This window comes from Capricornis sumatraensis, chromosome 20 (assembly GCF_032405125.1).
Source record: "Capricornis sumatraensis isolate serow.1 chromosome 20, serow.2, whole genome shotgun sequence".
Classification (NCBI taxonomy): Eukaryota; Metazoa; Chordata; class Mammalia; order Artiodactyla; family Bovidae; genus Capricornis; species Capricornis sumatraensis.
In genome coordinates this window covers 51,136,366-51,277,042 of record NC_091088.1, presented here as the reverse complement: position 1 = coordinate 51,277,042, position 140,677 = coordinate 51,136,366, and the positions used below count along the sequence as shown (strand labels likewise).

General features: G+C 49.5%; 7 protein-coding genes across 17 annotated transcripts; 3 read left to right on the top strand and 4 right to left on the bottom strand.

The window, feature by feature from the left end:
- The first annotated feature begins 15,783 nt into the window (after nt 1-15,783).
- LOC138095828 (protein FAM187B-like) lies at nt 15,784-16,500 on the top strand. Its single transcript, XM_068991742.1, has one exon. It carries the CDS (start codon nt 15,784-15,786, stop codon nt 16,498-16,500), a length of 717 nt encoding a protein of 238 aa, XP_068847843.1.
- Nucleotides 16,501-22,408: 5,908 nt separating this feature from the next.
- LOC138096782 (protein FAM187B-like) lies at nt 22,409-27,944 on the top strand. Its single transcript, XM_068993051.1, has 2 exons — nt 22,409-23,118; nt 27,557-27,944. Exons 1-2 carry the CDS (start codon nt 22,409-22,411, stop codon nt 27,942-27,944), a joined length of 1,098 nt encoding a protein of 365 aa, XP_068849152.1.
- A 44,461-nt stretch (nt 27,945-72,405) lies between these two features.
- On the bottom strand, nt 72,406-83,788 carry FXYD5 (FXYD domain containing ion transport regulator 5). Of its 4 annotated transcripts, none has more exons than XM_068992353.1 (8): nt 83,665-83,788; nt 82,919-82,979; nt 80,971-81,063; nt 80,281-80,379; nt 77,028-77,141; nt 75,903-75,932; nt 75,748-75,822; nt 72,406-72,680 (listed from the first exon to the last, which is right to left on the bottom strand). In XM_068992353.1, the coding sequence occupies exons 2-8, from the start codon at nt 82,977-82,979 to the stop codon at nt 72,631-72,633; spliced, it is 522 nt and encodes a 173-aa protein (XP_068848454.1). In that variant the 5' UTR covers nt 83,665-83,788; the 3' UTR covers nt 72,406-72,630. The 4 variants fall into 4 exon arrangements, with proteins under 4 accessions (XP_068848454.1, XP_068848457.1, XP_068848455.1 ...); XM_068992356.1 differs by having other exon boundaries at nt 80,311-80,379; XM_068992354.1 differs by having other exon boundaries at nt 83,724-83,784.
- Nucleotides 83,789-84,336: 548 nt separating this feature from the next.
- Nucleotides 84,337-93,575, bottom strand: FXYD7 (FXYD domain containing ion transport regulator 7). Of its 2 annotated transcripts, none has more exons than XM_068993343.1 (6): nt 93,464-93,575; nt 88,630-88,659; nt 86,551-86,625; nt 86,367-86,409; nt 86,164-86,204; nt 84,337-84,672 (listed from the first exon to the last, which is right to left on the bottom strand). In XM_068993343.1, exons 1-6 carry the CDS (start codon nt 93,486-93,488, stop codon nt 84,650-84,652), a joined length of 237 nt encoding a protein of 78 aa, XP_068849444.1. In that variant the 5' UTR covers nt 93,489-93,575; the 3' UTR covers nt 84,337-84,649. The 2 variants fall into 2 exon arrangements, with proteins under 2 accessions (XP_068849444.1, XP_068849445.1); XM_068993344.1 differs by having other exon boundaries at nt 86,376-86,409.
- A 187-nt stretch (nt 93,576-93,762) lies between these two features.
- FXYD1 (FXYD domain containing ion transport regulator 1) lies at nt 93,763-99,697 on the bottom strand. Of its 7 annotated transcripts, none has more exons than XM_068992594.1 (8): nt 99,549-99,697; nt 96,877-96,941; nt 96,385-96,417; nt 95,734-95,808; nt 95,224-95,260; nt 94,262-94,311; nt 94,030-94,081; nt 93,763-93,781 (listed from the first exon to the last, which is right to left on the bottom strand). In XM_068992594.1, the coding sequence occupies exons 2-7, from the start codon at nt 96,935-96,937 to the stop codon at nt 94,059-94,061; spliced, it is 279 nt and encodes a 92-aa protein (XP_068848695.1). In that variant the 5' UTR covers nt 96,938-96,941; nt 99,549-99,697; the 3' UTR covers nt 93,763-93,781; nt 94,030-94,058. The 7 variants fall into 7 exon arrangements, with proteins under 7 accessions (XP_068848695.1, XP_068848694.1, XP_068848690.1 ...); XM_068992593.1 differs by lacking the exon at nt 93,763-93,781 and adding an exon at nt 93,807-93,915; XM_068992589.1 differs by lacking the exon at nt 93,763-93,781 and having other exon boundaries at nt 93,812-94,081.
- A 2,755-nt stretch (nt 99,698-102,452) lies between these two features.
- On the top strand, nt 102,453-110,808 carry LGI4 (leucine rich repeat LGI family member 4). The gene is made up of 9 exons (XM_068991734.1): nt 102,453-102,625; nt 103,029-103,100; nt 103,356-103,427; nt 104,783-104,854; nt 104,961-105,032; nt 105,256-105,425; nt 107,492-107,656; nt 107,740-108,245; nt 109,884-110,808. The coding sequence occupies exons 1-9, from the start codon at nt 102,453-102,455 to the stop codon at nt 110,196-110,198; spliced, it is 1,617 nt and encodes a 538-aa protein (XP_068847835.1). The 3' UTR covers nt 110,199-110,808.
- Nucleotides 110,809-111,938: 1,130 nt separating this feature from the next.
- Nucleotides 111,939-115,078, bottom strand: FXYD3 (FXYD domain containing ion transport regulator 3). The gene is given in 8 exon segments (XM_068992986.1): nt 111,939-112,065; nt 112,203-112,240; nt 112,561-112,611; nt 112,613-112,648; nt 112,650-112,755; nt 113,321-113,344; nt 113,451-113,483; nt 114,930-115,078. Coding segments are annotated over 8 exon segments (348 nt in total). The 5' UTR covers nt 114,970-115,078; the 3' UTR covers nt 111,939-112,045.
- Nucleotides 115,079-140,677: the final 25,599 nt, after the last annotated feature.

Sequence of the window (140,677 nt, the reverse complement as noted above, 5' to 3'; positions counted from 1 at the left end):
GCTCAACATTCAGAAAACGAAGATCATGACATTTGGTCCCATCACTTCATGGGAAATAGATGGGGAAACAGTGGAAACAGTGTCAGACTTTATTTTTTTGGGCTCCAAAATCACTGCAGATGGTGACTGCAGCCATGAAATTAAAAGAAGCTTACTCTTTGGAAGGAAAGTTATGACCAACCTAGACAGCATATTGAAAAGCAGAGACATTACTTTGCGAACAAAGGTCCGTCTAGTCAAGGCTATGGTTTTTCCTGTGGTCATGTATGGATGTGAGAGTTGGACTGTGAAGACGGCTGAGCGCCGAAGAATTGATGCTTTTGAACTGTGGTGTTGGAGAAGACTCTTGAGAGTCCCTTGGACTGCAAGGAGATCCAACCAGTCCATTCTGAAAGAGATCAGCCATGGGATTTCTTTGGAAGCAATGATGCTGAAGCTGAAACTCCAGTACTTTGGCCACCTCATGCGAAGAGTTGACTCATTGGAAAAGACTCTGATGCTGGGAGGGATTGGGGGCAGGAGGAGAAGGGGACGACAGAGGATGAGATGGCTGGATGGCATCACTGACTTGATGGACATGAGTTTGAGTGAACTCCGGGAGTTGGTGATGGACAGGGAGGCTTGGTGTGCTGCGATTCATGGGGTCGCAAAGAGTCGGACACGAGCGAGTGACTGAACTGAACTGAACTTACAACGTTGTGTTAGTTTCAGGTATACAGAAAAATAAATCAGTTATACATATATCCACTCTTGTTTTAGATTCTTTTCCCATATAGATCATTACAGAGCATTGGGTAGAATTCTGTGTGCTGTACAATAGGTCCTTATTAGTAATCTGTTTTATTTATAGACTGAAGTGACTTAGCAGCAGTATGTAAATGTCCTCCTGATCGCCCAGTTTATCCCTCCTCTTATAACCATAGATTTGTTTCTACATCTGTGACTCTGTTTCTTTTGTAAATAAGTTCACTTGTATCTTTTGTTTTTAGATTCCACATATAAGCCATAGGATATTTGTCTTTGTCTAACTTCCCTCAGTTTATCTGTTTTCTTGTTTACAGCCTTCCTAGTTAGCATGATGTGGCATCTCATCAGGCTTTTGATAAGTGTTTCCCTAATGACCTCGAGCATCTTTTCATCTTGGACATTTGTATGTCTTCTGTGGAGAAATATCTATTTCAGACATCTCCCCATTTTTGACTTGTGTTGTTTGGTTTCCCATTGTTGAATTGTAGGAGTTTGTTTTGCCATGCAAAACACAGCTTGCAGAATCTCAGTTCCCTGACCTTGGCCGGAAAGCCCAGAATCCTAACCACTAGCCACCAGGGAACTCCCTGTAGGAGTTCCAAGAGTTCTTTTTAATATTCTGAATATTAATCCTTCATCAGATATATAATTTGCAAATATTTGTTCCTATTCTGTCAATTTTCTTTTCACTTTCTTGTTAGTGTCCTTTGAGTCACAAAAATTCTGAGTTTGATGAATTTTAGTTTATCTATTCTTTTTCTTCTGTTGCTTGTGCTTTTGGTGTCGTATCTATGAAAATGTTGCTGTATCCAAGGTCATGAATATTTTCACCAGTGTTTTTCTGAGAGTTTAATAGTTTTAGCACTTAAGTTAGGTCTTTGATCAATTAAAAATACTTTTTTGTATGTGGTATAAGGTAAGTGTATAACTGAATTCTTTTGTATGTGATTATCCAGTTTTCCCATCACAGTTAAAAAGATTGTCCTTTACCCACTAATTGATCTTGACACCTTTGCCAAAAAATCAAGAGACCATATGTATAAGGGTTTATTTCTGGGTTTTCTATTCTATTCCATTGGTCTATATGTCTACACTTATGCCAGAGCCATACTGTTTTAATTTCTGTAGCTTTGTAGTAAGTTTTGAAGTTGGGAAGTGTAAGTCCGACTCTTTGCGACCCCATGAATCACAGCACTCCAGGCCTCCCTGTCCATCACCAACTCCCAGAGTTCACTCAGACTCACGTCCATCAAGTCAGTGATGCCATCCAGCCATCTCATCTCTGTCGTCCTCTTTCCTCCTGCCCCCAATCCCTCCCAGCATCAGAGTCTTTTCCAATGAGTCAACTCTTCACATGAGGTGGCCAAAGTATTGGAGTTTCAACTTCAACATCATTCCTTCCAAAGAATCCCAGGGCTGATCTCCTTCAGAATGGACGGGTTGGATCTCCTTGCAGTCCAAGGGACTCTCAAGAGTCTTTTCCAACACCACAATTCAAAAGCATCAGTTCTTCGGCTGAGCTTGTGTATAAAAACACAATGGATTTTTGAGTGTTAATCTTGTACCCTGCAACTTCGCTGAGTTCAATTGTAAGTGGATTCTTTCTGATTTTCTATATGTAGAATCATGTCATCTGAGATTAGGGATAGTTTTACCCCCTTCCTTTCCAATTTGGGTGCCTTTTACTTCTTTTTCTTGTTTGATTGCTGTGGTTGGGACTTCCAGCACAAAGCTGAATAGCAGTGGCAAAAGTTGGCATCCTTGTCTATTTCCTGGTCATAGGCTGAAAGCATTCAGTCTTTAACCATTGTGAATGATGGGTTTTTTAATTTTCATAATACCCTTTATCATGTTGAGAAATTTTCCCTCTATTTTTAGTTTCCAGGAGTTTTTGTCATTAAAGAATGTTGGATTTTGTCAACTGTCTTGTCCTTATCAACTGAAACAATCACATGATTTCCCCGCTTCATTCTATCAGCATGATGTATTACACTGGTTGATTTTCTTATGTTTAATCACCCTCACATTCCTGCATAAATCTCACGTGGCCATGACTTCTGCCGTTTTGCCATTTGTTTTCTCTATGCCGTATTGCCTTTTAGCCCCTCATTGCCCATTACTCCCTTGCTTTGTTTAGTTAACGTTTTTGTAGTGAAATATTTTGATTCCCTTCTCATTTCCTGTTGTGTATATTCTATGGCTATTTCCTTTGTGGTTACCATGGGATTGCTTTAGATACAATTTCCTACAGTTATAACACTTCAGCTTGAATTTATACGTGATTAACTTAATAGTGGACTTCCTAGGTGGTTCAGTGGTAAAGAATCCACCTGCCAGTCAGGAGACATGAGTTCAATCTCTGGATCAGGAATATCCCGTGGAGAAGGAAATGGCAACCCACTCCAGTATTCTTGCCTGGGAAATCCCATGGACAGAGAAGCCTGGCAGGCTTTAGTCCATGGGGTCGCAGAAGAGTTGGACACAAGTGAGCGAATAAATGACAACAACGTTACTAGCATGTAAAAATGCTGCTCCTATACATCTCCATCATCGCTTTTCCATTATTAAGGTCACAAATTAGACCTTTATACATTGTTTTCCCAATTACGAAGGTTAACAATTTTTTATGCTTTTTAAGTCATGTAGAAAAACTAAAATTGGATTTTAGTATAATAATGTTAGCTTTTATAATTGCCCATGTATTTATAACTACTGGAGACTTTTATTTTTTCATATAGTTTCCAGTTACTGTCCAGCATCCTTCCATTTCAAACTAAAGGAGTCTCTTTTGCATTTCTTGCAGAGCAAGTCTAATGGTAACAAACTCTCTAAGCTTTTGCTTATTTGGATATGTTTTCACTTCTCCTGCATTGTTGAAGGACAGTTTTGCCGGTTATAGAATTCCTGGTTGAAGGTCATCTCTGATCTTTTCTGAGCTTGCATCTTCCCCTGGGTTTGTACAATGACTTTCTAAATCCCCATGTATTGTGTATGTATCAGTTGTTTTTGAATGTCCTAATCGTTAAATGGCTGGCTCCCAATAGCAGGGAAAGGGGAGAAAACCCAGCTCTTCCTTTACGTTTCTGGGAAGTCACATTAGCCAGCGGAGCTTGAAACAATGATGTCCTGCCTTTATGCCTGCATATCTGTGATCAGAAGCAGTAATCAGCAATCAGAATACAAAACCCTGATATTTGGAGGTCCTTATTGCCCGTTCCCCAATAATGACAGCTTTTTCACTGTCCTCTTTCATCCTCATCATGAAGCCCTTTAGCTCCTCTTTGCGAGAGTGAAAAAATTGGCTTAATAAAACTAAAAGTTTCATTAAAACTAAAAATAAAACTTTTAATAAAACTAAAAGTTGGCTTAATAAAATAGCATTCATAAAACTAAGATCATGGATTCTGGTCCCATCACTTCATGGCAAATAGAAGGGGAAAAAGTGGAAACAGTGACAGATTTAATTTTCTTGGGCTCCAATATCACTGTGGATGATGATTGCAGCCACGAAATTAAAAGATGCTTGCTCCTTGGAAGAAAAGCTATAATAAACCTAGACAGCATATTAAAAAGCAGAGACATCACTTTGCCAACAAAGGTCCATATACTCAAAACTAGAATTTTTCCTGGAGCTGTTGTACAGATGTGAGAGTTGAACTATAAAGAAGGCTGAGCACCAAAGAACTGATGTTTTTGAACTGTGGTACTGGAGAAGACTGTTGAGAGTCCCTTGGACTGCAAGGAGATCAAACCAGTCAATCCTAAAGGAAATCAACCCTGAATATTTACTGGAAGTACTGATGCTAAAGCTCCAATACTTTGCCCACCTGATGTGAAGAGCCAACTCATTTGAAAAGACCCTGATGCTGGAAAAAAAGATTGAGGGCAGGAGGAGAAGGGGACAACAGAGGATGAGATGGTTGGATGGCATCACCGACTCAATGGACGTGAGTTTGAGCAAGCTCCGGGAGATGGTGAAGGACAGGGAAGCCTGGTGTGCTGCAGTCCATGGGGTCGCAAAGAGTCGAACATGACTTAGTGACTAAACAATGAACAGCAAACAATAATGACACACAATCACATATAAAATGAGCGCTTTATATAAACAATGTCTCATCAAAGCCCCATAAGAGCCCTGGGTAGCCCTTAAAATCCTTATTTTGAAAATGAGGAAACTGAGGTTCACAGAGAGAGAGCCATTTGACCAGGCCTTCATTTCAGGAAGAGACTTTGTTGCAGCTCCACAAATATGTGAGAAAGAAAAACGGCCCTTGGTAGCTGGCAGCTGACCTGACACTAATAATGGGATGCTGGTATTTCTAGAAATTGTCCCAGAACTTGCAGGTAGGCCATCGAACATAAACAATTTCATAGAACATCAGCATCACACAAAATCTCTCTCTGACTGTGATGAACCAAGGGAAAAACAAGATCACTCCATAATCGTGTCTGAACACAGACAAATTAGGAACGATGTCCATGCCACAGAAGACCTAACACCTCCCTTTCCTGTTCTTACCCTCTAGATAAGATAGAATTACTCCCACTTCCTGACAACACCCAATTCAGAGAAAATCTCCACTTCCTTGAACTCATGCCCAAATCACATAAAACAAGCCCAAACTCTACAAGTCTTTCCTCACACTTTCTCACTGAAACGTTGTGCCATTCCTCTGGTGTGCACCTTCCCTTACCGAAGTTAGGCAACAAATCCAACTTTCTTCAGCCACAAGTGTGTTCCTGGTCTTTGGCTAAACTGCATTCACGCATGCCAAGCACGTTTCCACCTCAAGGCCTTTGTGTGTGCTATGAGCTTTGTCCAGACTTTGTTCCCTCTGGCTCATCTTACGTGGGTCTGCTCAAATGTCACTTCTTCAAAGAGCCCTTCTCTCTCCATCCCATTTAAAATGGTCACTGTAGGGACTTCCCTGGTGGTCCAGTGGCTAAGACTGCACTCCCAGTGTAGGGGGCCCAGGTTCGATCCCCAGTCGGGGAACTACATCCCACATTGCTGCAACCAAGAGAGTTTGCATGCCTCAACTAAAGATCTTGCATGTCACAATGAAGACTGAAGGTCCTGTATACTGCAGCTAAAGATTCAGTGCAGCCAAATAAATAAGTAGAAAAAAATGTTTTTTAAAGTCACTGTATTAGTTTTCTAGAGCTGCCATAACAAATGCCACAGACTGGATTACTTAAACGGCAGAAATTAGATTCTTTTCAGTTCTGGGGGCTAGAAGTCAAAGATCAAGGTGTTGGCAGAGTTGGTTTCACTCTGAGGCTTCTTTCTTTGGCTTCCAGAGTTCAGTTCAGTTCAGTCACTCAGTCGTGTCTGACTCTTTGTGACCCCATGGACTGCAGCACACCAGGCCTCCCTGTCCATCACCAACTCCCAGAGTTTACCCAAACTCATGTTCATTAAGTTGGTGATGCCATCCAACCATCTCATCCTCTGTTGTCCCCTTCTCTTCCCTCCTTCAATCCTTCCCAGCATCAGGATCTTTTCTAATGAGTCAGTTCTTCGCATCAGGTGGCCAAAGTATTGGAGTTTCAGCTTCAACATCAGTCCTTCCATCAACACCCAGGACTGATTTCCCTTAGGATGGACTGGCTGGATCTTCTTGCAGTCCAATGGACTCTCAAGAGTCTTCTCCAACACCACAGTTCAAAAGCACCAATTCTTCAGTGCTCAGCTTTCTTCACAGTCCAACTCTCACATCCAGACATGACCACTGGAAAAACCATAGCGTTGACTAGATGGACCTTTGTTGGCAAAGTAATGTCTCTGCTTTTTAATATGCTGTCTAGGTTAGTCATAACTTTCCTTCCAAAGAGTAGGCATTTTTTAATTTCATGGCTGCAATCACCATCTGCAGTGATTTTGGAGCCCAAGAAAATAAAGTCTGCCATTGTTTCCACTGTTTCCCCATCTATTTGCCATGAAGTGATGGGACCGGATGCCATGATCTTCATTTTCTGAATGTTGAGCTTTAAGCCAACTTTTTCACTCTCCTCTTTCACTTTCCTCAAGAGGCTCTTTAGTTCTTCTTCACTTTCTGCCATAAGGGTGATGTCATCTGCATATCTGAGGTTATCGATATTTCTCCTGGAAATCTTGATTCCAGCTTGTGCTTCTTCCAGCCCAGCGTTTCTCATGATGTACTCTGCATATAAGTTAAATAAGCAGGGTGACAATATATAGCCTTGACTTACTCCTTTTCTTATTTGGAACCAGTCTGTTGTTCCATGTCCAGTTCTAACTGTTGCTTTGTGACCTGCATATAGGTTTCTCAAGAGGCAGGTCAAGTGGTCTGGTATTCTCATCTCTTTCAGAATTTTCCACAGTTTATAGTGATCCACACAGTCAAAGGCTTTGGCCTAGTCAATAAAGCAGAAATAGATGTTTTTCTGGAACTCTCTTGCTTTTTCAATGATCCAGAGGATGTTGGCAGTTTGATCTCTGGTTCCTCTGCCTTTTCTAAAACCAGCTTGAACATCTGTAAGTTCACCATTCACATATTGCTAAAGCCTGGCTTGGAGAATTTTCAGCTATACTTTGCTAGCCTGTGCTGCTGCTGCTGGTAAGTCACTTCAGTCATGTCCGACTCTGTGCGACTCCAGAGACAGCAGCCCACCAGGCTCCCCCATCCCTGGGATTCTCCAGGCAAGAACACTGGAGTGGGTTGCCATTTCCTTCTCCAATGCATGAAAGTGAAAAGTGAAAGTGAAGTCACTCAGTTGTGTCCGACTCCTAGCGACCCCATGGACTGCGGCCTACCAGGCTCCTCCGTCCATGGGATTTGCCAGGCAAGAGTGCTAGCATGTGAGATGAGTGCAGTTGTGCAATAGTTTGAACATGGCATTGCCTTTCTTCGGGATTGGAATGAAAACTGGCCTTTTCCAGTCCTGTGGCCTCTGCTGAGTTTTCTACATTTGCTGACATATTGAGTGCCGTACTTTCACAGCGTCATCTTTCAGGATTTGAAATAGCTCAACTTGAATTCCATTACCTCCACTAGCTTTGTTTATAGGGATGCTTCCTAAGGCCCACTTGACTTCTCATTCCAGGATGTCTGGCTCTAGGTGAGGGATCACACCATCATGATCATCTGGGTCATGAAGATTTTTTTTGTACAGTTCTTTGTGTATTCTTGCCACCTCTTCTTAATATCTTCTGCTTCGTTAGGTCCCTACCATTTCTGTCCTTTATTGAGCCCATCTTTGCATGAAATGTTACCTTTGTAGCTCCAATTTTCTTGAAGAGATCTCTAGTCTTTCCATTGTATTTCTTTGCACTCTTTTCCTCTATTTCTTTGCACTGATTACTGAAGAAGGCTTTCTTACCTCTCCTTGCTATTCTTTGGAATTCTGCTTTCAAGTGGGTACATCTTTCCTTTTCTCCTTTGGTTTTCACTTCTCTTCTTTTCACAGCTATTTGTAAGGCCTCCTCAGAGAGCCATTTTGCTTTTTTGCATTTATTTTTCTTGGAGATGGCCTTGATCCCTGTCTCCTGTACACTGTCATGAACCTCCATCCATAGTTCATCAGGCATTCTGTCTATCAGATCTAGTCCCTTAAATCTATTTCCCACTTCCACTGTATAATCATAAGGGATTTGATTTAGGTCATACCTGAATGGTCTAGTGGTTTTCCCTACTTTCTTCAATTTCAGTCTGAATTTGGCAATAAGGAGTTCATGATCTGAGCAAGATACACAGAAGAACTATACAAAAAAGATCTTCATGACCCAGATAATCACGATGGTGTGATCACTCACCTAGAGCCAGACATCCTGGAATGTGAAGTCAAGTGGGCCTTAGGAAGTATCCCTACAAATAAAACTAGTGGAAGTGATGGAATTCTAGTTAAGTGATTTTAAATCCTAAAAGATGATGCTGTGAAAGTGCAGCACTCAATATGTCAGCAAATGTGGAAAACTCAGCAGTGGCCACAGGACTGGAAAAGGCCAGTTTTCATTCCAATCCCAAAGAAAGGCGATGCCAAAGAATGCTCAAACTACCACATAATTACACTCATCTCACATGCTAGTAATGCTCAAATTCTCCAAGCCAGGCTTCAGCAATATGTGAATGGTGAACTTACAGATGTTCAAGCTGGTTTTAGAAAAGGCAGAGGAACCAGAGATCAAATTGCCAACATCCTCTGGATCACTGAAAAAGCAAGAGAGTTCCAGAAAAACATCTATTTCTGCTTTATTGACTAGGCCAAAGCCTTTGACTGTGTGGATCACTATAAACTGTGGAAAATTCTGAAAGAGATGAGAATACCAGACCACTTGACCTGCCTCTTGAGAAATCTGTATGCTGGTCAGGAAGCAACAGTTAGAACTGGACATGGAACAATAGACTGGTTCCAAATAGGAAAAGGAGTAAGTCAAGGCTATATATTGTCACCCTGCTTATTTAACTTATATGCAGAGTACATCATGAGAAACGCTGGGCTGGAAGAAACACAAGCTGGAATCAAGATTTCCAGGAGAAATATCAATAACCTCAGATATGCAGATGACACCACGCTTATGGCAGAAAGTGAAGAGCTAAAGAGCCTCTTGATGAAAGTGAAAGAGGAGAGTGAAAAAGTTGGCTTAAAGCTCAACATTCAGAAAATGAAGATCATGGCATCCGGTCCCATCACTTCATGGCAAATAGATGGGGAAACAGTGGAAACAATGGCAGACTTTATTTTCTTGGGCTCCAAAATCACTGCAGATGGTGATTGCAGCCATGAAATTAAAAGATGCCTACTCTTTGGAAGGAAAGGTATGACCAACCTAGACAGCATATTAAAAAGCAGAGACATTACTTTGCCAACAAAGGTCCATCTAGTCAAGGCTATGGTTTTTCCAGTGGTCATGTCTGGATGTGAGTTGGACTGTGAAGAAAGCTGAGTGCTGAAGAATTGATGCTTTTGAACTGTGGTGTTGGAGAAGACTCTTGAGAGTCCATTGGACTGCAAGGAGATCCAGCCAGTCCATCCTAAGGGAAATCAGTCCTGGGTGTTCATGGAAGGACTGATGCTGAAGCTGATACTCCAATGTTTTGGCCACCTGATGTGAAGAGCTGACTCATTTGAAAAGACTCTGATGTTGGGAAAAATTGAAGGAGGGAGGAGAAGGGGACAACAGAGGATGAGATGGTTGGATGGCATCACCGACTCAATGGACATGAGTTTGGGTAGACTGTGGGAGTTGGTGATGGACAGGGAGTCCTGGCATGCTGTGGTTCATGGCATCGCAAGGAGTCAGACACGACTGAGCTAGAGAACTGAACTGAACTGATGTGAGCCATAGTCAGCTCCCGGTCTTGGTTTTGCTGACTGTATAGAGCTTCTCCATCTTTGACTGCAAAGAATATGATCAATCTGATTTTGGTATTGACCATCTGGTAATGTCCACGTGTAGAGTTTTCTGTTGTATTGTTGAACGAGGGTGTTTGCTATGATCAGTGAATTCTCTTGGCAAAATTCTATGAGCCTTTGCCTTGCTATACTCCAAGGCCAAATTTGCCTGTTACTCCAGGTGTTTCTTGACTTCTTACTTTTGTATCCCAGTCCCCTATAATAAAAAGGATATCTTTTTGGGGTGTTAGTTCTAAAAGTTCTTGTAGGTCTTCATAGAATCATTCAGCTTCAACTTCTTCAGCATTACTGGTTGGGTCATAGACTTGGATTACCATGATATTGAATGGTTTGCCTTGGAAATGAACAGAGATCATTCTGTCGCTTTTGAGATTGCACCCAAGTACTGCATTTCAGACTCTTGTTGACTATGATGGCTACTCCATTTCTTCTAAGGGACTCTTGCCCACAGTAGTAGATATGATGGTCATCTGAATTAAACTCAACCATTCCAGTCCATTTTAGTTCGCTGATTCTTTAAATGTCAACGTTCACTTTTGTTATCTCCTGTTTGATCACTTTCAGTTTGCCTTGATTCATGGACACAACATTCCAGGTTCCTATGCAATATTGCTCTTTATAGCATCAGACCTTGCTTCCATCACCAGTCACATCCACAACTGGGTGTTATTTTTGCTTTGGCTCTGTCTCTTCATTCTTTCTGGAGTTATTTCTCCACTGATCTCCATCCAGTAGCATGTTGGGCACCTACTGACCTGGGGAGTTCATCTTTCAGTGTCCTATCTTTTTGCCTTTTCATACTGTTCATGGGGTTCTCAAGGCAAGAATACTGAAGTGGTTTACCATTCCCTTCTCCAGTGGACCACATTCTGTCAGACCTCTCCACCATGACCCATCCATCTTGGGTGGCCCTATATGGCATGGCTTATAGTTTCATTGAGTTAGACAAGGCTCTGGCAAATGTGATTAGATTGGTCAGTCTTCTGTGACTGTGGTTTCTGTCTGTCTGCCCTCTGATGCCCTTTCTCAGTACCTACTGCCTTACTAGGGTTTCTCCGGTCTTGGCTGTGGGGTGTCTCCTCTCGGCCCCTTGCCGCTCCAGCGCTGCACAGCCTCTGCTCACCACTCCAGCGCCCTCTTTCTCACTCTGTCCTCGCATGGTCCTCCTTCCATCGGTGCTGTTTGTGTCTTAATCTTCTCTTCTTATAAGATGTGCATGTGTGCGTGCATACCCAGCTGCCTCAGTCCTGTCCAACTCTTTGCGACCGTATGGACTATTGCCTGCTAGGCTCCTCTGTCTTTGGGATTCTCCAGGCAAGAATACTGGAGGGGATTGCCATGCCCTCCTCCAGCGGATCTTCCAGATTCAGGGATTGAACCTGCATCTCTTTCCTCTCCTGCCTCGGCAGGAAAGTTCTTTCCCACTAGCGCCACCGAGGAAGCCACCTTCTTAAAATGATACACTCGTATTAAATTAAGGCCCACCCTAACAACCACATTTAAACCTAATTACCTTGGACTTCCCTGGTGAAGTCAAATCCCTTGGGACGTCCCTGGTGGTCCAGTGGTTAAGAATCCACCTGCCAGTGCAGGAAACACGGGTTTGATTTCTGGTCTGGGAAGATTCCTTCCACATGACCCGGGACAACTAAGCCCGCCCGTGTACCATCACTACTGAGGCTGTACTCTGGAGCCCTTGAACCACAGCTACTAAGCCCATGCTCTGCAGCTACTGAAACCAGGGCACCCTAGTGTCTGTGCTCTGAACAAGAGAAGCTGCCATAATGGAAAGCCCACGCACTGCAACCAGAGAGGAGGACCCGCTTACCGCAACTGGAGACAGCCGGCGTGCAGCAACCAAGACCCCGCACAGCCAATCAACAAATAAATTCTTGCTAAGTAAATAAACCTAACTACCTCTTTAAAGGTTCTATCTCCAAATAAGACACGTTCTAAGGTATTGGGGTTAGGGATTCCAAATACGAATTGGGGAGGACACGACTCCACTCATGAAACTCTCTCTCTGTCCTTCTCCCTACTTTGTTTTCCTTCAAAGCACCGACCGTGACCTGCTGTTGTATTAGTCATTTGCTTGTTACCATCTATTTTTCCCCAAGGTAGAGATAATATAGCTCAGCAAATATTCCGCATGGTCCCCTACATTTCTCAGCCCCTCTACAGTTAGGTGGAGCTTTGTGATTCATTCTTAATGGCCTGCAGACAGAAGTAATGTAGATCCCTCCCAGGTCAGTGTTTCGGTGCCAGTGTGTAACTCACTTTCCTCTCTTCTCATTCCGTAGCAGCTAGTGGTGCTGCAGATGGTGCAGCCTCCACTGGCCATGGTATTAGAAGCAACCATGTGGAGTAGAATTCTCCACCAACCCACACACACACAAAAAAAGTGTTAAGCTACTGAGATCCCAGAATTCTTCTGTTACACAGCATATCTGAACTTATCCCAGTTAATACCTTCTTCACTAGAATGTAAGCTCCAAGAGGCCAGGGACTCAGCCTGAATCCTTAGTGCCTGGTGCAAGATGAGTAAGCAATACTTATTTATGGAATAAATGGATATGCCAGGCACAAGAAGGTGAAGTTGCTGAGCATGGATTTTTCTAATAAAAGATGAATCAAGAAATGAAAAGCTGATTCCAGAGCCTGGGACTGAAACCACTTGGCCACACTCCCACTAATTAACCACCATCTAAGTAATCCAAACCTCACTGTTCCAAGAATTTGACATCAATAATCTCTTGAACACTTTATAACAAGCACAGTTTGTGATGGAAAATTCTAAAGGTTACACTTTGCCAGTCCTGGAGAACAAATTCTCATGGTCTTAAGCCAATCATAGAAATTTTCTTTCCTTTCGGGGACAGATTTGGACCTGCACATGGGACCTGATTCTAGCCAACAGAACTTGAGAGATCTGACAGGAGGATTTGGGGAATAGCATTAACTTTATGAGACGAGAAGACTCTTGCTCCTTGGAAGGAAAGCTATGACAAACCTAGACAGCATATTAGAAAGTGGATACGTCACTTTGCCAACAAAGGTCCATCTAGTCCAAGCTAGGGTTTTTCCAGTAGTCATGTATGGATGTGAGAGTTGGACTATAAAGAAAGCTGAGTGCCGAAGAACTGACACTTTTGAACTGTGGTGTTGGAGAAGACTCTTGAGTGTCCCTTGGACTGTAAGGAGATCAAACCAGTTAATCCTAAAGAAATCAACCCTGAATGTTCATTGGAAGGACTGATGCTGAAGCTCCAATAGTTTGGCCACCTGATGCAAAGAGCCGACTCATTGGAAAAGACCTTGATGCTGGGAAAGATTGAGGGCAGGAGGAGATGGGGATGACAGAGGATGAAATGGTTGGATAGCATCACCAACTCAATGGACATGAGTTTGAACAAACTCCAGGAGATAGTGAAGAACAGGGATGCCTGGTATGCTGCAATTCATGGGGTCACAAAGAGTTGGACACGATTTCATGACTGAACAACAACAACAACAACAATATTAATTTTATGATTAGCAACCCACTCCAGTATTCTTGCCTGGAGAATCCCATGGACAGAGGAGCCTGGCAGGCTACCATCCCTAGGGTCACAAAGAGTCAGACACGACTGAAGCAACTTAGCACAGCATAGCACATAAAAGTACACTCCTTGTAGTAGATATTGCTGATGGCCATTTACTAAATGTTTCCTGGACATAGCAGAATTTCATTTCCTGTGTTGGGAAATGCTGGTGCCGTGTAATCATTTCTGGCCAATGGTCTGTGAGCGAATGACATGTGTCACTGAAGGCTAGAGCATTTAATTATGGATATGAAATAGTACTGAGCTATCTTTCTTCCTCCTCTGGCATAAAACTGGAAATGTTTGTGATGGCTGTTGCTCAATAATCCTGTGTGCCTGGGTGATTATAATGTCAACTCACTAGGGATATGGAGCACGAGTGAGAATTAAATTTGTGTGATTTTAAGTCATTGAGATTTTGGTGAAGTTTATTATAATAGCAAATAACCTATCTGGAGTGATAACAGAAATTGGAATCAAGAGTGGGGTGCTGATGTAATAAAAAATAAAAACACATGTCATTGGCTTAGATACTAAGCAAAGGGAACAAGAAAGCTTATTTGAAACCAGAAGGATGGAGAGATACTCTGAGAAGCAGATAACGTACTTATTGATACATGCAGCTTTAGGGGAAGCAGTTGAAATGCAGGACACTAGGAGTGAATGTTGGCCAAAGTTGGCCCCATATTGGGAAGACCTTTGAGAGGCAAAGTCCAGTTAGAACCTGGCTTTTGTCAAAGATAAAGTCAAGGATTAGTAGCAATTAAATCATTATTAACCATTGTTGTGTTGGGCTTCACTCATAGCTCAGTTGGTAAAGAATCCGCCTGGAATGCAGAAGACCCTGGTTTGATTCCCGGGTCAGGAAGATCCCCTGGAGAAGGGATAAGCTAGCACTCCAGTATTCTTGGGCTTCCCTTGTGGCTCAGCTGGTAAAGAATCCACCTGCAATGTGGGAGACCTGGGTTCGAGCCCTAGGTTGGGAAGATCCCCTGGAGAAGGGAAAGGCTGCCCACTCCAGTATTCTGGCCTGGAGAATTCCGTGGACTGTATAGTCCATGGGGTCGCAAAGAGTCGGACACAATTGAGCAACTTTCGCTTTCACTTTTCACTTTCAACTATTGTTAATATCTGTAAATAAATTAAGGTACACCCAGGAAACATGTAGGATAGTCTGAGGTAGACCAGATGGATTAGAATCTGGCTTTCGCTGGATGCCTGATAGAGTCTAGGGTACAGGCAGTGAGAGAGAGATGAGGAACATCTTGAACAGAACACGTGGAGTTGACTGGAGGCTTATAAGAATCCTTAGGTCCCAGCCTTTGGGACGCAGAAAATAGGCTGAGAAACTCATGTGCCAAGGAAGGCAAGTCTTCCAGTGCCACTTGAGATGTACCTGAGGAGGAGGATGGAAAGGGGGATAACTCCCGGAAAGTGAAGACATAAGCCACAGTGAACAAAGATTTGGGAAGTTCCCCTCCCTCAAGGAGCTGTGGGTGCATGCTCAGTTGCTCAGTCATGTCCAGCTCTTTGCAACCCCTTGGACTGTAGCCCACCAGGCTCCTCTGTCCATGGGATTCTTCAGGCAACAATACTGGAGTGGGTTGCCATATCCTCCTTCAGGGGATCTTCCCCACCCAGGGATCAAACCCCCGTCTCCTGCATTTCAGGTGGATTCTTTACTGCTGAGCCATCAGGGAAGCCCCTCAAGGAACTGACTTAGTGCTAATTAAGGAACCCTCCCAATTTACAAAATAGGAAACCAGTGACTTCTCAGTTATGCCTTTTGACCCATTCCATCATTGTCTATTGAGTGAGTAGGTGAAGGATAAATAACTTGACTTTTTAGTTCACTTGTTCTGACATAGGTTCACTCATGTTTCCTGCCCAGCTCTTGTGGCCATTTGAGCTTTTGACTCTAAGGTATTACTTGATGATGTGAACTGAATTGGAGTCCTGGAAGTGCAGTGGCTCAGGGTCCGTTCCACTACCCAGGGATGATGCCCGTGTTCTGTGGGTGACTTCACAATGCCCCCGTGGTTCCCAGCTTCCTTCTGCAGTCTGTATGTAGATAGCCATGCTGACCGTCTTGTGGCTGCTTAGCCTTTTTCTCCCTGCTTCCTGTGCCCAGCTATTAGTCACCTGTGCCTATAAGAGTCTCTGCCAGCAGGCCCTGCTCTCGGGCAATGATGTTGTCCTGCAGTGTGACCATCTCCAGGCGTACTGGTACTTTTCTTCTTTTCAGGGGGAAGATCCCTTTTTGGTCTCCTCACTGCCTAACATAAAGAAACTGCCTGGGGGCAGCCTCCAACTGAACAAACCTCAGCCCTCCCAGACAGGCCTCTATCGCTGTGAGGACAATAACACAGCCCTTGTGGTAGAATATGAGATAGACTTTCAAGATGTCACCATGCTACATATTACCCACAAAGGACTAGGCCAAAACCCTCTGCAGAATCAGAGCCTGAGTCTGGGTAGAGAGGAGATGATCTTCACCCACTGGGAGCCCTGGCAGGACTGTAACCGCTGTGGGGTGCCAGGTGAACGCAAACGCCTGGGGTACTGCTACATCCAAGAGTCCCTGGAAAACCCAATGCCCTGCTGGCTCTATCTGGGAGATGAGAAGGTGTGGTCCAGCCGCTTGAGGCCTGAGATGCAGGTGGAAGCCTGCCTTGTACCTTGCAACGAGAGCGAGGAGCTCATCCAGCCCTTCTTCACCTCTGACATTTCCAAGTTGGGCCAGTCAACCAACAACGTACAGCTCAGCTGCCCCTTGGCCTCCATCTACAGGTGACTGGACCCGGGCATTAGCCCTGCCTTTGAGCCTCACCCAGACTTTGTTTCCTGTGCTCACCTGGGCCAGAGGTTACATTCTAATAGAAAAGCAGGGTCTGTCTTCCAGCCAATAAGCCTTCAAGGTCAATCTGGGCAGGAAGGAATCTCTTTACTGGCTTGTTCAGATGTTCATTCAGCAAGAATCCCCAGCTGTGGCTTCTGAGCCACATCCTACGCAGGTGATGTCGGAGACCAACAAAGACCTAATCCCTGCCCTCGTAGGCACCTGTTATTCATGGGTAGACCAAATACAAAACCTAGAAACCAAGCCATTCTGGCCCATGCTCATGCCAACATAGACTTTACTGTGATTTCTATCTCCTCATTAGACTCTGACTGATACAATGTATCTCTCCATCCTGGCACCAATGCTACAGTAACTTAATTATTATACCTTTATAATAAGCCATGATATCGATAGCATAGATTTTTCAGCTTTGTTCTTCAAGATTGTCTTGGTTATTCTTTACTTTTTATAAAAAAAATTGAAATCCACTTGTAGTTTCCATCCAAAAGAAGTCTTATTTTTTTTTAATTGGCACATCATTGAATCTAAAGACAGAATCAGTATATTACAATATTTAGTCTTCCAATCCATGAACATTGTAAACACTTCCATTATTTAGGCTTTCTTTTATTCTTTAGTTATTAATGTAGAGGTTTTACATATATTTTATCTGTTCCTCATATTTGATTTGTTCATACAAGCTACATCTTTTAAATTTCATTTTCTAATTGCTTGTTGTATATAAAAATATATTTGGTATTTATATACAGCATTGTTCAGTTTTCTGTGATTGTGGTTTTCACTCCGTCTGTCCTCTGATGGATGAGGATAAGAGGCTTGTGAAAGCTTCCTGAGTGAAAGTCACTCAGTCCTGTCTGACTCTTTTTGACCCCATGGGATGGGAGGGACTGGCTGTGGGTAAAACTGGATCTTGCTTGGGTGGGCAGGGCCATGCTCAGTAAATCTTTAATCCAATTTTCTGCTGGTGGGTGGGACTGTGTTCCTTTCTCTGGCCAAACTATGGTAGGAGTGATGCCAGTAATAGCTGCCTTCTTCAAAAGGATTTATGCCAGCATGCCACAGCTCCGAGGAGAGCTGTAGTCAGTGCCCCTGGCCCTGCAGCAGGCCACTGTCAACCCGCACATCTGCCAGAGACTCCTGGACATTCACAGGCAAGTCTGGCTCAGTCTCTTTTGGGGTCACTGCTCCTTTCTCCTGGCTCCTGGTGCACACAAGGTTTTGTCGTGTGCTCCAAGGGTCTGTTTCCCTGGGGATTCTGAGTCCTTTTGCCGGATCTCCAGGTTGGGAAATATGTCGTGGAGCCTAGAACTTTGGCAACAGTGTGAGAACTTCTTTGATATACATGTTCTCCGGTGTGTGGGTCGTCTGCTCGGTGGCTCTACAGGGGCACTGATGGCAACCTCCTCCTAAAGGACTTATGCCACACGCCATGCCTCCCAGGTCTGCTGCAGCCAGAGCCCCTGTCCCCGCGGCAGGTCACTGCTGACCCGTGCCTCAGCAAGAGACACTCAGACACTCAGTGGCAGGTCTGGCTCAGTCTCGCGTGGGGGTCACTGCTCCTTTCCCTCGGTCCTGCTATGCACGAGGTTTTGTTTGTCTAACTCAATGAAACTATGAGCCATGCCATGTAGGGCCACCCAAGACAGACGGGTCATGGTGGAGAGTTCTGACAAAATGTGGTCCATTGGAGAAGGGAATGGCAAACCACTTCAGCATTCTTGCCTTGAGAACCCCATGAACACTATGAAAAGGCAAAAAGATATGACACTGAAAGATGAACTCTCCAGGTCAGTAGGTGCCCAATATGCTACTGGAAAAGAACAGAGAAATAGCTCCAGAAGGAATGAAGGGGCTGAGCCAAAGCAGGAACAATGCCTAGTTGTGGATGTGTCTAGTGGTGAAAAGTAAAATCTGATGCTATAAGAACAATATTGCATAGGAACCTGGAATGTTAAGTCCATGAACCAAGGTAAATTAGAAGTGATCAAACAGGAGATGGCAAGAGTGAACACTGATATTTTAGAAATCAGTGAACTAAAATGGACTGGAATGGGTGAATTTAATTCAGATGACCATTATATCTACTACTATGAGCAAGAATTTCTTAGAAGAAATGGAGTAGCCCTCATAGTCAACAAAAGAGTCCAAAATGCAGTACTTGGATGCAGTCTCAAAAACGACAGAATGCTCTCTGTTTCCAAGGCAAACCATCCAATATTACAGTAATCCAAGTCTATGCCCCAACCACTAATGCCAAAGAAGCTGAAGTTGAATGGTTCTATAAAGACCTACCAGACCTTCTAGAACTAATACCCAAAAAAGATGTCCTTTTCGTCATAGGGACTGGAATGCAAAAGTAGGAAGTCAAGAGATACCTGGAGTGACAGGCAAGTTTGGCCTTGGAGTACAAAATGAAGCAGGGTAAAGGCTAACAGAGTTTTGCCAAAAGAACACTTTGGTCATAGCAAGCACCCTCTTCCAAGAACACAAGAGACAGCTCTACACATGGACATCACCAGATGGTCAATACCGAAATCAGATTGATTATATTCTTTGCAATCAAAGATAGAGAACCTATATGCAGTCAGAAAAACCAAGACTGGGAACTGACTGTGGCTCAGATCATGAACTCCTTATTGCAAAATTCAGACTTAAATTGAAGAAAGTAGGAAAAACCACTAGGCTGTTAAGATATGACCTAAATCAAGTCCCTTATGATTACACAGTGGAAGCAACAAATAGATTCAAGGGATTAGATCTGATAGACAGAGTGCCTGAAGAACTGTGGACAGAAATTTGTCACATTGTGCAGGAGACAGTGATCAAAACCATCCCCAAGAAAAAGAAACTCAAAATGGCAAAATGGTTGTCTGAGGAGGCCTTACAAATAGATGAGAAAAGAAAGGAAGCAAAAGACAAAGGAGAAAAGGAAAGACATATCCATCTGGATGCAGGCTTCCAAAGAATAACAAGGAGAGATAAGAAAGGCTTCCTAAGGGAACAATGCAAAGAGATAGAGGAAAACAGTAGGATGGGAAAGGCTAGAGATCTCTTCAAGAAAATTAGAGATACCAAGGGAACATTTCATGCAAAGATGGGTCCAATAAAGGACAGAAATGGTATGAACCTAACAGAAGCAGAAGATATTAAGAAGAGGTGGCAAGAATACACAGAAGAACTATACTAAAGAGAACTTAATGACCCAGATAACCATGATGGTGTGATCACTCACCTAGAGCCAGACATCCTGGAATGCAAAGTCAAGTGGGCCTTAGGAAACATCATTATGAACAAAACTAGTGGAGGTGATGGAATTCCAGTTGAGCTGTTTCAAATCCTAAAAGATGATGCTGTGAAGGTGCTTCACACAACATGCCAGCAAACATGAAAAACTTGGCAGTGACCACATCACTGGAAAAGGCCAGTTTTCATTCCAATCCCAAAGAAAGGCAATGCCAAAGAATGTTCAAACTACCACAAAATTGCACTCATCTTACACGCTAGCAAAGTAATGCTCAAGATTCTCCAAACCAGATTTCAACAGTATGTGAACTGAGAACTTCCAGATGTTCAAGCTGGATTTAGAAAAGGCAGAGGAACCAGAGATCAAATTGCCAACATCCGTTGGCTCAAAGAAAAAGCAAGAGAATTCCAAAAAAACATCTACTTCTGCTTCATTGACTACACTAAAGCCTTTGCTGTGTGGATCACAACAAACTGTGGAAAATTCTTAAAGAAATGAGATAACAGACCACCTTACCTGCCTCCTGAGAAACGTATATGCAGATCAAGAAGCAACAGTTAGAACCGGACATGGAACAACGGACTGGTTCCAAACTGGAAAGGAGTACATCAAGGCTGTATATTGTTACCCTGTTTGTTTAATTTATATGGAGAGTCCATCATGAGAAATGCTGGGCTGGAAGAAGCACAAGCTGGAATCAAGATTGCCGGGAGAAATATCAATAACCTCAGATATGCAGATGACACCACCCTTATGGCAGAAAGCAAAGAGGAACTAAAGAGCCTCTTGATGAAAGTGAAAGAGGAGAGTGAAAAAGCTGGCTTAAAACTCAACATTCAAAAAACTAAGATCATGGCATCCAGTTCAATCATTTCATGGCAAATAGATTGGGAAACTATGGAAACAGTGAAAGGCTTTATTTTCATGGGCTCCAAACTCACTGCAGATGGTGACTGCAGCCATGAAATTAAAAGATGCTTGCTCCTCGGAAGAAAAGCTATGACCAACCTAGACAGCATATTAAAAAGCAGAGACTTTACTTTGCCAACAAAGATTCTTCTAGTCAAAGATATGGTTTTTCCAGTAGTCATGTATGGATGTGAAAGTTGGACCATAAGGAAGGCTGAGTGCCAAAGAATTGATGCTTTTGAGCTGTGGTGTTGAGAAGACTCTCTAGAATCCTTTGGACTGCAAGGAAATCAATCCTGAATATTCATTGGAAGGACTGATGCTGAAGTTGAAGCTCCAATACTTCGGCCACCTGATGCGAAGAGCTGACTCATTAGAAAAGACCCTGATGCTGGGAAAGAATGAAGTCAGGAGAAGAGGACAACAGAGGACAAGATATTTGGAGGGCATCACTGACTCGATGGACATGAGTTTGAGCAAGCTCCAGGAGTTGGTGATGGACAGGGAAGCCTGGCGTGCTGTTGTCCATGGGGTTGCAAAGAGTCAGACATGACTGAGCGACTGAACTGGACTGATCATTATCATTCAAGGATTCCACACTTGTGAATTCACCTACTGATCAGAATTTATTTGTAACCCCCAAGTTGGTACCCACAGTCATATTTACTGGCAGACATGCACAGAGTGGCAAGAATATTGAGTCACCCAACAATGCACATTCCCAGCCAAGGCCACACAAGGTGACACTCTGCCTTCTGGTTTCAGCTCCCATACTGTGTTAGCAAGTATGGTCCTCTTCATGGTCTATTTGGTGCCATGTTTTTGGCATTTTTGTATCTCTATTGGTGATTTTTATTTTCAATATTTATTTATTTTTGGCTGAGGAGTTTAGGAAAGAATCTGGGAAAGAGGGCACCAAGAAAAAAATATATATGTTTAAAATGAGTTGAGTCTTGCAGATATCTGTTGGAGGACCAGCAGGGGCAAAGATCCTAAGGCAGGAGCTCTTTGCTTGCCTGATATATTCAGGGGACAGTCAGGAGGCCAGCATGGCTGGAGCAGTTGGGTGGGGAAGGGGAGGAGGTCAGAAGGGAACCAGAGAGGACTTAGTCACCTCTCCATTCTCAGCACTCACAAGTGTGCTCAGAACATAGCAGCATGCCTATGTGCTTAGTTGCTCAGTCATGTCCAACTCTTTGCAACCCCATGGACTGGAGCCTGCCAGGCTCCTCTGTCCATGAGATTTTCCAGGCTAGAATACTGGAGTGGGTTGCCATTCCCTTCTCCAGGGGATCTTCCCAACCCAGAGACTGAACTCAGGTCTCTTGCATTACAGGCGAATTCTTTACCGCCTGGGCCACCAGGGAGGTCCCTGAACAAAGTACATGTTCAGAAAAGAATGTGTTGAATGCTCACATGTGTCACTTTAACACCAAAATAGGGAGGTGATAGAGAAAATCTTGAATAGACAAGTTGTGTCCTTCTACCCCAGCAGAGTGGAAGGCTTGGGAGAGAAATGAAACAGGATTACTAACTTGTCACAGGATAGATGTGGGAATTGTGACCTCACATCCCATGGGGGTGGACTACAGCTCTTCCTGCTATCAGGGCTGAGGCCTGAGGTTCATGGATGACCTCACAAAGTCCAGGGTGGGGCCCGGCCCACTTTCACAGTCGCAGTCCACCATGCTGACCACCCTGTGGCTGTTGCTCTGCTTTGCTCTCCCGGTTCAGGAGTCGCCCTTTCCTATCAGCTGTCCAAATCACAAACATTGTCAACTGGCCCTGCTCTCAGACAACGATATCATCCTGCACTGCAATGCGCCTGGGGCACAGTGGCAATTCTTCACACCACTCAAGACCACCTGGGCCAGCAATTTCACTACTAATCTCAACATGGTAACAATGCTCAATGGCAACCTTCTCATTAAAAATCCACTACCCTCCCACACAGGCATTTATAACTGCAACGATAAGGATGGCAAGAAAGTGATGCGGTATGAAATTGACTTCCAGGATGTCGTCACCCTACATATTACACACAAAGATCTGGATCAAAAGCCCCTGCAGAATGAGAGCCTGAGTCTGAGCAGCAAGCAGTTCGTCTTCACCCAGTGGGAGCCCTGGCAGGACTGTAACCAGTGTGGGAAACCAGGTGAACGCAAACGCCTGGGGTACTGCTACATCCAAGAGTCCCTGGAAAACCCGATGCCCTGCTGGCTCTATCTGGGAGATGAGAAGGTGTGGTCCAACCGCTTGAGGCCTGAGATGCAGGTGGAAACCTGCCACATCCCGTGTACACACATACCTGCGAAATATGTCGTTTTTGACAACTTCCAGCTTAGAAACAACGTGGGATCTGCGTGGCTCACCTGCCCCTTAGGATCTATCTACAGGTGATGGAATCGGGTACCAACACTGCCCTTGACCCTCTGGAAGCCTTCGTGGTTAATCTATGCCGAGAGGGAGGGATTCTATGTTGCTAATCAGTGCCGCCGTCTCTCTCCTTGGGCTTCTTTGGATATTCCTCCTGGTGTCCACTGAGCTGCACACCGATAGAACAAGCACAGCTAGTCCCCAGGGAGCACCCGGCTGACCCTAGGCCCAGCCCTGTGCTGGGTGGTGCTGTGGATGGGGTGGTCCTCGGGTAGTTGCACATCTGGTCCTTAGGAAGCCCCTAGTCCAGGCGGGGAGACGGACCAGGGTGGCCAGGGGTGGAATGGGAGAAGCTCAGGCAAGTGATGGAACTGTGAAGGCAGGTAGCTCAGGAAGCTGTAAGACTCTTGAGTCCTCAGACTCATGTGGAAAGATCATCAAGCCTGGGATGAGAGGATGGATGCCCATCATGACCTGTGCCCCTGGGAGCTACCACCCTTGTTCTGTCTTCCTGCCTGGTGGTAGTGGTTGAGTCACTAAGTCATGTTCGACTCTTAGCAACTCCATGGACTGTAGCCCACCAGGCTCCTCTGTTCATGCGGTTTCCCAGGCAAGGATACTGGAGTGGGTTGCCATTCCTTCTTGAGGGTTCCTGCCTGGAACCCCTGGGAAATCTTTCCCTCTTCACGTTTTTCCCTGCCCACCTGCTTCCCTGGTGGCTCAGATGGGAAAATATCAGCATGCAATGCAGGAGACCTGGGTTTGATCCCTGGGTGGGGAAGATACCCTGGAGAAGGGAATGGCTAACTGCCACTACCCCAACAATAAGAGCTGCAACCACTCACAGTGCAGCGCTTACCGTATAGGCTGGTCCCTAGGCAAACACTCTTCTTAAACCACACCCTCTGCCGTTCTTCTTCCCTCAGCCAAGGAGCTATGAACTCCAAGAAGGCTCATTCATAGATGAGGAAGCTACAGCTCAGAGGAATGCCTGGGGGAATCCATGGTGAGAGGTGGCAGCACAGGCCTTATGACACATACTTGGCCATGGGGACCCCCTTTGCCCTTTTCCCCCACTGGCCAGTGGCAACCCTTTCCTTGCAAGTTGGGAGCCTGAGCAACCTCTTGAGGGCTCTGCAGCTACCAGCTCTGTGGAATCTGGCTTTGTTGCCTCCATCTGGTTTTCTTTCCCTTGGTCATCCCAGCTGTGACTTGTTGTTGTTATTGTCTGGTCACTAAGTTATGTGTCCGACTCTTTGTGACCCCATGGACTGCAGCACGCCAGGCGTCCCTGTCCTTCACCATCTGTCCTGCTCAAGCTCATGTTCATCAAGTCAGTAATGCCATCCAGCCATCTCATCCTCGGTCGTCCCCTTCTCCTCCTGCCTTCAATCTTTCCCAGCATCAGAGTCTTTTCCAGTGAGTTGGCTCTTTGAATCAGGTGGCCAAAGTATCGGAGCTTCAGCTTCAGCATCAGTCTTTCCAATGAAGAATTATTCAGAGTTGATTTCCTTTAGGGTTGACTGGTTTAATCTCCTTGCTGTCTAAAGGACTCTCAAGAGTCTTCTCCAGCACCACAGTTCAAAAGCATCAGTTCTTCAGTGCTCAGCCTTATTTGTGGAGAAGGCAATGGCACCCCACTCCAGTACTCTTGCCTGGAAAATCCCATGGATGGAGGAACCTGGTGGGCTGCGGTCCATGGGGTCGCTAAGAGTCGGACTGAGTGACTTCCTTTCACTTTTCACTTTCATGCATTGGAGAAGGAAATGGCAACCCACTCCAGTGTTCTTGCCTGGAGAATCCCAGGGATGGGGGAACCTGGTGGGCTGCCCTCTATGGGGTCACAGAGGGTCGGACATGACTGAAGCGACTTAATAGCAGCAGCAGCAGCCTTATTTGTGATCCAACTCTCACATCCCATGCATGACTACTGGAAAAACACTAGCTTTGACTATACAGACTTTGTTGGCAAAGTCATGCCTCTTTTTTAATATTCTGTCTAGGTTTGTCATAGTTTTTTCTTGCAAGGAGCAAGTGTCTTCTAATTTCATGGCTGCAGTCACCGCCCTCAGTGATTTGGAGCCCAAGAAAATGGAATCTGTCACTGCTTCCACTTTTTCCCCTTCTGTTTGCCATGAAGTGATGGGACCAGATGCCATGATCTTAGTTTTTTTTAATGCTGAGTTTTATGCCAACTTTTTCTTTGTTTTTCTCTCTCGCATATCTTTTTGTCTCCCTTTCTCCTTTCTTCCTCCTCCTTGAAGTATAAAAGTAACACCTGCTTCCTTAAAAAAAAAAAAAGCCCACAATTCAGAAATGTGAAGGTGCATGTGACTCCTCCTCCCATCTAGATCCACGCACCTATTCCACGTCATTTGCCAAGTAAGGGGCACCTGAGTGCCCATCACAGGGAGCTTGAAAAGAGGGGTCACTGAGGCTTCAGGAATCGCTGTGTCTCCAGGGAGCTGAGGGGAAGGGCATTTCATGTGAGGTTATTGTCTCGGCCTCTGCCACTTTCCTGCTGTGTGACTTTAGCCTGTGGCCTCTCTGGGCCTCAGTTTCCCCATCTGTAGAATATGGGTTGTATTCGTTTGCTACAACCACTGTAACAAAACACCACCAACCAGGTGGCTTCAACCAACAGGGAATCCTTCTCTTCCAGTTCTGCAGACAGATCCAGGTGTCAGCAGGGCCTCTGAGAGGCTGGGTAGGCTCCTTCCTCGCCGCCTCCTGGCTTCTGGTCGTGGCCACAATGCTTGGCCTGCCTTGACTTGTGACTGCGTCCCTCCAGCCTCTGCCTCTGTCACCACCTGGAGTCCTCCCCCTGTGTCTCGTGTCTCTGCCTCTTCTCCTTTCTTACATGGATACAGGTTATATTGGTGGATTTCAGGCCCACCTGCCTCCCATCCTGGTGGCTCACATGGCAGAGAATCTGCTTGCAATGCAGGAGACCTGGGTGGGGAAAATCCCCTGGAGAAGGGAATGGCTACCCACTCCAGCGAGGCCTGGAGAATTCGATGGACAGAGGCGCCTGGAAGGCTACAGTCCGTGGAGTCGCAGAGTTGGACACGACTGAGCAACTTTCCCTTTCACAACTCCCATCTCACCTCCTCTGAACTAATTACAACTGCAACAACTCTATTTTCAAATAAGGTCACATTCTGAGGTTCCAGTTAGGACATGAATTTGGGGAGTACAGAGGTCTTGCGGGATCTGGCCTCAGGGTCATTGTGATCCCTAAGGGAGCAAATGACGGTAAAGACATTTATGACAGGTCCCACACACTAACAGGGGTTACTATTGCTTTTATGATCTTTCACCTTGTCATTGTTGTCTGTTGCTTGTCCCTTTTGTTTCCCAGCCACGATGGGTGTGTTATATCCCTGATTTATGTGTTCACTGATCACGTTTTTCACTGAGCATTATAAACTAAGCATCTAAACTCTAGGCACCAGAGAGGCAATGAGGAGCAAAACCAGAAAAGATACCTGCTTTCATGCAGCAATAAACCAATGACCTGAATGAAACACACAGTTTTTTTTTTTTTTTTTTGGAGTCTAATCGCTTTTTGAAGAAGGCAATGGCACCCCACTCCAGTACTCTTGCCTGGAAAATCCCATGGACGGAGGAGCCTGGTAGGCTGCAGTCCATGGGGTCGCTAAGAGTCGGACACGACTGAGTGACTTCCCTTTCACTTTTCACTTTCATGCATTGGAGAAGGAAATGGCAACCCACTCCAGTGTTCTTGCCTGGAGAATCCCAGGGGCGGGGGAGCCTGGTGGGCTGCTGTCTATGGGGTCACACAGAGTCGGACACGACTGAAGTGACTTAGCAGCAGCAGCAGTAGCATAATCACTTGTACAATGTTGAGAACCCAGCATTTTAGTTGGCGATAAAGGGAGGTGAAAGTTTTAAATAAGGAGAGCAGAGAAAGCGTTCCTGAGAAGGTGCCATTCAGCCAAGGCTGAGAGGAGGTGAGAGAGCTGTGTGCATTGAGGGAGAGCATTCCAAGCTGAGTGCAAAATCCTGAGGCAGGACTGTGCCCAGCCGTCAAAGGAACCTCTAGGAGGTGTGGCTGGGGCAGACTGAGTGAGGGAGAGCAGAGGAAATAGGGTCAGGCAGGTAAAGAGGTGCACACACAATTAGGGAGTGTCTTGCTAATTCTTCCAAAAAACCCTCTGAGGTCACTGCAGTCATGACACTCTCGGGTTCCAGATGAAGAAACAGGTAGAGGCATTTGGTTAAGTGGTCCCGGGGAAGTAAGGGGCTAGGCTCTGAGAGCTCCCAGCCATCCTGTCCCCACCTTCCCTTTGTTCTTTGCTGCATAGCTCTCCTGGAGGGGGATGCTTTGTTGGCTGTTCCTGGGGAGAAGGGTGCTGCCATCTCTACCTCCTTTCAGACATTGGTCCACCCTCCCCCTCTCTGGGGTTTTGCAACTGAGCTTGTCCTCCTTCGCAGGCCCGTATTCTGGGAAGCCAACAACCTCTCCCTGACGTGGAAGGACCAGCTCTCCGGCAAGAGCATCAGCACCATCATGGACTCCTCCAATGGCGGCAGCTGGCTGCAGGTCTTCCAGTCGGCCATTTACAGGTGCTTCGTGCAGCGAGAGCTCATGGCTCAATTCAACTCCAAGGTCAATGTGGATCCACTGAAGTTTCTGAGCCCAGAAAAGTCCAAACAACAACCAGAGGCAGAGGAGACCCGGAAAGAAAACAGCAACTCTGTCCTTAAGGGGCTGAACGTGATGATGCTCGTGGGCATGGTCTTGACTGTGCTGGGGTGCCTGCTCAAACAATTCCACTTTTCCCGGAGGCGGGAGAGAAATAAGATGTTTCTGGTGAAATAAAGTCAGCCCTTTGGGTCCAGGAGACCTGGTCTCCTGTGCCTGCTGCCCTGGGCTTACCCACACCTCACTCTGCACGTGTGTGGACCAAAACAGACATGGGGCCGCAGCTAAGGGTGACTGACCTCTCCCTGGTCCAAGTCCTGCTCTGTTAACTCATTCACAATCCCCATGCCACAGGTGAGGAAACTGAGATAGACTTCCTGTCTGGTCACCATGGGGTGGGGGTGGGGGGACACCAGTTCAAACCCAGGTGGCCTGGCTAAAGCCTTGTGCACCTCACAGGAAGGAAGAAAGGGCTGGAACGAGGCCATGTGGGGAGTGAGTCTCTCAGTGTGTAAAGTGCAGCCACCTCACTCATCACACTCTCCCAAGGACACGGGCAGGGATGGGGGATGGGAGTGGGTCACCCCAGAACCCCCGGATCTGCACTGGACTGCTGCCTTTCCTTACCTGTTCCTTGCACCCTGCCTCCCCCACCATCTCAGTGGCACCTGGGGCCTCCAGGCCTCAACCATAGCTTCCCAGGTTAGAGGTTAGTGGTGGCCCAGTTAGCAGATGAGCACCCCCCCCCTCCTGATTCTTGCAATGGCGAGAGCTCCCTCAGACCCCTCAAGAAAGGAGAGATAGGCCTCTGTGCTGGGACAAGGCACTAGGCCTGGCCCAGCTGACCTGTGGCAATCACCAGGCCTGGCTGGCTGTTCCCAGAAGTGTTATACACTATTTAACAGAGTACAAGTGTCAGAAATAAATATTAATGCCTTGTAAAATTCATGGCCCTGATATTCCGTTGTGAAACAACAACAGGGCAGATCTGAAACTTCCAAAACCCGAGAAAAGGGCAGTGCTCACCCCTCACACCCCAGACACTGGGGTGAAACACCTAAGGCTTCACATGGTGCCCAGGGAGGCGAAGAGACCTCCAGAAAGGGGGAGTGTTTGTGGAACACAAACAGTGGGCTAAAGGGGGGCCCACTGGGAAGCAGAGGCAGAGAATAACAAAATAATTATTTTTGTTGTTATTCCGGGAGATCGCCTGGCACGGTCAGAACTCACATCCTTCGCTGTTATGGTCCTCACAGCTAACTATGAGCCACACTGTGAACCTCTTTTCTGTAGCTGAGAACACTAAAGCACAGAGCTCTCAAGCAAGCTGCCTGAGGTCACACAGTGAGCTTGGGAAGGGGCTGGCAATGGGAGAGAGAAAGGAGGCTTCTGGATGCCCCCCAGACCTGCTCCTAGGAAACGTACAGTGCCCTGTATCCACAGCAGCTCACTGCACAGCAGCTGAAAGTAAAACAGCCAAAGCCAAGCATGGGTCCGATGCCCAGGCCTATCTGCACAGCACTGAACTGAAGTTCATACAACCCACACAAGGCTGTTAGTGCCCTACTGTGGTGGGTACAACTTAAGGTGACCCCAGGGCGTCCCAATTTCTAGTGTCCATGTCTTTGTGTGACTACCCACCCTTCATTGTGACTTGCTTCCAACCAATAGAATATTATGAAGGTGTTGGGTGTTGCTCCTTTGATTAGGTTATATCACAGATGACTGTCTCAGCCATGTAGAGCAGGAGAGGCTGTTCTGGCTCGATGAAGCAAGCAGCTGTGTTAAGGAAGCCCACCTGGCAGGGAGCTGTGGGCAGCCTCTGGGAGCTGCAAGTGTCACCCTTTGAGAGTGAAGCCCTCTGAAAGCCAGAGTCTCTAGCACACAGCTGCAAGGGAATGATTTCTGCCAAAAACTTGAATGAGTTTGGAAGTAGATTCTTCTCCAGTTGAGCCACCAGATGAGAACACATCCTGACCAACACCTTGACTGGGTAGAGGACTCGGCCAAGCTGCGTCTGGACTTCTGACCCACAGAAACGAGGGGATCATAAATGGTGCTGTTATGAAATGTATTGCAATTTTTTAAGCAGCGATAGGCAACTGATAACACCCAGCCATGCAACCCACTCCAGTATTCTTTCTTGGAGAATTCCATGGACAGAGGAGCCTGGCAAGCTACAGTCTATAGGGTCACAAAAACGCTGGGCATGATTGAAGCAACTTAGCACAGCAGACCCAGCCGTATCCCCCAGCCCACCATGAAGTCCTAGCATCAGCTGTCCCGTGGATGGCTCCTGAATGCAGCAGCGGCTTCCTAACTTTGCTCAGAGGCCTGCTGGGCCAGGTATGGGGCAGGCTGGCAGCCTGGCTGTCAGTGCTCCCAGGAGCACTCCTTACTCACGAAGGGTGGGAATGAGAGGACAGACATCCAGCTTCCCCAGTCCTAGATGGTTCACAACTCAGAGGCACATTCCACACCTTCTCTCAGAGGGTCCCCAGTGACCCCAGGGGGCACAGCTGCAGCCAGCTCCTTTGTTGCTGTTCAGTTACCGAGTCATGTCTGACTCTTTGTGACCCCAGGGCCTGCAGCATGCCAGGCCTCCTTGTCCCTCATCATCTCCCAAAGTTTTCCCAAGTTCATGTCCACTGCATGGGCGATGCCATCCAGCCATCTCATGGTCTGACACCCTCTCCTCCTTCTGCCCTCAATCTTTCCCAGCATCAAGGACTTTTCTAGTGGGTCGGCTGTTTGCATCAGACAATCTACATCTGGGGTTTAAGCTTTAGCATCAGTCCTTCCAGTGAGTATTCAGGGTTGGTTTCCCTTAAGATTGACTGGTTTGAACTCCGTGTTGCCCAAGGAACTCTCAGGAGTCTTTTCCAGCACCACAGTTCGAAGGCATCAGCTCATTAGGGCACCTTTTATCAGCTTACCCTGTACCCCACCTCATTTGTCCCTCCATTCTGCTTCCCAGGAAACTATTCTTCAAATAGTTTTTCAGCTCCCCACTCCCCCTTTTCTCTCCTGGGACTCCAAACACATGAATTTAGACCTATTGTTGTCTCACAGGTTCCTGAGACTTGGTTATTTTTCCTCCAGGATTCTCTACTGTTTAGGTTGGAGAATGTCTACTGATCCGTCTTCAAGTTCACTTTCTTCCTCTGTCATCTCCATTCTGCTGTTCAGTCCATCCAGTGAGCCTTTTACTTTGGTTTTTGTATTTTTCAGTCCTAACATTTCCATCTGGTTGCTCTTTATAGGAGCTTCTGTCTCCTTGTTGATGCACTCTATTGGATTAGGCAAAAAGTTTGTTCAGGTTTTTCTTTAAGAATGTATGGAAAAACAACAACAACAAAAAAGCAAACCTTGAACAAAGTTTTTGGCCAACCCAGTATTTTCATATTTGCTTTTAGGGAATCCTTAACAGAGACACCAGCATTGCCAAGTCAGTGACTCCCTGAGCCAAGCAGAAAACACAAGTCAGGGGAAAGGCCTTGGGAGGCTGCTGTGATGAGGGAGTTCTAACACGGAGTGATGGGCTTGGTCCATCAGGGTCAAGTGAATCATTTTCAATGATTCATTCAAAAAGTATTTACTAAGCTGAAGTAGCCAGGGACAGTTTCTCTGAAGAGATGACATTTAGATTGAGCCTGAATAACAAAAAACTGAGCAAGTAGGGATTTGGAGGAAGGGCATATTAGTTTCCTATAGCTGCCATGACAAATTACCACAAGCTTAATGCCTTAAATCACTGCAGATGGTGATTGCAGCCATGAAATTAAAAGATGCTTGCTTCTTGGAAGGAAAGTTTTGACCAACTTAGACAGCATATTAAAAAGCAGAGACATTACTTTGTCAACAAAGGTCTGTCTAGCCAGGGCTATGGTTTTTCTAGTAGTCATGTATGGATGTGAGAGTTGGACTATAAAGAAAGCTGAATCCCAAAGAATTGATGCTTTTGAACTATAGTGTTGGGGAAGTCTCTTGAGAGTCCCTTGGACTGCAAGGAGATCCAACCAGCCCATCCTAAAGGAGATCAGTCCCGGATGTTCATTTGGAAGGACTGATATTGAAGCTGAAACGCCAATATTTTGGCCACCTGATGCAAAGAGCTGACTCATTTCAAAAGACCCTGATGCTGGGAAAGATTGAAGGCAGGAGGAGAAGGGGACAACAGAGGATGAGATGGTTAGATGGCATCACCGACTCAATGGACGTGGGTTTGGTGAACTCTGGAAGTTGGCGATGAACAGGGAGGCCTGAGGTGCTGAGGTTCATGGCATCGCAAAGAATCAGACACGACTGAGCGACTGAACTGAACTAAATGGCTTAAAGCAATACACATTTTAAATCCCGTAGTTCTGGGTCAGAAGTCCAAAATGAGTCTTATTTGGCTAAAATCAAGGTGTCAGTAACTGAGTTCTTCTGGAGTCTTGAGGGGGGAGAATTCATTTCCTTGCATCCTCCATCTTGCCTATGCCTCCAACTTCGAAGCCAGCAACATTGTATTTTTTTAATATTTATTTTTATTTATTTATTTGACTGCACCACCAGGTCTTAGCTGAAGCATATAGGATCTAGTTTCCTGAGCAGAGATTGAACCTGGGCTCCCTGCATTGGAAGGGCAGAGTCTTAGCCACTGGACCACCAGGGAAGACCCCCTGCATTATATTTTCACTGAACTTCTGACTGACCTTCTCTCCCTCTCTCTGACTCTCCTGCTTCCCTCTTTTTTTTTTTTTTTAATTTATTTTATATTTGGCTGGTCTTTGTTGCTGCTAGCAGGCTTTCTCTAGTTGCGGTGAGCACAGCCTGCTCTCTAGTCGCAGTACACAAGCTTCTCATTGCAGTGGCTTCTTTTGTTGCAAAGCACAGGCTCTAGGGTGCGCAGGTTCAATGGCTGCAGGGTGCAGACTGAGTTGGCCCGAGGCATGTGGAGTCTTCCCAGAGCAGGGATCAAAACCGTGTCCCCTGCATTGGAAGGTGGATTCTTAACCACTGGACCTCCAGGGAAGTCCTCCTGCTTCCTTCTTAGAAGAACTCCATGATTACATTGGGCCCACCCAATAATCCAAAATTATCTCCCCATCTCAAGATCCTTAACTTGGTCATACCTGAAAAGTCCCTTCCAGTGCATCAGCAACATATTCCTAGGTTCTGCGGGTTAGTAGCGACCCTCTTTGGGGCAACACTATTTAGCCTACTACCATAAGCAGTTCCAAGCAGAGAAAGCGTTCATAAGGGCTCTGGGTGGATGTCCGTGGTAGATGGAGCTGACGAGAGCAGGACAGACACCAAGGAGGTAGCCAGGGGCCTGATCATGTAGGGCTTGTGGGCCAGGATTTAGACTTTATTTGTAGTGAGATGTCCATAGGGTCACAAAGAGTCGGACACGACTGAGCAACTTTCACTCACTGTAATGAGATGGGAGCCATGGGAGGCTGTTGAGTAGTTGTAGGGACATGATCTGGTGTCCACTGAAGAAGATAATACTGGCAGGAGCTCCTTACATGTAAGGGAGGGGCAACCCACAGGGTGGAGCACAGAGTAGCGGCCACTCTCCACGTAGCCCACTGGATGATGAGAAATTTTCATCACCTAGCAGGAAAAATACCACTCCTTCCCACACCTCCAAGTGCAGTGTAAGACTCAACATGCCCCATATTCCACTTTTAGCTATCCTATTTCTACCTTTCCCTTTTCCTATTGCAGTTTTTTAAAGACAAGGTTTAGAGCAGTGTTAGGTTCACAGCAAAGTAGCAGAAAGTACAGAGATGTCCCATAGGTACCCCTTCCCCACACATGCATGGCCTCCCCCATTTTCAGCATCTCCCACCAGTGTGGTTAATCTGTTACAACTGATGCACCTACGCTGACTCCCCATAATCATCCCAAGTCTGTAGTTTATGTAATGATGATTCAGTGGTCTCGACTTTGGCCATTTTGATAGGCATGTAGTGGTTTCTATTTCTCACGGGAGGAAACTGAGGGCCAGAGAGGTGAACTCACTTGCCCATGGAAAGTTAGTGAATCAGTTACAGCTGCAAAACAAAATACTCCCAAGTCAGAGATTTAAAATAGGAGGCATTCATTATTGCTGACAAGTCTGCAAACCAATGGTGTAGTTCTGGTCTCTGCTGGGATCGATTGTTCATGACTCTCTGATCAGCAGTGGGCTAGGGTTGGGTCTACTGATTTTGACTGAGCTCTCTCATATGTTTAAGAGTCGGCTGTCTGTAGGCTGGACCAGGTGCCATCAGCTGGAGCAGCTGGTTGAAGCTGGGCATGATTGAAGCTGGGCTCTCCTCCATGTGATCTCACATTCTCTAGAAGACCAACCCAGGCTTGTCCACAAGGTGGAGGCAGGGGTCCAAGAAAGTGACTAGAAGCTGCAAGGCCTCTTGAGGTCCAGGCTCAGAACTAGCACGTGATCAGGACTGGGACAGGGTGGCCTTGGTTTGCCATGCAACCTGAAGATCAGGTTTGCGGAAGACCCCTGGGCAAGTTATCAGTAATCTATTGCCACATAATACCACCCAAGAGACTTCTCTGGTGGTCCAGCGGTTAAGAATCTTCCTTCCAATGCAGGGAACACAGGTTTGATCCCCAGTCGAGGAACTGCTATCCCATATGCTGGGGGCAAATAAGCCCAGACACCACAGTGAAAATCCCACATGCTGTGACTAGGATCCAATGCAGTCAAAAATAAATAAATGAAAAAAAAATTTTTTAAAGAAGAGAAACCACCCAAAACTCAGTAGCTTAATACAACAATTGCTTCTTTCTCTCTCCAGTCTGTAGGTTGCCAGTATAGGCTGGGCTCACATGGGTGCTTCTTCAGGTCTTAGCTGGACTCATTCATGCATCTGTGGTCAGCTCTGGAGGCTAGATGGCTCTGCTTCTGGGGGACAAAAGATACTTGGCTGGAGAACCTCCAATCTCTTATCCGCTCATAGGTGAGCCCGGATTGTTCACAAGGTCATAGCAAGAGTCCAGAGAGCAAACAAGAGCTGGAAGCCTAACCTTAGAACTCTCAGAACGTTCAGCATTACTCTCACCGTGTTCTGTTGGCCAAAACAAGTTACAAGGTGAGCCCAGATTCAAGGGGTGGGGGAATAGACTTCATTTCCTGATGAGAAGACTAACAAAGTCACATAGAGAATGTGTACATAAAGCAGCGAAGGATCACAATCATTGTGTAATCCCTCTACCAAGGGCAGTGAGTAACACAGCTGGGATTCTAATCTGGAATGCACACTGCTTCCACAGAGCCTTCTCTTCTCAAGATGTACCACTTCTCTCCTCTCTTCAGCTTCCGTACTTGCTCTAATATCTTCCCAATCTGTTATTTGAGCCCTCCAACAACTTTCTGTCTTAGAACAGATTTAGCTCTAACAGAAATCCAAGCAAAGTTGTTTAAGCTAAGAAGGAATTTATTGGTTCTATGTGAAGTCAAGTGGGCCTTAGGAAGTGTCACTACGAACAAAGCTAATGGAGGTGATGGAATTCCACTTGAGCTGTTTCAAATCCTGAAAGATGATGCTGTGAAAGTGCTGCATTCAATATGCCAGCAAATTTGGAAAACTCAGCAGTGGCCACAGGACTGGAAAAGATCAGTTTTCATTCCAATCCCAAAGAAAGGCAATGCCAAAGAATGCTCAAACTACCGCACAATTGCACTCATCTTACACGCTAGTAAAGTAATGCTCAAAATTCTCCAAGCCAGGCTTCAGCAATACATGAAGCGTGAACTTCCAGATGTTCAAGCTGGTTTTAGAAAAAGCAGAGGAACCAGAGCTCAAATTGCCAACATCTGCTGGATCATGGAAAAAGCAAGAGAGTTCCAGAAAAACGTCTATTTCTGCTTTATGGACTATGCCAAAGCCTTTGACTGTGTGGATCACAATAAACTGTGGAAAATTCTGAAAGAGATGGGAATATCAGACCACCTGACCTGCCTCTTGAGAAACCTATATGCAGGTCATGAAGCAACAGTTAGAACTGGACATGGAATAACAGATTGGTTCCAAATAGGAAAAGGAGTATGTCAAGGTTGTATATTGTCACCCTGCTTATTTAACTTCTATGCAGAGTACATCATGAGAAACCCTGGGCTGGAGGAAGCACAAGCTGGAATCAAGATTTCCGGGAGAAATATCAATAACCTCAGATATGCAGATGACACCACCCTTATGGCAGAAAGTGAAGAAGAACTAAAGAGCCTCTTGAGGAAAGTGAAAGAGGAGAGTGAAAAGTTGGCTTAAAGCTCAACATTCAGAAAACTAAGATCGTGGCATCTGGTCCCATCACTTCATGGTAAATAGATGGGAAAACAGCGGAAACAGTGGCTGACTTTATTTTTGGGGGCTCCAAAATCACTGCAGATGGTGACTGCAGCCATGAAATTTAAAAATGCCTACTCTTTGGAAGGAAAGTTATGACCAACCTAGACAGCATATTAAAAAGCAGAGACATTACTTTGAGAACAAAGGTCCATCTAGTCAAGGCTATGGTTTTTCCTGTGGTTTTGTATGGATGTGAGAGTTGGACTGTGAAGAAAGCTGAATGCAGATTGATGCTTTTGAACTGTGGTGTTGGAGAAGACTCTTGAGAGTCTGTTGGACTGCAAGGAGATCCAACCTGTCCATTCTAAGAGAGATCAGTCCTGGGTGTTCATTTGGAAGGACTGAAGCTGAAACTCCAATATTTTGGCCACCTGATGCGAAGAGCTGACTCATTTGAAAAGCCCCTGATGCTGGGAAAGATTGAAGGCAGGGGGAGAAGGGGACAACAGAGGATGAGATGGTTAGATGGCATCACCGACTTAATGGACATGAGTTTGAGTAAACTCTGGGAGTTGGTGATGGACAGGGAGGCCTGGCGTGCTGCAGTTCATGGAGTCGCAAAGAGTCGGACATGACTGAGCAACTGAACTGAACTGAACTGGAATCAAGAAGTCCAGGGGCAGGTCTTGCTTCAGGCACAGTTAGATCCAGGTGCTCCAAAAATATTCTCCAGTATCATCTTCCTTCATCTCTCTACTCTACCCTTTTATTGTGTTGCCTTAATCCTCAAGCAATGCTTCCTTAGAAGAGATGAGGGCTGCTCCAGGATCATATCACAGCAGCTCAGCCACCCCGATGGGAAGAGAGCAGACCTCCAGTGACAACGGCAACAATGGAGCTCTCACTGTGTGCCAGACAGCGTTCTAAGAACTTGGCAAGTTTAATTTACCACTCCTCACCATACTCTAAAGGCATAATCATCGTCCCCATTTTACAGATGAGGGAACTGAGGCACAGAGAGGTTAAGATCCACATCTAAGGGTACATAGGGGAGCTTCCATGGTGGCTCAGCAGTAAAGAATCCGCCCACCAATGCAGGAGACATGGGTTCGATCCCTGATCTGGTACGATTCCACATGTGGTGGAGCGACTAAACTTGTGCACCCCAACTGTTGAGGCTGTGCTCTAGAACCCTGGAGCCACAACTACTGAGCCTGTGTGTCCTCGGGCCTGGGCTCTGCGATGAAAGAAGCCGCTGCAGTGAGAAGCTCACACACTGCAATAGAGTAGGCCCCATTTGCTGCAAATAGAGAAAAGCCAAGCAGCAACAAAGACCAGCCCTGCCTGAAATAAATAATAATGGTAAAGGTAACAGGTAATACACAGGTAATAAATGCTGGGGCTGGGAGTTGAACCCAGCCAGGTTGGTGCCAGAGGTTTTGCTCTTAATGACTTAGCTAGTCTGGTGAAAAAAAAAAAAAAAAAGGGAAAGTGTTAATCACTCAGTCGTGTCTGACTCTTAGGACCCCATGGACTATAACCTGCCAGGCTCCTCTTCCATGGGATTCTCCAGGCAAGAACACTGCAGTGGGTTGCCATTTCCTTCTCCAGGGGAATCTTCCCAACCCAGGAATTGAACCCAAGTCTCCTGCATTGCAGGCAGAATCTTTACCGATTGAGTTAGTCTGGTGGGAAATAGCCAACCCTATTCACAGCAGATACTCTGACACTAAGGCTGCCCAGGTGGCGCTAGCGGTAAAGAACCTGCCTGCCAATGCAGGTAGACATAAGAGACGTGGGTTCAATCCCTGGCTGGGAAGATTCCCTGGAGGAGGGCACAGCAACCCACTCCAGTAGTCTTGCCTGGAGAGTGCCTTGGACAGAGGAGCCTGACGTGCTACAGTCCATAGGGTCGCATAGAGCTGGACACGACTGAAGTGAACTTAGCACACATGCACTCTGACACTGTCTGGAACATCAGAATATGATAGCAATAATAATAATATCCATTTAATCCTTCCAGCAACCATATGGAGTAGGCACTGTTATTATCTCCATTTTATAGATGGGGAAATTGAGGCAATGAAAAGATAGGCGATGAGTGTTAGGTCACATGTGGGGCAAAATGAGAGTTGAACCCAGAGATGGGTTCAGAATCTGTATCTGCTGCCTTTAGGGCCCCACTCTAGAGCCAGGGGAGAGCTCAGCCTTTGAGAAGTTGGTGCAGTGAAATGGAGGGAGGCCCTGGGACAGCCCAGCTCTCACCAGCCGCGTCCGCCCCTCCCTGCCCTCCCCTCCACCCGCCGCCTGGCACAGCCTTCCCAGAACCCGTTTGTGAACAGACTGACCTAATGCAGGCTGGGGCTGGACGGCTGAGTCCAGACAAACAGGCCGTGGCCCGGAGAGGCCGTGTGAGCTGGTGCCAAGGCGGGCATGGGGTGGGAGGGATAACACCTGGTATGTCACCGGGCAGCTGGGGTTTGGACACCCGCTAGACCTCTGCAAAACAGCCCTTGCCCACCAACTGCCCCAGGAGGGAGGCTGGGCAGGATGCCAAGTCACATTTAATGCATTGATGAGAAACCGAGAGGTGACTATACCCTTTCCATTTGCCTGCCAACTGAGAACTGGGTAAGCGTAGTAACATCCCCCAAGCAGAACGCAGACGAGCCCACCCACCAGTTAACACACACAGCTAGCGCGCCTTGCCACATGGGCTTATCCGTTCTCATAACCACCTGGGGAAACCGAGGCACTCTCATTCCCCATAGCTGGGACAAGGCTGGGAGTAGAATCCAGGAGGACTCAGCCCACCCAACAAATCACCTGGGCTGCCTGGTCAGGACCCTGCCAACAGTTCCTTTGAGGACAAAAGTCTTTTCTCAGTTTTTCTTGGGAATCTTTGAAACATTTTACCATCTCCTACTGTCATCTTTCCTCACCCACCCCTTCCTCCCCACACTCTTCCTTTCTCTTTGATATTAAAATGTTTGCCTCTTTCTTGTTTATGTCTTTTTATTAAGGCAATCATCATAACACAATAGGGAACATTAGAGAGGGATGGGATGCCCTCAGCCCTCCACAGATGGAGACTCACCCAGCCTCAGCCAACTCTCTAATAAATGCTATTGGTAGCCCCAAGGCTCATATCAGAGTAAATCACCCACATCGATTAGAAAGCCAAGGTGGCTCCCCCAGGCTATGCCTCCTGATGCAGTTAGAACTGGCCACCCTCCTCGGGTTTCCCAGGTGGTGCTAGTGGTAAAGAATCTGCCTGCAATGCAGGAGACACAAGAGCTGTGAGTTCAATCCCCAGGTCAGGAAGATCCCCTGGAGAAGGAAATGGCAACCAACTCCAGTGTTCTATCCTGGGAAATCCCATGGATACAGGAGCCTGGCGGGCCACAGTCCGTTGGGTCACAAAGAGTCAGACAAGACTCTTGTAACACAATACACACACACCTTCCTGCCACTGATGCTCTCAGCACCCTGCCCAGACAATGATCTGGTCACTGTGGTTGAAATTAAAGCAAGGGCACCGGAAATGAATCAAGGAAGCGTCCACCTTTGGGGAAATCTGATGTTTGGTTTATTCTGACTCTGTAGTGATCTTTTGTGGCAAGATGTTCACAGAGGCGTTCCCAGTGTGATGACTTTTTGAGGGACAGGTGTTGCTGCTCTGTGCCTCAGTTTCCTCCTTGTTGTTGGAAGGATCAAATGAATTGATACGTGTGTAGTGCCTAGAACAGTGTCTGGCCCAACATAGCTTTCATCAGTGTTGTGGTAGCTGCTGCTGCTGCTAAGTCGCTTGAGTTGTGTCCGACTCCGTGCGACCCCATAGACGGTAGCCCACCAGGCTCCTCCATCCATGGCATTTTCCAGGCAAGAGTCCTGGAGTGGGGTGCCATTGCTGATGCTGGTGTCATTCAATTCTGGCTTTGGAGAGCTTTAGGCAGGACACCAGTCAAAGCCCTATGGGCTTGCTCACATGGACTGCTCCTGGCCTCACGCTTCCAGGCTGAGTCTTCCCTACTAGCAGACTGTCCAGCTTCCAGTGGGGGCCTCCAAAGCTCCATCATCAGCTCTCATGTTGTTGCCCCCTTTTCCCAGATACCATCGCTGGGGTGTGGACACTAACACGAATGAGAGGTACAATCGCTTGGGATCTCAGAAGTGGAGGCTGCCAGGTTCAGAGATTCACGACTTCCGGTCTCATTTCCTGCCGGCCCATGATGATGTTGCCACCGTCCCCACCCCCACCCCCGTCTCCGCCTCACACCTCTTCCTCCCTCCAGAGGCAGTAGTCACAGATTCTGCGGTTCCTCCTCTGTCACAGATTCCACATCTCTTAACACGATGTTTCTGCCTCTGGTTTTCGACTCAGTGTTACCCACAAAGCCATTGTCTGTCGACTTCCTGCCCTGGAAGACGCGGATTCGATTTCCACCATCCTCTTCTGATATGAAGATACCACTCAGCCCCCCGGGGCCTCAGTTTCCGAATCCATAGCTGAGAATAATAACAGAACTTACCTCATGAGGGGCTTTCCTGGTAGCTCAGATGATAAAGAATCTTCCTGCTAATGCAGGAGACACAGGTTCAATCCTTGGGTTGGGAAGATCCCCTGGAGAAGGGCATGGCAACCCACTCTAGTATTTTTAACGGGGAAATCCCATGGGCAGAGGAGCCTGCTGGGTTACAGCCCACGGGGTCACAAAAGAGTCGGACGGGACTTATCGACTAACAACAACAACAACAAATCTCATAAGGTTGTTTGAGGGGTAAATGAACCCATCCATGTGACGTCCTTAGAACAGGGCCTTGGCTGCTATTGTTGTTATAATCACCATCATCGTTTCTGGTTTCTCTGTTAGTTATTTTCATAACTCTCAACAAGAAAGGTTTTCAGTTCTTACTTTTTCTCTTCCTCGGTCTGGAGACTGAGGGCCTGGCAGTCAAGGGGCATGGACAGTTGTCAGCTGCTGAAGACAGTATCCTTGGGTGACATTGTAGCAGGAGAAAAGGGCAAGCTGACTGCCACCGAGAAAGATCCAGAATTCTGCCTGGTCTGAGCCATGATTACTTTAGGTATCTGCCACAGTAGTGGAACCAGTTGCCTAGGCTTTTGCTTTTCCTTCAATATTTAGTTATGAAAACTTTCAAATCGACAGAAAAGTTAAGTGCAGTTTACCATAATATGCATATATCCATCATCTAGATTTTGCAATTGTTGACATTTTTCCATGTTTGCCTCATCAGTCTTTGGGCTTTCCTGGTGGCTCAGACAGTAAAGAATCTGCCTGCAATGCAGGAGATTGGGATTCAGTCCTTGGGTTGGGAAGATCTGCTGGAGAAGGGAATGGCTACCCATTCCAGTATTCTTGCCTGGAGAATTCCATGGACAAAGGAGCCTGGCAGGCTACAGTCCATGGGGTTGCAAAGAGTCGGACACGACTGAGTGCCTGAGCACGCACACATACCTGTCTTTCCCTTCATTCATTCATTGATCCGTATGGTTTATCTGATGACTTTTGAAAATATGTGTTTATTTGGCTGTGCCAGGTCTTGGTTGTGGCACACAGGATCTTCCATCTTTGTTGAGGCATGCGGGATCTTTAGCTGCAGCATGTGAACTCTTAGTTTCAGCATGTGGGATCTAGTTCCCTGGCCAGAGATGGAACTGGAGCCCCTGGAGTTGGGAGCACAGAGTCTTAGCCACCGGACCACCAGGGAAGTCCCCTCTGATGGATAATAAGTTAAAATGAAGTATTTAAAAACAGTACTCTTAAACCCTTAAACATTTTAGCATTCAAGTCACTAGAGTTCAATGTTCACAGTTCAAAATGAGCTAAACTTTGCATAAGTGAAAAGCACACATTTTAAATACACGTGCAGAGTTCTGACTAGTGTGTATATCGTAGTGATATATAGTGGTAGTGGACTAGCAGTAGTGGTTTAGTCGCTAAGTCATGTCCACCTCTTGTGACCCCATGGACTATAGCCCACCAGGCTCATCTGTCCATGGGACTGTCCAGGCAAAAATACTGGGGTGGGTTTCCACTTCCTGCTCCAGAGGATCTTCCCGACCTAGGGATTGGACCCAGGTCTTCCGCATTGCCGGCGCATGCTTTACCAACTGAGCTACCAGGGAAGCCCAACAAACCTCTATTCAGATAAAGAACATTTCCATCATCCTATGAAGTTTATTTTTACTACCCGCCCCCACTCCAGCCCCTAAAGCAATCATGGTTCTCATATTTTTATACATTAACTGTTACATTGTTAAAGTTGATACATGTATGCTCTGGGAGTGACCTTAATTAAAAATTTTGTTTGTTGGTGGCTAGAAATTCACTGTTCCCTTCTACAGAATATGGAGACCTTAGTCAACAGCGTGGTACCAGCAGAGCCGGGGACTGGAGATGCGGTGCCGACAGTCAGGACGGTTCCGGTGAGGGCTGTGGCCTGAGCCCCGAGTGAGCCACAGTGCTTAAGTTCCTGTGCCGTCCTCTGCGCATCCCTCCTCCTGGACGTATCACATAAGACGCTATTGGCCAAACTAAGGGAAGAACACGTTCCAAACATCTTAAAAATAAAAGCCTTTATTATTTGACAAAGCACTAGTTCCATAAGGTAGGGAGGCTCTACAGAGGTCAATGCGTGAGTTGAATGGTATCCTCACGGACTAGGATTTCCTGGCGTGTTGGCAATGTCATCCCTTGAGGTGGCAATATGGCTGCCATGATTCCAGCCATTATTTCGGATAGATGCAAAACATTACAATTTCACACTTCATTTTGCTAAAATCCTACTCTGCCTGCTTCCTTCACATACTTGAAGTGTCTAGCCTCTCTGGCTTTGCTCTTGATACTAACCAGTGGAATTCTTGACTTTGGCTTTGAGGATCTTAGCTCTTCTGAGTGGAAAAGGTACTTTCTTTGAAGTGAGAAAATCAGACCCTCCTCAGCATCATTAAACTCCTCATGAAAATATTCTTTGTAGGCCATATGAACTTCAGAGACAATTAATACATCTCATGGAAGAAAACTTGAAACTTCCAAAATCTGTAATTCTGATTTGTTGTCTTACTTAATAATTTATTTCCCTGAGAATAATACTTAAATTGGCATGTAGATTCTGAAAAGGATAAATATTTGTGAGTTTTTTCTTTGTTAAACCAGAAGAATGTTATTACCACCCCCCTCTTATCTCACATGGTTGGAGGGGAAAAACGAAACACCGGCTCTCTTACGATTTTGCTTTAGACTAAGTGTTTAGAAGAATCAAATCCCATGGCAATTAATGCCTCCTCACATTGCCCTATTTTCTGTGGGAGGCTGAAAAAGGAAGTTTCCCCTGTGTTATTTTTTTAAGAGAAGTATAGTTTATCCCAGAAATCTTCCACTAACCGCTCCCCAACCGACTTCCCCTCATATTATCTTGGGCAGTTAGGGTCACACAGGGTCGGACACGACTAAGGTGACTTAGCAGCAGCAGCAGCAGTGTGTCATAGCCCCTTTCAGAACCAATCTCTAACAAAGAGACAAGCACCATGACAAGCTTAGACTGATTTTTCTGAATACATGGACAGGGCTAATAGACAAGCTAATAAAATCAGAGCTCTGCCTACAAAGAAGAAGAAAGGAAAATAGATTTGCTTATCAATAATGCAGATTCCCAGTTCCTGCTGCTGGTAGCTCCTAGGGTTGTCCCACTTCTGGCCCGACACTTTGATTCTTTTCTCCCTCTGATTGAGTGAACTTCAAACACTCAGGCCTCAAAAAATAGGAGCCTCTAAGGAAGGAGTGGCTTAGGAGTAAAGGAAGTACCTGCCCACATCTCTCAAGGGGAAAGTACCTAAACTTGACTGTCTGCATATCTTTGAGGCTTTATTATCAATCAGACCTTCTGTTGCAAGTAACTAGATTAAGCACAAAGAGAACTTACTGATTCTTAGCATGGAGAAGTCCAAGGGAGATTGGATTTCAGGCATGGCTGAATCCAGGTGCCTGTAGATTCAGGACTGTGTCTTTCTCCTTCTCTCACCTCTGTTTTCCCCAATATTGATTTCATTTTCAGGCAAGTCCTTTCCTTCCCCAGCAGTTGCAACCTTACAGCTTACCAGATAAATAACCAAGTCAGAACAAAAACTCAGCTTTCTGAGCAGCTCTGACAAAAGTCCTACAGCTCTCTCTCAGTGGCTTTATTTGGATGATGTGCTCATTTCTGAAGCTGGGGGGTGAGGTTGGCCCCATCCAGATCACACAAAGAGAACAGAAGGATGGTTCCCAAAAGGAGATGAGATGTGGGAATTAATGCCCATGAGCTAACTTATCTCATATAGAGAAAGAGTCAGACATTGGAGGCACCAAACCATCCTGTTTCATCATGAAGAGCAGTTTAGTTGCTAACAGGGTGATAAGGGGCTAAATTAGCTGGCGGTGGTCAGGGAAGGCATTGTGGAAAAGCCGATGTTGGAAGCAGAACCCTGTGGGATAAAAGAAAGTGTTTCAGAGGAAGGGACCTACAAGGGCAGACAACCAGAGGGAAATCAACATTTGACGGATGAGTGGATAAATACATGAATGAATGGATGTATGGATGGAAGCCTATAGATAGGGACTGTATATGAGAGCCCATCTTTCTGCTCAGAAGGAACCCATGAGCCCTCATAGTGAGGTAGGAGATATGTGGGCTTCAGGTTGGAAATTTAAAACCAGCCACCCTTCTGCCTGCATTTCTTGAGATAAGAGATAGGTAGGCTCCAGTTGAGGAATTTACAACCAACAAAAACAAGGTAAATAGCCAGTCTTTGTCTTTTACCTCAAGGGAATAATCACAGCAAGGACAAAGAAAGGAAAAAACCCTGTCTGATAATGGAGACACTACACACGGGCAGAAAGGCTCCTAGGAGTCAAAAATCAGAAGACAATTCCAGGCTATAATGAGTCTTACTTCTCCCAGAAGCCTTCACTTCGAGTTCCATTTTGGCTAAGGTATGCATGTGCACCCTAGGGGAGGGTCCTGAGACAAATTAACCAGGAGGGGGACAAAGGAAGGTGATTGGCCTGAGGGAAGATGAAGCCCCTTTATAAAGGATTTAAAGTTCCCAAAGGCATGACTCTCTGTGCCTTTTTGCATGTATTTTTCTTTTCAATAAACTTTTTGCCTTCTGCCTCCTCGTCTAAATTTGTTCTTGACTAGGCAGGCAAGACTAGAGACTCTAGCCCTAACTGCTGGCTCCTGTAGTCCAGTGGTTAGGACTCCTGCTCTGGGAAACAAAGACCTTGCTTCCAGCTGCAGCTGGCTGCTGCAAGCTGCAGCTTACTGCCCCAAGCATCCAAAATCAGTAGCAATGAAGGACCTTGAGTTGGACTGTAGATCTTGAGGAGAGGTGAGGCATGCAGATGTTGCCTGCAATGAGGAGGCGAAGGGGTGTTTGGACTCCCCAAGAGCCAGGAGGAGGGGCAGAGAGTGGACCCCACCTTGGAGACGACGTCTCACTCTCCTCCCTCCATTCCTGAGGCTCCTGCAGCTGCCCGGAACCCCTCTCCCTCTGCAAAGCTTCCTCTCGCCACCCTCTCTCACTCTCCCACAGCATCACTTCCTCTTTTCTGTTCCTCAAACAGACCAAGCTTGTTCTCACCTCTGGTCCTCTGTGCCTGCTGTTACCACTGCCTGGAACACTCTTCCACAAGCACTTTGTGAGGCTAGCTCCTTCTTAGCTCTCAGGTCTCAGCCACGTGTGCCCGTCTCAGAGCCGCCCACCTGGACCACCCCAAGTGAATCACCTGTCCTCTGCTCCCACAGCCCCTTCCCAATCCCACCGACCTACTTTATTTTCTTTCTTGAAAACTGTCCTGTTTGTGAGCCTGTCACAGTCCCAGCTGTCAGCCCAGTGCCCTGGCCCACAGTAGGTGCTCTAAGCGCACAGGATCCAGCAGCTTGCCGGGGACTAACATCTCTGTGCTCCCTGTCTGTTCTCCTTAGCGTGCTAGTGCCGTCTCTGCACCTCAGCTTTCTCCTCTGTGAAATGGGCACAGCAATAGACATGACCTCTGACAACCTGTGTAAAGCGCACAGAGCATGTGCAGCCTGGCTCACAGTAGGCCTCCCATAAGTGAGCCTCTGAATTGTTATCAGTATTAGCAGTTCAGGTTTGTTATGATGCCTTTGGGAGGGAGTCGGGCAGATTCAAGCCACAACTGGGGCTTCCTGACTGTGTGACCCTTTTGAAGTAACCACCTCACACTAGGATCATTTTCTCATTGTAAACGTGGGGCTCACTGAAGCATCACCACGCTCCTCCACTCCCCCCCTCCCCTACACACACACACACACACACACACACGCACACACGGCTCTTCAGGTTGATGAGTTCATGCAGACAAGTTAGTGCAGCCCTCTAGGCAACAAAAGGAAAGTGACGGAGGATGTAATTTGTTCTACCAGCTATAATCTTCCCTGGAGGCTCAGTAGTAAAGAATCCGCCTGCACTGCAGGAGATGCAGGAGACACAGGTTCGATCCTGGAAGATCCCCTGGAGGAGGACAAGGCAATCCACTGCCATATTCTTGCCTGGAGAATCCCATGGACAGAGGAGCCTGGCAGGCTACAGTCCGTGGGGTTGCAAAGCGCCAGACACGACTGAAGCATTTCAGCATGCACGCACACAGCTATAATCTGGAGAAGAGTTTCTTGATGGGACATGTGACTTTAGCAATGACCTTCACCTCCAATCTTTCTCCTCCCCTTATTTCACCTTCCAAGAATCAACGAGGGGCTGTCCCCTGAATGTAGGGAGGATAGGGGCATCAAGTATCTATCCCAGCTGTCTTGTTTGCCCGGGTTGTCACCGGGTGAGGGCAGCTGGATTGAAAAGGTTCTCACTCACGGCCAAGGGGATTGGGAGTAGGAGTGGGGAGGAGAACCGGAAGTTCCCCAGCCTCCAAGACCTCTCTCTCTCTATCACTCAGAGCTAAGTGGTCTTAACCCTTAGGTCCCTGGGGGATTAGAGATAAGAACTTGGGAAGGCCAGGTGTTTTTTATTTTTTTAAGACATTGGTGGATTCCTCCGCCCCACAACCTCTGTTAAAAATACGTAACAAAAATGTGAGTTCCGACAAGTCAGACATAGTGTTCTTACTTTTGAAAAAAAATTTGCAAGTAAGGACATGGAAAACAAAAGTACTAAATGAAAAAACATTGCTTTCTGATTTTGAAATGGGCAAAAGACCTGAAAGACAAAACATACAGATGGCAAATAAACATGAGAAAAGACGCTCCGCATCACATGTCATGACGGAAATGCAAAGTTAGACGAAAGTGAGGTGCTGCTAATGGGCTTCCCTGATGACTCAGCAGTAAAGAATTTTCCTGCCATGCAAGAGACACAGCAGACGTGGGTTCGATCCCTGGGTCAGGAAGATCCCCTGGAGGAGGAAATGGCAACCCGCTCCAGTATTCTTGCCTGGAAAATCTCATAGAGGATCCTGGTGGGCTACAATCCAGGGGGTCACAAAGAGTCGGACACGACTGAGTACACAGGAGCACTCATTCGTTGCTGGTGGGAATGCATTTTGGAAGACAGCTTGTCAATATAAAATTAAACATACCATTACCATGTAATCCAGTAACTGTACCCCTTAGGATTTACCCAAAAAAGTTGAAAACTTATGTCCACATAAAATCCTATACATGGATGTTTGCATGCTGTGCGTGCTAAGTTACTTTATTCGTGTCCAGCTCTTTGCGACGCTATGGACTGTAGCCCACCAAGCTACTCTGTCCATGGGATTCTCCAGGCAAGAATACTGGAGTGGGTTGCCATGCCCACCTCCAGGAGATCTTCCCAACCTGGGGACTGAACTTACATCTACCTGCATCTTCTGCATTGCAGGCCGATTCTTTACCCACTGAGTCACCTGGGAAGCCACATGGATGTTTACTGCAGCTTTATTCATAATTGCCAAAAGTTGGAAGCAACCAAGATGCCCTTTGGTAGATGAATGGATTAGCAAGCTGTGGTACATGCAAACAATGAGTCTTATGTAGCAGTAAAAAGACATCAAACCACGAAAAGGCAAGAAAGAAACTTCAGGGCATATTTCTAAGTGAAAGATGCCAATCTGAAAGGCTACATACTGTATGATTCTGACTATGACGTTTGGAAAAGGCGCACTATGGAGACAGTAAAAAGAGCAGTGATTGCCAGTGATGAGGGGTAAGTGGGGGGATGAATAGAGTATAGAGGATTTTTTAGGGTAATGAGACTGGCCAAGACTAGGGTATTAGATTGGCCAAGAAAACCCAAATGAATTTTTTGGCCAACCCAATATTCTATATGATAGTACAACAATGGATATGTGTCATTACGTGTGCGTGCTAAGTCACTTTTGTTATGTCTGATTCTTTGCAACCTTATGAACTGTAGCCTGTCAGGCTCCTCTGTCCATGGGAGTCTCCAGGCAAGACTACAGGAGTGGGTGCCATGCCTCCTTCCAGGGGATCTTCCCAACCCAGGAATCAAACCCGCATCTCTTACGTCTCCTGCATTGGCAGATGGGTTCTTTACCACTAGCACCACCTGGGAAGCGCACGTCATTATACATTCGCTCAAACCCACAGAACACGCAACACAAGGACTGAACTGTAATGTAAACCAGGGACCTGGGTGATTATGATGTATCAATGTAGGTTCATCAATTGTAACAAATGGACCTCTGTGGTGGGAGATGCTGATAATGAGGAAGTTGTGCTTGTGTGGGGAGATGGAGTAAATGAGAATTTGCTCTACTTTCTGTTCAGTTTTGCTGTGAACCTAAAATCGCTATCAACCACAGTGATTTCCAAACTTTCTTGACTCTAAGAAAGTCACTTTACATCATAACTCAGAATGAACACAGGCTCACAGCAAAAGTCTCCCAAAATAACACTTCCTGACAAACACTGATACTTTGAAATTTCTCTTCCCTTCTACTTCGTTTCTTCTTTTTTTTAATGTTTCTGATGACCTTCTAAATGGATCTTGTGAGCCACTGATGAGTCACTATCCGCAGTTTGCAAAGCTCTAATTACATGCAAGAAAGGATAGCTTAACACCAGGCAAAAGTGGAGGGGTTGGACCCAAACAATATTCTTTTATACCAAATACATTTTTTTGTATTTTAATGTTTTAGTTAAAACATACTTGATTTACAATGTTGTGTTAGTTTCAGGTATACAGCAAAGTGATTCAGTTATACATACATAAATATCTAAGTTTTTCAGATTCTGTTCCCTATAAGGAAACATTGAGTGTAGTTCCCATGCTAGAGTAGGTCCTTGTTGGTTATCTATTTTATATATCAGTTCAGTCGCTAGGTCGTGTCCGACTCTTTGCGACCCCCTGGACTGCAGCATGCGTGGCCTCCCTGTCCATCACCATCTCCCAGAGTTCACTCAAACTCATGTCCATTGAGTCAGTGATGCCATCCAGCCATCTCATCCTCTGTCGTCTCCTTCTCCTCCTGCCTTCAATCTTTCCAGCATCAGGGTCTTTTCTAGCATCAGGGTCTTTTCTAGCGAGTCAGTTCTTCACATCTTGTGGTTAAAGTATTGGAGTTTCAGCTTCAGCATCAGTCCTTCCAGTGAATATTCAGGACTGATTTCCTTGCAATCCAAGGGACTCTCAAGAGTCTTCTCTAACACCACAGTTCAAAAGCATCAATTCTTCAGCACTCAGCTTTCTTTATAGTCCAACTCTCACTGAAATTCATACATGACTACTGAAAAAACCATAACTTTAACTAGAATGATCTTTGTTGGCAAAGTAATGTCTCTGCTTTTTAATATGCTGTCTAGGTTGGTCACAGCTTTTCTTCCAAGGAGTAAGTGTCTTTTAATTTCATGGCTGCAATCACCATCTGCAGTGAGTTTGGAGCCCCCCAAAATAGTCTCTCACTGTTTCCATTGTTTCCCCATTTATTTGCCATGAAGTGATTGGACCGGATGCCATGATCTTAGTTTTCTGAATGTTGAGTTTTAAGCCAACTTGCTCACTCTCCTCTTTCACTTTCATCAAGAGGGTTTTTAGTTCTTCTTTGCTTTCTGCCATAAGGGTGGTGTCATCTGCATATCTGAAGTTATTGATATTTCTCCTGGGAATCTTGATCCCAGCTTGTGCTTCCTCCAGCCCAGCATTTCTCATGATGTACTCTGCATGTAAGTTAAATAAGCAGGGTGACAGTATGCAGCCTTGATGTACTCCTTTCCCTATTTGGAACCAGTCTGTTGTTCCATGACCAGTTCTATCTGTTCCTTCTGACCTGCATACAGATTTCTCAGGAGGCTGGTCAGATGGTCTGGTATTTCCATCTCTTTAAGAATTTTCCACAGTTGGTTGTGATCCACACAGTCAGTCTTTGGCGTAGTCAATAAAACAGAAGTAGATGTTTTTCTGGAACTCTCTTGCTTTTTCGATGATCCAGTGGATGTGGACAGTTTGATCTCTGGTTCCTTTGTATACAGTAGTGTATATATGTGAATCCCAAACTCCTAATTTATCCCTCCCCACTTTCCCTCTTTGGTAGCCGTGTGTTTTCTATGTTTGTGGGTCTGTTTCTATTCTGTATACAAGTTTATTTAATACTGAATACATTGTGCTTAATGAAAACATCCTACTCTGCTTTAAAAAAAAAAAATCTGACAGATGGAGAGTGTGCCATGGATAGGCACAGATAGGGAAAGCTAATTCTGTGGGACTAATTTCATTAATTCTTTCACTCATTCAACAAATCTGTGCTGGGAGCCGGGATGTCGGCTACAGGGGTGTGCTGGAGCTCTCTCCTAGCAGCTGGCAAGAACTGATCGGTGAATTTTTCAGGAATTTTGGTTGAAATCACATTGGTGGCTTGAAATTCCCATGGTGGGAGATTTTACACTGTGGAAATCAGCAAATGCTATCAATCAGTACTCAAACCCCTCATTTTGCCCCAGATCCCATTGTTAAATGTTCATGAGCACACTGGGGGTCAGCAGTGACCAAGACCTGGTCCCCACACAGACAGAGCTTACGTTCTACAGAAGGTAGTGTGAGGAGCGTGGTTTACAGAAATAAGGACAAACATAAAAGAAACATGATAAATACTATGAAAGGAAAAGTTTAGGAATTCATGAGAGCATACACAAGGGGGCTCCAAAAAGTCTTCCCTGGAGACGTGAAATTTGACCAGAGACTTGAAGGATGGTGGGATTTAACTAGACAAAACATGCAAGGAAAAGCATTTTCGGGGAGCAGGTGGTGTGGTAGAGCACCTGGTGTGGTGGACATGGAGCCAGCTCGCCCGTGACCATAGGGGGCAGAATGAGGACTGTCAGATGGCAATATAAGGACGCTGCTTTCGACCAAAATTAAGACTGTCTTCCTTGACCAGCCAGAGGCACGACTCCTTCCATTCTGCCTCGTAAGACATTGCTCTTGGCTAACCTGTACCAGGGGAATCAGGGGATGTGACTTTTGCCACACGTGAGCAGTCCTCAGTCACTGTTGTCAAGATGTTATGGGCATTCCTTTCCAACTGATGCTTCTTACTTAGTGTGTAAGCTTGAGGTGATTGCCTAAGCTCTCCACACCACATCTATTAATAAAACATGGGGGCCATCTTGGTACCCACCTCCTAGGGTTGTTCTGAGGATTATAAAAGATAATACATGTAGTATATTATCTGGCACATAATAAGTGCTCAATAAAGTTGGCTGCCACCGTTAGTGGAATCTTCAACCTCCCTGCTGCTGCTGCTAAGTGGCTTCAGTCGTGTCCGACTCTGTGCGACCCCATAGATGGCAGCCCACCAGGCTCCCCCGTCCCTGGGATTCTTCAGGCAAGAACACTGGAGTGGGTTGTCATTTCCTTCTCCAATGCACGAAAGTGAAAAGTGAAAGTGAAGTTGCTCAGTCCTGTCTGACTCTTCCTGACCCCATGGACTGTAATCTACCAGGCTCCTCTGTCCATGGGATTTTCTAGGCAAGAGTACTGGAGTGGGGTACCATTGCCTTCTCCTACTTTCCCCTCAAATGATACATCTTAGATATGAGGCAAGTTTAAACAAGTTCTTTTGCTGAGAGATTAATTTATTAGTTTTTACCCTGTTGCCAGCATCAGAACCCTACTTTCAAATAGACTTAAACAAAATAACGACAAAGGAGATGGAACTTACTGGTACGCTAAAAAGTCCAGATGTGTTTGACTTCAGATGTAGTTGGATCCAGGCGCTCGGAGGACCACACTAGAAGTGTGTCTCTATTCCTTTTCCCTGCTCAATGTGACTCTGTGTTGACCTCCTCCTCAGGCTGATTCCTCCCGGCTGGGAGAAACAATGGCCCTTGGCAATTTCAGGGTCAGCTCCTATCAGCTGAGGAACTCAGACAAAACAACAGCAAAGGCCCCAGAATTGCCTCATTTGTCCAGCATAAACACACACCCATCTCAGAAACAGTGACAATGGCCGGAGGTACAACTGGCTGGGCACAGTGCATATGCCGATTCCTGGAGGTGGGAAAGAGGGCCATACACAAAACCGTAGGAGCTGAACATGTGGGTAAGGATTCCCCGAAGGAAAATATGGGTGCTGTTACCCAAAGAGGAGAGAATGGTTGTTGGGCAGGGGGAATACAAAAGTTATCCCCTACAGTTGAATAGACATCTGCTTGGAGGACTCAGGGCTTCCCAGGCGGCGCTAGTGTTAAAGAACCCTATGATGGATGCAGGGGCTTCCCTGATAGCTCAACTGGTAAAGAATCTGCTTGCAATGTAGGAGACCCGGGTTCGATTCCTAGGTCAGGAAGATCCCCTGGAGAAGGAAATGGCAACCCACTCCAGTATCCTTGCCTGAAGAATCCCAGGGACGGGGGAGCCTGGTGGGCTGCCATCTATGGGGTCACACAGAGTCGGACACGACTGAAGCCACTTAGCAGCAGCAGCAGCAGGGAGGTTGGAGATTCCACTAATGGTGGCAGCTAACTTTATTGAGCACTTATTATGTGCCAGATAATATACTACATGTATTATCTTTTATAATCCTCAGAACAACCCTAGGAGGTGGGTACCAAGATGGCCCCCATGTTTTATTAATAGATGTGGTGTGGAGAGCTTAGGCAATCACCTCAAGCTTACACACTAAGTAAGAAGCATCAGTTGGAAAGGAATGCCCATAACATCTTGACAACAGTGACTGAGGACTGCTCACGTGTGGCAAAAGTCACATCCCCTGATTCCCCTGGTACAGGTTAGCCAAGAGCAATGTCTTGGCTAAGAGTCAGGTACGACTTAGCGACTAAATCACCAATGCAGGAGGCTTAAGACGTGCAGATTCAATCCCTGGGTCAGGAAGATTCCCTGGAGTAGGAAATGGCAACCCACTGCTGTATTCTTGTCTAGAGAATCCCATGGACAGAGGGGCCTGGCAGGCTACAGTCCGTGGGATCACAAAGAGTCGGACATGACTGAAGCAATTTAACACACATGGAGGACTCAAGGGCATGAGTTTATCCACCTTTCTTGCCTCCTTGAACCACATCAGGGAAGGGAGCCACCCAAGCTGTGCTCTTGGGAAGGTAGGGGTCAGGAGTGAAAGACTCTCTTTCTTGCTCATTCTTTTCTCAATCTTCCGCCTACAATTCCCTTTTCAGACTTTGAATTTGGTATTCCTCCTCTCTTCCCTGTGAAATTCTATCCTCCTGTTAATTTTTTGGATTGAGGCTTCAGTCAGGTGCTACTAGAAGCTCTCCTCTGACAGTTCTCCTACTTCCAGTGGGTGAGGCCCACGTTTCAGAGTTTGGACTCACCAGAGAAGCAGGTGATAGGTGAATATCTATGAAGGAACTTGTATCTGGATTTGATCTTATGTAATCTGGGGAGAGGAAACAGTCTCCATCAAGGTATTATCTTTGAATGACGCTCAAACCTGAGGTCCACAGGGCAGGTAGTCAGGAAGGAAAGATAGATGTCAAGTTGATGAGGGTAAGAATAAGCTGGAACACAGAGCCCAGGCTGGAATCCATGAGGATGGGCTGAACCCCTTGCCCATTCTTGTCACCTCTGATGACCTTGGTGTTGTGGGTGTCCTGCTGGAGTCAGGGCCCTTTATACCTGTGCACTCCGTCCTGTCCGCCTCTTTGTGACCCCATGGACTGCAGCCCCAGGCCCTTCACCATGGGGGTAAACACACACCTGGAGGGATTTCCCTGGTGGTCCTGTGATTAAGAATTCACCTTCCAATGCAAGAGACCCTGTTCGGGGAACTAAGATCCCGCACGCCGTGCGGTGACGAAGCTGCAACTGTGGAAGCCCTCTCACTCTAGAGTCCTCGCCGCAACTAGAGAGAAGCCATGCACCACAGCTAAGACCCGATGCAGCCAAATAAGTAAATAAATATTTTTAAAACAAACAAAGAAAAACAAAAAAACACACAGCTGGCCCAGAAAGGAGGAGGATTCAGAGGAAGGTGGAGCAGTGGCAGGACTAACGAAGCGAGCCAGCAGAAAAGAGATAGCATTAGGAGACGCTAAATGGAGGCTACTTCCCTCTCCCCACCGCGTCCTTAAGTCTCCCATAGGAATCTCTCCTGCGGCCGAAAAAAGAATTCTGGGAAGTGTAGTTCTAATCTAAGTGAGTCAAATTACAAAGCTGCCACAGTCTATGTCAGCTTGTGCTTATGCATTTCTTTAAACCATATTTAATCTCCAAATAGAGTAATAAGAGAGTCACGCTTTTAGCTAAAATTAACTACAGTTTACCATCCAAGCTTTCCCCTGGATGAGCCTTCAACAGACTCCAGAGTTCCAAAATAGCTGTGTCAGACAGAGCCTGCCAGCGCAATGTTGTCCGGATGGGAGACAGACAGATTGCTGCTGTTTTGTACTCCACCATCTTCCAAGAATCCTCCCGAGGTTTCTTTCTGGGGTGAAGAAAATGTCTAAAATCGATGGTGGTGGTGGTGGTACATATCTGTGAATATACTAAAAATTACTATTTTTTGTTGTTTTAATTTTATTGAAGTATATTTGATTTACCATGTGTTAGTTTCAGGTGTATACCACAATGATTCAGATATATCTATACGTGGATATATATAGATACATATTTTCAGATTATTCTCCCTGATAGGTTATTGCAAAATACTGAGTATATTTCCCTGTGTTATCCAATAGGTCCTTGTTGATTATCTATTTTATATATAGTAGTGTGATACTAAAAATTATTGATTTGTACACTTTAAAGATGTGAATTGTCTGACATGTGAATTATACCACAATAAAGCTGTTACAAAAAAAAGAACAAAATGTTGCTCTTTCCTTGAAGGAAGCAGTTCAATGAAATCAACCACCTCCACCTGGTTTATCCCCTTGAGGAATGAAAGTAAAGTGAACGTGTTAGTTGCTCAGTGGTCTCTGACTTTTGCGACCCTATGGACTGTAGCCTGCCAGGCTCCTCTGTCCATAGAATTCTCCAGGCAAGAATGCTGGAGTGGGTGTGCCCTTCTCCAGGGGATCTTCCCAACTCAGGTATTGAACCTAGGTCTCCTGTACTGCAGGCAGATAGATTCTTTACCCTCTGAGCCACCAGGGAACGAATGGTGCCATATAAGGGTTCACTGCTGGTCTCTGCTGCTGGCAGATGGAGCACTTGTCAGTGGTGGCAGCCAGACTAGCCTTGGTAAGGGGAAGTTCTTGTTGCTGAGCCTGTGTACAGCCTCCATTGCTGCCATATTGGCCTCCCACGAGCTGATGTAGATCCATACTTCTGGACATCTCTCCTTCCAGTCAAATGGACCACCAGATGCAACGCTCAAATTTCTGTCCTCTGGGAAAATTTCCCTTTAACCCTGTCCTTCAGGGGTGTCCCAGAATGGGGCTATATAGCTGCCCACTTTGGGGTGGTCCTTGCACGCCCAGCAGCACTGTATGTAAACCAGGTCTGAGCTTTTTTCTTCTTCTGTCAGCTGATCACAGGGAACGCCCCATGAGCCATCAATGTCTTGAGAAACAGAAGACAATGAATCAGACATCTGAGCAACTTCCTCATGCAAATTACTTGTGCCTCCAGGACCTGCTAGAGCCCAGCCTTGTATAAACCACTTCCACGGAGTGTTGCTGCGCACACCCAGCGTTATGGCTTGTTGGATCAGACAGCACACAGATAATGACGAATAGCTCAGATTATAGGGCATCTTGGCACCTGTGATCAAGCATTCAGTCTCTACTAAAGCCCAGTAGAAAGCGTAAAACTCTCAAAAGTAGAGTAATTAGGACTTCCCTGGGGGTACAGTGGCTAGTAATCCGCCTGCCAATGCAGGGGAAGTGACAGTATTAGTCGCTCAGTTGTGTCAGACACTATGCGACCCCATGGGCTGTAGCCCACCTGGTTCCTCTGTCCGTGGATTGCTCCAGGCAAGAATAATGGAGCACATAGCCATTTCCTTCTCCAGGGGACATGGGTTCCATTCCTGGCCCAGGAAGATCCCACATGCCTCAGAGCAGCTAAGCTCTCTTGGTGCAACCACTGAAGCTCATGTGCATAGAGCCAGTGCTCCCACCACAAGAGAAGCCACACTTGAAAAGCCTGTGTACCACAAGGAAGAGTACCCCTGCTTGACACGACTAGAGAAAGCCTGTGTGCAGCAATGAAGACCCAGTGCAACCAAAAGTAAATAATTTTTTTTTAAGTAGAGTGGTTTTTTTCAGTGAATGACATGACTTCCTTCCAAATCTTCAAGGTCTACACTGTGACTCTGCAGGTGGAGGCTGCCAAAGTCTCCATCAGCATCCCTATTTTCCACCAACACATCAAACACCATCATACCAGCCTGAATCTGTGGCTGAGCTTTCTCCTGTTCTGCATGCACGCATGCATGTTCAGTCGCTCAGTCGTGTCCAACTCTTTGCCACCTTAAGGACTGTAGCCTGCAAGCCTCCTCTGTCCATGGGATTTTCCAGGTGAGAATACTGGAGCGGGTTGCCATTTCCTTCTATAGGGGACCTTTCTGACTCAGGGATCGAGCCCACATCTCCTGTGGCTCCTGCACTGGAGTGGATTATTTACCACTGAGCCACCAGGGATGCCCTCTCGTGTTTGGGATCCCACTCAAAACTGAGCTTTTCAGGTCGCTCGGTAAATGAATCACACAACAAGTGAGATATCTGTTGACTCCAAAATCCGAAGGGGCTCCCGGGGTCTTTGCCTCTTTCTGAGTGTGAGGAGGGGCCAGGAGCAGCAACTCTTCCTTCTGCTCCAACATGCCTCAAATCACTGGATCCTAAGAACTGTCACTCAAGTGACAGACCCCTGAATTTTTGTGGGTGGGATTGGTTTCCCACCTCCAGCATGTGAATGTCTTTCAAAAGTGTCTAAAGAGCTGGCTACTTCTTGTTCGTCAGATCCAATCATCATAATATCATCAGTGTAACAGATCAGCATGAAATCTTGTGGAAAAGGAAGAGAAAGTGAGTCCAGAGCATATTATGCTACAGAACTGGGGCATCCTTGCGGGGGGACAGTGAAGGTGGATTGCTGCTTTTGACAACTGAAAAACAAGCTGCTTCTTTCTTTACTTCCTTGACCAACAGGTGTAAATTAAAAAGCATTTTCCAGATCGATAACTGCATACGAGATTCCAGGAGACGTGCTGATGGTTCCAGCAACATAACTCCCTTCCAGAACAGCAGCTGCAACTGGTTGTTGTTGTTGCGCAGCTGCCCAGTCACGTCCGACTCTTGAGACCCCATGGGCTGCAGCACACCAGGCCTCCCTCTCCTTCACCATCTCCCGGAGTTTGCCCGAGTTCATGTCCATTACATCGGTGATACTGTCCAGCCACCTCACCTTCTGATGCCCTCTTCTTCTGCCCTTGATCTCTCCCAGCATCAGAAACTTTTCCAGTGAGTCGTCTGTTCGCATCAGATGACCAAAATACTGGAGCTTCAGCTTCAGCATCAGCCCTCCCAGCAAATATTCAGGGTTGATCTCCCTTAAGATTGATTGGTTTGATCTCCTTGCTGTCCAGCGGGCTTTCAGGAGTCTTCTTCAGCACCATAGTTTGAAGGCATTAAATCTTTGACATTCTGCCTTCTTTATGGTCCAGCTCTCACAACCATATGTGACCGCTGGGAAGACCATAGCCTTGGCTATATGGACCTTTGTCAGCAGGATAATGTCTCTGCTTTTCAACAGTCTGACTAGGTTTGTTATCACTTTCCTGCCAAGAAGCAATCATCTTCTGATTTCATGGCTGCAGTCACTGTCCACAGTGATTTTGGAGTCCAAGAAGAGGAAATCTGTCACGACTTCCGCCTTTTCCCCTTTTATTTGCCATGTAGTAATGGGGCTGGATGCCATGATCTTAGTTTTCTTAATCTTTAGTCTTAAGCCGGTTCTTTCACTCTCCTTCACCCTCATCAAGAGGCTCTTTAGTTCCTGGATGGCTCTAGCAACGAAACTCCCTCTGCAACAGAAGCTGCAATTGGTTAAGTCTCTGATAATTCACAGCCATTCTTTAATGACCCATTTACCTTCTTCACTGGCCAGATAGGCAAGTTGAATGGGGATGTGATAGGAATCACTACCCTTGTATCCTTAAGGTCTTCAGTGGTGGTGCCATTCTCTGCAATCCCTCCAACAATGTGGTATTGTCTTTGGTTTAGTGTTTTTATAGGTACAGAGAGTTCCAGTGGCTCCTACCTGGCTTTTTCTATGATAAAATCCCTCATCCATGGGTCAGGGAATCAATGTTGGGATTCTTCTAGTTGCTCCAGATGTCTATTTCAATGATGCATTTCAGCATTGAAGAAATATCTAGAAGGTGGATTCAGGAACCAGTTAGGCCTTCTGTGAGAAGTCTGTGCCCCCAGATTCCACTAATCATCTGACCAGAGCAATGCTTTGGGATCCTAGGAATTAGAGTCAGTAATTACTGTGTCCAGTAATCCTTAGAAAGTTTGATTATTTGCTTTTGCACACAGCTCCTCTGGTAGCTCAGATGGTAAAGAATCTGCCTGCAATGCAGGAGACCTGGGTTCAATCCCTGGGTTGGGAAGACCCTGGAGAAAGGAAAGGCTACCCACTCCAGTATTCTTGCCTAGAGAATCCCATGGACAGAGGAACCTGGAGGGCTATAGTCCATGGGGTCGCAAGGAGTTGAACGTGACTAAACGATTAACACTATTGCACAAGCTCCTGGTGAATAGACACAGGTCTCTTTGGAGAAGACTGGAAGGAAGGTTAACAGCATACATTTTTGGCAGTGTAACAGGGCCCTTCTTCAAGGAGTCACCTCTCCTTTGATCAAGGGCTCAAGTGTGGGGAGTGATTAAGGGTTTGTGACTCTCTGTTTTGACCATTCAGGTTAGGCTTCTGTTCACCAAACCCAGAACTCCTCCACTTAGTCAGATCAAGCAAGACTTAACTTAGTAGGTTCCCCACTTATTTCATGTCTACAGGTACTGCTGTGATAAGCTAGTGAATGCTGAAGACCTCTTTCAGTCACACTGTGCTCCTTACTGTTTTGGCTTCACTATTCACTATGGTAACCATGCCCATCTTATCTTTGGCATATAACTGCCACCAGGATCCATGCTACCTCTGGGTTCTAGTATGTCTATTGCTTTGAGAGATCCCACTTAATCATAGCTATTTCCACTAGAATTTCTCTCTGACCTACAAAGAAGCACCACCCCAGAGCTCCTCAAGGATGTTCAGACTCTCCATCATGAATTTATTTCTGACAGCTATAGTGAAAGTTGCATCCCCTTGACTCTCCAGATGCGTGTGGGTACACAAGTCTTAAATGACAAAGCCACTTAACATTTCAATCTGCCTAAGCCTGTGTGGTTTTCCTCCCAGTTTTATTGAGGTGAGTGCCTGCGTGCTAAGTTACTTCAATTGTGTCAGACTATTTCTGATTCTATGGACCTATGTAGACCACTAGGCTCCTCTGTCCATGGAATTTTCCAGGTAAGAATACTGGAGTGGTTGCCACTTCCTACTTCAAGGGATATTTGTGATCCAGGGATCACACTCACCTTACGTCTCTTGCATCTCTGCCATTGGCAGGCAGATTCTTTACCACCTCCGCCACCTGGGAAGCCCTTTTATTGAGGTATGAAAGTGAAAGTGAAGCCGCTCAGTTGTGTCCGACTCTTTGTGACCCCAGGGACTGTAGCCTACCAGGCTCCTCTGTCCATGGGATTTTCCAGGCAAGAGTACTGGGATGGGTTGCCATTTCCTTCTCCAGAGAATCTTCCCGACCCAGGGATCAAATCCGGGTCTCCCAAGTTGCAGGCAGATGCTTTACCATCTGAGCCACCAGGGAAGCCCTTATTGAGGTATAACTAACAAATAAAAACAGTCTACGATTAAAGTGTATAATATGGTGTTTTGATAGATACGTATACAAAATGTGAAATAATTAGCAAAATCAAGCTAATTAGCATTTCCATCATCTTACATCAGTCACTGCAGTTCAGTCACTCAGTCCTGTCCGACTCTTTGTGATCCTATGGACTGCAGCACGCCAGGCTTCCCTGTCTATCACCAACTCCCAGAGCTTGCTCAGATTCATGTCCTTCGAGTCGGTGATGCCATCCAACCATCTCATCCTCTGTTGTCTCCTTCTCCTCCTGCCTTTAATCTTGCCCAGCATCACCTCATATAGTCACCCTTTTTTTTTCCTCTGTGGATGAGAACACTAAAGATATATTCTGTTAGCAAATTTCAGTATTACTCTAATAAACACAGTATCGTTAACTATAATCACCACACGGTATACTAGACTTCCAGAATTTATTCCTCTTTTATAACTTGACCAACACCCTTTGACCAACACCTCCCCGTTTCTCTCACTCTTCAATTCCTGGCAACCACCACCCCACTCTCTGCTTGACTTTTCTAGATTCCACTTAGAAGTCATATCATGCAGTATTTGTCTCTTTGTGTCTGGCTTCTTTTATTAGCATAGTGTCCTCCAGGTCCTAAGCCTTGGGATATCATCCCCCACAGCAGGGGTCAGCAAACTGCCGTCCAGGGGCCACCTCTAGCCCACAGTCTTTGTATGGCCTGCAGGCTAAAAGGGGTTATTACATTTTTAATTGAAATTAAAATCAAACAAATAATATTTTGTGCCATTTCAAAAAATGATACCAACTGCAAGTTGCAGTGTTCATAAATCATATTGGAACACAGCCATGGTTATCCATTTACAGGTCATCTTTGGCTGCTTTCCAGCTATGACAGGAGAATTTGAATAGTCACAACTGACACTGGCCTGTGAAACCTAAAACATGTTCTATCTGGCCTTTGACAGAAGAAGTTTGCCAACTCATGCTCTGCGGGGTACCAAGGAACTTCTGACATTTCCACCCAGGATAGGCCATCTTTGGGAACATACACCAAGCCAACTGTCAGAGCAATTCCCAGCCCCTCAACCTTAACCTCTGAATGCAGAATCTCTGCTTAGCGGACCAATGTCAATACATTTGGCCTGAGCCACTTTGTAATCCTTCCACCTTGACACACCTCTCTTAAGACCCATTTCCATACGTATGTTCCAGTTTTCTCTTGATATAGATTGGCAAACAGAAATTGGAGATTGTTTTGGTATTTTATCACACCTCCACATGGGTCATATTTTGATCTCATCCTTTGGGTTCTGTTGAGACTCGAGTCTACTTATAGGTGTTGGGAGCAAGAAAAGGGAGTAGGTTCTGAGTAGGATTATCAGGGTCTTACCATGAAATTGCCTTGTGGAGACCAGTACAATAGGGCGTAAGCTGCTGCTTTTGGGTAAAGAAGATGGCAGCATTAAGGGGTTGGATGTACCCAGCCTGATTAGAATCTTCTCATACATCCTAATCCCAATTTTCAGGATCCTAGCGCTTCCCAGGTGGCTCAGCGGTAAAGAATCTGCCTGCAGTGTGGGAGACCGAGTTCGATCCCTGGGTCGGGAAGGTCCCCTGGAGAAGGGAATGGCAGTGCACTCCAGTATTCTTGCCTGGAGAGTCCCATGGACAGAGGAGCCTGCAGGCTACAGTCCACGGGGTCGCGAAGAATCAGACACAACCGAGGGACTAGCACTTTCACTTTTCAGTCTTTCCCGAGCAATGTCCTAACTGTAGCAAGAAAGACCCCATGAGGTTGGAAGTTCAATTTGTGTTATAATTCGGTCACCCACAGCATCAGACTTTAAACTTGGTCTTCGGAACTCTTCCTGTGACAACGAGAAAGAAGTTTCTTTTGATGCAAACTGTGGAAGCTTCCAAGTCCCTTATACAGGTCTTGACTAGGAATTTAAAGCTCTGAGCTCATCATTTCTTTTCCCCCATGTTTTCCAGCACAGTTAGAAGCAATCAACCAATCCAGCACGCTCCCTCGTTTTACTGAAATGGTCTATGGAAGCAAATGTGGAGTCACCCAGAACCTTGTTTCCTGTAGAAACTGATACAGGAAAGCACAAGTATTGATCTGAGTAACTGCTCTGCCACTTCATGCCACGGACTTCAGTGGCCAATTTTCCGCTGGAATCAGGGTCATTAACAACTTCAAATCTGATTAGATCAGAGATCCAATTTCAGAAAAACCCAAAACTTATCCTTAAGGGCCTGTTCTTCTGGAACCACTTGTAGATCCAATTCTATATCAGCAAAGCAAAACCGCTGATACATACACACACGCGCATGCGCGCATGCACCCCCCCCATACACACACACACACACACACACACACACACACACACAAGATTTGTTATAGGGATTTCACCTTCCCCCCTTGTGGGAACTGAGCAAGCTGTCTCTGCAAGGCTGCTGTGTTTGGTGCTGGAACTTGAAATTCTTGGTGTAGGATGGGCAGATAGATATAAAGTCAGGGAGAGCGAGAACAATCTGAAATCCACAAGGGTGGACGGAACGCCGTCATTCTTTATTTTTCAAATTTATCAAAGTATAGTTGATATACAAAGTTGTGTTAATTTCTGCTAACAACAAAGTGGCTCAGTAAAAATATATATATATTTACACACACACATATATTCTTTTTCATATTCTTTTCCATTATAGTTTATCACAAGTTATTGAATACAGTTTCCTGTGCTACACAGTAGGACTTTATTATTTATCCAGTCTAAACACCTGTTTATCCTGTCTAAACACCTGCACCTGTTAATCCCAAACTCTCGGTCTTTCCTTATCCCACCTCCCTCCCCTTTGGCAACCATGAGTCTGTTCTCTACGTCTGTGAGTCTTTTCTGTTTTGTAGATGTATTTATTTGTGTCCTATTTCAGATTTCACACAGAAGTGATATCTTATGGTGTCTTTGTCTTTCTGACTCACTTAAGTCAGTGTGATAATCTCTAGTCCATCCATGTTGCTGCAAATGACTGTTTCATGCTTTGCTTATGGCTGAGTAGCATTCCATTTATATATATGTACATACATGTACATATATATATATACACATACATACACACACACACACAGCCTCTTTATCCATTCTTTTGCCGATGGGCATGTAGGTTGCTTCCATGTCCTGGCTATAGGAAATAGTGCTGCTATGAACATAAGAGTGCGTGCATCTTTTTGAATAACCGTTTTATCCAGATATACGCCCGGGAGTGGGATTGCTAGATCATATGGCAGCTCTATTTTTAGTTTTTTGAGGAAACTAAATACTGTTCTCCATAGTGGTTGCACCAATTTACATTTCCACCAATAGGGTAGGAAGTTAATCGCATCATTCTTGTCACCTCTGACCTGGGTGGTGCGCATGGGCGGCAGAGCCAGGGCCCCTGATCACAGGGCTAAACAGACACCAGGCCCAGGAGTTGGATCTGGGAGGAACAGGAGCCCTCACAGGCCCTTTTGCTGCCTGACATCAAAGAGATGAATGGGCAGGTCAGTGACAACCAGTTTGAGCTACAAAACAGCTGTTGCCCTCATCTCCACCCAGCAGCCCTCCCAGGACGTCTCTCGTGGCCCACGCTCACCAGAAGCACACAGGGAAGGGGAGGACTCTGGAATATGTAGGTTAACCTTGCCAAGTGGACACGTCACAAAGCCACTCAGAGAGTTTTTGAAATCTTGCTTAATCTCCCACCAGCAGAAGCCAGAGTTCAGTCACTCACCAGCCTCTTCAGAGGCAGCACCCCTGCCTGAAGCAAGCATTTGGAGGACGCTCCTGGTGCCCAAGAAAAGCACAGTCTAGTCTCACATGAGCAGAGTAGATCTCTTCCAGTTACTGTGACTTGGCCTTACTTCTCCCAGAACCCGAAGCTCATCAGTACTGTACTCAGGAGCCTGGCTGTGTGACAAGAACGACTGCATTAGCTCTTGGCAAGAAACCTCGCCCCTGATGTCAGAGTAGAGGGTGAGGCTTCAGCTCAGATACTACACAGCAGAAAGAGGTGTCGGGCCAGAAGGGGTGCAGGCAGCAGATAACAGCTTTTAGGGGAGCCCTGGGGCACTAGTGGAGAGGTTTCTGGGTGTCTTTTCCAAGTCTGAGACCCAGTGCTGCTGTCTCCCAGAGGTTTCAGCAGACGCCAGTCTTAGGAATTGCCTTCTCTCTCTTTTTGCTGTGTTTTGTTTGATGTGGACAATTTTTAAAGTCTATTGAATTTGTTACAATGTTGCTTCTGTTGTTTATGTTCTGGTTTTTGTTTGTGGGTTGGTTTTGTTGGGCTGTGAGGCATGCAGGATCCTAGTTCCCTGAAGGATCAAACTTGAACCTCCCAAACTGGAAGGTGAAGCCTTAATTGCTGGACGGCCAGCAAAGTCCCCCTCTCTTTTTATATTTGAATTAAAATTGCTTGAGTTCCCATCCCTCAACTTGTTGAGAATGAGAAGCTCAAACTCCTTCTCACCATCTCCACAAATTCCTCCAGGCTATCGTTTTCCTTGATGGTATTCAGGGTGCTGTAGACTCAGCTGAAAGACCACATTTCCCAGTTTCTTTCTGCTGATGGAAGTGGCCAATCGGAAATAAGTATTAATGGAAGCCTTTGGGTGGGGATCCTGAAAAGACTCTTTTAAAGGAGCTGATTCATCTAGCGGTGAGTGGGCAGATCAGTGACAACCAGTGTGAGCCCCAAAACAGCTGTTGCTCTAATCTCCACCCTGCAATTCTCCCAGTAGAACATCTCTCATGGCCCACCTTAACCAGAAGCTCATGGGGAATGGGAGGATTCTGGAAATATGGGTTAACCTGTCCAAGTGGTTAACCCCAATTATTTCTTTCCCTCTTGCTTTTTTTCCCTGGAATATGGTGTGATGGCTGAGGCTCCTGCAGTCATTTTGTGATCTTGAGGATTAGAGCCACATTCTAAGGATGACAGAGCAGTAAATCAATAGGAGCCTGGTTCCTCAAGACATCAAGGAACCCCTTCCCCAGCCTTGGACTACGTGCTTCAGAGTTCTGTTATGTGAGACAGAAATAAATTACCTTGTTTACATCACTGATGTTTCTGGCTTATGTCTCTTGCAACAGTTTCTGTTTTCAGAATTCTTGCCATGTGAGATAATAAACTTCCTGTGCAGCAAGCTATATTACTGTTCAACAATACCCAGTTCCCTCCCTATAAGAAGGTTGTAGTTTCTTGCTCTCTCGACCGCCTCTATAGTCTTGTGATTTGTTTTGGCCAAGAAATCTGAGCAAAAATGATGAGTATCTCTTCCTGGCAGAAGCTACAAGAACCAGTATGTATTTCCTCTTGTCCTCTTTTCTTTCTGTCAATGATAAGTAGGAATATTTCTATAATAGCTTCTCCATCAGTTTAGGTCACATTATAGCTATTGGCTGACCCATGATGGACATGCAATGTAAGTGAGAAAAAGAATCTTCATTGTTGAAAGTCACTGAGATTTTGAGATTATTTATTACTGTCAAATTTAAGGAATAAATGGGCTGGCTTGATACAAGGGATTAGGAGCTGACAAGTTCTTTGAAAAGGGTGGTGGAAAAGAAAAGAAAAGGCTAGTGGAGTGGGTTCTAGGCTAAGACTTTGCAAATGATTCTCAGAACATAACTGTAATGAGAAACTCATTTCTCCTTCTTGCATTTTCCTTTATTCTCACGCTACCGCCACACTTCTGATACCAAGTGTGGGTTATTTTCCCCCCTCACCAAGCAATTGTGTGTCACCAGCTAGGTGTCCTACAGTTCAATTCAACTCTGACATTAGCCAGAATTAATGTTGACACCACAGGTTAAGGGCTTCAGATGCCAGTCCCTAGCAGGTCCCCAGGTTACCCACAATGTGTGTCCAACTTAGTTACTAACTGGAGGTTCCCATGACTCCCCCAAACCTTGGATTCAGTTGTTTCCAGAACAGTTTATGGAACTCCAGGAAACATTTACTTTGACCGGTTTATTATATAATAAAGAATGTGATAAAGGATACAGATGAAGACGTGCATAAGGGAAGATCTGGAAGGGTCCTGAGCACACAGAAGCCTCTGTCCCCTTGGAATTTGGGTGCATCACCCTCCTGCTATGTTTTGATGAGTTGAAAGTTCTCTGAACCCTGTACTTTTGGGCTATTTATAGAGGTTTCTTCATCATGTAGGCATAATCAACCATTAACTCAATTTCTAAGCCTCTCTCTCCTGCCCATGAGATAAGGAGTGGGACTGAAATTTCTAAGCTTCTAACCATGGCTTGATCTTTCTGGTGACCAACCCCCACCCAAGAGCCCACCAGGCATAGCTTCATTAGAACAAAAGACACTACTATCACTTAGGAAATTCCAAAGTCTTGAGGAGCTCCATGTCAGGAACTGAGATCAAAGACCAAATATTAGAATAAAGGATACTCTTAATGTAATTTCCTATCACTTAGGAAATTAGAAGGCTTTTAGGAGCTGTGCCAGGAACTGGGAGCAAAATCAAATGTGTGTGTGTATATATATATATATTCTTTGAACTGATCCACCTGGAGAGCTTCTCCCTCCATCCCAGGAGAGAGGATCCATTGTACACGCCATCTTCAGAATCTTACAGCTCCATCTCTGATCTCTGATCTAGGACCCAGAAGTCATCACAGGCCAGGATATAGCCCTTTTGTCTTCAACTACGTTGTGTTTTGTATTCAGTAAAGTGTGATAGTAACTCAGTTGTGTACGACTCTTCAAGACCCTATGGATGGTAGCCCACCAGGCTGCTCCATTCATGGAATTCTCCAGGCAAGAATACTAGAGTGGGTTGCCATTCTCTTCTCCAGGGGATCTTCTCAAGCCATGGATTGAAACCGTATCTCCTGTACTGCAGGCAGATTCTTTTTGTCTGAGCCACCATACACTAACCTGAAGTGTACAGTTCAGCCAATTCTGATCAATAGGTACATTCAGTTTATCTGTATCTCTGTCAGGGTGTAGAACACTTTAATCCTTCAAGAAAGTCTCCCCATATCCCTTCTCCATCAACCTCCTGCTTAGTAGTGGAGGCTGCTATTATTCTGACTTCTGTTACCATCAGTTCAGTTTGCTTACTCTAGAGCTTCACATAAATGGAATTATACCTTGTGGGTTCCTCTCTATCTGGCTCCTTTCACTCATGACAATGCTTTTGAGATTCATTCATGTTGTCATGCATACCAGGAATTCTTTTCATTGCTGAATAGTGTTCTATCACTAAGTTTGCCACAGTTTGTATCCACTCACCTATGCTGATGGACATTTAGACCATTTCTACTTCTTCGCTATTATAAATACTCCTGCTATAAACACTTGTGTAGTACAATGCATTTCTGGACACCTGGTTTCCTTTCTCTTGGACAGATATTTAAGAACTGAATTGTTAGACCATATGTTCAACGTACATTCACCTTTTTAAAGAACTGATAGAGACTTCCCTGGTGGTTCAGGGACCCAGACTAACAAAGCAGAAGCTCCAGGCTCCATCCCTGGTCAGGGAACTGGATCCCACATGCTGCAGCTAAGAACTGGCATGGCCAAATGCTGCTGCTACTGCTAAGTCGCTTCAGTCGTGTCTGACTCTGTGCAACCCCATAGACGGCAGCCCAGCAGGCTCCCCCATCCCTGGGATTCTCCAGGCAAGAATACTGGAGTGGGTTGCCATGTCCTTCTCCAATGCATGAAAGTGAAAAGTGAAAGTGAAGTCGCTCAGTCGTGTCCGACTCTTAGCGACCTCATGGACTGCAGCCCACCAGGCTCCTCCATCCATGGGATTTTCCAGGCAAGAGTAGTGGAGTTGGGTGCCATTGCACGGCCAAATAAATAAGTATTAAAGAACTGATAGTTTTCTGAAGTGACTGCACTGATTTACACTCCAGTTTACAGCAATGTATGAAGTTCTCCTTGCTCCACATCTTCTGCCGCACTTGACATTGTTAGTCTTTCTAATTTTAGCCATTCTGCATGAGATGCTGTCTCATTCTTATTTTCATTTACTTTTTTGCTCATGACTAGTGATATTGAACATCTTTTCATGTGTTTATTGGCCATTTAGAAATCCTCTGTGTGTGTGTGTGTGTGTGTGTGTGTGTGTGCGTGCACATGCACATTTAACTGCCTCTTAATGCCCACAAAGCTAGTGACTAGATACTGGAATGATGTGGTCCCAAACTCATCACCTTGGCAACCCTCCTTACCAGCAGAAAATAGCCAATTGAGCAAAAAGATGATCTCTTTGGCCTTCCAAATTTCATGTGCATGCATGAGTGCTAAGTCATTTCTGTCATGTCTGACTCTTGGTGACCCCATGGAGCCCATAAGGCTATTCTGTCCATTGGATTTTCCAGGCAAGAATACTGGAGTGGGTTGCCATGTCCTCCTCCAGGGGAATCTTCCTGACCCAGGGACTGAACCTGTGTCTCCTGCATTGGCAGGCTGATTCTTTACCACTGAGCCACCTGGGAAACCTCCAAATTTCATATAAGAGCCTCTAATTGGCAGAGCTGAATCTGCATCCAAAACTCCATATCATGGGCATCTTCAAAACACAGTATCAGTTTTTTTCATCTCTACCCCATGGGAAGATGGCATGGGGAGGGAATGGACACCTAACACGTAACATAATTCCCCTAGTTATGAATGAAGTAGGTCAGCTCTGCCCTACTTCTTCCTGAGAGGCAGTCAGGTGTGCCTCTGAGCTGGTGATTCCTTGAGTCCAGGCTATGCTCCAGTAGCGGCACAGGAAATGGTTTTAGGCCCCAAACAATATTAACTCACATTGAATTGCATCACAAGAATGAATTGCTTTGCGAATGTCTTTTACAAATCATTTGTTTTTGGCGGTGCTGGGCCTTTGTTGCTGCACAGGCTTTTCTCTAGCGGTGGCAAGCGGGGGCTGCTCTCCAGCTGTGGTATGTGGCATCTCACTGCAGTGGCTTCTCATTGCAGCAGCTTCTTTTGGTTTCAGAGCACAGGCGCTAGGGCCCTCGGGCTCATGGGCCCAGTAGTTGCTGCTGCTGGACTCTAGAGCACAGACTCAATAGCTGTGGCCCACAGACCAGGGATTTTCCCAAATCAGTGATCGAACCCGCCTCTCCTGCATCAGCAGGTGGATTCTTAACCACTGAGCCACCAGGGAAGCCCTTGAATATCTTTTAATGATATAAGAGAAGACTGTTTGGTAGAGACAGCTAGCTTTTGTGCGCAGCTCCTGGAAGGTAATCTCTAAACCCCTGGAATGTCCTGCCTGAAAGCAGTGTATTTCTTTACCTGGGGCCCTTGGGCCAGCTTAGACAGTTCCTAACAATGGGATGGATGGCAGCAGCTTTGGGTCACAGGCATCAGCCAGAGGGACAGGAAAGGAAGGTGACCACACAAGTGGTCAGTCATGTCTTGGTGACTGAGCTCCAATAAAAACGTTGACACCAAATCTTGCGGGGGCTTCCCCGACTGGCAGTGTTGTCACACACTGCTGCCAGGACTTAGCACTGTCCACTGCTCCACCAGGAGGGAACCCCTGGGAGTTTCACGGCTGGAACTCTTCTGGTGAGTGTGTGTGTGTGTGTGTGTGTGTGTGTGTGTGTGTGTGTTAGTCGCTTTGTTGTGTCCAACTCTGCGACTGCAGAGACTAGCCTACCAGGCTCCTCTGTCTATGGAATTCTCCAGGCAAGACTGCTGGAGTGAGTAGCCATTCCCTTCTCCAGGGGATCCTCCCAACCCTGGGATCGAAACCAGGTCTCCTTTACTGCAGGCAGATTCTTCACTCCTTGCGCTACCAGGGAAGCCCAATAAACCATAACTGTGAGTATAATGGCTTTCAGTGAGTTCTGAGTCCTTCTAGTGAATTATTGACCCTGAAGGTGGTCTTGAGCACACCCAGCCCTGTAGTTGGCGTCAAAAGTGAGGGTGGTCTTGGGCCTCCCAAGTTCTGCAGTATCTTTGGGCAGTGAGGGAACGATCACACCCCTCACACCTGATGATGTCCTCCAGTGCATCAGACTCTGGCCTCCAACTCAGAGCCCTCAGTCAGCAACTCAGTATCCAGCTCAAACACAATATATCTTTTTTCTTGTTTGTCTTCACTGGATTTATCTTTATGGCTGTTTTCTATTCATATCAAGCAGTACCAGGTCTCCACTCCAGTACTTTGGCCCCTTGATGGGAAGAACTGACTCACTGGAAAAGATCCTGATGCTGGGAAAGATTGAGGGCAGGAAAAGAAGGGGGTGACAGAGGATGAGATGGTCGGATGGCATCATCGACTCAATGGACATAAGTTTATGCAAACGCTGGGAGATAGTCAAGGACAGGGAAGCCTGGCGTGCTGCAGTCCTTGGGGTTGCAAAGAGTCGGACACAACTAAGTGACCAACAGTACTACTACCATATATCATGTACATATAATGTACATATCACACATATAATATGCATATGTTATACATATGTATACACATATGTCACACATAGATATATATACAAAATATATGCAATATATGCATTTTAATTGAATGTATCTTTAGGGCTACCTGTTATCTATATGAAACAATACAGATTTTCCATATATTAGAGTGCTTTTAAAATATGTTTTAAGTTAAAATGAGAGTTCCTCTATTAAATAAATGAATAATAATAAAGGTGTGATGAAAATGTGGCAAAAATTGAGAAGAGAATATATATACATAGTCATATTGTTTTCTTTTTTTCTAATTTAATTACTTTGGGCTGTGCTGGGTCTTTGTTGCTGTGCGGGGGTTTTCTCTAGTCGTGGCGAGCGGGGGCTACTATTTGCTGCAGTACAAAGGCTCCTCATTTCAGCGGCTTCTCCTGTTGCAAAGCACAGGCTCTAGGGCTCACAGGCTTCAGTTCTGCCCAGTGGGGTTCAGTAGTTGTGGCTCCCGGGCTCTAGAGCACAGGCTCAATAGTTGTGGCACTTAGTCGCTCCGCAGCATGTGGGATCTTCCTGGATCAGGGATCGAACTCTTGTCTCCTACATTGGTAGGCAGGTTCTTTACTACTGAACCACCGGGGAAGTCCCAAATCATATTATTTTCTTTTCTGATACTTTTGTTTCTATTTTATTACTCATTTTCCTTCCCTTTTTTTTTTTAAATGCTACTCACAGCCCACTAAACTGATTTTGTAACCAGTGAACAGGCTGTGACTGGAAGTTTGTGAAACATTGTTATGCAACCACTTTGAACCACTTTGAACCAGACCCTGTCTCTTTGCTTTGGCACAATGACCCTTGACCCTGGGCAGAGGTCTCCACCCCCAGCCCTGTGATTCCAAGGGTCTACTTTTGACTAAACTAGTTGAGTCCCTCCCCACAGGCGACAGAACCCAAGGGTCTTCAGGAAGTGCCCACTGGGGCCTATACCCCTTCTCGACCATGCTATGGGACCCCAGGACCCTGGAATTCCCCACCCAAACTACTCTGAGCCCACTCCAGTGGCCTTCTTGTGGACACACCCTAAACCAAGAGGGAACCAGGAGTATGGCTGGAGCTTGGATGTGCAGGGTGGGGTGTCTACACTCACGTGCTGGAGGTACCCAGAGTGGGGAAAAAGCCAGTTGCCATGGGCCTGGGGCCTCCATTTGTAATTGCCCAGTTACCAGAACCCCCTCCCAACATCAGGGGCCAAGCTGGCTTTGGCTCTGCACACACACCAGCTGAGGGTCTCCATCTGCCGTGGGCAGAATCCAGCGCTGACTCTCTCATTGGCCAAATCCTCCTGAGGCCCACCTCTCATTCCTCCCATCTCACCCCTGCTGGCTTGGTTCACCATATCCCCCACCTAGGCTGTGGAGTCTGTGACCCTCCCATCTTACCCCTGGGGGCCCTGCCCCAGCCCCCACCACTTTGTTCCACTCCCCAGTCAAGAGTGATCAGAGACCAAAGGACAGAGAACACAGGGCTTTACTTCCTGTCTGAACACAATGGATACATGGGGTGGGGGGGCAGGGCGGGCAAGCAGTCCTCAGGCAGGCAGGGCTGGGAGAACAGGGGGCTCAGGCCATCAGTCCTGGCTCTGGCTCCATCCGCCTCTTCCCAGGCTGGGCTTTGTTGTAGGTCCAGCAAGGTCACAGTGAGCCAGTGGGGGCTCAGTCTCGGGGTGCCCATTAGATCTTCAGCCCCTGCTTCCTCAGGACTCATCTGTCACGATTCCAGCACAATCGGGGCAACTGTCTGCACTTGCCACCTGTGGGTAAAAGAAACAGTTCAGTCGTGAGTCTGAACAATACTGATTATTACGTGTGATCTGGGTGCTGGAGGATGAGGCCTATCCGCCCTGTCCCTCAGAAGGCTCCAAGGCAACTCTGAGCAAGTGACAAGAAGCTGATGGGGAAGAGCTGGCTCAAGGGTCCCCAGGGGTCACTCACATGTTCAGCAAATATTTACTGTGCACCTAGTGGGCCAGGCAGTGACCTGGGCACTGGGGACACGGGAACACGGCCAGGAGCACAAATGGAGGAAATCCCTGCTCTGGGAGCACTGACTTGCCAGTGGGGGAGACGGAGAATGAGAAAAGACCTAAGTCAAGTGTACGGATGGTGGTGAGTCAGTGATGAGTGCTATGAGGAAAATTAAAACAAGGAAGGAGGCAGGGAGGCCCAGCAGTTGGGGGCATCCTCATGGCGATGACTAGACATGCCTTAATTGGGGAGGTGATATTTGAGCAAAGACCTGAAGGGGATGAGAGGGAAGCCACGTGGACATCTGGAGGAAGGGTGTTCCAGGCGTAGGGAACAGTCGGTTCTGAGGCCCTGAGTGAGGGAGTAGACAGGAGGGATTAAAGGAGAGCTGGAAGGCCAGGGGGTTGGGCCAAAGCAAATGAGGGGGATCTTAGAAAACAAAGGAGGGGGACTTCCCTGGAGGTGCAGCGGTTAAGACTCTGCTCGCAGTGCAGGGGGCCCAGGTTCAATCCCCGGTCAGGGAACTAGATCCTACGTGCCTCAACTAAGAACCTGCATGCTGCAGCCAACGAAGACCCCAAAATGTGTGAAAGTGTGTGTTAGTCGCTCAGTCATGTCCGACTCTTTATGACCCCATGGACTGTGGCCCACCAAGCTCCTCTGTCCATGGGATTCTCCAGGCAAGAATACTGGAGTGGGTTGCCATTCCCTTCTCCAGGGGATCTTCCTGACCCAGGGATCTGCATTGCAGACAGATTCTTTACCATCTGAGCCACCAAAGCAGCCGACTAAATAATTTTTTTTTTTAAAGAAAGAAAACAAGGGGAACTTCAGAAAACAGCCCTTTTCCATCTCCCAGCTGCCGCCCTTACCTACCCCTCCCTGTCCCTCTGGGCTCATCTCCTACTCCTCTTCGCTCACACCTTCCCAGCCACTCCCTCTTCCCTTGGTTCTTTTAACAAGCTCAGCTCATTCCTGCCTCCAGGGCCTTCCACTTGCTGCTCCCTCTGCCTGGTTTTTAAAATCGTCTTTGTCATCATCAGAATCCATTCTGCTTTGACCTCTTCAGAGGAAGTGCCTCTTCTCATCCTTCTCAATCTCATCTTTATTTTCCTCTTGGCAAGTCTCTTTTTCTGTATTCACACTGCTCACGAAAGCATTGACCTATTTATTGTGCTCTCCCACCAGCTGTGAGTTCCCTAATGATGGGGACCAGAGTCCCCAGCATCACAGCACAGGAGGGCGCAGGTAGTGTGTGTGTGCTCAGTCGTGTCCGACTCTTTGCCACCCCATGAACTGTAACCAGCCAAGCTCCTCTGTCCATGGGATTTTTCCAGGCAAAAATACTGGAGTGGGTTGCCATTTTCTACTTGGGGGGACCTTCCCGACCCAGGGATTGAACATGCGTCTCTTGTGTCTCCTGCATTGGCAGGTGAATTCTTTACAACTAGTGCCACCTGGGAAGCCTGGGCACAGAGTAGGTGCTCACAAATGCCACTGGAACAATTTATAGCCCTAGAGGTTAACATTCAGGCTCTGCCCTCACACAGACATAGGTCCAGCCCTTCCCTGATTTTTATGTGCTGTGTGACCTTGGGCAAACTTTGCAACTCTCTGAGCCTCACTTTTCCCACAGGGGATAGCACAGTTCCTGGCACAAAGTCAGGATCTATAAACACGCGTTGAAAAACTGAGGCAACAGTGCTTGACTCCCTATTCAACACTGATCAGACACGTGTCAGTGATCTCTTTTTAATTCTATCCATGTTCTGCCTCCCACCTTAAGGCAAAAAGATATGGCTGTGCCCCTTTTCCTGATGAGGAAGCTGGACAAGAGAGGTCATAAAACTTGGCGTGGGTTATACAGTTTAACTGAGAGCTTGCAAACTGGTGGCCCTTGTATTTTATTTAATCTGTAACATTATTAAAAAATTAGTTTCTCTGCTTGAAATCCTCCCTTTGTCCCCCTTTCCTGCCTGACACTGGGCCCTGCGAGGCTGAGCACAGCCTGGTGGGAGAGACGAGGGCACAAAGGAGAAAGAGGCTGAGGTGTCTGATCCTCTTGACTCCTGCCCTGCTCCTTCCTGGGGAGCTTACCAGGAAGCAGTGGCTGGAAACCTCTCTCTGGAGTCGCAGCTCCTGTTTGGGGGCCCCTCCTTCAGCTCCATCTCTCACCAGGCCCTGGCGCAGCTGCTCCTTCCCCTCACTGCCTCAGGCTGCGGCATCACAGCTCCCAGGTGTTGCTACTCCTGGGGAGTTGCACCATTGCATTCCCCTGCCATGTGAACAAGCCCAGGCTAGTCTGCTAGAGAAGACCACCAGGCGAAGACCTGAGGTTCCCGTTCAAACAGATCCCTGCTGACCCGCAAATGCCCTCAGAGGCACGAATACATCCAGCGACAACCAGAAGAACCACCCAGCTGAGCCCAGACTATGTTTCCAAAGTGCAGAAGTGACAGCTCAGTAAATGGTTATCATCTTAAACCCCTGAATTCCGGGGTGGTTTACATGGATGTGCATTCTCAGTCACTCAGTCATGTCTGACTCTTTGCAACCCCACAGACTGTAGTCTGCCAGGCTTTTCTGTCCATTGGATTTCCCAGGCAAGAATACTGGAGTGGGTTGCCATTTCCTTCTCCAGGGGCTCTTTCTGATCCAGGGATTGAACCTGCGGCTCCTGCATTGGTAGGTGGATTCTTTACCACTGAACCACCTGTGAAGCCCGGTTTACATGGATATGTCTCCTTTAAAATGACCTTGTTAGGGGCCTTCAAGTCCTGTCCAGTCAGAGTGTAAGCCAAGGTCTCCTCCCTCCCAGTCCTGATGCCTCTCCCACCCAGCCCCCATTCTCACTGGTGAGGATGACAATGCCTGTGATGAACAGCACTGCTGCCACCATCAGCCCCCGTTTCCGGAGAGTGTCCTCGTCTGCAGAGAGAGAAATGGAGGAACGTGATGAGAGGGGCCTTCAGCCTCCTTTCCCCCACAGCCTCCCAAGAGTAACTTACCATAGAAGAAGGGGTCATCCTCCTTTGACCCTGGAGGGGACAGAAGGGAACAAAGGTTTATGGAGCAAATTGGCGAGCGAGAGAGTCAGAGAGGAGACACTTGGATCTCAGCCTTGGTGCACTTAGGGAAAAACCTGAAGTCCTCACAAGGAACACAATCGGGTTCCCATCACCTCGAAACCCCTCCTCGGTCATCCCCTTACTCACTGCGCTTTTCTCCCACCCCCATTCCCCACGGGTGAACTGTGTGAAGCCCTGCTCACCCCAGGGCCTTTGCACCGGCTGCTTCTACTGCCAGAAGCTCCCTTCCTCCGGCATCCACATAGTTCCCCTTAGCTTCTTCTCAGTGAGGTCTCCCTGGCCTTTTACAGAAAATACTCTCTGCCCACTCTCTCACCCTAACTCTGTTGCATCTTTCTTTTTCTCCCCCCCCTTCATTTTTCTTGACAGCAACTTAATTATGGCTATTATTAACTTATTATATATAGTTACTATGATCCTTATTTATTGTCTCTCTCCCATGAGAACATCTGCTCCATGAAGGGAGAGACTTTCAACTGTCTCACTCACTTCTGTACTCCTGGCACCTAGAGGAGGGCCTGGCCCACAATAAGTGCTCAGTGGCTATTGTTTGAATGAAGGAGTGATTGAACTCTCTCTGTGATCCATGGCTGTATCATTTCCATCTGTTCACGGAGGCTGGCTGCACAGGAAGTGGAAGATAAGGCCAGGAGGGGAAGAATCAAGGTGCCCCTATACACAGAGCCCTTTGCTGACCCCAAACTGATCTCCAATGCACAGGTAAATCCAGCCGAGACCAGAGAAGCACCCAGCCAAGCCCAGACTAGACTTCCAAATTGCAGACCTGAGCGTTAAATAAATGATTGTCATTTTAAGCCACTGGGTTTTGGAGTCATCTCTATGCAACACTCACACATTCATTCATCTCTTCAGACATTTACTGTGCGCCCACCCTTTACTCACTCACAATACCAGCCCTGAAGTCAGGTATTCACCCGACACCTAGTTACTGCACATTCTTCTGTGCTGCACAGTATTGAGGTGCTAAGAACATGCAGTGAATAAGAAATAGCCTGTGTCCAGTCTGAGAAGGGAGTTACTGACCAGGTTGTCTGAGGATGGAGTCCTTCCTCTCATGCCTGCTTGGGGATCGTGTCTTGGAGGGCGTGGAGCCTTGAGTGGGATTGGCAGGGGGTTTCGGCTTGGAGGGTGTAGAGCCTTGAGTGGGATCGGCAGAGAGCAGCCAGAGGATGGTGGAGAGCAGGAGTGAACCAGGGAGAGGAAGGAGAGACACCATTAATGATCTTTGGGAGTAGCCCCTCTCCCACGCCTACACTCAGTGAGCTGGCACAGGTCCCCCCCACCAACCCACGGAGGCAGCCAGGAGCGGCAGGTGCTCACCCTGATTAAGACCAACAGTCCAGGCTAGCTTGCTAACCCCGGAGGAACCCCTGGCCCCTCTCTGAGGACCTTCTGCACGGCCCCATGATCAGGAATAAAGGGTAACGTCTGTCAGACCCAGACAAGGGCTTCCAGGATCTTGACCCAGTCACAGAACTTGGAGATACTGGTTAGAAAACATGTTGAATATCACCTCTGCTCCCAGACCAAGAACATCAGAGGGTTCCTCTTGGTAAAAACATGAATATCCCCAAGGAAAGTCCTGCCCCTCTGGCACTGAGAAGCATCCCCAGTAAGGTGGTCACCCCTGACGGATGCCCAGATGTGAAGTCAGCAAGCAGAGAAACTGCCTCGTGACTGGCTCCCCAGGCCAGCCTCAGTGCCTCGCTTCCTAAACATGAACCAACAGCCAAAGGCTATAAGACGTTCAGGAAAGCTTTTTCCAAGAAAAGCGAGCAGCAAAGTCATGGGCAAAGATGGAAGGATCACAGGAAATGTAAAAGGACAGCCTCAGCGGTACGTAGGGCTTATCGCCCCCTCCCCCAGTGTGAGGAAGCCTGGGCTCAAACTTTGGTTCTGCCATTTTGCACCGTGTGGCCTAAGGCCTGCCGAGTAACCTCTCTGGGCTTTAGTTTTCTTCCCTGTAAAATGGGGTACCAACAGCTCCTACCATGTAAGGTAGTGATCAGCACTAAATGACTGATCATGTAAAAGTTTAGCACAGCGCATGGAGCAACCCTCAGCACATTGCTGTATTGTCTACTTGGCTCTGACTCTCCCCTTCTGCGAACAGTCCACCTTTCTCTCAGGGGAAATGATGCTGCGTCCCCAGATCATCTCGGTCTCCTACGGTAACCCAGCCACAAGGGGGAGCATGTGACCCAGTCTCATCCTTTCCCGTAGCGCTCAGTGGCTTCAGTCATGGGCTGTAACCTGCCAGGCTCTCCTGTCCCTGGGATTCTCCAGGCAAGAATGCTGGAGTGGGTTGCCGTGCCCTTCTCCAGGGGTTCTTCCAACCCAGGGATCAAACTCGCATCTCTTATGTCTCCTGCATTGGCAGGCGGGTTCTTTACCACTGAGCCACCTGGGAAGCCCCATCCTTCGCTGGGACCTTTTAAATTCCAAGTTAAAATTTTCAGCAGATGCTGGGTGAAACTCAGAAGTTCTGAGCCTGCAGGTGATGGAGCCACTTCCTTGCCAGGTGAAAGACAAGCTCCAGCACGAGAGAATAAATACGCAGGAGGGAGAGAAGCTCTGTGGGTGCTGGGCAAGCTTGCAATTCAGCAGTGCCTTTTACCTCTTGGCTCCTTGACCCCCTCCGCCCAGCTGAATTTTCATCACGAATAACCAGGGATATAGAAGAACACATACAGTAACCCAGGTCAGCAAGGACTCAGAGTAAGAGAATCCAGAAATATGAAGATGTTTTCTCAACTGGAAAATGTGGAAACAGCTGCTATACCCCGACCCCCATGGTTGTACAGAATTAAAAAAAAAAAACTCCCTTCCCCCAAGACACTGTATTTCCATCTGTTGTAAAATTGTTTTAATAGACAGACTGTCAGCAAGAGATGCTTTACTGTCATCACTGGGAAGTTGTAACAATGATAACAATTAAAAAAATCTACAGGGGAAGGACTTTCCACGTAGTGCCCTTGTGCAGTGCCCAACCTGAGCAACCATGCATGCATTCCAGCTTGTGAGTTGTCTAATCTATAGGACTTTCCAGTGGGGGCTGCTTCTCAAATATGGGCCATCACACAGGCATTAGAAACCACCTATCACCTTTATTTCCGCTCATCTCCCTTTCCCAAATGTTACCCCTAGTAACATTGACTCACTTGTCCTGTGGTGAGTCACCTTTTCCCTTATTCTTGATCTAAGTGGTTCAGACAGAGCTGAAGGGGTTTTCCAGCCCCACGATGGGGCACAAGACTCAGCCCTGACCAATGAGAGCTGTTCATTTCCCAGGCTCCCACTGGTCAGTCATGGGCACGTGACCCCACCTGGGCCAATGAGAATCAGCTCTAGGCCTTCTAGCTAGCAAGGCACTCTAGTTGCTGTGTTTGTAATGGCAACTTAGGACTAGTGGACCACTTTTGCCACTAAGATGGGAAAGACCTCTTCAGAATGAAGATAGCAGAGCTGAGAGAGGAAGAAAGTCGTGATGACAGTGCTTGAGCTCTTTGACCCAGCTGTGCCTGACATTAGTGCCTCTGTACTTAACAAAGCATATATTGCTAATAATTTTTTTTTCAGTTGGGTTTTCTGAATTTTGTAACTGAAAAGCTCCTGCTCTAACATTAAGAAGATCTACACCAAGGATAAACCCACAGGCACATTTCCCGCATCAGCCCTATGAAGGGACCTGAATCTTTATTCAGGGTCTTGGAGGGACTTCCCTGGTTGTTCAGTGGTTAAGAATCCGCCTTCCAATGTAGGGGACACAGGTTTGATCCCTGGTCCAGGAAGATGCCACGTGCCTCAGAGCAACTAAGCCCGAGGGCCACAACTATGGGGCCCAAGCACTCTAGAGCCCATGTTCCATAACAAAAAGAGAAGCCCGGGTACTGCATCAAAGATCCTGTGCAACCAAGACCCAGTGCAACCAAAACAAAATTAATTAATTAATTTAATCAAGTTACATTTAAAAAAAAAAGAGGGTCTCTGAGTCTATCAAATTTGAAAATGCTGCAAACCAGATGGTCCCTCTTGGGATGGCTGCTGCAAATAAGCTTTATTACGACTCTGAGAAGTCCCAGCAGATAGAAACGTTTTTAACTCAAGAGTTTCCCAAATATCTTTAACTGCAAACCTAAAAAAAAAAAAAAAAAAAATTGGAAAAATGTATTAATTCCCCAGGCGGATGCTCTGAGAAACGTACTCAGGGAAATGCTGCCCTAGATGGAGAATTAAACACAACTCAAGTATGTTGCTGTGCCAGTCCCAGGTCTACCTTGCATCGTGCTCTTGTCCGTCCCCTGACCTGTTGTTAGAAGCACCTCCGTTTCCGTCGTTTGCTGGGTCTGGGTCTCCATCTGGTTCGGTGTTGCTTCTACTCAGGGCAGAAGAGAAAGGCGGGGAGGGTGAGAAAGGAGTGAATCATGGATCTGCAGAAAACAGCAAGGGTCCTTCTCCCTGAACCAGGCTGGCTAAAATCAAAGATGTCCACAGATAAATGTCGCTGTAGGGGTGAGAAAGGGGGACCCTCTCACGTGCCGCTGGTAGCAGGGCAAGTTGGTGGTCCTGTGCCCCACAGGGTCATGAGTAAACTTCAGAGCCAGGTTCCTGGACCCTCATCGCAGGCATGTCACTGACTTTTGGTGACTCCTTCGGTGAGTGACTCTGAGCCTCCTGTAAAATGAGGATAGTGCTCATTTCTTTCTAAGAGGGCTTGTGTGAGGACTGGGTGAGTGAATGCAGGGTAAGTATTTAGAACCATGACTGTCCCTTCATTTGTGCTGTAAGTGCTCAAGGAGGAAGGGACGAGGTTTCTCATTGTGGCGCTGTGAGCAGCAGGATGAACTGAGCCTAGATGGAGCCATGCCTGAAGGTGCATCCCTGGACTTTTCAGTTACACAAACCCCAAAACTCCCATTTGGTTCAAGCTTGAGATTTTTGTTGCTGTGACGGGATGTTGACAGACCCATTCCTTGTTCCTCATCTGGGGCTGGAGTAGGGACATGAGTGATTTCAGTCACTGGATCTGCTGGAGTTACGACCTCCTTTGATATCTTTCCTGGAAAATCAAGGATGAGAAGTCAGTGGGGAGCCTTTGGTCCCCCTTCTCTCACCAACACTCTTACCCTCTCCTCCCTTCTGAAACCTTGGTGGTCTGTTGGTGGGGCAGCAGTTGACCGATCAGCTTTGGTGGAAGTGTTTTAAGAAATGCTAACACCACAGCACCCTTCCTCCAGCCGCCTCTCCCTATCCATCCTTGTGGGATGAGAGAGGCAGTTAAGGCAAGTATGCCCAGGTGCTAGAGTCAGCCAGGGGCCTGATTTCAAATTCTGTTCCCAATAACTTCCTTGCTGTGTGACCTGGAGCAAGTGAAACCTCTCCCTCTGAGCCCTGGTTGCCCCCTCTGCAAAGTGAAGATAATTCTTGAATCTATTTCTCAAGACTGTAGAGAGGGTGAAATGAGATGGAGGTGGGAAGAGTCTCCCCTACTGCTTAATATGCAGTCAGTGCTGGATATCGGATATCATATCTATCAATCGCCACTGCCCCCAGCCTGGCCCCGCCTCCATCCTCTCCCTCTGGGACCATCGCACAGCCTCCTCCCTGGTCTCCCCGCTCCCCAGACACAGCCAGAGGGAGCCTGTGAACCTGATTCAGATCAGGCTGCTGGCTGAGTGCCTCCTCTGGCTCTACCTTGCTCTGAGTAAGAGCCAAAGCCCTCATGTGGCCCATAAGTGTCCCCCCCAACAACCCGATCTCCTGTCACCTCTCTGACCTCTCCTGTTTCCACCCCGCCCTTTGTTCATCCCAACCCAGGCCTGGCCTGCCTGCTGTCACTCACGCTCTCCAGATAGAACTCATATTCCTCACATACCTGCTTTGCTCATCCCCTCCTCTCCTTGTATCTGCCCAAATGTCACTTTCCGGTGAATGTCACTTTCTGGTGAGGTCTTCCCTGATCACTCTATTTAAGCAAGCCTCATTTCTCTCTTCTATTTTCTTCCCATAGCAATTTCCACCTTCTAGCATATAATATTGGGTTGGGCCAAAAGTTCGTTTGGTTTTTTCCATAAGATGTTATGGGCCAACCCAATATAAGTTACTGAATGCATTTGGTGTCTGTCTTTCCAATTAGAATGTGAGCTCCTGTTTTATGCCTTGCTGTTTCCCCAGTGCCTAGAATAAGATCTGCTCAGTGAACGCTTGTTGAACGACTGAATGAACACACGAAAACCATTTTATCCCAGAGAAATGGGGCCACTTTGGTGCAGAGTTTGCTCTGGGTTCCGGGGTTAGAGCCCAGCCCCTCCACACACTAGCCTCTGGCACAGGGCACTTTCCTTCACTGAGCCTCAGTTTCCTCATCTGTAAAATGGCCATAATAGCATCATAGATTAGAGCAGAAGCTGAAACAAGTACCTGCCATGTAGAAAGCACCTGCAAGGATCCCCCATAGATACTGTTTTCAGAAAACACTTCACAGGCAAGAGTGAGACGTCTTCAACTCCTGGACTGGCCTCAGCTCACCCCCTTCCCCTAATCACATATCACCCCAGGATCCAGGAAGCTCCTGTGCTGTGAGTCGAGGGTTCTTGGCTGCCAAGTAGAAAACCTACACCCATCTCCCCGCCAAATCAAACTCCGTGAGTTCTTCTTGGAAGTCAAATGGAGGATGCTCAGCAGGACAGGCCCTGGCCAGACTCACTGGAAGCAGCCACCCAGGTCTGAGGTATCTAAACAGGGTGTAACCTTGGCCCCCTTACTGGGGCCCCCATTTCCTGGTGCCAGCTCAGTAGAAGACTGAGGACACAGGAGAGAGAACCCAGATTCACCAGGCAGCCACCCAGCAACAGAGGTACTCGAAGTGGGCTGGGGGCTCTGCAGCAGGGTGGAAAGAAAGGGCTGGGCCTTACCTCTGGTGGGGAGAATCAGGCCAACGGTGATGAAGAGACACAGGCGACCAGAGGGCGACATCTATAAAGCAAGCCGGAGCTGGGGTCAGCCAAGATGTCAGCGAGGCAGGGACAGGGCAACCCCCGGGACCCTGCAGCTCCCTTCCTTACCCTGAGCAGGCCCCTCTGGCTTCAGAGACCCCTGCTAGGGCTGATGGTTGGCTGTGGGGAAGGGGGCCAAGGGGAGGGTCTCAGAAGTGGAGGTTCCCAGCAGTCAATCCCTCCTTCCCTCTGCAGGTCCCCAAAGATAACAAAAAGCATCAGTCTACACCAGGCTGCAAGAGGCAGCCACTGCCCAGGGCAGTCCCCCTGCCCCACGAAGTGGAGAGGCACTCCGAGGCCGGCTGGGACAGACCCTGCCGGGCAAGGGGAAGGCGCCGGGGCACAGAAGAGGAGATAGGAGGGCCTCGGCCCTCCCTCTGGGGCTGTCCTCAGAGCGAGGAGCCAGCAAGGAGGGGGAAAGAGGAAGAGTGAGTAATGTGCTTCTGATCTCAGAGGAAAAAGTGAGTTGGTGTGAGGGCCTCCCAGCAGGGACAATAGAGCGGGATGCCGGGCAGATCTGAGCGGGCGAGAGGGAGGTAGGCGAACTGGGGAGACTGAGGCAGGGGGCGCCGAGTGGTGCCCACATGGCGGTGCCGGAGACGGCGGGACGGAGAGTGAGCATGAACGGGGGGCGGAGAGGCGCCGAGAGGATGGTCTCTACCCACCTGAGCCCGGCGCTTGGGCAGAGGGCAGCGGATGGAGGACAGTCGGAGGAGACACTCACGTCAGCGCCGGGGGTCCCAAGCCGGCAGCCTCGTACCGAGAGGGCAGCGGCGGCGGCTGCGTCCAGGCGGAGGGTGTGGCCAGGGGAGCGCGCTGGCGGGCGGGGACCGAGACGGGCTCAGTCATTTCCTCTCGGGTTTCCTGGCTTCGGAGCCCGGGGTGGGAGCAGGAGGGGGAGACGTGGGGGGCGATGCGGGGGCCCGGGGTGAGAGGCAGGGCGGAGGCCTCCACCCACCCCGCCTAGGGGAGGCTGGCGGCGGGAACCGCGGGGCGGGCAGGTCTAGGCGGGGTGGGGTCTGGGGAGGCAAGGGGAGCAGGGGGAGGGGTCTCCTCTGGGGTCTCGGGGATGGGCGGCTGGGTTGGGGCGGGGGTGGCGAGGAGGGAAGGGAGCGGAAGTTTGAGGGGTTCCGAGAGAGGAGGAGGCCACTAGGGAGCTGGCGGAGGGGACGGAGAGGAAGGGGGTAAGTCTGGGGAGGGAGAGACAGCTCCCCAGGTTCGATTTTGCCTCCTCCCCCGTTTCCTCCCCACAGACGAGAACACACACACAGAAGAGGGGGGAAAACCAAACGCAGATTTATTAAGCTCAAGACATAGACACTGAGGGTGCCGGGGTCCGGGTCTCCTAAGAGGAGACAGGGTAGTCCCTGGGAGCAGCGCCCCGGGACGGCGGGGGGCTGAGCGTGGTCTCAGGACCCCAGGAGATGGAGGCCTGAGTCTCCGGGTCTGGGATGCAGACGGGCTCTTTGGGGGGTCGTCATTGCCAAGGCCTAGGGAGGTGCAGCGGCTCCAGCCTGGGAGTGGGTGGGGCGGCTCATTCAGGGGAGCGCTGCCGGGGGCGGGGCCAGGCTGGGGTCCCCACCGCCTCCACCCGATCCTCAGGCTTCCGCTCTCAGGCAGGGACTGCAGTGGAGGTGACCACGACTGGTTCTACACGCCGCCACCTCCGGGGGCTGGGGAGAGACAGAGAGAGAGAGAGAGAGAGACAGAGCTGGGGAGCTTCAGTCGGAGACAAGAGGGGTGGCAGTGGGCCCTTCATCCCCAGCATTGAGGTCAAGCCTGCAGATTGTCACCCCTGAGCTAGCCCTCGGATGTTGTCTTGCCTCCCTGCACCCCAATGTCTGGTCCATATAGAGACACCTTGGTGGCTTTTATCCTATCCCACAGGGCACCTGTGATGAAGATGGGGACCCCTGGCCCACCCTGGGCTCTTCTGGGGTGTCCCCCTTCCAGAAGAAGAGTCTCCATCCCTCTGCCAAGCCTCCAACCTCTTCCTACACCCCAACACCCCATCTCTGGAACTTGGTATACAACAGGAATTCTCCTGTCTCCCACCCACTTGGGACCATCATTCAACTGTCATGGGTCAAAATCTCATATATACTCTTAGACTGTGGTCAGGTGTCTGGGCCAACCCCTTCATCATTCACAAAGTGACCCCTTTAAGTTCTTCAATCTCACGAAATAAACATGAAACAAAACACATGAAATTCAACATCAAATCCTCCAAATGTTGATTACCCCAAGGCCCCTTTTTTTTTTAGTTCTAAAAACAAAAGAGCCAAAGAGATTCCCATCTCTGGTTTTTTAAAAGTCCCTGGAAAGGACACAGTTCCATCAAAAACAGGTCGAGATATTTTTACATAATTAAAATGAACACCCCCAAGGAGTCACAATCTTTCATCTACATGCTTATCCCTGCTCCTACATCCTACATCTCTCTCCACCTTCCTTTATAGCCTCTCTGCACCTGACTTTCCCCCTCCACCCATCACCCCCTCCACTCTCCACCTCCCCATCCTCCACCCCTCTTCCACCCTCCACCCCCCACCCCCACCCTCCACCACCCTCCACCCTACTCCCTCCTATATTCTCTCTTTTCTTCTCCAATATCAATGTTTAAAATCTGCATTCTATATGTCTCTCCTTTTGTTTTTTTGATACAATTATTTTTAAGCCCTTCCTTCCTTCCTTTCTGCTTGCCTGCCTTCTTCCCTCCCTCTATCCCTTTTCCCCCTTGCTTCCTCCCTTCTCCCTTCCTTTTTCTCAGTCATTTCATCCTTGATTGTCCTAACTGAACAGGAAAGTCAAGAAATCGTTCTATCTTCCTACCTTCTCTAGTGCTCAACTCTGCCTTCATTCTGATTGCCAACGTTCTTTTCCCACGTGGGACCCCTCTCTTCACAGGCTGTGGCTCTCTCCTCTGGAGAATGAGTTCATCCTTGCTTTTATAAGATTAGGTACTTGTTTCTGGGCATCTTCTAGGACTCTTTAGGAGTCCATGACACATCCCACTAACTTTATGCTTTAACAGGTTTGATGTGTGGAATCTTGGCCGCATTGTTGGCGGCCCCATTCTTAGGGAGATTCAGCACAACGTCACCTTGGACTCCCCTCCCCACTCCCACTCACCCTCACAGAACCACACTCTCTCACACCCTCACCTGAGGAGGGAAGCTCCGACTTACAGGATTTGCATGTTGGGCTGTGGAAGCAAAGATGAGAGAGAAAGGCATCAAGAGACTCAACTGAGCAGGCTTTCTGGGAGACCCCTGGCTGGCTCTGGGATCCCTTTGGTTATGGCAGCACCCCTGGGGGCTCCCAGGCTGTTCCCACCCCTCCCTTTCTCTCCCCTCTGCTGCCAGACCTCTCAGACCTGGAGTCCGCCTTTCTGCACTTCACCTTCTTGCCTGTTAGGAGAGACGGAGAACAGAACAAGGAGACAGGACATAAGGGTTTGGACAAAAGCCAGTAGGGGAATTGTAGGTGCCTGGGGACCCCGAGGGGCCCTCTTAGAGGGGCTTTGGAGCTCAGGAAAGGGTCACACTTACTGAGGATAATGAGGATGCCCAGCAGGAACAATATGGTAGCCAGAGTCATGCCTACCGTCTGCACAGTGTCATAGTCTGGGGAAGAAAAATTAGAGGTCATCAAAGTAGGGGCGGCTCCTCAGCAACCCCCACCCCCACCCAACCCTGGAGCCTTGGCCCCAGTTCAAGGCTGCAGGCTTCTCCCATGGGTTCATGTGAGGATCAAAGACATGGCCCTTGGACACCAAGTGCTCCCCTTAGACCTCTCCCCACTACCCTTCTCTGGGTTCTTCAGCCATAGATATAGATAGGACCTTCTTCTACTGCAATGGTCCCCAGCATTTTGGGCACCAGGGATTGATTTTGTGGAAGACTATTTCTCCACGGACAGGGGTTAAGGGATGGGTTGGGGATTATTCTTATAAGGGGAGGGCAACTTAGATCCCCCGCCTGCACAGTTCACAATAGCGTTCCTGAATCTATCAGAATCCAAGGAGGCGGAGCTCAGGCAGTAATGCCAGTGATGGGGAGCAGCTGCAAATAGAGATGAAGCTTCACTCGCTTGCTCACTGGCCACTCACCTCCTGCTGTGCGACCCGGTTCCTAACAGGTCACTGACTGCTACCAGTCCTTGGCCCAACCATTGGGGACCCTTGTTCTACTGCATATATTTACTTTTTTCAGCAAACAGCCTCCTCTGTGGTCTCTCCATCATCCATCCCCCCACTCAGCGCCTCAGCCGCAGGGATCCTGTTAACACTTGAGTCCAATCAGGGTCCTCCTGAGCTCAGAGCACACCGCTCCACTCCCTCTAACCTCCACCTCATAGCAAAGAAAAGCCAGAGTCCTCCCCACAGCCCATGAGGCCCTGTACCATCTTGTCCTGATCCCTTCTCAGACCTCATTCCACTTCGCTCTCCTCCTCAATTCTCTTGTCCAAGCAAGGCTCTCCCTGCAGTTCCTGGAGCCTATCAGGCATGGTCCTACCTTAGGGCCTTTGCACTTGCTGGGCCCTCTTCCTGAAAGCTCCTCTCTCAAATGTCCCTCCCTTACCAACTCCTGGACTTTATTCAAATGTTAGTGACCCCTTCTCTGGCTGTCCTATTTAGAATTTCCCATCCTCTCCTCAACATTTCTTAACCTCAGTCTTTCTTTTATTTTCCTTCATAAGAATTATTCTTATCTAGTATGCCACAGTACATATCTATAGAAATATTTACTCTGGACCAGCAGTGGTCCAGGCCTCTGCCCTCAGGGAGTTGTCTTTCATTTGTGATAAAGAAAATAAAACCACACACACACACACACACACACACACACACACACAAAACCCACAAAACTCAGTCATGGGACCATGCCTAGATCTATGCGTGGCTTCTCTTGTTGCAGACTCAAGGAGGCCTCTCCTGACATACGGCTCCTAACAGTCATTATTTGATCTGAGGCCTGAAGAAGAAAAGGGAGCCTTAGCTAGCTGTGTGGAGAGCTAGAGGAAGCGTATTCCAGCAGACGGAACAGTAAGTGCAAAGGTCCTGAGGCAGGAAACAACTTAGAACACGGAGAAGAGTATGAGTGAACAAAGGGAGAGAACAGGAGGGTATATAGAGAGGGATCTGGGGTCAGGTCCACTGGACCTGGAGTCACTTTCTGACTTCAGTGCTATGGAAAGATTTAATGATATCTGAGTAAATCTTTCCCACAGTCCTTATGGTTGAAAACTGAGTGTTCTTTATTTACAGAAGGGCCCAGAGAGACAGAGTTGCTTGCTCAAGGCCACACAGCTAGTGAGTGGATCAGCCAGGATTCAAATCCAGCCAGCCTGGTGTCAGAGCGGTTGGCTTCTCTGATGACCCCAGCAAACTAGCCCAGAGTGCTGGTGAAGCCTGAGGAGGGCCCTTAGAGGGTACCCCCTCCCCATGTCTGATTCAACCCTCCATAGGCCAAGCTGATGTCAATTATATCCACAGGGTCATGTGGCCAGTGACCCAGCACATAACATGTAAGCCATAGCTGAAGCCACTTCAGCAGTGACCTGCAGGGATCTACAGCCACCCCTCCACCCAGCCCCTGGGTACCCTCGTCGCAGAATCTGCCACTCACCATAGTAAAATGGGTCAGGATCCTGAGGAACTGTGGGAAGAAGGCAGAGAGAGAGGGAAAAACATTTCAACACTGGGCTTCTGAATTATTTGAGGATCCTAATGGGGCCACTGGCCTAGTGGTTTCTGTGTAGAAATCAGATCACTGAGACCCCTTGCTCTGAACAATGTAGCCTCATGGCAGGACACAAAACTTAAAGACTGGAGCATAGGCTGGATTCCAGCCCCAACTCACTCCATTGCTCGATACCTTCCCTTATATAATGCCCAACTTACCTAACCACACATGGCAGTCCTGATCCTAGACCCCTGGGGAAATCTAACGCAAGCATGGACTCATTTCTTGAGAAACACGTATACACTTTCTTTTGCATATGATGCTGGGAGTATGAATCCCACTGGAGAACTAACTGCTCAGTGTATCAGCTTCCCCTGAACACTCCCTACAACTTCTCAGTCTTCTGAGAGCTCTCATCCACTTGTTCCTGCCACCAAATCCAGCAGAGAGGAACTGTCCAAAAATTCATATTATTCCTATATTACTTATTTCTCAGACACCATCAAATTAAAGATTCAAAATTGAGTTTGTAGTAACTTTCCCAGTGTGTGCATGTACGCATGTATATGTATGTAACTGTACCACATAAAAACATACTCATCCACTAGAAGACTCGCCCTGATTTCTAAATGTTAACATGTGGATAATGTGTATAGCGGCTTCCTTGGTGGCTCAGATGGTAAGGAGTCCACCTTCAACGCAGGAGACCTGGGTTTGATCCCTGGGTCAGGAAGATCCCCTGGAGAAGGAAATGGCAACCCACTCCAGTATTCTTGTCTGGAGAATTCCATGGACAGAAGAGCCTGGCAGTGCAGTCCATGGGGTCGCAAAGAGTCGGACAAGACTGAGAGCAACTCACACTTTCACTTTCACTAATGTGTGTGTGTGTGTGTGTGTGTGTGTATTTACTTTTCCCTATCTCCCACTTCCCTGTCTCAAACGGTAGTCTCCTCCAGGAGAACTCAGAACATCCTTCCCATTCATGAAACCCATCCTGCTGCTTCCCTAATACACTGACAGCTTTTAGTACACCCTGCCTTGTTTAGAGTGGAATTCTGCAAAACATGCCCCACTAGGGGAGGGGGGTGTACTGGGGGTGCCAGGGTGATGCCAGATGTTGTCATTAGTGTCCTTCCCCCATCCAGGCTCAGCAAGGATGGCTATCTTGAGGTTGGGAAGGAGAACATGTGACTAATTCTGGCCAATGAACCATGAGTCTGGTCTGCAGCATTAACTGCCCATGCAAGAGCTCTCTTTTGCCTTTGGCTTGGTGACATGAATGTTCAAGATTGTGGCTGCTCCAGTTTTCTTTGGGAAGTAGAGACCCTACTCAAACCGTGGTGGACACATAATCTAAGAGAGAGATCTACTTTGGTTGTCAGAAATCACTGGGATTTTTGGTACTTCATTTGTTGTTGTTTAGTAGCTCAGTGGGGTCTGACACTTTTGTGACTCCATGCCCGCCAGGCTCCTCTGTCCATGGGATTTCTTCAGGCAAGAATACTGTAGTGGGTTGCCATTTCCTTCTCCAGGGGATTTTCCCGACCCAGGGATCAAACCTGTGTCTCCTGTATCTGCAGGCAGATTCTTTACTGCTGAACCAGCAAGGAAGCCCTTGGTACTGCATGCTGCTACTGCTAAGTTGCTTCAGTCATGTCCGACTCTATGTGACCCCATAGACGGCAGCCTACCAGGCTCCCCTGTCCCTGGGATTCTCCAGGCAAGAACACTGCAGTGGGTTGCCATTTCCTTCTCCAATGCATGAAAGTGAAAAGTGAAAGGGAAGTCGCTCAGTCGTGTCCAACTCTTGGCGGCCCCATGGACCGCAGCCTACCAGGCTCCTCCGTCCATGGGATTTTCCAGGCAAGAGTCCTGGAGTGGGGTGCCATTGTTACTGCATACTGTAGCTTAAACTGACTGATGCAAGACCCTGAATAGCACCGATTCACCCTAAGTTCACCTTCTTCAGTTCCCTGTCCAAAGAGACATTCTTAAAAAGGAGCTGATTTATCTCTACACCTTCCAACCCTTGCTAATCTCTCAAGAGAAAACAGGCCTTGGGCTCAGGGTCTTCAGCCGGTAATAATATCTAAGTAGACTGTTATGACATTATTTGATTTTATCCTTATTTATTTATCTAAGCACCATTTGATAGCATTGATTCCATGCCAGGCCCTCTTCTGAGCACTTACAGATATTACCACATTTAATCTTCACAGCCGTTCTCCAATATAGGCACTATCTTCATTCTATTTCCACTAAAGAGGAACACTGAGGCCCAGAAAAGTGAAATTGGTTGTTTAATATAATTTTAATACTTGCTTTTGGTGTAAGACAAAAAAAAAATCCTGATTTTCCATTTGTGGAGGTGATATAAAATAAAGCTAACAAAATGTTTTTAAAGTTAATCCTTTGAAGGAAAAAATGTTAAATATCAGTGTGGGGAATATTTGGACAGGGCAAAAATCATGAAGGTGGTACTCATAAGCATCAAGATGGGAAAATATTATTTTAGAATCATCTCTGCTCTGTCCTAGCTCCCCTACCAGATACAGAGCAAATTTATTTGACTCATCTCTGCTGTTAATCCTGGCATTTATAAAGTTGTTCAAAAAACTTTTCTAGAATGAATGAATGAATGAATGAACCCCTGCTAGGCAGCATCAGAGATGGAACAGTTGAATTATCCTGCTTTTGTCCCCTGTGTTTCCACACATCTTGCCTCCCCAAACCATCTGAGAAGCCCTGCCCCAGAAGGTGGTGAGCTCCTGCCCCAGCATCCTCCCTGGTTCCTCTCTGGTTCCACCCTCCTGGGGTGCTCCCTGCTCCATGCAGAAGTTCCTTTCTAGTTCCTGCTGTGCCAGAAATCTGGGTCCTCAAGGCAGGCTGAGCTAAGGGTGGAGCCAGGAGGTAGGAGAAGGAATGTGCCCCACTCCTGGCCAGTTGCCAGGGAGAATCAGGAAGGAGGTGGTTACTATGGCAACTGGAGCATCTCGAGAGGTGAGGAGAGGTGCTGGATCCGGGTACCCCAGGCTGGATGGGGTCCTGTGTGGGACTTGAGGGTTGGGTTTCTAACTCTGGGGCCCTGATTCCCTCTGCTCCCTTTGTACTTCCTATTGTTGCCCCTGAACAACTGGCTTGTGGCCAAGCTGAGGGTCCTTCTTAAGGATGGGGACCCAGGCCCAGTTGTGCCTTTCCATCTCCTTTCTGTTTGTCCCCAACACACCCTCCTGCTCTCTGACAAGGTGGGGGTGGAGGCTAGGGGTGCAAGGGAGCCGTTCCCCTCCCTAACGATCTGTTAATTAATTTCATTAAGCGGTTTACGACAGGCAACATGCGTTTCCTGCCTCCGGGTTTCCCAAGACCTGCGGTCCCCTCTCCTGCTGTGACTGGGGAAAGGGTGTGTGTGGGGGATGGGAGGCAGGGCATCTTCCTCCCACTTCTGCCCGTCTGCTGCCATCGATCCTGCTAACCACCATCTCTGCGAAAAGAAGCGCTGGGCTCCCGCCAGGGCTGCTGGCTCAACCCTGCCCCCTCTCCCTAGGGTGGCTTCCAGTCTCTGCAGCCGCCCCCCCCACTGCCCCCCCTCCCCGCCCTGCTTCAAATTCTGCAGATATGGTTCAGTGCAGCAGCCCCCGCCTGCCGGGAAAGGGGGCAGGGAAGGAGAGATCAGAGTGGAATTGGGGTTCCCTTCAGTGCCAGAGGCTCCTCAGCAATGATGGCCTCTTGCCTGACCCTGCTCTCAGGGCTGGAAACCCCCTCCCTGCCCACCTCTCCCCCACCATGAAAGCATTCTTCCCCCTTGTTCCTCTGCACAAGTAAGCTCAAGGAAGGGGGAACGTTGTGGGGAGCGAGTATTTCAGGGGTGCCTAATCGGGCTAATGGTGTGAAATGTCCATCTCTGTGTGGCTGGAGGGAGGTGGGAAGGCATCTGTGTGCACACCCAAATGCACCTTTTGGACAACACACTTGAATGAGGGCTGGGAAGGAGGGTCCTGCTACCCATCCCCGCCCATGGGAGCTCACTGCAGTGGTGCAGGCCCCACCCTGTGCCACCCCTCCTTCTCTTTCCCATTTCCGTCTCACGCTGTCGGCCCTTCTCTCTCTCTCCCCCTCTGTGTCTTTACGCCTCCCTCTGTCTCTTGGTCCCTATCTCTTTCAGGCTGTCTCAGTCAGTCTCTTTCTATATTCCTTACTGCCTCCCTCTCTCTTGCTCTCTCCATCTCTCACTTCCTACAGCTCCTGTCTTTCCCTCTTTCTGCTCTCTTCCCTCTGAACCTGCCTGTCAGAGATTTCAGGAAACACCCACCACAGGTGCCAGCACGAGAGAGAGAAGCGGTGGTTGGGGTGGGGGGGGCGGTGGATAGAAAAGAGGGAAATGGACCCCGTCCCCTTACGTTCCGCAGGGACCATGAAATCTGGGAGAACCTCTGTGGCTGCAAACCCAGCGGCTCCCACCCTCGAAGACCATTTCTCCGAGTCCACTACTACCGCTGCGCTGGATCAGCTGCACGGTTGCTATAGCTACCGGTCCGAGCATCCTTTCTCCCGGGACTGCTGCTCTCCAACCAGCGGTCCCGCACAGGAACCGAGACCACCGGGAGAGGATGCCCAATGGAGTACCGAGGGGTGCAATGCAGAGGCCTCCGCCCATGTGCGGAGGGAACATCCCCTTCCCCATTCCCCTCCCCTTTCAGTACTGGGCTCTCCCCCAGATCCTCTGTCAAGCTTTAAGATCCCGGAGCCCCGCTGCGCCCTCTCCCCAGGCGACGCTCACCCTTTGTGGGGACCTGGGTCGCCATGCCGGGCCGGAGCAAGGGGCGGCTGGATGTAGAGGCGGTGAAGGAGCGCTGGCTGCAGCAGCTGGAAGCCGGACCGACTGTTGTCAGGGGTAGATGGGGGGGGAGTCCTGGTGTTCGGGGGGCCGTAGCCAATGGGGGCCCGGAGAGCCCGCCCCCGTCCCGGCCACCCCCACCCCCGCCCCCGCCCACTGCCGACGTCCCCGCCCCTTCCCCAAGGGTGGGGGCGCCCTCTGCCGGGGCCAAGGGGGCGCCCAGGCTTTCCACCGCGAAGGGACTGACAGATTCGCACAGCGCTGTCAAGAGAGAAAAGCACGTTTTATTGGAAATCTGAGCGGCAGTCTGTGGGGGCAGGGCTAGGGAAGAGGGCAGTCCAGGTGGTGGTGGGCGTGCAGAAGGTGGGTGGGAAGCGTCAAGTGCCAGGGGAATCCTGTGGGGGTGAAAAGGGTGAGGGGCAGGAGAGCCCTCCAAGCCCGCTACCCCAGCCCTTTGCCCCCTCCTCCTCCTTCTCCTCCCTTCCCCAGCCTAGTTAGAGCTGCGGGACCTGGCAGGGGTCCATCGCGCCAGGTGTCTCTACCGCCGGCGGGTGGACAGACCTGAGGAGGAAGACAGAGAATCCGGAAGTCAAGAGGGGCACCCCAGCTCCTCTGAAAGGTCGGGGCACGGCAGGGCAGATCAAGCCCCTCCCCCCGACCCCCCGCGCCCAGGGAGGGCCCGCAAAGGGCTTCTTGGAATCAACTCGCATTCCCAAACACTCGAAGTCTCCCCAGACTCACGGCGGATTGAACTGCGGAAAGTTCCCTCCTCTTCATCAGGTTCTCCAGTCCTGGGAAAGGAGATGTATCAGGAATTGGGGGGTGGAAAAGGAGAGAGACAGCTACACTCGGAAGACCCCAATGCCGGCCCCATTTCACAGACCAATCCACTGAGACCCACAGATGGGCAAGGAGCAGGTTGGAGCCGCCAGAAAATCCAGTGCAACCCAGGAGCAGTTTAAGTGTTTGGCAGGAGGCGCTCCAAGCCGACAACAGCGAGTACCTCCCACAGTGCTGAGGAAGGAACTAGAATTTGGAAGAGGAGGTATATAGCCAAAGCGACTTGAGGGCAGATTGCCTGGAGACAGCCTAGGTTAGAAACCCAGAGCCCTCATCTTCCAGTTGAATGATCTGGGGCATGTGAACACCTTCCCATGTCTCGGTTTCCTCATCTGTAAAATGAGGTTAATAACAGCACCTACTTTATAGAGATGGTGTGAGAGGTAAATAACACATAATGAAATAGCATCTTGCATGAGGGACACAATAAAATACTACCTTTATTTATAATAACATCTACAAGTATCTTAATAGGAAGAAGATATTCATATGTTGCTTGGGCTTTAAAATTTTATTTAACGATAAATCAAAGAGCTAGGAACAGGACTCTGAGCTAAACTGGGCCGCCAAGTGAGGTGATCTCATTTCACCCCGACTCTTTCACAGCACTTATCACGCTTTGTGGTTTTATATTTGTGGGTCTGTTGGAACCCATGGCCACCGCCCCCACTTGGCTGGAAGCTCAGACATACAGAGAGGGCAGTTAACTCGTGGCTTGGTGCCAAGGCCTGGCTTGGGGCTGGGCACGTAGTAGGTGTTTAATACATATTTGCCGACGGGTCTGTGGATCAAGTGGACTTCTGGCCTCACCCCCAACGCTCCTTTAGAGCGAGAGAAGATGAGGGTCCAGAGAGGCTTCTTACCTCTGCTGCTGGTTGAATTTGCACCGGCATCTTCTGCCTGTGGGTGGGGGCATGGAGAGGAGTGCGCTGAGATTCCCCTCTAAGCCGCACAGCGAGCCACAGATCTCGCTTGCTCGGGCTGAGGATAAGGGTGGGGCAGGGGCGGGGGCGGGGCCGAGGGCGGGGATAGAAGTGGGGGCGTGTCCAGGGCGGGGATAGGAACGGGGCGGGGCCGGGAGCGGGGATAGAAGTGGGGGCGGGGCCGGGGCGGGGATAGAGGCGGGGCGGGCCCGAGGGCAGGCAGGGTAAGGACGGGGCGGGGCCGGAGGCGGGAATGGGGGAAGGGCAGAAAGTGGGACATGGCTGAGGGCAGGGGAAGAACAGGTGCGAGGCCGAGGGCGGAAAGTTGGGTGGACAGAAACAAAGGCGGGGCCAAGGGCACAGATGGGGCGGGGTTGAAGGCGGAGCGGGAGGTTGGGCAGGGCTGGGGCAGACACCGGAAGCGACTGAAGGCAGGGTAGGGGGACTCACTCAAGACGATGAGTATGCCCAGGATGAAGAGAATTCCGGCGATTATAAGGCCTCCGATCCGCAGGGATTGGTAGTCTGTGGGCAGCAGGGAGGCGGGTGAATGCAGGGAGGAGGGTGAATGCAGGGAGGGGAGGAGGAAGGGTAGGAAAGGGGCAGAATGGGGAGGAAGGGGCAACGCGGGAGGATGGGGAAGAGGAAAGGACATCAGTGAGAGGAGGACGGGGCGGTGTGGGAGAAGGGGGATCAGGGAGAAAAGGGAGGAGGGGGAGAGGCCAAGGAGGAGGGAGGAAGCAATCGAGTAAGGAAGAATGATGGAGAGGGAAAGGGGGGCAGGGAGAGGAGAAAGGCAGGTGGCAACAGAGGATGGGCCGTGGGATACTAAGAGGTAAGAGGAGAAAGAATCAGAGAGACAGAGAGGAACCACATGGAGAGACAGAGACCCACACCGCAGGGAGACAGAGGCAAAGGGAGATTGAGACAGAAAGAGTCAGAGAGCCAAATCAAGAGAGAAAGAATGAGAATGGCAAAGATATAAACACCGAGAGTCTAGAGAATGATGGAGACAGAAACAGAGAGAGGTAGGGAGAGGGGAGGAATGAGAAGAGGGCAGGCTGACCACCTAGCACCCAGAGAAAGATGCCCCTCCCTCACCGTAGGTGAATGGGTCGTGTTCCTGTGGTGCTTCTGGAAAGAGAAGAAGAAGTCAGGGTTGGATGCTTCCTGGGACCCTGGACAGAGAGCAGCATCACGAGACCCTGTGGGAGTTTTACATTCTTGGGGCAGGAGTCTGGGGACTGTTGGACTCTGAGTAGGCTGCCCACCCTCTCTGGGTCTTGGCTGCCTCTCTGCACTGTCCGGAGTGGGGCAGGAAGCACCTGACTGCCTCAGCTCTCCATCTCATTCCAGGTTGTCTATGATTCCATTGTTCACGGGAAGCAGGCCTCCATCCCACCCTCCCCCTTTGCCCGACCTGGGGCATCCTCTCCCCTCCCCCAGATACCAGCCTGTGACTAGACCCCACGTGAGACCCCACTGAAACTCAGTTCAGACTGGAGGCTCCAGCTTGCTTTTCTTGCAGAATTTTCCCCTACCCTTGCCACCCCTGTGGCTGAGGTGGTAGTGGGCTGCCTCCCCCAGACTCACCTGCGTTGACCATGGCAAGGAGACCCACACAAAGAACCAAGATGTGGCTGAGAGATGCCATTGTCCTGGGGAATACCAAAGGTCAGGAAATGCGTGCCCTCATTCTCCCACCACTGGGGCCTGAACCCAAGCGGTTAAGTCAGAGACAGTCCAGGGACTTAATTCCAAAAGCATCTATCATCCGGCTTGGTCACCCTGAGAAACAGAGGCGCCCCCTGCTTCACCAGGACACAGTGTCACCAAAACAACCCACACCAAGGGGGTCACCCAGCAGCAAGGGCAGGGCTGAGGCCCACACAGTCCACAAGGATCTCCCGCAGGCCGGGGGCTCCCCCGCTGCAGGCCCCGGGTTCCCAGCACCTACCCTGGCAGGGGAGAGCAGATGCCTCACCCCACCCAGGTGGAGAGACAGACACTGCCAGGGACGAGACAGCCAGGAAACGCCCAAGGGCCACCTGCCCGCACACCACGGCCTCGCTGTGTCCGTAATAGCCCGGCTCTCCTGCCCTCGGCCGCTGGCCCGCTCTCTGCCTGACCCTGGGTATAAATATCTCCCACTTCACCCTGGAGGAATTTGCCTCGCACAGGCCACCATGGCAACAGCCTTCCTCCCCCCACTTGGGGGTCATGCACAACCCTGCCCGGGTGAGGCCGGGCTGCCACACTGCCACCAGCTGCCCCTGTGGGAAAGGCCACCCCTTCTCCTCTTCTGGAAGCAATGAGAACAGGGAAAACATCCCCTGGCCTGCCTCTGGGTGACATCTTTCACCAGCGGACAGCACCAGGCAAGTGACATGAGGCTCGGGCTGGTGGGACTGAGATAGAAGACAGATGCCAGGGGTGGGGACGATGCACGCATGCGCAATGCATACAGACACACAGTGGGGCTGCAATGGGGATGGCGCCCGCTCCCCAAACTTCTGGTTGGAGCAAGGCATGGGGTGGAGACACAGGCACACGTATTAGTCCCCATCTGGGCCTCCGGTGCCCTCAGTGAGGCAACCGACCTACACACGAGTGTGCGAAACCCACACCCAGCCAGTGTGCACGCACCACAGCAGAGGCAGGGCGGAGCTGCACCCACACTTCCACCCCAATGTCCCAACCACACTCCCTTCCTCTTGGGTCTGGCTTGCCTGGGAAGCGGCTCCTGCTCCCAAAATAGGCGGCCCAGCCAGGCCAGGGGTGAGGCCCTGGAGGGGAGGGGCGGGGGACGCTCACCCCAGTCAGACTGTCCCCTGCCGAAAGAAGGCCCCCAAACGTCCGGCTGTGCCCCGGGGCCGAGCACTTTGGACCCCCTGGCCCAGAGCTGGCCGCGCTGCCCTCAGCGGTCTCCCCTCCCAGCCCCACCCCACCCCTACCCTCCCCAACCCGAGGCTGTAACTGGAGCCGGGCTGGAGGGGGGCCAGGGGGCGGCCCCCAGCCCAGACCGCCCTGGCTAGGTTAACTCTCTCAGCTCGGAAGGAGGAACAGTAGGCAGTCAGCGATGGGGAAAGCTGGGGAGAGGAGGTGCTGGCAGGCAGGCTGGATTACAGGCAGGCATGCACACACACACACGCGCGCGCGCACACACACACACACACACACACACCAGCCTCACAAACTGCTCAGAGAGCTTCTGAGGTAGGGTGAGAGAGGGTGTCAATGATTTTTTGTCCTGCACCCTAGGAACTGGGCCCAGCCTGGGCTTAAGGTCACATGGCCTAAGAGCTTAGGAGTCCACTGACCCTTGACCCCGGTGCCCTCCAAGGCCCTCATCAGCACCACAGAGCTGTCTGAGGGGCATTTCAGTGTGTGAGTAGGTTGTCTGCTGCTGACTATGAGGACTCACATGGGTATACACACACACACACACACACACACACAGAAACCCAAAGACCCAGATAAACAGGCACAAAACAAGACAAATACTGCATGTACATAAATACAAACTCAGAATTACACACCCAGGGAGAAGCCCAAAGACACACACACACACCAGCACTTCTTACACCAGTCACAAAACATCAGGACAGACACATCTCTATACACACACAACACATACATATGCACCAAGGTGGTGCCCGTAAGGAGACACAATCAAAGACCCAGCTGGCCACACAGCTTTAAGCACGCTTACAAATGGTCACAAAGATAACACACTGTCTGTACAGAAATATACCAATGCGCACACACTTGAATACATTCAAAGCCACATTACAGCTTCTGAGCTAGGGTGAGAGGGTGGGTGCCAATGATTTTCTGCACTGCTTCCTAGGAACTGGGCCCAGCCTGGGCTTAAGGTCACCGGGCTTAAGGTCAGCACACCTACACAATCTCAGGCATGTGAAAGCACACAAACTGCGTCCATTTGTACACACACACACACACACACACACACATATTTATGTGGGTTCACAGAGAAGCAGAAACAGTCAAGGACACAGCCATACAAGCAGCCACGCTGTGGTTTCATAACCATAAACACACACACACACACACAGATGCTTGTGTTCACATCCTCACACATGGGCAAACAGGCACACCGCTGGCCACACAGTGACATGTACAGGCTGACACACTGTGGTCACACACTCGGAGACACCACCAAACCTGTGTTGATCTGTTTAGCCCCAAAGCACCCTGTCCCTGAGATCCTGTGGCCCCCCAGTCCCCCGTGGAGGACAGCGCACCTGGCATCCTCATGGGTGGGCTGGGCTCACAGGCTCTGGTGACCAAGAAATCAGGGATCAGCTCTGGACTCTGCCATTCCCTGTGGAGTGAGAGGGCTCGAGCAGCCCGAGAGACTACTCCGTGCCTCGGTTTCCTATCCTACAAAAAGGAGACGTCACTAAGGCCACACGTATCACTCCGGGCTGGGCTCAGAGGTCTTTGAACCCAACGTTGTCTTATTATTAACCCCATTTTAGAGATCTGCAAACCAAGGAAGGGTTAGCAAAGTGGAGATCCTTCTCCTAAGGTCCCTCTGGTGGTTAAGGGTAGAAATTGCCCCTGCCTGAAAGAGACCTGGGCTCAGGTACCTCGCTCTGCAGGACGCAGATCAGCAGCAGGTAGATGTACTCACACTCAGGCACAAGTGGCCCTCACACACACACAAATACACACATGCATACATGCACGCATGTGCACATGGCCTCACAGGACCCTGGCAGCTTCAAAAAGCTCCCTCATCCCCATCTGTCTGAGCCTCTGACCTCGATGGCCCTGTACTCCAGGGTCACCAGCAGTCCTGGTTAATGATAACCCTAATGTGTGCGTAGCCTTGGGGAGGGGTGGTAAGGAGTCAGGGGGACAGGAGAGGGGACACCTGGCCAGCTTTAGCCAGTGCGCCCGTTTTCCTCCCCTTCAGAACCCGCTGCTCCAAAGAGGACAGGCCCTGCCACCTTCTAGCTGGCGATGTACCAATGACTTAACTTCCTGTGGCTCAGTTTCTTCTTCTGTAAAATGGAAATAAAAAGTGTATTCAACTCAGAGGGAGGTCCGGATGATGATCTGAAATGACCCATGGAAAACATTTAGAACACAGTTAAGTCTGGCACACAGTAAGTGATCCAAAAAAGAAAAAAAAAAGCTCTCACCATCATCATCCTTGCGATTCTTCTTATCGTAAACAGGAGTAAGAACCCAGCTGTGCTGAGAACTCAGTGAGTATGGATTTAAGCCTGTCTGTCTTTACTCTGTGTCCCTGGCCCTAAGTTCTTTATTTAGCTTTTCATAGACCCTGTAAAGAAGTTTCTCATCCTTGTTTTATATCTGAAGTACCAGAGATTTGAAGGGCCTTGCTCAAATCACAGAGCTCCTTGGGTGCTGCATAAGCACTTGGTCCAAAATTCACTCCAACCTGTTGGGTACCCACTTTGCTCTAAACCCTCTCTATCCTCTCCCTGAATTCTCTACACATCTGAGAAGTTGGTGCCACAATTGCCCCATTTGACAGATGGGCAAACTAAGGATTAGGGACCCAGATATGAGTGGCCCCGCCAGAGCAGATGCTGCTAAGCCCCTTGTCCTCCAAGGGTTCTGGGTGTGTGCAGCAGTGCCAACAGAGGCTGTGTTCTCCTCATGCCTTAGTTTTCCCATCTGTAAAGTGGGAGTTAGTAATACTACCCACCTCACGGGCTGTTGGCGGGAGGGGGGTGGGTGGGTGGAGAGCCGAGTAAATTCGTGTCAAGACTGATGCACAGCAAGCTCTCACTGAGCATTATTACTGCTATTTCACATTGACTGTTGAGTAACAAGGGTCATTTATTTCCTTTTGTTATTTAATGGATAGAATCTGTCCAGACTGCTAAAAAGCTTGGTCCAAAATGAAAGCAGCCAGTATCCATAGGTTCTGACCTCCAAAGGAAGAGAAGCCATGGAGCCGGCTGCCTGGGCTTGCTCCCTGGCTTTGCCCCAGTTAGATAACCTAGATCGCAAATGACTGGACCCCTTTCCTCAGTACTTCCTTCTGTAAAATAGCCGTATGATCGTCCCAGCCTCAGAGGGTTGTAGTGAGGCAGCATGGGCTAACAGATGAACTGGTAGGACAGGGCGTGGTACAGAGTCAATATTAAAGAAAGGGGTGGCATTCTCATCCTTTTTTTCCTCGGTTTGACTCCCTTCCCCTTGTGGGTGGTGGGCACTCAAGGGGTTAACTTCAGGAGGGACAAGAGAGGTTGTGGGTTTGGAGCAGGGTGGCTGTCCTGCTGAGCATTGCCACCAGAGGGAGCAGCTGGACCTGAGCTGGTCCCTTGAAGCCTCGGGGCCAGTGCCCACCACACCCTCCTGGAGCCAGGGGAGGGGGCTGGATGGGAGTGGCCTGGACGGCTCCAGCCCCTAGTGGTCTCTCCTTCCACTCCCCCTCCTGCCGACAGAGCCATCCGGTCCCCACCCTGGTGACATCCTTCTCACCCTCCGTGAGTGGAGTGGAGTTGGGTGTCTGGGGAGGGGGCTGGCTGGGAGGAGCCAGGGCAACTCAGCCCCCAGTGGCCCCTCCCCTCCCATGGGGCCCTCTGGCCCCTTCCCCAGGGGCTGCTCTTCCTATGGCCTCTGACCCCCGCCTCCTTTCCCTGTTTTGCCTTGAGCGCCCGGTGCCCAGAGAGTCCCTTTCCCAAACCTCCCGGGAGAAGGGACGTGGGAGGAGGGGAAGAAACTTCCAGGGAGCTGGAAGGGTTGGGGGGGGTGGGGGGGCAGAGGGACAGAAATAAAGACATCAGACAGACACACACACACACACACACACACAGAGAGAAGGAGAGGCCAACAGACAGACAGAGACAGAGAAAAAGAGAAAGAGAAAGACAACTCAGATAGAGAGACAGAGATAGAGAGTGGGAAACAGACTAACAGAGTCAGAAATACAGAAAAGGAGAGAGACACAAAAACAGGGAAAAAGACATAAGCAGAAATTTAGACACCAAAGACATAGAGGAAGAAAGACAGGCTGAAGAGAGACTGAGAGGAGAGAGAAGCCGGGGCAGGGTGTGCCAGCTGGCGGCATGGAGGGTCGCCTGGCATGGGAGATGTAGTGGCCAAGACCTGGGCCGAGCTGGGAGGGCAGAGAAAAGCTGCTGCCTCGGCGGGGGTCAGGGGGCATGGGAGGGGCGGGAGTTCTGCTACTGCTGCTGCTGGCTGGGCTGGGGGTGGGGGAGGCCTGGAGACCCCCAAAGGGAAAGTGTCCTCTGAGTTGCTCCTGCTCCAAAGACAGTGCTCTGTGTGAGGGCTCCGTGGACCTGCCCGAGATCCTCTCCCCGACCCTGCTGTCGCTGTGAGTGTCAGCCCTCTGGGGGCCTGAGGCTGGGGATGGGAGTCCTGGGACCCTGGGGGCTGGAGGGCCCATCAGGATCTTGGGAGGGGGCAGCAAAGGATGTTGGGAGTCCTGGGAGGGGGCTACTGGGATTTGAAAGGGAGCAGGGGTGGGGATGGGAATTCCAGAGGGCAGGGGCATCTTGGGGGGGGGGCCTCGGGGGAGGGAGAACCATGGGGTGTGCAGAGTGCTGCCAGGATCCTTGCCAAGCGAGGAGGGCAATTGCCCGTCTCCCCTGGAATGCAGGGGAAATACACACACCCAGGATCAGGTTCCCTCCTGCCCCCCTCGGACAGGAGCCTCTGGGATGGGAGTGGCGCACTGGAACGGTTTCCTCCTCACCCACCATTGCGCACGTCCCCAGCTCATTCGTTAGGACCCGAATCACCCAGCTGAAGGCCGGCAGTTTCCTGAGGGTGCCGTCACTGCACCTGCTGTGAGTGGGATCCGGCTGAGTGAAGGCCACCCGAGGGAGGGGCTGTCCACGCACATGCACGTGGGGGGCGGGGCGAGTGTGCACACTTACATGTTTGTGCGTGTCTGTGAAAGTATCTGTGTGATCCACATCCTCACCCTGCATGCCTGTGTGTGTGACCATGCCCACGTGGGCTGGGGTTGAGGGGAGCCGAGGTTAACATGTCAGGTGGGGCGCAATGACTCTGGAAAAATTGCTCTCTTACCTCCTTGCCAGCCTCTTCACATCCAACTCCTTCTCCGTGATTGAGGATGATGCGTTTGCGGGCCTATCCCACCTGCAGTACCTGTGAGTGAGGCCAGGAAGGGGGGGGGGGCAGGAATGGGGGCCTGGGAGAGGAAGGAGGCGCCCCTCCACGGCTCCTAGAGTGGGGGAAAAGGAGGAGCTTGTTGCCCTAGAGAGGAAGTGTCTGGAGGGGCAAGACAGCAGGCCTCTTGAGTGGGGTTGGGGCTCCTACTCAGCTGTGTAATCTCAGCCTGCCCCCACGGCCCTCTCTGTTTCAAGATGCACGAAGTCCTGGGTAACCCATGATTGTTTCTGGTCCTACCTGACTTTAGGAGACCAGGGAGGGTACAAAGAGGCCAGGGATAAGGAAATGTTCCCAATTAAGAGGCAGCGACTCTGAGTTAGTTGGTGATGGTGGTACTGATGGCGGTGGCGGTGTTGACGGCATGACGCCAGCAGTAGTGTTGGCGGAGATGATAATGGGTATGGTGCTCACAGGGGAGCAGTGGCATTATTGCGGATGACGGAGTGGGGATGATTTGGATAAAAATGGTGGACCCAAGGGTGATGGTGCCCTTGGACCATCAGTGGGCACTGATGATGAAGTCTGCAGGGTTGGTGTTCATAATAATGATCAGTGCTGTGGTCACTGGTGATTATGATATTGGTGTTGGTGGTGGCAGTGGTTTGGCGTAGGATGTTGGTGCAATGCAGTGTTGTTGGGATTGGGTTTGGTGGTGATGGTAAAGGTAGGTGTACGTGCAGAAATTGTGGCAGTACTGGCGCTGATGGCAGGTGATGCTGTGAGCGCTGAGGGTAATGATGTTGGGACTGGCAGTGCTGGTGCTCGTGGTAACGGTGGCAGTGTGGGTGATGATGGTGGCCGTGGTTTTGGTGCTGATTATGAAGAACGTGTTCTTGGTGATGCTTATCAGTGTTGCTGCTGTGAGGCTGGATGATGTTGATGCTACTGATGTTGGCACTGATGATGGGAAGAGCGGGCGATGTTGGTGTTGGTGATGGTGGTGGCGTGGTATGTGGTCGGTGATGCTGGCAGTTTTTGGTACTGGGGGTTATGATGGTGGGAGAGGCACTGGACATAACGGATGATGGTGCAGGTGTGAGTGGTCATACTGGTGTTCGTACTGGGGTTGGTCATGGTGGCTGTGGTGGTGATGGTTCCTGGTGAAGCTGGCAAGGACCATAAGGTCAGGTTCTTGGCTCCTGGGATTGCAGGCTGGGACCTTGGTGAAGAGAGAGGCTCCTGGGAGGTGTTTCCCTGGGTTTATGCAAGGTGTTGGGAGAGAATTCCACATGTTGCCGTGGCCTGTGGCTACCATGGGATGAGTTCCCCAACCACTGTGGGGCTACAGCAGGGAACCGGGGGACCTCCCCCTGACCCCATCTTCCCTCCACAGCTTTATTGAGGACAATGAGATTGGATCCATCTCTAAGAATGCCCTCAGAGGACTTCGCTCACTCACACATCTGTGCGTGCTTCCACTGCCCCAGCCCACCCTGGGAGGCAGCCCACACCCATCACCCTGGCATCATCCTAGGAGCTGCTGATGGCTTCTCCTTCTCTCCCTCCACCAGGAGCCTGGCCAATAACCATCTCGAGACCCTCCCCAGGTTCCTGTTCCGGGGCCTGGAGACACTGACTCATGTGTGAGGCCCAAGGGGACTGGGAGGGTTGGGGGGATTGGGGGACATGTGGGTGGGGGAAGGGGGCGTCTGTGCCCACTTCTGGTTGGAACAAGTGAGTGCGACTGCGAGGGCTTTTACATGGTTTCCACACCACGGTGGGGCCCCAGCCTGGGAAGGGGTGGGGAGCGTGGCCCCCGGCGGGTTGGAAGCCGGGTCGCAGCCCCTCCCCGGCCTCTTGCCCCAGGGACCTCCGTGGGAACCCGCTCCAGTGTGACTGCCGCACGCTCTGGCTGCTGCAGTGGGTCCCCACCGTGAACGCCAGCGTGGGGACCGGGGCCTGCGCCGGGCCCGCCGCCCTGGCCCACGTGCAGCTCCGCCGCGTGGACCCCAAGACGCTCAAGTGCAGAGCCACAGGTGGGGGCTTTCCCGGCGGGGTGGGAGGGACAGCAGGGGTGGCCAGGGCTGAGGGGCTCACCTCCCTGCCCTGCCAGTTCCTGGCTGAGAGTCTGCTGAGCAAGCATCTCCCGGAGCCTCAGTTTTCTCACCTGTGAATAGGGGTAATACACCGTGACACAGGACTCCTGCAAGAGAGTTCAGTGATGTACTTGGCAGGACGCCTGGGAGGGGAGGCCCTCATAAATGTTCATTCTCATTGTTGTTGTTATTAATATGAAATTGACCATGTAAAAAATATTTCCTCCAATCACTTTGCTTTTCCGCAAATATATTCTGGTATCTTTATGGGTACCGGGCAAAGCAGAGAGCACGGGAGTGATGAAGCCAGCCCTGGGTCTGTCCTCACAGAGCCCACACCCAGAGGCAAGCAGAGAGGGCTGGCCTAGAATGACCGGGGCTGAGATGGGGGTAGCACAGAAGGGTCAGGGCCAGGACTGGGGGAGAGAACCCATGGACATGTGGGAGCCCTGAGTCAGAGTGGGAGCCAGGCATAGCTGGAGGGTTTGGAAGGAGTGAAACTTTGAGTTCAGACCTGAAGATCATTACTAACATCATCACCCTCAAAATGTAAGACAAGTTTTTGGTCTTCAGAATTCATAGAACAAGGAAATTTAACTTAGTCACTCTTGGTTCAGTTATTCAACAAACACCTACTGAGGTCCACTTGGTGACCAGCTCTGTAAGAGGCAATGGGCACACTGTGGTGACCAAGATAACCTGGGGCCTTTGCCTCACGGGGTCACAGTCCTGGAGGTGGGGCCTCAGACATTAAATAAACATTGCACAGTAAATGCATGGTACCCATTGTGATAAACACAGAGGATGATGAGGGAGTTTAGGGGGTGGTCCTACCTTTCCTGGGGCATCGGAGAAGGCTTCTCCAAAGAGGGAGCGCCAGCTGTGGCTGTAGCCAACTGGAGGACAGAGGACGGGGTCAGCATGTGCAGTGACCCCCCCCAAGGCAGCACAAAGCTTGTCCTGACTGAGGATGGAAGGAGGAAGGTCTGGCTTGGAGGAGTGAGGAAGGGAAGGACACAGATGACGTGTCTTACCTGCAAGGGCCTCACTCTGCAGAACTTCGAAAGACACAGAGAAGAAGGTGGACTTTATCCAGAGGACTGTGGGAAGCCGCAGAGGGACAGTTTTGAGCACAGAGTGACATGATTTGGTGGCCATTTAAAAAAAAATCCCCTTTGGATGGGCATCCTTAGCTGTTTGGTTCGTTGATTCAACCCGGGCCCCTGGAAGTAGGTCCTGGCATATAGAATGAAGTATTGTCACCTGGAGTCCACCACCACCACACTGGACAATCTGGGTGCATTGTTACCATCAATGCTAAGTTGCTGTAACAGAGAGGGTCTAAATACCATGATGCAAAGAAAACAGAAGGGTCTGAGGTGAGAGGAGTTCAGGCCGGTGGGGCAGCCCCTGGCTGTTATCCTGCTTTCCATGGTTGAAACCAAGTTGTGACCCCATCCACCTGCCAGTTCACAGGAGGAGGGGAAAGGGACCTAGTCCAGGACAAGCGGTCCTCCTAGAAGCAAGGCGAGCACTAGAACCATCACTCTGCTCTGGCTCATGGCCACATGTCAGGAGGTGGTGTGGGGGCAGTGCTGGGCTCACGGCCTCTGACTGGGTGGCTTTGTGGCCAGATGCAACCCTGTGTGATGGAAAACAGGAAGGATGGATTTGGCTGGACAGTTGGCTCCCTGTGCCTCAGTTTCCTCCTCTGCAAAGTGGATATAATAACAGAATATACCCCACAGGGATCTTGTGGAGTTAAATGAATGATACAAGTGCTGTTTCTAATTATTTGATGATGCCATCCAGCTTAGAAAATAGAGTATCACCGTGTGGTTGTGAGTTAATACGTCCAGGGAGATAAAAAGATTCCACTGTGTATCCCCATGAGGTCAGCACCGTGGCGGTCCTCACTGCAAAGATGTGCAAGCTGAGGCTAGGTGATGAGGACCCTTGGGGGTCCCCCTGGCCTGTCTGACTCTCTCCCCTCCCCCTGCCTCCAGAGCTGTCCTGGTTCCAGACGGTGGGAGAGTCAGCGCTGGGCGTAGAGGCTTTCTCCTACCAGGAGGAGCCCTACATTGTCCTGGCACAGCCCTTTGCTGGCCGCTGCCTGATCCTGGCCTGGGACTACAGCCTGCAGCGCTTCCGTCAGGAGGAAGAGCTGTCTGGTAAGCCCCCTCCCATCCTCCCTCCTGCCGGATAGCCTGCCCGGCTGGTCTAACAGGGCCCCCTGCTCCCCTGCTCCCCACAGCGCCCTCGGTGGTGTCCTGCAAGCCGCTGGTGCTGGGCCCCCGCCTCTTCGTGCTGGCCGCCCGCCTGTGGGGAGGCTCGCAGCTGTGGGCCCGGCCCGGCCCCGACCTGCGCCTAGCTCCACTGCAGGTCCTGGCCCCGCGGCGGCTGCTGCGGCCCAATGACGCTGAGCTCCTGTGGCTGGATGGGCAGCCCTGCTTCGTGGTGGCCGACGCCTCCAAGGCGGGCAGCACAACACTGCTGTGCCGGGACGGGCCCGGCTTCTACCCGCGCCAGAGCCTGCATGCCTGGCACCGGGACACGGACGTCGAGGCCCTCGAACTGGATGGCCGGCCCCATCTGCTGCTGGCCTCTGCCTCGCAGCGGCCCGTGCTCTTCCACTGGTTCGGGGGCCGCTTCGAGAGGCGGACGGACATCCCTGAGGCTGAGGATGTCTATGCCACGCGCCACTTCCAGGCCGGCGGGGACGTGTTCCTATGCCTGACACGCTACATCGGGGACTCAATGGTGAGGCTGGGCACAATCCTGCGGGGTGGGCACAGGCCCCACCTGGCTCGCAGCAGCTCACTCCCACTCCAGGCTGGCCTCTTAAGCACTGACCCAACCTCACATGCTGGCCTCTGAAGGCTGACCTGCCTAACAGCTGACCTTCCTAATATGCTGATCTTTGAGCTCTGACCCTATCCCAATGCAAACTCCAAGACTGTGACCCCTCAAGACTGTTGTTTGGTTATTCAGTTGTATCCGACTCTTTGCGACCTCATGGACTGCAGCACGCCAGACTTCCCTGCCCTTCACTATCTCCTGGAGTTCACTCAGGCTCAAGTCCATTGATTTGGTGATGCCATCCAACCACTTCATCTTCTGTCGTCCCCTTCTCCTCTTGCCCTCAATCTTTCCAAGCATCAGGGTCTTTTCCAATGAGTCAGCTCTTCGAATCAGGTGGCCAGAGTTTTGGAGCTTCAGCATCAGTCCTTCCAATGAGTATTTAGGGTTGATTTGCTTTAGGATTGACTGGTTTGATCTCCTTGCTGTGCAAGGGACTTAAGCATCTTCTCCAGTGCCCCAGTTTGAAAGCATCAATTATTTGGTGCTCAGCCTTCTTTATGGTCCAACTCTCACATCCATACATGACTACTGGAAAAACCTAGCTTTGACTAGATGAACCTTTGACCCTAAACCACTCTCCATCTCCCAACACTGACACCAGCCCCAAGATTCTGCTTCTACTCCCAAACTGACACACTCCACTACCTACAATTTTTTAAAAGTTTTCATTTATGGCTGTTCCGGGTCTTCGTTGGTTTTTGCTCAGGCTTTCTCTAGTTGTGGCGAAGAGGGGCTAGTCTTCGTTGCAGTGTACAGGTTTCTCATTGCACTGGCTCCTCTTGTTGCAGAGCACAGGCTCTAGGCACGTGGGCTTCAGTAGTGGGGCACACACAGCGCTTAATATTTGTGGCTTGTGGGCTCAGTAGCTGTGGCTTGCAGGCTTAATTGCTCCACAGTGTGTGGAATCTTCCTGGACCAGGGGTCGAACCCATGTCCCTTGCCTTGGCAGGTGGATTCTTATCCACTCTGCCACCAGGGAAGTCCCCAGTACTTACATTTAACCACAGCCACCACACCCTGAACCCCCAGGGCTGATGGCCCACTCCCTCCAGCACTCTCTGGAGCGAGATATCGCCATGGGCAGGGCTTTGAGCCTGAGAGGCACTGATATGACTCAGGGGTTCACAGGGTGTCTGCGTGGGGAACAGACTGTAGGCACAAGGACAAGAGCAAGGAGACCAAGAAGACCAGGGAGGAGGTTATGTGATGGTCCAGGAGGCAGGTGACTGTGGTTGGGCGAGAGTGCAGTCAGAGGAGATGGGAGAAGTGCATACCATCACAGATGAAACTAACTGACTCCAGGGCTGACTGATTCTATGTGGGGCTGAAGGAGAGGGAAGGGTCCAGAGTGACTCCAAGTCTGTGGGCTGAGCAGCTGGTTGGTGACATTTAGGAAGATGAGAAAGCTGTGGGAGTTTGTGAACCTACAAGCCTCTGTTCCTGAGCTATTTCAAGTCCTCCGGAGCCTAGGGGACCACTGACCAGCAGGCCTGGCCCTGGGGACCCCAGCCCTAATGAGCGGCCCCCCTTCCACAGGTCATGCGCTGGGATGGCTCCATGTTTCGCCTGCTGCAGAAACTTCCCTCTCGAGGGGCCCACGTCTTCCAGCCACTGCTCATTGCCAAGGACCAGCTGGCCATCCTGGGCAGTGACTTCGCCTTCAGCCAGGTTTTCCACCTAGAGCCTGACAAGGGGCTCCTGGAACCACTGCAGGAGCTGGGCCCCCCAGCAATAGTGGCCCCTCGGGCCTTTGCTCACATCACCATGGCCGGCAGACGCTTCCTCTTCGCTGCTTGCTTCAAGGGCCCCACACAGATCTACCAGCATCATGAGTTAGACCTCAGCGCCTGAGTCTGGAAGGGATGCCGGACATGGCCGGCAGGGGGCTGGCATGGGGATTCCTGGGCTTCAGGATGTCCCCTTTACTGGCCTCCTGGCCTTATTCAGAAGTGACAGCTGGTCCTGTGAGATGCTGACCACAAGCCAAGTTCGAGGCAAGAGCTGCCCTTTCAGTCTTAAGCAACATCTTGGCTGGGAGATGACACCAGATGATACTCATCAAAGATGACTTGGGGGCTCAGGCTGGGGGACCACTGCATGGAGCCGGTAGACAAATCATGGTGGGAGGGTAATGTGAAGAGCTCCATGAGTCTGGAGGAGTCTCCCTCAACCCACTCCCACCCCTTCTGTTCCCTGTCAAAGTACAGAGAAGGCGATAGCTTTTCTTTTCCTTCTTAACTCAACCCGGCCAATCGCTTTTAGTGCCCGCCTTAATGACGTCATCAGTCGCTGGGCAGTTTTCCCTGCCGGGCCTGCTTAACTTCCTCTACTACTACTACTCCTGCTGCCGAGGCGGAAGTCCAGCGTGTTGTTCCTCTTGCGCGTGCGCGAGGGATAGGTGGGAAAGACCGAGTTTTAACCGGGAGCCGGGGGTGGCTTTCCCGGGTCGGTAACACGATCGCGGACGGAAAGTGCATGGGCTCAATAAACGCGCTGTGCACCCGCCCCACCTGCCGTTGTGGGGTTATTGGGAGAAGGTGTCTCCTGTGGCGTGGGGTTGGGGTAGGGAAGGAGGAGTAGTGTCCCAGGAGCTATATTAAGGAGAGGGGAGGTGTCCCAGGGTGCGTTCTGGCTGCCCTTGGTGAGCTTTCACGAGGTCTCTAAGAAGTGTGGGCTCGTATGGGGGGCTTTGTGGGGGTGTGCAGGGGATATAAAGGCATTGTTAGGGGGTTAGGTCATGGGCCTAATGTTGGTCTGTGTATTCCAGGAGATATTTGGAGGTGTTTTGAAGGGTTTTAGGCATTTTTGTGGCTCTTGGGGACTTTTTGAAAGTTTTATTGGGTATTGGAGGCTGTGTAAAGGAGTTCAAGCCTGGTTAGAGGTTCTCACACCATGTAGCTGTTATATATTATTAGAGACATTGTGGGGAGTAAAGTTCTCATAGGAACATTTGGGTGTTAGGAAGCATGTTTTATAATGAAGTGGGATCTGAGGTGAGTGGGAGGGCCGTGAATGCATGCAGGCTAAGTTGCTTCAGTCGTGTCCCACTCCGTGTAACCCTAGGGACAGCAGCCCACCAGGCTTCTCTGTCCATGGGATTCTCTAGGCGAGAATACTGGAGTGGGTTGCCATTTCCTTCTCTAGGAGGGTCATAGGGTCTCACTATTATAATCAAGCTATCTGGGTACTCCTGGGTACTAGGATCATTCCAAATCCTAGCTTTCTTGGGATGGTCCCAGCGTCCACTTGAGGGCCCAGTATTTCATCTGGCTGGAGCTCCCTTTCAATCTCAAAAATATCCCCTAAGTAGAGCATTTTAAATTGCACGTGTGGTTCCCATGGCCACAGAGGCAGAGGTCGGGCCCCAGGTCATGCGGAAGCAGGCCTGTGGTCTCATTCCAATGAAGAGATTCAGCTGCCAGCTTCCGTGCCAGCCCCAATGCATATCAACCTTCTCCTGCCCTTCCCGCCACAAACCCCAATGCAAATATAGGGAGTCTCAAGGCTGCTTGGGTATGAGACAAAAATCATTTTAGAGTAAAAATTGAACAGAGACCCCTCCAGGGAGAGGTGAGATGGAGCCCTGGCCAGGCGGTTTGAGGAGGGAGTGGAGAATTCCATCTGGGAGTTCAGGCTCCCTTGCAGAGCCAGGACTTGGGGAAAGAGTGGTCCTTGGAGCTCTTTCTGCTGATCCATTCTCAACAGTTTTGGGCGGAGCCTGGAAGAGGTGACAGAGTCAGCTTGTGAGAGTGGATCAAGTTATTTCTCCTCAGGGTGCCTCCATACACACACACACACCCCATCTCCTCCCTACCCCACTGTGTCCCTGTCAGCCCTACTCTGTCCCTGTCTTACCTGGAGTGATGAGAGGTGGGGCATCTCCTGAACGGTGGCTAGGGAGAGAAAAGTGGTGAGATCTCTGATCCCTCCTGTTTCTCCTCTCCTTCATGGCTAGAGGACTCTCAGCTTGCCCTGACATAGCTCCCTAGCTATTTTTTCACAGGGTTACACCATCCTGGGGACCAGAAGCACTTCAGGATTTGAAGCCCTCTGAAGATTCATGGCTCTGAAGAATGAGCCTGGAAAAATCTTAGGAGCAGGAATTTTCCAGGGCAGGGCCCGGAGGCCTGGCTTTTTCCTGTGAGATTTAGCTCTTTACCCCGGAAAGGCATCTCCAGCATGAGGCAGGCACACTGCCGGAAACCCATCTTACCTGGGCTTCTGTCGGAACTTGCATTTGCATTTCCCACCTGTTAGGGGGAGAGGATGTCAGGGGAGGACACCCCCAGCCCTGCCCTGCCCTGCCCGCCACCCCGCCAGCCCCTGCACTCACTCATGAGGACAATGATGCCCATGGCACACAGAATCCCTGCGAAGATGAGCCCGCCGACCCGGAGGCCGTACCAGTCTAGGAGAAACCCAGAGGGGGCCCTTGGTGCCAGCCCATGCCCTCCCCAACCGAGCCCCCAGCTACTTGACAATGTCCCTTGGGCACCTCTGATGTGGGTTATAGCAGTGGAGAGAACAGACGGCTCCCCCCGTGCCCCTGTGCTAATTTTACAGTTTGCACAGAGCAACCAACAGAGATTTAATGTGGTATTAGGTAGAGAGAAGGAAGGGGTCTGAAGACAAATCAGCAAGTTCAAGAGACAGAAAGTCAGAGGGGAGCTCTTTGAGGGAGAGTGGCCAGGGAAGACTCCTCCGAAAGGGCACATTTGAATAGAGACCTGAAGAGGGAGAGAGCGTGGGGCTATGTGGAAGAAAATGTGGGGAGTCCCAAGGACCAGACTGGCACATCTTATTCCCTTAATCCATCGTTTTTACTGTTCAACTGGGGCATTGAACAGTATACCATTAGTCTCACCCCCGAGGTCACCCCCATCAGACCCTCACCCAACCTGTGTGGGACCCTTGGCACAAAATAGGTACGAGGGGTGGGAGGGGGATGCAAAGGGAGGGGCAGAGGCTCTCACCATAGTAGAAAGGACTGTTTTTATCTGCAAGGAAAAAAATAAAGAACATGAGTCCAGGACAAGAGCTGGGATGCAGGGCTCGTCAGGGAGACTTTGGAGGTGGACTGGTGGAGGAGTCAGTCTGGCTCACCTTCTGGGTCGTTGGCATCCAAGGCAGGCAGGCCTGGTGGGGAGAAGCAGGGAAGGAGAGAGATGGAGGTGCTGGCCTCGGCAAAGCTGGGAGCAAGGCCATGGAACCCTTGGCCTCAGCAAAGGGTCCCCTGATGGACAGTTCCCCCACTCTTGAGGGCACAGGGGTTCAACCCCAAACTAGTTATCTCTGCACATTCCACCTTGAAAGTGAGGGTTTCCCCTATTGAGCCCCACCCCTGAAGTAGGTTTCCATTTGGGCGGCTTTTGATCACCTAGTCAGCCTTTGGCCTGATGTTACAGACACCTGACTAACTCACACCCCCTGTAGAAACGAGCGAGAGTCTCGTGGGGATGACAGATGGCTTGCACTCCCAGGTGTTCTCAGCCATCATCTCCTGGGTCTGCCACATCCACATCCCAACCCCCATTTCCCTGAAAGTGACTAACTAATTATGAACTTAATTTGTTGTTCAGTTGCCACCTCATGTCCGTCCGACTCTGCGACCCCATGGACTGCAGCACGCCAGGCTTCCCTGTCCTTCACCACCTCCCTGAATTTGCTCAAACTCATGTCCATTGAGTCAGTGATGCCATCCCAACATCTCATCCTCTGTCGCCCCCTTCTCCTCTTGCCCTCAATCTTTCCCAGCCTCAGGACTTTTCTTTGCATCAGGTGGCCGAGAGTATTGGAGCTTAATAAACTCCGTACACCTTAAACTTAATAAAATGAATACACTTTATTTAAAAAAGAACTTTCCATCACTATACTGAATGGAATACCAGTCTTGCTTGATATAATGGATAAAAACAAAGACAATGAAAGCAAAGGACTAGGACTGAATTCTGGCTAGAAGCAGTCGGCTGTTTTAGCTTTGGGACTAAGCTCTATTCACCCTTTGTTAAAGGGATATTCATATTTTAAAAATTATATTTAAAGCATAGACACATGGTGCTTATTCTGTCCCAGGCACTACCCTTGCTGCTAAGTCACTTCAGTCGTGTCCAACTCTGTGCAACCCCATAGATGGTCCCTGGGATTCTCCAGGCAAGAACACTGGAGTGGGTTGCTGTAAATTGTAACTTGTTTAATCCTCATAGTGACTCTCTGAGTAGGTGCTGCTATTGTCCAGATGGGGAAACCAAGGCCCAGGGGGTTTTTGGTAATTGCCACATAACCACGAAGCTCTTCCCACTTGTAATAAAGTGTTTCGTAGTGTTGAAGATACGGTAGCCCAGGGCCGAGCCTTCTCCCAGATGTCATCAAGACGATGATGAGCTGTGTGAGCCTTGGCTGTAAGAGGTCCTCCTTTACGTGTCCCTTGAAATCACCAGTGTGACACTCCCTACCCTCTAGGAGATACTGTCCTGAAGCTCCGCACCCCATGGGGGAGGCAGAAAGCATGAGAGTAACATGCACACGTGATCACCACCCAGCTGAGGGGATGTAGGGAGACGCAGTCCAGGAAGGGACACTCACCTGCCAGGAGGACGAGCAGCCTCAGGGCCACCTCTTGCATGTTGATCGCTGGCCTGGTGGGGTCTGGGGAGAGCGACCAGCTTCAGCAGGGACCCCGGAGGCCTCTGGTTCCCAACCTCCTGCTACTCTGCTCCCCACCCAGGGTACACAGCTCACCCCAGGGCAGAAAGCCTGGCCTTGAAACTCACTGGGCTGAGAGATAAGGAGTGGGAAAGTGCAGTGGGGGCTGGGTGAGAACTCAGACCGGAAGAGGGAGGAGCAATAATAACTCACTGGATGTGGACTTCAGGCTTTAAGCAAATCGCCCTGGAAACCAAATGAGGAAGGTGCTGCCCACTGTTATCCCCATCTTACAGATGGGGACATTGAGGCTCCAGAGGTGAAAGTGGGTGCTCGTGGTCACCTTGCCAGAAGGCGGGATTTAAACCAGACCTGGCTGACTCTCTCAGGGCCTTGGGATGTTGTAGGGAATGGAGTGTTGGGAGCCAGGTGGCAGGAGGCCTGGTCCCCAGGGGTGTCTCCCATAGACAGTTCGGAGCCTGCCCGTCCTGCCCAGACTTTGCCGGGCCAGGGCTGGAGCCTGGGCTGGGGCCTGGGCTGCTCAGGGCAGGATGTGGGCTGGAGAGAACTCAGGGAGGGGCGGGGTGCAGGCCTGGAAAGAATCGCCTGGCTGCAGCCCCAGCCTTATCTTCTGTCCCACACTGCCAGCATCCCACCATCCTGCTTCTGCCCCACCCCCGCCTATCCCACCCTGGTCCTCGGGTCCTGTCTCTACCCTAGTCCCAGCCCCAACCCCTGTCCCTGCCTCTGCTCCCACCAAGCTCCTGCAGCAGCAAACACTTCCTCTTTCCCCAGGTAGGTCTGCCCAGGACGAAGAACACTCCACCGTCCCCTTCCTCGTCATGTTCAGTCCCCCTTGCGTCCCCCTGTCCCCTCCCCTCCCCCTGCCCCACTGCCATAGCACAGCATAGCTTGTCCCAATCTTGATAGCAAGAGCTAACACTTAGATCCACCCACTGCTGGGCTCCGCCAGATGACCTTGTTGGGTTTTCACTCATGGAACCTCCCAAGAATCCTGGAGACCCCATTTCACAGATGGCAAAGCATACCCCCCACCTCCCCTGAGCCTGGCAGGAAGCCCATTGCATCCCCTGCTCTGCTCCTGTGCACACCTGGAGACAGCGCCCGGTTTCTCTCTGCGCGCTCAGTTGTGTCCAACTCTCTGCCACTCCATGGACTGTAGCTCGCCAGGCTCCTAAGTCCATGGAATTTTCCAGGCACGAATACTGGAGTGAGTTGCCATTTCCTTCTCCAGGTTATCTTCGCAACCCAGGAATTGAAACTGTATCTCTTGCTTGGCAGGCAAATTCTTTACCGATAAGCCACCTGGGAAGCCCGCACCCCCCCCACCCCCCCCACTACTTCCTTTAGCCTCCATAGGACCCCTACCCTGAGTTTCCTTTTCTGTTTCCAGAATGTTCTACAGATGCCTTTATCTCTCTGTGCCCACCCCAGATCCTGGGAGCCTTCTTAGCGCCCTTGTGTCTGTGCTCAGTCGCTCAGTCGTCTCCAACTCTGCAACCCCATGACCATAGCCCAACAGGCTCCTCTGTCCGTGGGATTTCCCAGGGAAGAACACTGGGGAGAGCTCCCATTTCCTTCTCCAGGGCATCTCCCTGCCCAAGGATTGAATCCGTGTGTCCTGCATTAGCAGAAGGGTTCTTTACCACTGAGCCACCTGGGAAGCCCTCTTAGCTTCCTTGTTCATCCTGTATACCAGACCCACAATGTCAGTCTGAAAATCCATTTCTTGCAAGGAGAGAGCCTGTTGCTTCGGGAAACATTATTAAGGGGTTTGCTGCTGCTAAGTCACTTCAGTCGTGTCCGACTCTGTGCGACCCCATAGACGGCAGCCTACCAGGCTCCCCGACCCCTGGGATTCTTCAGGCAAGAACACTGCAGTGGGTTGCCATTTCCTTCTCCAATACATGAAAGTGAAAAGTGAAAGTGAAGTCGCTCAGTTGTGTACGACTCTTAGCGACCCCATGGACTGCAGCCTACCAGGCTCCTCCATCCATGGGGTTTTCCAGGCAAGAGTACTGGAGTGGGGTGCCATTGCCTTCTCCAATTAGAACCCCCCCAAATAGGGGGCAGGGGCAGAGCTGGAGTGGGTGTGTGGGCAGGACAGCTTACAGGGCCCCAGCTCGGGTCTGTGGAAGGACACTTGTCTAAAGTGAACACGCTAGTCTTTGTCCCCCCATGGTAACACTAACGCTGGTGATAAGAGCTGGTCTGATTGAGTGTTTACCCCACGCCGGGCACACTTTTCAGCTCTTTGCACTTATTCATGCATATAATCTTCGCAGCTTGATGAAATTGGCACTATGATTAGCCCACGTTGCTGTCACAACCCTAGAACCCCTGTGAACTGAATTTAACGCTCTATACTGTCTTGCAGGACTCAGAGTCTCAGGGCTTAAGCTTCTTTCCACGGGAGCCTCCAAACCCCCCTGGCTGGTGGGGGGCTCCATAGGCCCCATCTCCAGGGATCTCCCAGCACGCCCAGCACAGGGGGCACTGATGGGTGATCTCAGCCACACCCTAGCCCCTGCACATTGCCACCTGACTGTCCCACACTGCTGGCCGCTGGGAGCTGGCGTCTGGACATGTGCCCTCCCTTGCCCTGTTCAGGCTGTTGTGGAGAGAGGTCTCTCCGGCTACTCCAGAACTGACTGCGGTCAGGGTGAAGACTTGGAGAGGAAGGCAGCCTGCAGTGGAGGCTGAACCCACCCCTCTCTGCTCTCTCCCAACCCCAGAGATCCCAGTGGTGGTGGGAGGACCATTTCCGCCATCCACCCCCTACTGTCTGTCCCTCTATTTCTCCATGATGGTGGCCAGGCCCTTCAGGCATGAGCAAAATGACTCCCCTGTGTCCCCGAAATCTTCTCCCCACCCCCCTGTTTTAGAGCTTCCCCAGGAAGCCTCCAGCCCCTTTCCCTAGAGGTCTTCAGGACCCGCATATTCCCAACATGAGGACACCTCGAGGCCATCATCATCCACCCATCTCCTCTGATCCCCAATCCAGTCTGGGGTCTATGCAGACACCCCAATCTACCCAGACCCACCAGTTTTCCGGACACCCTGTTCCATCTGTGGGCCTTACCCTCACCCCAGCTGGCTCACTCAGCCCCTTGTACAGAGACTGATGGGGAGGGAAGGCGTTCTCTAATCTGCTCCCCCAGAGAAGGACCTTGATATGGGAAGGTCCTAGGCATCTTTAACAGAAAGTAGTAGAGAGAGGGGCAGAGCCAAGAAGGAGTTGGAGGGAGAGGGCCCCAGCCCCTCACCTGCGTGCTTCCCAGGCTGTGAGGAGGATCGGGTCCCGGGAGAGTGGGCCGCTTAGCCTGAGTCCTGCCTTTATCCACAGCCACCACGCCCTAAGCAAACCTGGGCAGGTAGAGAACTAGTCTGACTCCCTAAAGCTCAGGGGTTCTCTCACCTCATGCCTGCTCTTAAAGAGACAGTTCCCACTCACACCTCCCATCCCCCTTCCAGTGGCAGGGAGCTCCCCTGGGGTCTCCAAGATCATAGCAACCTTAGGCAGGGCAGAACAGGATGAGGGCTGGAACTTGGCCCCTCACATGCAGGGAGGGTGCGTTCTCCAATCTCTTGCCCCTCAGAAAAGGACAGGGAAGGGGGAGATATTCCAGTCTTTAATAGCAGAGCTGCTGCCTGGTGGGGTGATGGGAGAAGGCCGTGCTTTGGTTGTAATACTGTAATCTTTCTTACTTAGACTGGGCCTTGTCCTTGGAGGAGGGATTGGTGGCCATCGTGGGAAATCTAAAGTCTTCCTCCGGGCTACTTGTTGCTGTTGACACAGTTGGAGGGTCAGCAAAATGGGCCAATAGGCCCAAGGTCATGAGGTGGGGGTGGGATGCCCAAGGGGTAAGGGTGGGGGTGGGGTGGGGGTTGTTGGGCCTTGGACCACGACCTCTCCCCTGTCCTGCCCACTACGGCCTAGGGAGCTGGACACTAGGTTCCCAGCTCAAGGCAGACCTTCCCAGCCGGGGCTCTTCCCTAGGGTGCTGGGAGCCACATGTCTCTGCAGTGGGCATTGGGGTGGGGGCTGCCTGTTACCCTGGATAAGACAATTGCACTGTGCTGGCCTCCCTTCCCCCTCCCCCCCGCCCTCCTCATGGCATTCCTTCCGGCTGGGGTCTGTGCAGGCCCCCACTTGGTTCCCGTTGGGGTGCCCCCTCCCCCCAATTCCTCCTTTTTAGACAGAGGGACTTTTGTCTGGGGGCTGGATGGAGAACAAGGCGCCTTTGAGTGGCTGGCGGAGGATTGGGGTCACGGGGAGGGGCAGGGCCAGGAAAGGAGTGGCTCTGCACTGGCCACCAGCTGGACTCCAGGCGACCCCCAACACCATTGCAGGGGTGGGAAGAAGGCCACCGGAGCCAGGCCAGAGAAAGGGTGCCATGGCGAGTGTTGGAGGGCAGGACAGGGACAGGAGGTTTCGAGGTCAAGACTCTGCTGGAGCTGTCTGCTGGGGGCAGGGAGAAAGGACCCCCCACCCCCACTTCTCAGCAGGGAAGGACGAGGGTGGGGCAAGGAATACCCGCCCAGATACATACGTTCTTTATGTGGGTCCCTCGGGCAAATTCTCAATCCCAGGCCCTAGACTAGGACAGGGTCTCCCCCCAATTCCCATCAAGGAGAGGCCAGTCTCAACAAAGAGTGGGGCTCAGTCAGGATGTGGCTCAGTCAAAGCAGGAGGTTCAGAGGGAGTTAGAAACAGAGAAGGGGAGGCCTGATTTGGGGAGGATCCCAGCCCAGCTAAGGGGGTCTTTGTGTCTGGGCAGACAGCATCTCTTTCCCAGACATTTCAGGATAGCCGTGTCCCTTTTAAGACCCCTTTGGTGGTCTTGGGGATGAAGTGGTGTCTCCCTCTGCCGGGAAGTCTGGGAACTGCATGCATCCAAACTTGAGTGGGGACCAGTGCAGGGTGGCTAGGAAGGATGCACCATCCTTCACTGTGCCAGAGTCTGCATACTCAGTTGCCAAAAGGGCCAGACAAGAATCATGAACAAGTAAAGCAAGACAAGTGTGAGACTACAAGTCACGATGGCAACTTGGCGAACAGAACTGAAGTATCTCCTAGACATCTTGTTATGGGGGAAAAACAGCAAGGTGTTGAGAAGTATGCTACCATTTGTAAGGGGGAGAAAGAATGTATATCCATGTACTTATGAATGAATGAAGTATCTTTGGAGATTGGCACCGATGGTTGCTTCTAAAAAGGAGGACCCAGAAGCTGGGGGATGCCTGGGAAGGGAGACTCACTTATCCTCATACACCCTCTTGTACCTTCTGAATTTTATATCCTGCAAATGTACTACTTTGAGGAAAAAAGTTAAAAGAATTTCAGGATAACCTGTATACAATTCTAGCGAATTGCTTCTATGCTTTCAAAAGATGTCAGCAACCTGGATCTTTATGCAGCACTCTCTATGTTAAAAGTTAGCTTCCATTAAAAAAAGTATGCAGGTTAGACAAAACATGTCTAAGGGCTGGTTGCAGCCTGAGGAGACCACCAGTTAGAGTCTTCTGCCAGCTTTGTTCCCTGAAGCTTTAATCACGTGATCTTGCATTTGGATAGACAGATGTTTATAAGGCTACACCCAAAGCAGGCTGGACTAGAATGTGTCCCATCCAAGTGGGTATTGGGCTGGGCCTGGGGCTTAGGGCGGGGAGAGGCAGGGCTTGAGACCCCTGTGTGGTTGGAACAAATGTGAACACTGAAAATCTGGGGAAAGTCTGCAGGGAGTGGAGTGCATGTAAGCGCTTGCATCCTTTGGGGTTTGAATTTTGGGGGGATGAGTTTTCCAAGTTGATTTGACTTCAGTCATATTTAAAGTGTGTCTGCTTATTTATATATGTGTATGCATTATGCATGTATGATTATATACAAATACATTTATGTGTGTGTGTATGTACTCTTTGGGACCCTATGGGCTGTAGCCCAGCAGGCTTCCCTGTCTATGGGATTTCCCAGACAAGAATACTTGAGTGGGTTGCCATTCCCTTCTCCAGCGGATCTTCCCAACTCAGGGATCGAACCTGAGTCTACTGCATTGCCAGGCGGACTTTTTCACCGTGCAGTCATGGGGGAAGGCTGGGATCAGGGATACCCATGGACAGATGAATGGCACCTCCTGGGGCTTTGTGGAGCTGCTCCCTGTGACATGAGAATCAGCACCTGTGGGAGAAAAGTGGGAACTGTCAGGTCCTGTCCTGCCACTTTGGGGGGTGTGGCTGTGGGCATGTTGCTGTCTGCCTGGCCTCCAGGAGTCACGTGAGGTGCCAGACAGGGTGACTCATGGGCTTCCTGGTGGCTCAGTGGTAAAGAATCTTCCTGAGATGCAAGAGACATAAGAGAGATGGATTCGATCCCTGGGTTGGGAAGATCTCCTGGAGAAGAGCATGGCAACCCACTCCAGTATTCTTGCCTGGAGAATCCTCATGGACAGAGGAGCCTGGTAGGCTACAGTCCATGGGGTCAAAAAGAGTCAGATATGACTGAGCAACTGAGCGCACACACACATATTGTTACCCGGAGTTTTGTGCTCTTGTGTGTGTGTGTGTGTGTGTGTGTGTGTGACAGGGAGATCTCCACTCGGAGTTTCTCGGATGTCATCTCACACCAAAAGAAGCCAGAAACACTGATTTTGGGGATGAAACCTCTTGATTTTTAAATGTTGGTAACTGACTTTTAATTTCCTTAACATTTTGTGGGGTAAGTAAAATGTGTCCAAGGTTGGATCCAGCCCTATGGTCACTAGAGTGAGTCCCCATCTTAGGGACTAGGCAAGCTGGGGAGGGGTCAGGGACCACCACCTGCCACCCTGTCTCCCTCCCCAAGCATGTTTCTGCCTCAGGGCCTTTGCAAAAACTGCTCTCTCTGCCTGGGACTCTTTTCATGCCTGTCACTAGGTAAGAGCTCATTCTGATTCCTTCTTCAAATCCTGGCTGAAGACGTGGACTTGCCTGACCCTCTCTCCACCTTTCTTTAAGATTTTTTAAAAAAAATATGGACTGTTTTTAAAGTGTTTGTTGAATTTGTTACAATATTGCTTCTGTTTTATGTTTTCAGTGTTTTGGCCTCCAGGCATGTGGGATCTTAGCTTCCTGACTAGGGATTGAACTTGAACCTCCTGCGTTGGAAGATGAAGTTCCAACCACTGGACCACCAGGAAAGTCCCCACCTTTGCCCTTTCTATTCCCTTCTTTATTCATTTATTTATTTTTGGCTGTGTTGGGTCTTCACTGCTTTGTGCGGGCTTTCTACAGTTGTGGCAAACGAGGACTACTCTTCACTGTGGTGTGTGAGCTTTTCTTGGTAGTGGCTTCCCTAGTCGTGGAGCACAATCTCCAGGCCCTTGGGCTTCAGCAGCTGCAGCTCACGGGCTCTAGAGCACTGGCTCCGTAGGTGGGACTCACAGGCTTAGTTGCTGCATGGCATGTGGAATCTTCCTCGGACCAGGGATCAAACCCACGTCCCCTGCATGGCAAGCAGACTCATCCCCTGTGCCACCAGGGAAGTCCTTCTGTTCCCTCTTGACTTATCTATCTTCAAAGCATATTCTAGGAAACTTCTCTTTACTTTCTTGATCATCTGCCTCCCCTGCTGACACATCAGCTCCTCCCCCCAAACTTTCATCTGAATTATACATAGAGCATATAGTATTTCTTAAATAATAAGAGAAAGGAACTCTTATGACTCCCCTCACCATTACAGAGGTCTTTCTGGAGTGCGGCGGGGGTGGTGAGGGCAGAGCAGCAGGTGAGCAGACGGACCACATTTGCTGACGGACCTGGATCAGTTTCCTCATCTCTGGGGGGAGGGCGTGGGCCAATGGCTAGAGGTCCTGAGTGTGAGTAGGAGTTATTGTGTGAGGGGAGACTAGGTGTTCAAGAGGGGCACCCCGCAGCCTCCTCCCAGCAGGTTTCAGTCCCTGAAACGAGGATCTCAAATTGGTGGCCCCTGGGCCAACCCAACTATTTGCTTTAGCTCCAAAAGTATTGCAACTATCTATAGCTGCCAACATTTAAACAGGATATTTCAACGTAAAGCTACGTGTTAGGCTACTCGTGGAAGATCTGGCTTAACTGAACCACATCCCTCCTTGGCACTAGTTGTTGGAGGGACAGGTCTGTCTTCTCGGGGTGACCCTGGCCCGTCTTCCCCGGATAGGAGGGTCCATGGGAGGAAGAGAGGGAGTGGGTGAGCCACAGTCGCCCCAGCCCCGGGCCTGCTCCTGTCACCTTGCATCTGAGACCCACCCTCCGCCTACGTGACCACGATTAAAGCACTGACCCTGGACACACACGTCCAGGTGGTGGATCCCTGGGGAATGCAATGGGAGCGGTCACGCAGGAAAGATCCCCAGGGCTGTTTGCCTGCTGTCAGGGAAAAGGCATGATTAGCAAAAAGCCTGGTCTTATCTTGTGACTTCCTCCTGAAAAGCCTTTGACAGGCAACTAATAGCAGAAGAAACCGAGCCTTGTGAAATGCCTGCACATGGAAGGGGCCAGAGAGGACTTCTGAGACGCAAGAACTCAGAAAGAACTCATAAACATAGGCAGAGACAGGGAGAGCTAAAGGAAATGAGGCACACTGCTAAGAATTAGTGAACCTCTCTGAAGGGTTTTGGGTTCATTGTACTGGTTTATGTAACTTTTCTGTAGTTAAAAATAATTCAAAAGAAAAGTTGGGGGAAATCAGTAAAAAAAAAAACTTTTAAAAATAAACATTTACACAAAATAATAAAACACAAGGTCAAAAACAACAGCAAAAGAATGGAGGAAAAAATAAATTCAGAATTGGGTAACCTAAGTGTCATACAGAATTTAATTGAACTTTGGATATCATGTATTTATGTATATTTGTTCGTTTTTGTTTGGTTGCTAAGTTGTGTCCTACTCTTTTGTGACCCCGTGGACTGTAGCCTGGGATTTCCCAGGCAAGAATGCTGAATTGGGTTGCCATTTCCTTCCCCAGGGGATCTTCCCAACCCAGGGATTGCTTCTCCTGCATTTGTAGGTGGGTTCTTTATCACTGAGCCACCAGGGAAGTCCATTTATATATATAATAAAAATACATACATTATATATATACACACACACACACACACATTTTTCCCCTTTTAGATAAAAGCCTGTGTTCATTTTTTGCCCTCCCCCAGTAGCTTCCTTTTCCTTCTTTCAGGTCAGTTCCCTGATTCGTGGGTACCCTGCTCTGCCTTTCCCTAGCGGTGGGTGCCTCACCCTGCTGTGGCTGCCCAGCCCAGCCTGGTGGGACCCCTGAGGCTCTAAGGCAGATTCTAGGGCTTGTAGGCTCCTGCTTGGCTGCAGATGCAGAGAAATGAGTCTGCAGTTCTAAGAGCTTGGTCTGTGCCCACGGCCCTGGGGAGGCATTGACCAGGCAGCCTGCTGGCAACCAGGGGCCCTGACATCTCAGCCTTCCCATCCCCCTTCCCCCGCACCTTGGCATCCAAGAAGGCAGTGCGGAGAGCCAAGGGCACGCCCCTGTACATCCCTGAATCATCACCTACTGTTGCCAACCGCCTCTCTATTGTCAACTAACAACTCTGCAGCGTGTGTGGTTGCAGGACTGACCGCTTGCTGGGCAGGCCTTGTTCTACCGGTGGAGAAAACTGGTGCAGAGGAGTTCAGTCACCTCCCGAGTCATTTAAGGGTCAAAGTTGAGATTCCAAGGCATGTTGGCTCCACACCCTGTGCGCGTGGGGCAGGGGAATGGTGACAAAAGGCCCCACATAACTTTGAGGGTCCCAAGAACAGACAGCAGGTTAGCAGAGGGAATTAGACAGCAGAGAATATTGCCAGAACCGAACCCCACTGCCCCCCTGCCCCCACCCTGGCCCCGCCCCCATCCTCTCCCTCCGGGACCATCACACAGCCTCCTCCCTGGTCTCCCTGCTCCCTCCCTGCTCCCCACACTCAGAGAAGGGCACCTGTGAACCCCTGAGTCAGATCATGGCCCCCTGGCTCAGAGCCCTCCTCTGGCTGCATCTCTCTCCAGGCAAAAGCCAGATCCTCACCAGGACCCACAGCTTATAAGTCACCCCCCTACCTGGCCCCCCATCACCTCTCCTCCCCCTCAGCCCCTTCCTTACTCACTCACTCACTCAGCTCCAGTCCCACTGGCTGCCCAATTGCAGGAAGGGGGGCTGCTTCCAGGGCCTGAGAGTGGACTTCTGTCTAATGCTTGGAAACGAATTGTCTGAGGAGACACACGTGCTCATAAAGCAAGAGACTTTATTGGGAAGGGACGCCCAGCGGGGAGAGCAGGAGGGTAAGGGAACCCAGGAGAACTGCTCTGCCGCCTGACTCGCAGTCTCAGGTTTTACGGTGATGGGATGAGTTTCCCAGTTGTCTCTGGCCAATCGTTCCGACTCAGGGTTCTTCCTGGGGGTGCACACGTTGCTCAGCCAAGATGGATGCCAACGAGAAGGATTCTGGGAGGTGGAAGGACACATGGGGTCTTCTTTTGACCTTTCCTAAACTCTTCCAGTTGGTCATGGCTTATTAGTTCCGAGTTCCATACCAGGACCTCCTGTTTTAAAATAACTCGCGCTGAGTAGTTACTGTGGTGCCCGGCCAGGATGGGCAGTTTCAGTCTAACTCCTGCTAACAGCTCTACTGCTGCTGCAACCCACTAGGCGCCTTTCCAGCCCCAGGACCTTTGCACTTGCCGTTCTCACTACCAAACTCACTCTTCTCACGGATGTCACATGGGTCTCTCCCCTCACCTCCTTCCTTCAGAACTTTGCTCAAATGTCACCATCTTCATGAAGCTTTCCGTGGCTACTTGATTTTAAACCACTTGCTTTTTCCATCTGGAAACCACTGCACCCCACCCTATTCTCTCTCTCTCTCTTTTTTTTTACTGTAGCACTAGCATAAATCACCTCCTGCCATACTGAATAATTACACACTTATTGGTTATATTTACTCTCCCTCCTGCTTCTGTAATGTTAGCTCTGGGAAGATGGGACCTTCTTAGGCTGTTCCATTCCCTGCAAGCCCCCAGCACTGCACACAAAGTCTGGTACATAATTGGTGCTCAATAAATATGTGCTGAGTGAATGAATGAAAACTATTTTTTTAAGCTTGACACTTTATTTATTTATCTGTTTGGCTGTATGGGGTCTTAATTGCAGCAAGCAGAATCTTCACTGTGGCATAAGAACTCTGTAGTTGCGGACTCAGTAGTTACCCGGCATGGGTTTAGTTGCCCCGAGGCTTGTGGGATCTTAGTTCCCCAACCAGGGATTGAACCCATGTCCCCTGCATTGCAAGGCGAATCCTTAGCCACTGGACCACCAGGAAAGTCCTGAAGATTAACTGAGGCTGATTTTCCCCCATCTTTTCTTTTGTTCTTGTTGTTTTGGCCACGTAGCTTGTGGGATCTTGGTTGCCCAACCAGGGATCGAACCCAGGCCCTCAGCAGTGAAATCACTTAGTCCTAACCACTGGACCACCTGAAAATCATTCTTGAGAGTTACTACATCCCAGGCCACATAACAGATGAATCAGGTACCTCCCTTTCCTTAAGCAGGTCACATTTAGGGGGCACACAAGCCCACAAGTGGAGAGGGAAGGAACTCAGAGCAGAGGTTCAAAGCCTAGGTTCAAATCGTAGCTCCACCTCTTTCTCCCTGTGTGAACTTGGGCAAGCAATTCTTCCTCCCTGGGCCTCAGTTACCCCATCTATACAATGGGGTTAAAAATAGAATTCACCCTGTAGGCTGCCCTTTGGATTCAATGGGGTTGTTGTGTGGGATGCTGACAGCATGACTAATTCTGAAAGCGGGTTCCTTTCCTGGAAGTGGGAAGGCGGGGGCTAGTGGGAGGGGCACAGCTGTGTGTTTTCCAACAGGCAACAATGGAACTCTTGTAGGCAGGGGCCCTCAGGCATGGAAAACACATCCACCCCTGTGGGTTTCAGACAAAAGTCTCAGGTCTCAAATGGGAGGTTTTCCAGGGCATTTACATTTTTTGAAGATTGTTGTAACAAGAAATACTGGTTTGGAAATATGAGCCCACTGGAGTGGGCTTCCATAGCACCCTCCTCTCTGCAATGAGCAGCTGTGAGGGTTGGAGAGACCTCTCCTACCTACAGCTCCTGAGGCTAGGACCAGATAGGCTTAAGACAATCCCTGGGCCATGATGATTGGCTCAGTGGGATCCAATTAGAGTGAAGCACTGGAATTTTGTTCCACAGTTGAGGGTAGGAAAGACTTACGTTTTGCTATGGACAGTGGAGGAAGCACATTTGAGACCTGGAAGTTGCAGTCATTTTGCCACCACCACAAAAGCCAGCCTGAAGACAAAGCTAACATTATGGAGGACCACAGGCCAAGAGAAATGCTGATAAACAGAGTCTGCACCCTGATCAAGCCATGCCTGCTCTCCCTCTGAAATTTTATACAGTCTAAAATCTTGACCTGTTTGAGTTAGTTTTAATAATATTTCCTGTTAATTGTAAATAAAACCAACAAAACTGTTATACAAAAAAATTCTGTGGGCCCAGAATCACTGTACTTTCACTAGCATATGTCGCATGATTTTTACTTTGTTTGAGCCAAAGTATTTCTTTTAGCTTAATTAGTTCGAGTGTCTCTGGGGGTCAACGAGTGCTTACCTCAACCAGGCCAATGCCCTCTCTCTGTAAACAAATTTGCATCCCATTCACTTGGATAGACATCTTTGAAATGGACCTGTTCTCCTTCCCAACTTCCACTTTGAAAAAGGTCAATGAGCTGAAGGAGCCACAGGTCTTGGCAAAGACAGAAACACAAATTCCTGGGAACCTGGCAGTCCTCTCATTGAAGGTCGTGATGTTCAAGTGCTCGAAGGCCTGGCACGTGCATGGGGAGAGCAGGTGGCACCCCGAGATGCCCAGACCCTCAGGAGGAGGGGAGCAGTGCTAATGGAAAGCTTGCAGCGGCAGAGCTGCTCACAGGGCTCCCCAGCCGGGTGGCACCTGCCCCCTCCCCGCCATGGAGCAGCTGCCCTGCACTGCATGCGCTGGCAGGGGCACGCCGTCAGTGCTGCTGAGCACAAAGCTGTGTCACAGCTGTCAGGCAGGGCGGGCTCAGCACAGGAACTGGGCCATGAGGAGCCACAGAGCTCAAGTGGCTGTGGGGAGGACAGGCCAGCTCTGGAGGAAGACAGATGGGGGTTAATCACTAGCGCACCATTACTATTCTGGAATACATCCAACCAGAAGAGGACCAAGGGAACAGAGAGAGAGTTGAGGGGGACAAGGGCAGGTCATAGGGCAGGGAAGAAGGTGGAGGCATAATCAGGAGGTAATGTGATGGTGATGATGGTAGTGTCACGATGGTGAGGATGATGGTGACGGTACCAATGATGGTGACATTGATGAAGCTGATGGTAGTGGTGGTGATAGTGATGAAGATGGTACCTCTGATGGTGATGGTGGTAGTGGTGGTGATAGTGATGAGGGTACCATAGTGATGATAATGGTACAAACGATGGTGATGATGGTGGTGATGATGGTGGTGGTGGTGATAGTGATGATGATGGTACCCATGATGATGCTGATGGTGGTGGCAGTGATAGTGATGATGATGGTACCAATGATGGTGATGATGGTAGTGCTGGTAATAGTGATGAGGGTACCATAGTGTAGTGATGATGGTGGTACCTCTGATGGTGATGATGGTGGTGATGATGGTGGTGGTGGTGATAGTGATGGTGATGGTACCCATGATGATGCTGATGGTGGTGGCGGTGATAGTGATGAGGGTACCATAGCGATGATGATGGTACCAATGATGGTGGTGATGGTAGTGCTGGTGATAGTGATGAGGGTACCATAGTGATGATGATGGTACCAATGATGGTGGTGATGGTAGTGCTGGTGATAGTGATGAGGGTACCATAGTGATGATGATGGTACCTCTGATGATGATGATGGTGGTGATGATGGTGGTGGTGGTGATAGTGATGGTGATGGTACCCATGATGATGCTGATGGTGGTGGCGGTGATAGTGATGAGGGTACCATAGCGATGATGATGGTACCAATGATGGTGGTGATGGTAATGCTGGTGAGTGATGAGGGTACCATAGTGATGATGATGGTACCCATGATGATGCTGATGGTGGTGGTGGTGATAGTGATGGTGATGGTACCTCTGATGGTGATGATGTTGGTGATGATGGTGGTGGTGGTGATAGTGATGGTGATGATACCCATGATGATGCTGATGGTGGTGGCGGTAATAGTGATGAGGATGTACCAGTGATGGTGACAGTGCTGGTGCAGGTCATGGTGCTGGAGAGGACAGTGGTGGTAATGATCCTGATGGAGGTGATGTTGGAGATGATCACGTGTATGCTGATAGGATCATTACCTCCTGAAGATGGTCTGAAATAGCATTTCCTGAACACTTACTGTACACCAGGCTCTGCTCTGTGTTTCCCCATGAAAACTTAATATTAATATTTTTTCCTGAATTCACTGAAGAAAGCTGAGTTAGCCAGAAATTATGCAAGGTCATTATCATCTCACTGGTCAAAAGAACTACCTATAATTGAGCAGATAGCAGGAGCTTGCTTTTCATATGGCATGCTGCCCACACCTCACAACAATCCCAAGAGACAGGACTTTCATCACCCCCTTTCACAGATAAGGAAACTGAAACCAAGAGAGGTTAAGTGACTTGCCCAGGGTCATATGACTATTGAGCATCAGAGCGGGAATTTGAGGGCGATTGGGTTCCCCTGAGCCTGGACTCCCACTTAGCAACAATCACCTGGTGAGTGCATCAACCCCATAGGAAGGACGCCCTCCCACATTTGCCTGGTCTCCCCTAATCAGTACATCTGCTTCAGCCATTTGCCTGCCTGGCTCCATGGGCATTTGGGTTTCTGAGCCCCAAAGAAGCAGCAAGAAATTTCCTGGCAGAAGTAGACACACATCAGAATCCTGAAGTGTGAAGAGCGGTGACGGGCAACTGTCAGGGGTCAGAAGCATCAGTCCACGTGAGGGCTCAGGCGCTCGGTCAAGGGCTGGCACTTCGTCCTAAGGAGAGCAGGAATCAAAGCAGCATGCATCTTGCTGACCCTGACTGACCTCGCCCAAGTTACAGAAACTCCTCCTTGTGCCTCGGTTTCCTCATGCATAAAACAGAGGTAATTCTAACCCTCCCCTTGGCAGGTTGTTATGGGGACTGAACAAGCTGATGCATATTGTAGAGTCACTGATGGTCACTGAACACCCACGTGCTGCCCCATCCCAGCCCCACTCTTGTAGAGAAGTGGGGCAGGGGGAGGGAATCATGACAAGATCTAGCCAAAGTACTGTGACTTCCAAGGTGAGGGTTGAAGAGTTGGGGGGCGCACCTGTGATCAGGGTGGTATCACAGGATGGAAATGGACTTAAATGGTGCCCTGGACTATTCTGTGGAATTTGTAGGAGAGAGACTAACCCTTGGTCATGTTCAGGAATGTCAGGTGACTTGATTACTGCAGCGTGACCTAAACTATCCTGGCTGATTCGATGTCACTCGATGTCTGCCATTGTTTTTAATGAAGCAGTCTTCCTCAAGGGGACAGATACCAGCAGGGTGCACAGTGACTTTATTTGAGTGGCATTGACCTAGGAGGACTTCCTGAAGATGGTATTGGGCCAGCTGGTGAGAGCAGGCTGAGAAGGACCCTCCCCTGGCAACCCCCACTCACTGCAGGCCACCAGGTGTGCCCAGGGCTGCACCAGGAGGCCTGGTCTCTGGCATTCCTGGGTATGGCTCCTCTGCACAGCACACAAGCTTGCCCTGACCACCGTGTGGCGCAGAGCTCGTGCACACAGCTCTCCACGTGGACCCAAGGCTCCGTGTCCTTACTATCAGGCCCGTTGTGGGTGCTCAGCAATCTGCGGAAGGCCTGGGACAGGGCTGCCTTGTCAGGTCTGTGTCTTGTGGATACAGAGGGGTATAGGCCCATGGCTTAGCTGTGGGTATCAGAGAGCCACGTGCTCTTGGAGCCACGGGAGCTGCACGGAGTACCCGTGGGAAAGTCCCCGGCCAGGCCATAGCAGGTGCCGGCAGAGATCTCAGGTACTGTCACCCAGAGGACATGGGATTCATGGAAGGCCAAGGGCTGCCTGGACTGTGATGGCTGAGGATGGGGAGAAGGCTCAGAGTGTGCCCGCAGCCAAGGTCAGGGGTAGGCTGGCCTGGAACCCGGGCACCCAAGTTGTGTCAGGTAGACCTGCCCAGACACCAGCCCCCCCGGACCTCCTGCTCTGTCCCCATGATCCGCTCTCCATGTAGCATCCACTGAATCCTTTAAAAATCACAAATCAGATCCTGAAAAATGTTATGCAAAAAATTACTCAAAACTTATTTTTCGGGAACTTGCTTTCAAAAGCGTTAATTGCTATGCCCAGAGTTTTCAGTTTGTACTTTGTCACAAGTCTAATTTAGACTCTTCACTAAAAATACTAAAAGGTACAAAAGGTAATTTCACCTCCGTACCCTGCCATGTGTTCAGAAAATCTTTTCATAGATAATCAAATTAAGGGAATTTAATCTTAATAAGGATAAAAGCAAACTGGAAATGGAAATATATAATTGCAGTAAATTGAGAATATTTCTTTGTTTGTTCATTCACCAAATAAATTGTTGCTTCAGGCCAAAAAAAAAAAAAAAAAATCAGATCCTGTCCTTCCCTTATTCCAAACCCATCCGTGGCGCCCTAGTACACTCAGATAAAGTCTAAACTCCTCCCCATGGCCTGTGCAGCCCTGTGAAACCAGCCTCTGTCACCCCTCTTTCATCATTGCTCACTCACCCCCTTGCACACCCTGCCCCAGCTGCACACCAGGCAGCATTCCAACCTCTGGACCCTCACACTGGCTGTTCCCTCTGCCTGGTTCTACCTGTGTCTACCTGACGACTCCCTCCCTCATCTCCTGCAGATCTCTGCCCCAGTGCCTCCCTGCCCTCTGTCTTAAAGTGTAATATCCCACTGCGTGTTCTTGTCTCCTTTCCTGCTTAATTTGTCTACAGGACAAACTGTGTCACCTTCTGACACACTAGACGTTTAGTTTTGTGCTCGGATTTTTGTCTATTTATTCAACAAAATGAACAAAGTCCCTGCCCTTGGAGATGTCTTATCCAGTCAAGAGGAACACAAACAGGAAACAAAGAAGTGATTAATTGAAAGGAAGATTTAAGATGCTGACAAATTACTCTGAAGGAAAGAAAATGGGGGATGATAATAGAGGCTTGGGAGAGGTGGTTCCTTTCATGGGGTAGTGAGGAAGGACTTCTCAGAGGAGGTGACAGTTGAGCTGAAACCTGTAGAATAAGAAAGCGTCAGCTATGTGAGGCTTTCAAGGAAGAGTGTTTCAGGCAGAGGGAACAGCCACTGCAAAGGCCCCGAGGCAGGAGGCTGCCTAGGCGTTGGAGGGGCAATAGAGAGGCTGATGTGGCTAGAGCAGAGTGAGTAAGAGGGCAAGCGTGAGAAGATCAAGTCAGAGAGGTCACAGAGGCCAGTTTTGTGGGGTCACATGGATCACAGTTATCCTCCAGGTAAGACAGTGCCATGGGAGGGCTTTGCAATAGGACCTCTGTGACCTGACTTGGGAGTTTTAAAGATTGCATTTTACTCTGCCTGCGGTGGGGGGCAGGGCACCACTAGGAAGCTGGTTTGCCCTTGTAGTTATGTTTTATTTATTTATCAAACATTTTATCCCCTTACTAAATACCCTGTCCTAGGCAATTTACACCTTTTAATGCTCACATACAGGTAGGCACTCATGACATATTCAGAAATACATACAGTAAGTCCCTTACACACAAATGTGTTCCATTCCAAGAGCACGTTCTTAACACCAATTTGTTCGTAGGTCCAACAAAGTTAGCCTCAGTACCCAATAGCATAGTGGGCATGCTATATAGTGCCGTACTGTAACAGGTTTATAATACTTCTTGCCCAAATAATACGTTAAAGACAATCAAGAAAATATATTTAATCTTACATACCGTACCTTGAATAGTACAGTAGTACAGTGCAACAGCTGGCACACAGGGGCTGGCAGTGAGTGAGCAGGCAAGAAGGGTTACTGACTGGAGGAGGGAGAGGAAGTGGGAGGTGGTACAGCTGAAGGATCATCGGAAAAGGAGATGGGGGGAAGCTGCGACTTCACTCACTCCTGATGTTGATGGCCCAGGTTCTGGTTCCTTGCTGGATTCAATTCTACCTACCCTCTTGGAAAAAATGACCTGGTGATGTGTGGGTGGTAGCTCTTTTGTTCGAGTCATAGATGAGATGATAGCACTTGATTGCACTGAGTGGCATCTGCAAACTTTGAGTCCCATTCTACATTCGGGTGCTATGCCTCAAAAGCTAACAGTGTCTTCTAAGATAGAACCAACTTACGTGACTGGACATACGAACACACGTTCACATCTTTCAAAGTTCGCAACTTGAAGGTTCATATGTAGGGGACTTGCTATATGTTATGTCTGCTCCCAGTTTCTGGCACATGGCTCCCAAAACACTTGTATTTCCTGAGTGATTGGGGTGCCAGGAGCATCTTTCATCCTGCTATTTTGTCCTTGACCCTTGTTCCTGGTACACAGAGCTCCTAAATCCTCTGGAATTCCTGGGGCACTGGTGGTGTCTTTTGTTCTAACGAGGCAATGCTTGGTGGGCTCCTGGATGAGTTACGGTCACTTGAAAAATCAAACCAAGATCAGGAGCTTTTGTTGTTGTAGTTAGAAGCTTGGAACCTTCAGTCCCATCCCCACCACCTTCCTCTGGGGAGAGGAGAGGGGCTAGGGATCGAGTTAATGACTGATCACGCCTACGTGGTGAAGCAGCCATAAAAATTCCTCAACTACAGGCTTTGGGAGGGGGGCCCTTCTGGGTTGCGGAACGCATCCACACGCTGGAAGGACGACACAGCCCAACTCCACAAGGGCAGAAGCACCCACATTTGGGATCCTTCCACAGACCTCACCCTGTGTACCACTCTGCCTCTCCATCTGGCTGTTCAGCTGTATCTTTTGTAAGAGCCTTTATAATAAACCAGTAAAAGTGTTTCCCTGAGTTCTGTGAACCAATATAACAAATTATTGAAACTGAGGAGAGGGTGGTGGGAACCCCTGATTTGTAGCCAAATCAGACAAAAGTCTGGGTAACATGGGGAGCCCATTAATCTGGCATCTGAAGTGGAGATAGTCTTCAGGGGTTGAGCCTTTACCCTAGGAGTTTGCTGACCCAGGTAGAGAATGTCAGAATTGAATTGAATCGAAGACATCCAGTTGGTGTCCACAGAGAATCGTCTGGTGTGGAAAACCCCACATCTGGCCACCAAAGTGTGCACAGCACCATTATCACTCCTTGTACAGATGAGGAGACCAAACCACAGACTGTAAAGTCACCAGGCCAAGCTCAATAGCTAGCGAATGGCACAGTGGGATTCGAACTCTGGCCTCCAGGTCCAGCAGCACACGGTTCACCACTTCACTTCATTGCCTGCTAGAGCATCAGCGAGCTCCTGGTGGGCCCGAAAGGTGGACCCAGAGTGATAGTCATTCAGTCGTGTCCAACACTTTGTGACCTCATGGACTGTAGCCCACCAGGCTCCTCAGTCCATGAGACTCTCCAGGCAGGAACACTGGAGTGAGTTGCCATTCCCTTCTCCAGAGGATCGTCCCAACCCAGGGACTGATCCAGGCATTGCAGGCAGATCCTTTACCTTCTGAGCCACCAGGGAAGCCTGTGGACCCAGAACAGCCATATAAATGGAGGCTCTCAACTCCTATGTGTTCAGGCTGCCAAACTGCCAAATGGAATATGTTCTAGCCTCTTGCCTTGACACCAGGACCTTCCTAATGGCCAAAGGCCAGGTGACTCCTTAGGATTCCTGGATAGGAAATGATGCCCGAGCACAGGCTGCCCCTGGCCCACCTCCTGATTTCCAGCCCTGGTTTCACCCAGCCGCAAGGGGTCCTGCGCGTTCATGCGATCCAGCCTGCCCCTCTCTCAGTCCAATCTGGTCTCACCCTTCCTGCAGGGGGCCTTTGGCTGCGCTCATTGCTGCTGCATATCCATTCTTGGGAGCAAGGTCTAGAAGGCCGTCAGGGAGGGGGTTGGGTAGCAGGCTCCAGGGGGCATGTCCCAAAGGGCCTGGGACTCCACCACCCGTGGGGAGAGGGTGCAGTCAGAGGAGGCCAGAGTGGGATCTCGAAAGTGCAGGGCTGGGGCAGGGACTCTCTGCCCAGTTTTAAAGGCATCAGAACCCCAGTATTTCCATCTCCAAAGGGGACACCCTTGGGCTACCTTTTTGTCAGCCTTCTGTCACCCATGTTTGTTACAAGTTGGATGATGCCTACCTGGACTGCCCCTAACTGTCCCTCCAACAGTGACAGCACCATCCTGCCAGGTCCACACCCACCCGCTGAGCCCATTTGGGACCCCAGGGCTCTTGATGCCTGACCTACACCCAGGTGGTGCAGGGGTGTGGTGTGGCAGCAAGCTGTGCTCAGTGCCTCTTGGCCAGGCCCTCAACACTGGTGGCGGGTTCCAGTGAAGGTGCATGGGTGAGGGTCTCCCTAGAGCCACAGCACCGCATAGTACATAGGGTGGCAACCCCCAACTCCTCAGACTGGTGGCACAGTTTGGGGACCTGCAGGAACAGGAGTGGCTCTCAAAGGGGTGTTTAAACCTGTAGCACACATACCTCTGGTCACAGGTGGCTCTGGGTAGACCTCAGTGCCCAGAGGGCTGTGCAGGGGGCAGCCACAGTGAGGGTCCAGGACACAGATGCTCACTTCCAGGCCAAAGCCCTCATGGCAGAAACAGTCCACTGTTCACTGGCAGGCTCAGGGCAAGGAGGAGTTAAGGGTGGCACAGGGTGCTGGGCACGGGGGCCCACAGAAGTCATAGTGGCTGTGAGCTAGACACAGCCAGCCAGGGAAGGGGTGCCACCCGGAAACCCCTGAATCAGAGGGGGAAACCTAGGATGGTTGCAGGACAGGGCCAGGGCAGGGCTGGACCTCAGGACACTTCCCAAGTCACCACTGTTTGGGGTTAGCGCTTTTCCTTCATGTGGTTTATTACCATCACATCATGGGCTGCTTAAAAATCATGGCAAGTGATGAGCAGTGAGAATGACTCAGGATGAAGAGCAGAGAGGAAGGAGGGGGGATTAGAACAAGGGCTGAGAGGAGCCCTGACTCTGGTATTTTAATATCTTGCCTTTTTAAATACATTATTTTCTATTTTTGGCTGCGCTGGGTCTTCTGTGCATGGGCTTTCTCTAGTTGAGACAAGTGAGGGCTCCTCTTGAGTTTCAGGTGCTCAGGAATCTCATTGCAGGGCTTCTCTTGTTGCGGAGCACAGGCTCAGGCGTGCAGGCTCAGTCGTTGCAGAGCACGAGCTCAGTTGCCCCGTGGAATGTGGGATCTTCCCAAACCAGGGACTGAACCCATCTCCCCTGCACTGGCAGGTGGATTCCTAACCACTGGACCACCGGGGAGGTCCATGAGTCTCGTTTGAGGTTTGGGTGGCCATCCCAGGGAGCAGGGCTTGGGGTCTCCCTGGGGAAGACCAAGGAAGGGGACATGGAAGCTGCCCGAGGGGTGAGGTCTTCCTCAGCAGTGAAGAGGCACCTAGTGCATCTCAGGGCGGCTCACCACTCGGGCAGGCGGACGCCACACTGGGTACAGAGCTCAGTGTAGGTCTCCAGCAAGGCACACAGCATGCAGCGCCAGGGCCGTATTGGCAGAGGGCAAAGGCGCAGGCCTGCATGCAGGACAGAGGGTCCTCATGCCATGGCACTTGGTGAAGGGCCTAGAGCAGTTTGCCAGAATTCTGCAGAGCTGCCTGGCAGCCTTGGCAGATTTCCAGGCCCCCCGTGTCTTGCTGACAGCTGGTGGGAGGGTAGGGGTCACAGGGACTCAGCACGACCACCTCCAAACCTCACATCCTGCCCCTTGGCTGGCCGACTCTGCCAGCCCTCCTCCTCCAATCCCTGTCTGCTCCTGGCAGTTTCATAAACTTAAAAAAAAAAAACAAAGCCAGCCCAGACTTCCCTGGTGGTCAAGTTGCTAAGACCCTGTGCTTCCTCTACAGGAGGCACGGGATCGATCCCTGGTCAGGGAGGTCCCACATGCAGCTCAGTGTGGCCAAAAAAGAATCCCAACCTATTCATCTCAGAGTGGCTGTACTTCTGTAGTCTTGTTGGTTTCAAGCCTGTGGCTACTGAGCACTTGAGATGCGGCTGGTGTGACTGGAACGAGAGGTTTAATGTAATCTAAATTACTTCACTTATTATTATTTTTTTTTCTGGCCACACATTGCAGCTTGTTTGATCTCAGTTCCCTGACCAGGGATCGAACCCGTGCCCTGGGCAGTAGAGTCACAGAATCTTAACCATTGGTTTGCCAGGAAAGTCCCTAAGTGAATTCACATTTAAATTTAAATGGCACATGAGGTTAGTTGCTGCAGCATGGGGCATCTCAGGACTAAAGGTTTGGTGAGGAGGAGGAGTTTCTTTCTCCTTTTGGTGAGGTGGTCATGTGGAGTATTTAAAATCAAGGCCTCTGGAGCTAGGCTGCCTAGATTCTACTCCCTGTTCCATTGTTTACTACTGTGAGAACTTAGGCAAATACCTTCTGTGCCTCGGCCTATCTGTAAGTGGGTACAACAGTTGTTCCTAGTTCTAAGGAGCACCATGTGTTTGCTATCTGTGGCCTCTGTTCCAGCCATCTGTCCTTGAGGCACCCTCTGCTTGCCTGCTGTTTGCCCCCAGCCCAGCATTTCCCCAACCCCAGGCCTCCCTGGCCCTGTGTGGCCACTCATCCAGGCCAGCTATCCTGGGTCTGCCAGGCGCTGTCAAAGTCAGCATCGCTAGGGGCGGGCACCTTGCTAGGGAGTGCCTTGGCATCACCAGGATCACCTCTGAAGCCACGGAGGCTACAGAGACGGCCCCAGTGCCTGTCCTCGGTACTCAGGCCGCACCATCAGGAATAGCCTGTTGAGGCTGTTGAAATGCAGTGGGAGCTAGGTGCCCACGTGCAGCACCACGATGCCCTGCTCCCACCACACGTGAGCCCCGGGGCCCAGCTGCACTGGGAGGCTCATTCCCTCGCTGTCCACCTGGGCACGGGGGGCGCTTAGGGTCTGAGTCCTCCTGCCACCTCCCGCCCCCGCCCAGTGTTGCAGATGTTGAGGAAGGGAGGAAGCACTAAGAAACGGATATCTCCAACTCCACGCGTCCAAATCTGAGCCCCGCCCCGCACCACCCCCAACGCCCCCCCGCCACCTTCTGCATCTCAGGCAGGGAGCGCTCCATCTTTCAGGATACAGAGGCCCCAAACCAAGTCATCTTGGAAAGTCATCTTGGACCTTGCCCTCTCCCTCTCCCCACATCTGATCCTTTCAAAATATTTCAAAATCCCACCACTTCTCCACACCCCCTCCTATCCTTGCCCTGATTCCAACCCCTGTCATGGCCCGCCAGGCCTTTCACATCAGCCTCGCACTCCCAATAACAGTCTTTTCCCCATAGGAAGCCAGAGGGAACTTCACCCCGTTTAAAACTGTAATCCCCTCCTCACACACATGGACTCCCAATCTTCCTTTCATGCTTTGTTTTTGTAGGACTTATTACCATCTGATGTGTATTTATTTTTACTGTCTCCCACTGTTATAATGTGAGCTCCAGGGGGGCAGGGACCTGTCTGTTTTAATCTCTGCTGTGTCCCCAGCATCTAGAACAGGGTCTGACTCAAAGTCTCTGTAAAGTTTTGTTGAATAGATGAGTGATGATTGATGGATGGATTTAAAGATGGGTGGATGGATAGATGGATGGAAGGATGGGTGTATAGAGGGAGGAATGAACTGAAGGATGGAGGGATCGATGAATCAATGGTGTGCTATACACTAGAGATGATTTGATGCAGGGGAGTTTCAGATGGAAGGGTAGGTAATTGAGGAGTGGAAGGATGGAGGGGTAGGGGATGGGTAGATCAATGAACGGATGAAAAGGTGGATGGATGAATGGACTGAGGAGGATTGTATGGAAGAATGGTTATATGGATTAATGCATGGATGACCACATGGACTTAAAGGCGTGAAGGTGGGATGAGGGATCGGCCTGGACAGGACTGAGAGTGGGGCTCACCAGTCGACCCTCTCACCTGAACTTGCTGCCCCCGTTTCAGGGTCACACAGGTCTTCAGTCTCCAGCTGCTAAGCTCCTCCTCCTTGCTGCACAGGAAGGACATGTGAGGGCTGCGGAGGTTCCTGTTGGAAGCTTCGCTGAAGGAGAACCCCCACAGGAATGGGCCAGATGGTGGGTGCAGGTATCTTGAAAGTGAGCCACGGCCCCATTGAAGGGGAAGTAGTGAGGGTCTCTGGTGTCCATACAGGTGCCTGGGGGGCTCTGACAGCCCAACCGGCCACCCCGAAGACCACAGACCTCCCCAACAGGGCACGGAGCTGGGCTGCAGCAAAGATGCCCTGATCTGTCTCAGTTGCAGTGGTGGGGGCATCAGATCAGCCAGATCACGCCTCCCTCCTGGGGAGGGAGGGCAGGTGAGCATCCCTGCCCCAGCCTGGCCGATCAGAATAGGGCACAGCGGAGGCTTCGGGCAGGCAGAAATTTAGGTCTGGCTGCTGGATCGGGAGGAGCAGAGGCTGAGGGGCTGGCTCAGCAAGGATGGGTATGAAGGAGATGCTCGGAGTCAGCGATCTGATGCTCATGACAGGCCCAGAGAGCAACAGACTGTGAAACCAGTGTCCCCTGGCAGAGAGCACAGCCCAGCAGTGAAGAGCACAGCTGAGGGCCAGAGAGACCTGGAGTGCAGACCTGGCTCTGCCCCTTGATCGCTCGGTGCACCTGGCGGTCTTGGCTTCCTTCTCTGAACAATACAGATGATAAACTCGAGCTGATGGGGGTCAGTGCGATCGTGTGCAGGAGGCACGTGGCACCCAACTGGCCTACAGTAAGCTGTCCACACACGCCGACTAATATTACTATTAATAACACGCTGACTCAGTGCTTGGTGTAGAATGAGGTCTTAGAAAATACTACCGGCTATTATGTGGACAGGATTACACATATAGTAAATGACGAGACACGCTGGTAAATGACCAATGTGTAGTAAATGACCATTTACATGTAGTCAATGTATTACATGTCGTGTAAATGACAACAATTGTTGTTATATGTCATTAAACACTTAGCACAGGGACACAGCAAATGCCCAGTACATATTGGCCAATAGTATTGTTATGATCACCATCATTTTAATATGCTTACATACAGATAGGCACATGGGAAATACCCCAAATATATTAGCCATTGTTGTTGTTTTTAAAATGCTTGGCCTAGGCATGAACACAAAGTAAATACCCAATATATTTTCATTACCGTGAGCTTTAATAGTAAGGGACCTGACATATGGTCAGGACTCAAATGTTAGCCAAAAAAATAATAGCACCAGCAGGGATTCTCTGGTAGCTCAGACAGTAAAGAATCTGCTTACAATGAAGGAGACCTGGGTTCAATTCCTGGGTTGGGACGATCCCCTGGAGGAACATAGCAACCCACTCCAGTATTCTAGCCTGGAGAACCCCCATGGACAGAGGACCCCGGCAGGCTACAATCCATA

Coding starts and splice junctions, on each gene's coding strand:
- LOC138095828 (XM_068991742.1), top strand. CDS start 15,784: ATGCTGACCGTCTTGTGGCTGCTTAGCCTTTTTCTCCCTGCTTCCTGT.
- LOC138096782 (XM_068993051.1), top strand. CDS start 22,409: ATGCTGACCACCCTGTGGCTGTTGCTCTGCTTTGCTCTCCCGGTTCAG. Junction 23,119..27,556: donor CCCTTAGGATCTATCTACAG/GTGATGGAATCG, acceptor CCTCCTTCGCAG/GCCCGTATTCTGGGAAGCCA.
- FXYD5 (XM_068992353.1), bottom strand. CDS start 82,979: ATGTCGCCCTCTGGTCGCCTGTGTCTCTTCATCACCGTTGGCCTGATT. Junction 75,823..75,902: donor GGATGACCCCTTCTTCTATG/GTAAGTTACTCT, acceptor CTCTCTCTGCAG/ACGAGGACACTCTCCGGAAA. Junction 72,681..75,747: donor AGGCATTGTCATCCTCACCA/GTGAGAATGGGG, acceptor TTTTACCCACAG/GTGGCAAGTGCAGACAGTTG.
- FXYD7 (XM_068993343.1), bottom strand. CDS start 93,488: ATGGCGACCCAGGTCCCCACAAAGG. Junction 88,660..93,463: donor GACCCAGGTCCCCACAAAGG/GTGAGCGTCGCC, acceptor TTCTTCCCACAG/TTCCTCAGGATCCTGACCCA. Junction 84,673..86,163: donor GTCGGAGCTTCCCTCCTCAG/GTGAGGGTGTGA, acceptor GTCTCTCCCCAG/CCCCCGGAGGTGGCGGCGTG.
- FXYD1 (XM_068992594.1), bottom strand. CDS start 96,937: ATGGCATCTCTCAGCCACATCTTGGTTCTTTGTGTGGGTCTCCTTGCC. Junction 94,312..95,223: donor AAATTCAACCAGCAGCAGAG/GTAAGAAGCCTC, acceptor CTCCTTTCCCAG/GACTGGAGAACCTGATGAAG. Junction 94,082..94,261: donor TTTCCGCAGTTCAATCCGCC/GTGAGTCTGGGG, acceptor CTTCCTCCTCAG/GTCTGTCCACCCGCCGGCGG.
- LGI4 (XM_068991734.1), top strand. CDS start 102,453: ATGGGAGGGGCGGGAGTTCTGCTACTGCTGCTGCTGGCTGGGCTGGGG. Junction 103,101..103,355: donor GTGCCGTCACTGCACCTGCT/GTGAGTGGGATC, acceptor CCTCCTTGCCAG/CCTCTTCACATCCAACTCCT. Junction 104,855..104,960: donor CTTCGCTCACTCACACATCT/GTGCGTGCTTCC, acceptor TCCCTCCACCAG/GAGCCTGGCCAATAACCATC.